The 144,179-nt window shown below is 42.5% G+C and overlaps 3 protein-coding genes and 1 pseudogene across 4 annotated transcripts; 3 read left to right on the top strand and 1 right to left on the bottom strand.

Moving 5' to 3' along the window:
* The first annotated feature begins 13,535 nt into the window (after positions 1-13,535).
* Positions 13,536-16,350, top strand: LOC106611101 (rho-related GTP-binding protein RhoV). The gene is made up of 3 exons (XM_045687061.2): positions 13,536-14,232; positions 14,357-14,415; positions 14,518-16,350. The coding sequence occupies exons 1-3, from the start codon at positions 14,070-14,072 to the stop codon at positions 14,962-14,964; spliced, it is 669 nt and encodes a 222-aa protein (XP_045543017.1). The 5' UTR covers positions 13,536-14,069; the 3' UTR covers positions 14,965-16,350.
* A 3,429-nt stretch (positions 16,351-19,779) lies between these two features.
* On the top strand, positions 19,780-21,825 carry LOC106610927 (zinc finger FYVE domain-containing protein 1-like; annotated as a pseudogene).
* Positions 21,826-38,193: 16,368 nt separating this feature from the next.
* LOC100195570 (D4, zinc and double PHD fingers, family 3) lies at positions 38,194-87,173 on the top strand. Of its 2 annotated transcripts, XM_014210588.3 has the most exons (10): positions 38,194-38,300; positions 60,786-60,946; positions 61,263-61,370; positions 64,538-64,662; positions 80,564-80,659; positions 81,579-81,642; positions 82,936-83,061; positions 83,472-83,600; positions 83,699-84,458; positions 84,650-87,173. In XM_014210588.3, the coding sequence occupies exons 1-9, from the start codon at positions 38,269-38,271 to the stop codon at positions 83,860-83,862; spliced, it is 1,005 nt and encodes a 334-aa protein (XP_014066063.1). In that variant the 5' UTR covers positions 38,194-38,268; the 3' UTR covers positions 83,863-84,458; positions 84,650-87,173.
* Positions 86,484-141,072, bottom strand: LOC106611071 (regulator of G-protein signaling 6-like). The gene is made up of 17 exons (XM_014210932.3): positions 140,624-141,072; positions 137,808-137,923; positions 103,522-103,621; positions 101,168-101,218; positions 100,934-101,040; positions 97,365-97,416; positions 96,496-96,560; positions 96,000-96,076; positions 93,464-93,545; positions 93,056-93,130; positions 92,814-92,918; positions 92,311-92,483; positions 91,041-91,166; positions 90,596-90,782; positions 89,845-89,937; positions 89,246-89,305; positions 86,484-88,990 (listed from the first exon to the last, which is right to left on the bottom strand). Exons 2-17 carry the CDS (start codon positions 137,895-137,897, stop codon positions 88,940-88,942), a joined length of 1,494 nt encoding a protein of 497 aa, XP_014066407.1. The 5' UTR covers positions 137,898-137,923; positions 140,624-141,072; the 3' UTR covers positions 86,484-88,939.
* Between the last annotated feature and the right edge of the window lie 3,107 nt (positions 141,073-144,179).

Here is a 144,179-nt window from a genome sequence, read left to right as displayed (position 1 = left end):
TGGGTTGGCAGAAAATCTGCAACCACCATATCAAAGCTAATGTGTTCATTCTTACTGGAAAGCTATATCAACCTTTTAGCTAACAGTACACAACATGCACAAGCACACCAGAAAAAAGTCCAGCTCTCCTTTGTAACAGGGTCTGAGTCCGAACTTACAGTAGGCCTACGTGTTGTTGTTGATGGTTTAGCTGCCTGATTCTGCAAACAGAAACAAAAACCTAATAACAATCATCCATCATCACATGAAAAAAAAAAAACTTAAATCCATCCCATCCATCACACCTTCGTACAGAGCACAGCACAACCTCAGGCTGTTATAATCCAATCTGTGGGGACCAGGGCTCTGGGGGCTGGGGCCTGTACCAGGAATGACCTGATTAGCCTACCAGCCAGAGAGCCTCCCCCTGCTTCATTAACCCGACCCACCTCTGTGGAATGGCACTTTTACTGCTCTTAATTTCATTTCCCTAATCAAATTTTCACTCCGGCGCATCGTGATCACCGCGTCTGGTTGAGGGGTGTTTTTGGGGCCTTCTAGTAAATAGCATTGTGAGATCATCTCTGAGAGACCTTCTAGCTTTCACTGATAGATGGGGGGGAATCCAATCAATGTGTAGTAATCAAACAGTCCGGAGAAAGGGCTGATTGTGTGTTGGTAAACATTACAAAGACTACTGGACCATTTGGTACTCACTGAGTGACGCCCTGTCATCAATATTGCACAATGTTGGTTGTCAACACAAAGCAAACCACAGAGTGCTGACATGGAAAAAGTTTGAGTCTGCTTTTCCACACAGCAGCTGGTTTGAGAGTTGTAATGGTAGACATCGGAAAATGTAGCACACACACACACACACACACACACACACACACACACACACACACACACACACACACACACACACACACACACTCCACACAGATCACAATTGCTGCTACCAGATTCTTATTTACTATTGTTAATACTGTACAATTTAAACACTTGCCCCCCGATCCCCTGTTCCCTGATACATGTGTAAATATTGGACTATAACTTGTGCCTTCCTGTATTATACTTATGCTAGAATGTTTATTATATTCTACTGAGCCATTTACTTTATGTTCATATTGTTATATTTTATTTTTGTTGTTGCATTGTCGAGAAGGAAGCTGCAAGTAAGCATTTGGTTGGAAGGTGTATACCATGTGTATCCTGTACATACTGTATGTCTAATACAACTTGAAACTGGGGGAGGATGAGCTAACAGCGCCCCCTGGTGGCTGTGTGATATAAGAGGGAGGCATGAATAAGAGAAAAGAGGATGGAAAAAGAAGTGGTTGACATCGTACGTTGTCAGAGTACATTGAAGAGAGGTCAGATTATGGGTGACCTTTCCTGAAAGTCAAGAACATTCTATCTCCATTCTGGCATTCCTGGGTACCAACCCTTTGAGGACCACTGCCAACTTCTTATCCCACAGCAGAACTGAACGCTGGGAGAGGAAATAGTATTACCTTCAGGGGTCTTTCTGGCCACACATACAAGGTCTGGAACATTTCCCCTTTCAAGGGCCATCTCAAACTTGGAGAAATGCAACATAAATTGTACTTCTACGTAATATTTACAAGCAATAAATAACGTGTAATAACTCATATCTATGTGGGTTAGACTTCCCTTGAATTATGTTCACCAAAGGGCAAAGATCCTTGGTATAGATTGAGATGTCCCTGACATATGCACACTGTAAACACTTATGTACAAAACTCACTTAGCAAACATCAAAAGGCCCTGGATGTTTCCTGCCATTTTCTCTCAAAGAACAGGAAGCAGAGCCTAGTTTTCCCATAGACCAGCAGAAGCTGGATCTCAATGCCGTTCCATGTTGTACTTACAGAGGACAATAAAGGAGAAGCTAATCTATTGTGAGAGGGACTCTCCTAATTACAGGTAAGGAACACAAAAGCCCTTTAACTGTAACTATGTCTACAGATTGTTTCATTCATACCATGGTTTCAGTTCTTCAAGAGCACATGTTCTATTTATCTAGCATAAAGCCTCACATCATTGGAAGCATAGAAAGTCAAACCACTTTGCAATTTGCAAGTGGTGTGGTTAGACAGTGGATTTGATATTGGCCAGAATTCCTCTAACGCAAAAAAAAGATAGGCCGGGAAATGTAGCTTATTGTCAGCTAGGCGTAGGCAAGGCACATCAGGCTATCAATGGAGCATCTTAGATTTAAACCAGGCTCATCTTTGCAGATTTAATGTTGGAACATTTCTGCACTTCACCAGTCATGACTGTTTATTCCTCCATAGCTGACAGCATTTCCATAGTAATTCTGAATTTTTAAAGCTAATTTCCTGCAATTCTACACATATTGCATAGGTACATAGAGGAAAATGTGCAGTTTTATAGCTAATCTCATTTATAGCTACTCTGCACATTTTGCAATGAGGCTGAGATAATTTTGCATTTTTAAAAGCTTATAGAGATCATAATAATTACTAGAGGAGCTATGTCATAAACCTTTGAATGTCCAGCATGCAGTGAAAATGGCAGCTATATTAGTCAGGGAGACATCCAAACCAGTCTAATTGGAAAGGCAGTAGAGGCATTATCCTAATTGTACTTATGCAGGGGGAAAAAACAAAGGCATGTGAAATATCAGAAATAGTGAAACATAATTATTATCAACCTAAAATATTGCCATATACAGTGCATTCGGAAAGTATTCAGACTCCTTGACTTTTTCCATACTTTGATACGTTACAGCATTATTCTGAAATTGATTAAATTGTTTTTTTTCCCTCGTCAAATCTACACACAGTACCCCATAATGACAGAGCCAAAACAGGTTTTTAGAAAACAAATTCTAATGTATTCAAAATACAAAACTGAAATACTACATTTACATAAGCAGTCAGACCCTTTACTCAGTACTTTGTTGAAGACCTTAGGCAGCGATTACAGCCTCGAGTTGTCTTGGGTATGACTCTACAAGCTTTGCAAGCCTGTATTTGGGGAGTTTCTCCCGTTCTTCTCTACAGATCCTCTGAAGCTCTTTCAGGTTGGATGGGGAGTGTTGCTGCACAGCTATTTTCAGATCTCTCCAGAGATGTGAAATCGTGTTCAAGTCCGGGCTCTGACTGGGCCACTCATGGACGTTCAGAGACTTGTCCCGAAGCCACTCCTGCGTTGTCTCAGCTGTGTGCTTAGGGGTCATTGTCCTATTGGAAGGTGAACCTTCGCCCCAGGTCCTGAGCACTCTGAAGCAGGTTTTCATCAAGGATCTCTCTGTACTTTGCTCCGTTCATCTTTCCCTCGATCCTGACTAGTCTCCCAGTCCCTGCCGCTAAAAAACATCCCCACAGCATGATGCTGCTACCACCACCATGCTTCACTAGAGGGATGGTGCCAGGTTTCCTCCAGATGTGATGCTTGGCATTCAGGCCAAAGTGTTCAATCTCGGTTTCATCAGACCAGATAATCTTGTTTCTCATGGTCTGAGAGTCTTTTAGGTGCCTCCAAGCGGGCTGTCATGTGCCTTTTACTGAGGACTGGCATCCGTCTGGCCACTACCATAAAGGCCTGATTGGTGGAGTGCTGCAGAGATGGTTGTCCTTCTGGAAGGTTCTCCCATCTCCACAGAGGAACTCTGAAGCTCTGTCAGAGTGACCATCGGGTTCTTGGTCACCCTACCGAACAAGGCACTTCTCCCCCGATTTCTCAGTTTGGCCAGATGGCCAGCTCTAGGAAGAGTCTTAGTGGTTCCAAACTTATTCCATTTAATGATGGAAGCCACTGTGCTCTTGGGGACCTTTAATGCTGCATCATTGTTTTGGTGCCCTTCCCCAGATCTGTGCCTCGACATAATCCTGTTGCGGAGCTCTATGGACATTTCCTTCGACCTCATGGCTTGGTTTTTGCTCTGACATGCACTGTCAACTGTGGGACCTTATATAGACAGGTGTGTACCTTTCCAAATCATGTCCAATAAATTGAATTTACCACAGCTGGACTCCAATCAAGTTGTAGAAACTTCTCAAGGATGATCAATGGAAACAGGATGCACCTGAGCTCAATTTCGAGACTCATAGCAAAGGTTTTTTTTTAACCTGTTTTCTCTTTGTCATTATGGGGTATTGTGTGTAGATGGATGAGGGGGGAAATTATTTTATCAATTTTAGAATAAGGCTGTAATGTAACAAAATGTGGCAAAAATAGAAGGGGTCTAAATAGTTTATGAATGCACTGTAATCATAAATGCAGTTTATTGGTTTTATACCAATTGTCTGTATAAATAGCCTCTAAAATATATGGATAATGTAACACACACATGATGGGGTATGATGGAGGGAAATATTAACCGAATAAGGGAAGGGGAAGACTGAAGACAGCCCTCTGCCACCAGGGTCCCTCTCCTCTCCAGAGCTGACAGGCAGACAGACAGGGGTGGGATAGGGGATTCCTGGGGGATCCCAGAGAGCTGGACACCTGACCCACTGGGAGACAGGGATAAAACCAAACAGTCTGGATTTCCCAACATAGGAAAAATCAAGTGGAATTACATGGTCAGGCATGCATGTTAGGGAACATGCATTATGGGGACAAATGCTGTGGTGATGACAGGTAAGGACTATAGGTGCTTCCATGTATGAAACTGTTTCCTTCCTTGGTGTTGTTACAAGAACTACATTACATTTCACAATGGGCTTTACCACACAAAATCAGCTGACTAGCACAACACCATTTAATATGACTAGTGCAGCAGACAGAGCTCACACTGTTAGACTTGTGGTCGTAGAGGTGCTGACAGACAGAGGGAAGAGATTCAACTTCCCTCAGCTAAGAGAGGAGCGCTCCAGCAGATCCAGCTGACTCGTGGGCCCAGGGTCCGACAGGAGAGACGCTCTAGAGTGTCATGTTCCAGGATATGCTAGGCTTGAGCTGGGAGACGCACCCACAAGGGGAACCAGCCCCCAGGAACCACTGAGCAAGACACTCCTCCACTCCCAAAGTGCTGACAGAGGACTGACAATGTTGCGGTCCAGAGATACTTTATGCCTACTGTGGTTTTGTTTCATTTGTTCAGATACAGTTTATTCTGTACAGTACAATATGATGGATCAGTTGTTTTTCATGATCCCTCACTAAGCATATTAAGCAAGTGATCCAATATATTCCCATCTGAAACCTAACTCCACCAGCCTTAATACATTAAGGATGAAGCTACCTATGATATGGACCAAGCATGTAGGCAAATGAGGCATTCATTTACCAACCTCCTAAATCTTCTATGGCCATCCAACAGGCAAAGTGATGAACATTAACCTTACTATTCGTTTTTTGACTGTTTTTTTTGGATTAGGGGGTTTGTATTCGGGGACAGACCCCTGTGGCTTTCTCTTGAGGGCAAAGTGGGATTAGGGGACCCCCCTCCTCTTGGACCCCTGCCAAGGCTTAATGGAGATACACACAAGCTCGGGTGACCCCCAAATCAACACTTGGACTTTACTTAAACTGGGCCAACAAACAAGGAGGAATCATACTCTGGTGTGTGGGATTTACTATGAATAATTTCTGCCATCTCTGCTATTACTGGCCACATGTGAAGAATGTGAGCAACAGGGGAGATTCACAAAGGTCTTAATTCCCATGAATCAGTCCCGTTATTGAAGGAGCCAGGGAGGTGACCTGGGAAAGAGCTGTATCCTGTCTCCAGTGAGGGTGCACTCTGGCCCTGTCAACATCTGGTACCTCTCTGGCTAACCATACACAGGATGTAATGGGCCTGAGTAACATACAGATATAGACCCTAACTGACAATTTAGTCTGGCTCTAAATATTCACAACTAAATTTGAATATTTTACTATTCAAGTGGAAAGTCTACCTTGGGTTTGGTCATGAAAAGTTCTGCCACGATCAAACACCCCTGGAGGAGTGCTGTAGACTACGACACTCCTCCACTCACCCCCTCTAGTTAGAGAGACACAAGATGGATGCCACTGGACCCAAAAGGAAAGAGGATTCGCAAAAACATCATCACAGGGGGTCCCAGAGAAAGCTGTAATGGTAACCTATCTCATTTGATGGAGGCGTGCTCTGCAAATACTCAACATAGCACAGGCTTGAAGGGAGCAGTTGCTTTCACTGATAGATTATTCAGGATAGTGTACCCCACATATGCAAAGAGCTTGTTTTCTACCCCATTTGACCCTATCTATGCCAGTGGCGCGTTAATCTCCATTTTACGATATGTAATCTTTTAACACCTTTCTGACAGATATTCTATTGTGCTCCAATTCGGTCTAAGATACGAACTTGGTTCAGTTACTGTGTTTACTCTTTAACAGATTGTGAAGAATTGGTTCAAATGTATTTAGGTTGGCTGACTGTTGTATATATTTTCTAAAGCTGCTTCACAGACCACAGCTTGGAGAGCCCTGAGAATGGAGCTCTGTATGCTACCGCACTGTAGGCTCTGTTATGGTGACCTGCAGATATCCATTCAGAGACCATTACTAAGCAGATTACTCCTCCAAATCTGTGTCAGGACATAGTTCTCATGTCTGGTGATGCTGATACAGAGCTGTGGAATACTAATGATTTTGATTTAATGTTTATTTTGACAGGGAAGACATATTGAGACCTAGGTCTCTTTTCCAAATGTGCCCTATATAATACAATATAAAATACATATTAAACACAATGTCACGTCCTGACCAGTAATAGGGGTTATTTGTATTGTAGTTTGGTCAGGACGTGGCAGAGGGTATTTGTTTTATGTGGTTCGGGAAGGGTGTTTGATTTATTATTTCCGGGTTTTGGGTTATGTTCAATATTTTTTGTATTTCTATGTTCTCTCTAGTTTAGTATTTCTATGTCTAGGTAATTGGGTATTGGACTCTCAATTGGAGGCAGGTGTTTTTAGTTGCCTCTGATTGAGAGTCCTATATATAGGTATGTGTTTTGTGGGAGATTGTTTCTGTGTATAGCTTCAAGCCTTACAGGACTGTTATTTGTTGTTGTTGCTTTATGTGTACGTGTTTATTTTTGGTTCACCTTCTTTGCCAACTAAATAAAAAAGAAGATGAGTGCACATTTCCCCGCTGCGTCTTGGTCCGCTTTATCCGACGACAACCGTTACACACAAAATATATACTGTATATACATATAACAATACAAAAACACAGTCATGGTAAGCACAAATAAAACATCACATATCACCCAGAAAAACAGTTACATTCGTCCACAAATATATCCCCAATCAATACTTTAAATTGCCCAAATGGCACCAGAATATGGTGCATTAAAACTAAAAGCAGATTTACCTAGCTTAGTGGAGATTCTCGGAACCTCAAGAGAACCAATCCTGTGAACGGGTTAGGCAACTCAGGTGTCTATACTTCAACAGCAAACTTAGATAAGACGGAAGTTTGTAAATAAAAAGGTAGTAATGTAGAGATCTACGTGTCTTTAGCGAAGTCCAGTCAACCTTTTGATACAGTATGCAGTTATGAGTATCGAAGCTGCCGCCGGTAACAAAACGAAGGGCACTATTGTAGATGGCATCCAAAGGTTTAAGAGTAGTAGCAGGCAGCTACATTTCCTGCTGCTTAGAGAAAGGCAAGATATGTTTCTATAGAAAAAGCCAACTTTAAATCTTAGCTTCTTAACCAGCTCATCTGTATGTTTTTTTAAACGTCAAATCCATATCAATTAGTATTTATATGCGGGAAAACTTCAATCTGAGAACCATCACATTTTTTATTCTACCTTTTATTTAACTAAGCACAAGTTTTAAATCAGCAAAGGATTCCTGCCTAGCTATAAAACTGACTGTAGTTTTTACACAGCCAGATCAACAGCAGTATCATCCACATATAGATTAAGTTTACAATTTAAACCACACAGGAGGAATACAGAAAAGGTCAGTACAGTGTATCAAAAATATGTTTACAGTGACTGAGGCGTGGGAACTATAAACACTAAGCAGCTCTACACTGTGCAGTACAATGAAGCCTAACTGCCAAATCATTCTGAAAACAGAGTGCTACTGACCCCTACAGCACAGGTCAGTATATGCAGCAAATAGCAATAAATAAGTGGACTCCATTTATACAAAAACTATTCTTTGTCACCAACTTCATGCAAGCTATACAATCACAATAAGCTTGCGGGCAGGTCAAAAGTGTTAAGAGTAGCTATTTCAGAAAAGGGAAATTGGAAATCCAATGATAACGGTATGTTTCCTGTGTATGGCAGCGTTACCTTGGATGTGGGAATGAGCCCTGTCAATCACTGGTGGCAAAGTGCAGTATGGAGACTGGCTAACTGAGATTAGGAGACTGGTGATACCATGAAGAGATGTTGTCCTGCTACGGAGGGGAATACAATCCCTACCACTCACACTGCAGGTGGGAGAAAGAGAGGGGAGAGAATGAGGAACAATGTCAAACAGGAAATAGAGAACTTACAACACAATGCTCCCAGAATTTCCTGCAGGCTTCAATAGATAAGGAAGTCCATCTAATTCTATATTTCCCCCCTAAATATATCCCTACTGTCCCAAGTCACATATTATGCTTTCTGCACAGTAGGCATATACTAGGACATTGTGGTGAAACAACTTCATAAATACATAATTGTGTCCCTCACAGACTGAAAAGCCATTGTAGATATTCAATAAAATATGTGCATTCAAAATATATCTTATTCATTAATCTTATTAATTTATCATCAAATGATGTGAATCAGGTAAATCAAAATACTAAGAAGTTGTAATTGTAGTCTTTCATCAAGAGAATGATTGCATACACAACCTTGAGGGCTCTAACACATTTCTATCACCAGGCACAAGCGCCAGACCATGTAAACACCTGCAAGAGCTTGGTTTATGCGTGCATCTGGTGCATGTATTTACGTTGTGTGCGTGTGCCTGGATCAAGTGATGAACAAACAGACCGTGAGAGTCACACACAGAGACCAGCGTTTTGAAGTCAGTTTAATAATACTTTCCTGTGGATATTTTGTCTCAAATTTCCAACGGCATAAGGATGAACTCAGTGGACCCCCAGCAGAGTAAGTTCAAATGAAGTTGTGACTTGTAAAGGGACTGTTCGGCATTCTGGAATCTACATGTATATGTTAGAGACAAGTGTGAAGGCATTCGTGGAGGCTAACACAGGTGATCCTCTACGCATCTGTCAGACTAGCAAATCACAACAGAGAAGATTCCACCACCGCAGTGGGACTTGGCACATGCTGCTGTAGCAGAGGATCCTGCGCCTGCATCTGACAGCTGTGCTGAGCAAAAAGCAACTGTCCAGCTGTTGACAGAGCCACAATGGCCACACAACTGAGCTATTTTTTTCAGAGGACAATCAGACCTGGGAGAGGAAGCCACAAACAGGTCTGGAACAGAGGGAGCAGGCCACACAAACAGGGTTGGAGATGCAGAGATTATGGCTGACAGTGGAACAACACTGCCTTTTACAGAGACGGGTGACAGGCACACACTATAGGACTACATGGCACAGTACATAGTCGAACCGGACAGTATGCACATCGAGTCATGTGAGCACCTTTCCAGTAAACTTTTAAACTGCATTCACAGGTCACCTAAAAGGTGAAATATGTAGGTCTGGTTTAATAACTGTGGGATATCTGTTTAAAGATGCACTATGCGGAAATCGCTCCGCATTTCCTGGTTGCTATAATTCTAATCGTTCGCCTAATTTCAGTTTATGTGACAAAACAAGCAAGTATAGTGCAGAGAATAATTGTACAATATAAAGCGCTGTGAAATCTATTGTCCATTACCAAAAATATTGTATTTTCAGCTGTTTGAAGCTGGTGTACAAAACCGAAAGTAAAAATGAAACTTAAGAATGGGAAGCATAGAAATAGCGCACATAGAACAGATCGACCACTTCTTAGACTTGCTTTCAATGAGAATGACATCTATAACTCACATTTCTATGTGAATCTGGTCAGGTCACCCAAAAAGTTACATATTGCAGCTTTAAAGGTTGTTGTTTTTATAGTTTGTTCTATTAGGAATTCAGCAACTAGAGCACATAGGATGCTGACCATAGAAATGTAAACAAACCATCTGTCCCAACAAACCATCAGTATCATAGGTTGTAGCTAGATGGAGTAGGCCTACAGCTCCATCTAGTTATCGCGTTGGGGACAACAGTTGATGACAACTGTAGCATTTTAGCTAAGCCTAACCATTACTCTTTTCCTAACCTTAACTTCATTCTCCTAACATGCCATGTTAATTATAATATCCTAACCTGCTACGCTAATTCTCCTAACCTGGTATGTAAACAAACCATCAGTCCTGAAAAACCATCAGTTCCTAACCTCCCTCTCCTAACCTGCTGTGCTAGTTCACCTAACCTGCTACATCAGAGAGGAAGAGTTGAAGCGAGAGGCTCAACTCCACCCACAATCTGCGATAAGCAGACCAAGTGGGATTGTTTGTATGGAGGTCTATGAGAGTGTCGATTTTGGTAAACACATTATGTTTTGGCTAATTTGCTACATGAGGCTTATTTGATCGAACAGACGTTTTATAATGCTTTGTAAACAACAGGTTTAGACAGTGAAATGCTTACTATGCTACAAATGTAGGCCTACTGATATAAGTGGACGCACGTGGCATTCCGGCAACGATTTTATATTAGTGATGGGCATTCCGAGTCTTTTTGGTGAGCTGGCACATTTGGATCTGTTCAGGTAAAAGAGACGACTCATTTGGCTCCCAATTGGCTTTTTGTTCAAAATGTTTAAAGATCGACCTAGAACCATGAAAAAAATCCACATCTCCAATGTAAAGCCCAAAAGGTCGCCTACAGTACCATTATGTCAGATTGTGAAACACGGCAAATTATTCGATGGCCTGCAAAAAAATTATAGTAATTGCACTGAACAATCAGCGAGGACCTGATTGACACACTCTTGCCACTATTTGTTGTTTCTGCGGTGAGGATTCACCCTCTTTAGATAATTATTTTGTAATTTATCTGCAGAAAATAGTTGTTTTGAGCTAAAAAAATCAGCACTAGCAGTATGCAAATCAGGGAGCCAAATGACGTCTTTCACCAATGTGATTCGGCTCCCGACATTCACCAAAAAGATCAGTTCAATAAGAGCTGTTTCGTTCGCATCACTATTTTATATTGGAGTTTGGTCTGCTGTTTACACGCATATCTGACCTTTCATAGAATTGAATTCACCATTAATTTTCTGTATAGAGCCCCACAGTGGACGTGTCATAATACCCATAAAACCTAGCAGTCAAACAGGGAAATGGTTCCAATTGTTTTGCCACCATTCATTTTTCCCACAGGGAATTTTAGAAACACTTAAAATAAGGGCTGTGTTTCGTGAAGGTTTACACTGGTGTGACGTTTTGATAAACATGTAAATCTCTCTCGGACAAGTGACTTTTATCAACGTATTCACATCTATTTACTCTCAGATTCGAAAATGTTAATTAGCGTCAAAGTAGACATCATGCAAAACTACAAATCCCAGCAGGCTCCTGCACATCATCTCTTGCTGACACCTTTGTTAACAGGCATTGTGTCGATTTATAACTTGCACAAGACAGTTCACAGAATTGTCCTTTAAAATAAATGTACCCAATTTATTAATTTCTACATTTAACTAACTTTAGATAGTTAATCCAGAGATTCTTAACTTTGCCTCAATACAGCACTCATCCAGATCATCATGGCATTTGTAGTTCTTTATGATAGCTACATTAGCAGCTAATTAGCATTTAATTTTTTGGGGGGGGTAAATACAGACAAATATATTGATAAAAGTCACCTTTTCCTAGAGAGATATACAAGGTTATCAAAACGTCACGCCAGGGTAAACCTACATGAAACATTTGAAGTGTTTCTAAAAATCCCCTATGGGACAAATTAACGGTGGAAAAACGATTGGAACCATTTCTTGTTTGACCACTAGGTTTTATGGGTAATATGACTCTTATTGTTGTACCACAGATGGAACAATGAGACAGATATTTCACTAGATGTGTAAATGTGATTTCCACTCACTACGGAAGCCCACTGGAGGGCAGTGGGAGAAGATGGAACGAGATTTTGGCTGACATTCTGTACATTTTCTCATCAATTAAACAGTTCATCTCAATAGTTTTCTGTTCCCAAAACTAAAATCTGTTATGAACAGAGTGGACTAAGTTTGTAGACTTTACCCTTCGCAAAAGTTTTTAAAAATCGCGCGGTTTAGGAGTGCAAAGGCAAATTGCACACTACACTTCAGAGTATGCTTTTCCTAACGGAAATATGCAGATGTCTACTAGAACGCACCAATAGGATATCTCTAGCGTGCTTGGCTCTGCCCACCTCCTTGCTTGTTCTGCCCTCTATGACTCATTTGTTCCCATTTGAAACCCCAAGCTTTAGTCTATCTTGGTTTAGTTACAAAACTCTTTGGTCGTACTCAAACATCGTTTTAAACTTTGTTTTACTATTGACAGTTACAGCTGATTTTGGGGATGTATATCGATTTTATATACTTAAATAGAAGTCATCTGATTTATTAGTTTAAGTCTCTGAATTGTTTCATCAAACTTTTCGCCGCCAGCACCAGATATCAGGGCATAGAAACTACAATCATTCTCCTGAATTAGCCTAGTGATGGCCCACATGCGCATTACGTTCGAACTCTTTTCTCCTCTTTTCCATGGCTAAACTAGCTGGCTAGCTGAACTAAGCTAGTTTTCGTGCTTATTGTCAAACTTCATTAATACTGCACTCTCAACTTCAAACGCCTTTGTTACTTAAACAGTAACGTAACCAATAAATTCGCTGGAAATAAACTTAAATTAAGTATTGTTTTGTTGAATAGTCATGACTGGTTCGAGGTATCTCGTAAGACAACGGTGGCGAAGGACATCACTGCTTCTTGACCGTAGGGTTAGCGTTCGGACGTTTCTGACTGGTCTTTGAACTGTGAGCCTCTCCCCGCTTCGTTCGATGGGATATGTAGTGATTTTGCCAACACAGCCAGATATCTACACAGTCTTGTACCCTTATTTTCTTTCCAACTGACTATCGTACTTGTTGATTAAATTTGACTTTATTAATTATGAGTAGTCCAGGAATGACACGAGAAAATAACAACTATACAGATCGCAATGACTACAATGAATGGCTAAATTACTTCCGGACACTAAAGCTACTCCTCACCACTCTATTGGCTATAATGATCCCGCGTCCTCCCGCCTGCCTTCCGCCTTTGCAGACATGTATTTCCATTGTCAGAGCGGCAGTCGCCTATCTTATATAATATATCATCTTTGGCTACGTTCTTTCTCCTAACCTGCTATGTAAACAAACCATCAGTATCAGGTATTAATCAAATGTTATTGGTCACATACCCATATTTATTTTAGAATACAATAGAACTCTCTCATTTGGTGATTTGATTTGTTCACCTGACCTTGCAACTAATTGACCATATTTTTGTTTTGCGATTATAATTGGTCCCTGAACCCATAGGCTATTTCTGAAATATATAAAAGCCTCCTTCATTTTTCTCTATAAACTTCTAAAAATAGCCGAAACAATAAAGAAGCCCTCATCAGCTTCCACTGGCCACTAAGAGTTGCTAAATTACCTTTTCACTTAAGTTTTTCTCAACTCATGCACCTTGGTCGGAGAGGTAGGTATGTGAACGATTTGATTTAGGTAGCCTTTCGTGCTGAAATTCATACAGTAGGCTATCCTTTGCTCTGAAATTCATACAGTATCCAGGCCATCGATCCACAATGGCCCATATTTTGTCAAGTGTCCGATGGCCGCTGTAGGAGTGACTATGCAAATTCAAGCGTGTGAAAATAAGTTTGCGTTGAATTGAGGGCTGTAACTTGATTGGGCGGCATTGTTCGTTCAAACTGGAGGTGGCAAAGTATCCGCTACATTTGTTTCCACCATGTGCACTTTGATGTAGGATGAAACGGTGATAGTTCTGTTGGATAAGAATTTAAACTTTTGCTGAAATTCCATCAGATAGTGAACGCAGTAGCGGAGATAAGATGATGCAGGCCCCTGATGATTTCCAAGAAAAGCACCATGAGCCAATCATTAGTTGTATGTTGGTTGGGGATGGTGCTGTGGGGAAAACCAGCATGATTATAAGTTACATCTCAAATGGATACCCAAACGAATACCGTCAGACGGCCTTTGACGTCTTCACGGGTGAGTTGCATTTTTTTGCATCCTGTTACTGTTACTGTACCGTAACAATTTTCCTTTGGCAGTAATTTGGGCGAGTGAAAGAGGGTTCGAGAATGCATGTGGTGAAATGTGCTCTATTCTACAGGATTGGTTAGAGTAGATGGGATTCCAGTACAAATCCAGTTGATGGACACTGCAGGACAGGTAACTAGGCCAATGCATGAGTAGGTCTACCAAATACATTATGGCAACAATGAATATATATTTATACCATGAATTAATCTGCCACTTCCTTATTTTCTGCAGGAGGAGTTTGATCATTTTCGCTCCATGTGTTACAATCAAATAGATGTCTTCATCCTTTGCTTCAGTGTTGTCAACCCAGTGTCTTTCCACAACATCACTTCAAAATGGATCCCACAGATCCGCACCTTCAATTCTGCTTCACCCATAATTTTAGTGGGGACCCAGTCTGACCTCCGGCATGATGTTAGCATCCTTATCCATCTGGACCAGCTGAGGGTCAAGCCAGTGGTGAACTCCCAGGCCAGGCGTCTGGCAGAGAAGATCAGAGCCCACGACTATGTGGAGTGTTCCGCACTGACCCAGAAGAACCTCAAAGAAGCATTTGACTCTGCTATCTTTGCTGCCATCAAGCACAAGGCCTGTGAGAAAGCAAAGAAGCTCAAACTATTTGATCGTGCAAAGACTTTTTCTATTGGGGGGTGGAAGAAGTTCTTCTGCTTCATGTGATCTAATGGCATCACTACCTCAATACAGGACACAAAACCCTCTGGTGTTGAATACTAGGGGGTAGCAGTTGGATGGATTACTAAGGGTTAGTTATTCTGAACAAAAGTTGTCAGATATGTTGTGTTTATTGAAGCTCAAAAGCCAATAGTTCCCCCAGCAACCTGTGATAGCCTTCCACCATTGTATGCACTGTGGAAAGTCTTTCTTATTCACAGGATTCAGACAGCATTGTATTGCAGTTGGTGTCACAGCCTATTTGCGACCTGACTATCACTTTTCTAGCGCAAACACTGCATAGTCAATTATTTTGTTTGTAGGCTTTATAAAATGTGTATCTTCTAGCCATATGCTTCTTGTGGAAGCCACATGTTTCAAACAATGTTTGCTTTGTCGTTTTATGTCACGTTTACTTTTCTCGTTACACATTTCACTTTGTGTTCATTTTTTAAAATTATTTTAAGAAATTAGGAGTTTGTAAATGTAAAAATATGAAATCAAGAATGGTAGCCTAGTGGTTAGAGTGTTGGGCCAGTAACCAAAAGATTGCTGGATCGAATCCCCGAGCTGACAAGGTAAAAATCTGTTGTTCTGCCCCTGAACAAGGCAGTTAACCCACCATTCCTAGGCTGTCATTGTAAATAAGAATTTATTCTTAACTGACTTGCCTAGTTAAATAAAGGTTAAATGAAAAAATATAAAGATCATGTAGATCAGCTTAGGGCCCTCATTAGAGTAGTTGTAGAAAATTATATTCACTAATGCCTTGGACCTTATATTCATTTACTGTTAACATGTGAGCTCCATTTTATGATGAGGTCTATTGATCAATGAGGGAGGCCAACAGTCTGAGGTAAATCCTCAGAAAACGGAGGGAAAGACAGAGCTGAGAATATTCTCACCACAGGGTTTTGTTACCCAGCTCAGACAAGGGACTACGGTCACCTGCTGTCACATTGAGGCTCCAATTTACAAGACAAAGCCTCTCCATTAAAGCTGTTCCCTTTGCCTTTGTAATATAGCAAATTGGTTTAAGCCTTGGAAAGAGGAAAGTCATAATAGATATATAATCGATTGCTGAGTACTAAATCGATGTGCACAGTTGTTGGGTATTAGAAACCTTGTGCATATTCATTACGGAAACTGTTTAAGAACCAAATGGAAACAAACGAAACAGGGAGTGAACTACCTGAATTTGTCCAATAGAAACTTGTTTACATTTTACGTTTGGCGTAAACTGTTTCTGTTGCAAAACATTTTGCAACGGAATCGCCGTAATGATTACAGCCCTGGAAAAAAGTCCAAAGTGCTTTGCTTAAGACAGAACATCTTTTCTATTTGTATGATAAGTGGTCAAATGAATGTGCTATAAAGGAGCCAACAATTGAACTACTGAGTGATTATACTATATAGCCTGCATACAAGGCCTAATGCGTCTACTGGATCAAGTTGTGTGTCATGTAAGGGTGGCTGTGTTCCTGGGGATCGGCAGTGTCCGGTGCGAGGGGGGCAGGTTGAAGTGGTCAGAGTAGTGCAGAAGGTGTCCTATGCTGAGACAGTGAAGAAATTTGAGGGGTCAAGGGTGAGGGATCCTGAAAGGATCTAAGTGAGTAGTAGATTTGTGCCAGCCCAACGAGTGATACTGTATATGCTTCAGTAAGTTTGGTTTCTTAGCGTTTTTATAGCAATGGTTATTAACTGTACCGCAGAAATGGAACATAAATAACATAGATGGTGTGGAGGTAGCTGCAGAGAGGTTTTGGGGTATATGTGATTTGACTTCAGAAGAGTTACAGGGTGTGTTGAGTAGGGGTGTCTCCTGTCCTCCCAGGCCGTTTGCATGGGCAGGAGGTGATAGGATCAAAGTAGTGGAATGAAGAAGTGGGTTTTTAATGAGTATAGGTGGCAGCTGCAGGTAAGTACCTGGGTGTAAGAGATTTTACTGCAGAAGTTATGTTTTGAGATTTTTATTTTTGTGAAATAGCGTGTGTGTGGTGCATATTTGTATCCCCCTGCCTTTAAAAAAATGTTATAACAAATGTAAAGTGAATGAACACACTACCGCACAGTAGGTGGCGGCATGCATGAACAAAATGTGAGAATGCCATTATACCAAAGAAGTAATGCCTCTGCCTGAAGTTGTAATTTCTCTGAATTTTGTATTTCCTCAGCCTGCTGTGTTGACGAGACGTCTCATATATCCAATCTCTGGAGCCTGTCAAACTAGATAAGTGCCTGCTATCCTAGCACACTGCTGAGATCTGGGGTATATTCATTATGCCTTGTAACTGAAACCATTTACTGCTTAAGAACCAAACGGACGCAAACAGAGAGAACTGAACGCAACTGGGAGGGACCTACCTGAATTTGTCCAATGCAAACTCTCGTTTTCGTTGTATAACATTTTCCGTTTGGAGTAAACTTTCTGTGGCAAAATATTTTGCAGCAGAATCGGCGTAATGAATACACCCTTGACGAACCTGTAACGTTTTCTGTTGGATCAATCAATCTGTCAATTCCTTAACATTGTCAAGGAGACCATTAACATGTATAGTGGGGTGAGTCCCTGCTTTCTCTCCTAGGTAGTAATTAGCATTCTGATAACAATGGTTTCGTCACTCACAAAGGCTTCTCTAGTAGAAAACATAATGTGGTAACTAGAAACTCTATCTGCAAAAGGTAAAACAATTATTTTGGAATATTAGTTATCAGCAAATATATATTTGATTATGGGAGATACTCCCAACACTTTTGTTTCCCTTAGGCTGTGTTACGCACAAATACAAATGATTCTGGTGGAATTGACTTGGAATGAAGGAGTGGTAAAATCTAGTACGTTAATCATCTTAGAAATGTCTGTGCTGAAATTCACATTCCCAGGACAAACATATCAACTTGATTTAAAAATGATACCTCCATATGAAAAAGAGAACACACACACACCTTTTGGGGTTAATCATAGCCTACTTTATTTTGGAGGGGAACCACAGCTACTAAGGTTAAGAAATATGGCTATGTTTACACAGGCAGCCTGATTCTGATCCATTTTTCCACATTGGTATTTTGACCAATCACAAAAGATCTCTTTCAGAGCTGATCTGATTGGTCAAAAGACCAATTTGTAAAGTGTGTGTGTATATATCAGAATTTGCATCATCTATTTGAAAGTGTATAATTCACTAAACTGTGCATGTGGGTTCGTGCTGCCAGAATTTCATTATGGATATGTTCAAACCCACTGACATGATCAATCCATTGAAATTTGTTAAGTTGAACCAAGGATTTGAACAATTAGTTATATACTGCCCTCTACGGGTGTGTTGATGTACTGAATCTGACATAAATTACTGAGTTTTTAGTTGTGCAAACCATACATATTTTATAACAAATAGTTTTCGGGGTAATTCTGTCCAGTAAAAACAGTTTTTCATAATTACCTAATTCAAGGTCTTGCAATATTAGTGGTAGTTTGAAAAGTAGTTCCCTTTCACAGATTACAACCATCACTGCAGCACTCCACCAATCAGGCCTTTATGGTAGTGGCCAGATGGAAGCCACTCCCCAGTAAAAGGCACATGACAGCCCTAATGGAGTTTAGCAAAAGGCACCTAAAGGACTCTCAGACCATAAGAAACAAGATTATCTGGTCTGATGAAACCATGATTAAACTCTTTGGCCTAAATGCCAAGTGTCACGTCTGCAGAAAACCTGGCACCATCCCTACAGTGAAGTATGGTGGTGGCAGCATTATGCTGTGGGGATGTTTTTCAGCAGCAGGGACTGGGAAACTAGTCAGGATCGAGGGAAAGATGAACGGCGCAAAGTCCAGAGAGATCCTTGATGAAAACTTGCTCTAGAGCACTCAGGACCTCAGACTGGGGCAACGGTTCACCTTCCAACAGAACAACGACCCTAAGCACACAGCCGAGACAACGCAGGAGTGGCTTAGGGACAAGTCTCTGAATGTCCTTGAGTGGCCCAGCCAGAGCCCGGACTTGAACCCGATCAAACATTTCTGGAGAGACCTGAAAATAGCTGTGCAGCAATGCTCCCCATCCAAGTTTGAGAGGATCTGCAGAGAAGAATGGGAGAAACTCCCCAAATACAGGTGTGTCAAGCTTGTAATGTCATACCCAAGACAACTTGAGGCTGTAATCGCTGGCAAAGGTGCTTCTGAGTAAAGGGTCTGAATACTTACGTAAATGTAATATGGCATTTTTAAAAACCTGTTTTTGCTTTGTCATTATGGGGTATTGCGTGTAAAATTTTGTAATTTTTTAATCCATTTTAGATTAAGGCTGTAACGTAACAATATGTGGACAAAGTGATGGGGGGTCTGAATACTTTCTGAATGCTCTGTTGACCCATTTAGCATACCCACCATACCATGAGATGTCCATGTCTTCATCACTGGAAAAGAGAAACTGTTACATTTTATATAATTGAAATCTTACACTCAGGATGGTAAAAACAAAATTAGGGGTACCTTTTTAAATGTAGACTTATGTCAAACACCCTGTATTCAAGAGTATGCTGTCTCAGCTGGAGACGCATCTGACGGCGGGCAACACAAACAATTCAGATTATGTAAATTAGGGTCTAAACTACAACATATGAAAACCTTTATTATTTGATAAATACATTTTGGAAGAATTTATAGTATAGTTTGATAACCCTGATTGTAAGTTTTTAAATGATATCAAACCCAACCGTTAATATTTTTCATTGATTAAGAAATTGATTTCTTATGCTATGGTTGGGTTTTCAAAATGGGTCAACTTTAAGCACCGCATTCTCCTGAATGTTTTGGTATTCAGGTCCAAAATGTCACTTTCTGACCACTTCTACCATGGGCAACTACAGTATGTATGGAAAGTTTCGTTCAAATCAAAAAGAGGTGTGGCCAAAAAGTGATTGAATTAAAATGTAACGACCCTCTTGTGAAATGAAATCACCTCATCTGCCAACTCTACTCCCTGTTTTTAGATAAAGGATGAAGGTGCGTTTTGTGAAGATATTTAATTGCAAGCCCAACAAGCTGATCAAGGTGGTGTCTGTCTTCGGCAACACAGGAGAGGGCAAATCTTACACTCTGAACCACACTTTCTTCATGGGCAGTGAGGTGTTCAAGACCTCCCCCCACGCAGGAGCCCTGCACGGTGGGGGTGTGGGCGGCATTTGACCCCATCCACAAGGTGGTGGTCATCGATACAGAGGGCCTACTGGGTAACAGCTCCAACCAGGGCCACAGAACACGGCTCTTGCTCAAGGTGCTAGCTATCTCCGACATCATAATCTACCGCACCGACTGCCTCCATGACGACCTCTTCAAGTTCCTGGGCGACGGGTCGGACGCCTACCTGAAACATTTCACCAAGGAGGTGAAGGCCACTACTGCCCGCTGTGGACTGGACGTGCCTCTGTCCACCCTAGGGCAGGCCATCATCATCTTCCATGAGACCGTCTACACCAAGCTACTGGGCTCAGGTCAGCGCTAAGAAATACTGTAATCAACACTGACCATAGTGTACACAAATCGAACATTGGTGTGGTTACTTTCTGCTCTCATCAGTCTCATTTTTATTTCTCCTTTAACAGTGGAAACATTAGGGATATAGTAGATTCATCCACATTGTCATGAGTGTTGCTACAGAAGATCATATTACATGTAATTTGATAATTACGGGTGCAGAATCTCTACTCACCCCGCTGACCCTTTGACACGCTAAGACTAGTAATTGTCATTCCAACAGAGCTGTTTTGAAACGGTGTGAGCAGTTAGTTGGCCAGTCAAGCAGTTTGAGTAATCTAGTATCATTTTCCTTTCAAAGTATGTGGCTGTTAAACTGTACAAATTGATTTTATATCCATTTAATGTTTCCCTTTAGAGTAGAATTTGACTTATTTTTCTTAGAAATCATTTTTGGTGAGGCACCTTCCATCTCAGTTTTGATTGATCTAGAAAAGGTTGAAGACCCCTGATCAAAGTAATCTGAAGTGAAATGTCCTTTTATGAGTGGTTATATATCAACTCAAAGTTAAGTCTGTCTTCTCATCCTATTCCATTTTATCACCTTTTTGTTCTCTCTTTCTGACAGGAAACTCATCGGAGTCTGTGGATTGGCTACTGCTTGAGCGCTTCAGGAAGCTGGGCCGTTTCCCAGAAGTTTTCAGCTCCATCCGGTACCACGACACGCGTACCTGTAGCCCCCCAAAGGACTTTGGTGGCCTGCAGCACACCCTGGAGCAGCTGCTGGACAACAACTCCACCCGCTTCCCAGTCGTCATCTTCAAAGCCCTGCAGGTAGTAGACATTATAGCTCAGTCATCTGGCTGTAAACTGGTTTCAAACAGGCTCACATTTACATAAGGCAAACACTGAAACCATGACAGTCAAATAAGGGTGTCAAGCTGTGTTCAAGAATGGAATGTTTTAGCATTTCTGTCTACTGGAACATTTGATATTCATTAAAGGGGTCTTAAAATCAAGCACATACAAAGTTACAAACATTGCTATTCAATAGGTGACCGTTATTTTTACTTTCACACTGTTTGAACAATCTAATCAGGCTACATCAATGTAATTTCTGATCTGTTGTTCTTCTCTGTCTATGGCCTAAGTGAGCGCTTCAATGGGGAGATTTCTGATGAGCTCATAGCCCACAACTGCTTCTTCCCTGAGGAGTACTTCACCTGCTCCGGCCTCTGCCTTGTTTGCGGGTAAGTCCTCTGTTTCCTTCTCTTCAATTATTTAATTCTCTCCATCTCATGCCACTGACTATACGATGTACAAGTGACGTCATCCTATGTCATACTTCCAGGTCCTTCTACACTGTGTGCCTATTCTCTCTTCAGGCCTGGTGAAGGATGCTGCACGTCCTGCCTACTGGGTGCCTGACCACATCCTCTCTTGCCACATCTGCCATCGTGACTTCACTGCCAAGCTGTCTAAGCACCACTGTCGCGACAAGACTTGTGTGACGAATGCTCCCCAGAGCGTCGGCCGGTCACCTTGCAGGGCTGGGACCACCATGTTTGTGCAAACTGCAACCAGAAACCTGGCGACCTTTAATGGGACTGGCCCTCCTTCCTCAGAACACTGGACTGAACCACTCTCTCAAACCTCCACCTGCCCACTCGTATACCTCCATTATTGAAATGGATCTGTCCCATGTCTGTGGCAAGGATGTTGTTAGTAAATCTAGTTTTAGGGTTACTGATGCTTGTAAAAAAAAATATGTATAATAGTAACGTAATTTGACTATCGAATTACCTTTTCCACATTCACCCAAATCAGTACTTTTTTGTTGGATGATGGTTGTGAAATATTTTTCTACAATGGAATAAAATTAAATTTGTATCATGTAAACTGTTTGTTGAGAGACCTTTTTTGTTGTTGTTTTTTTTGTATCAATTCTTGACACAAGGCATTGTTTCACTGACGTACAGTGAGGGGAAAAAAGTATTTGATCCCCTGCTGATTTTGTACGTTTGCCCACTGACAAAGAAATGATCAGTCTATAATTTTAATGGTAGGTTTATTAGAACAGTGAGAGACAGAATAACAACAACAAAAAATCCTGAAAAACGCATGTCAAAAATGTTATAAATTGATTTGCATTTTAATGAGGGAAATGAGTATTTGACCCCCTCTCAAAGATTTCTGGCTCCCAGGTGTCTTTTATACAGGTAATGAGCTGAGATTAGGAGCACACTCTTAAAGGGAGTGCTCCTAATCTCAGTTTGTTACCTGTATAAAAGACACTTGTCCACAGAAGAAATCAATCAGATTCCAAACTCTCCACCATGGCCAAGACCAAAGAGCTCTCCAAGGATGTCAGGGACAAGATTGTAGACCTACACAAGGCTGGAATGGGCTACAAGACCATCGCCAAGCAGCTTGGTGAGAAGGTGACAACAGTTGGTGTGATTATTTGCAAATGGAAGAAACACAAAAGAACTGTCAATCTCCCTCGGCCTGGGGCTCCATGCAAGATCTCACCTCGTGGAGTTGCAATGATCATGAGAACGGTGAGGAATCAGCCCAGAACTACACGGGAGGATCTTGTCAATGATCTCAAGGCAGCTGGGACCATAGTCACCAAGAAAACAATTGGTAACACACTACGCCGTGAAGGACTGAAATCCTGCAGCGCCTGCCAGGTCCCCCTGCTCAAGAAAGCACATATACAGTGGGGGGAAAAAGTATTTAGTCAGCCACCAATTGTGCAAGTTCTCCCACTTAAAAAGATGAGAGGCCTGTAATTTTCATCATAGGAACACTTCAACGATGACAGACAAAATGAGAAAAAAAATCCAGAAAATCACATTGTAGGATTTTTAATTAATTTATTTGCAAATTATGGTGGAAAATAAGTATTTGGTGAATAACAAAAGTTTCACAATACTTTGTTATATACCCTTTGTTGGCAATGACACAGGTCAAACATTTTCTGTAAGTCTTCACAAGGTTTTCACACACTGTTGCTGGTATTTTGGCCCATTCCACCATGCAGATCTCCTCTAGAGCAGTGATGTTTTGGGGCTGTCACTGGGCAACACTGACTATCAACTCCCTCCAAAGATTTTCTATGGGGTTGACATCTGGAGACTGGCTAGGCCACTCCAGGACCTTGAAATGCTTCTTACGAAGCCACTCCTTTGTTGCCCGGGCGGTGTGTTTGGGATCATTGTCATGCTGAAAGACCCAGCCATGTTTCATCTTCAATGCCCTTGCTGATGGAAGGAGGTTTTCACTAAAAATCTCACGATACATGGCCCCATTCATTCTTTCCTTTACACGGATCAGTCGTCCTGGTCCCTTTGCAGAAAAACAGCCACAAAGCATGATGTTTCCACCCCCATGCTTCACAGTAGGTATGGTGTTCTTTGGATGCAACTCAGCATTCTTTGTCCTCCAAACACGACGAGTTGAGTTTTTACCAAAAAGTTATATTTTGGTTTCATCTGACCATATGACATTCTCCCAATCCTCTTCTGGATCATCCAAATGCTCTCTAGCAAACTTCAGACGGGCTGGACATGTACTGGCTTAAGCAGGGGGACACGTCTGGCGGCGTAGTGTGTTACTGATGGTAGGCTTTGTTACTTTGGTCCCAGCTCTCTGCAGGTCATTCACTAGGTCCCCCCGTGTGGTTCTGGGATTTTTGCTCACCGTTCTTGTGATAATTTTGACCCCACGGGGTGAGATCTTGTGTGGAGCCCCAGATCGAGGGAGATTATCAGTGGTCTTGTATGTCTTCCATTTCCTAATAATTGCTCCCACAGTTGATTTCTTCAAACCAAGCTGCTTACCTATTGCAGATTCAGTCTTCCCAGCCTGGTGCAGGTTTACAATTTTGTTTCTGGTGTCCTTTGACAGCTCTTTGGTCTTTGCCATAATGGAGTTTGGAGTGTGACTGTTTGAGGTTGTGGACAGGTGTGTGTCTACTGGGTAACAGGTCTGTGAGAGCCAGAAGTCACAGGTCTGTGAGAGACAGAAATCTTGCTTGTTTGTAGGTGACCAAATACTTATTTTCCACCATAATTTGCAAATAAATTGGGTGAAAGTGTTGTGGTCAGATGAGACCAAAATGGAGCTCTTTGGCATCAACTCAACTCGCTGTGTTTGGAGGAGGAGGAATGCTGCCTATGACCCCAAGAACACCATCCCCACCATCAAACATGGAGGTGGAAACATTATGCTTGGGGGTGTTTTTCTGCTAAGGGGACAGGACAACTTCACCGCATAAAAGGGACGATGGACGGGGCCATGTAACGTCAAATCTTGGGTGAGAACCTCCTTCCCTCAGCCAGGGCATTGAAAATGGGTCGTGGATGGGTATTCCAGCATGACAATGACCCAAAACACACGGCCAAGGCAACAAAGGAGTGGCTCAAGAAGAAGCACATTAAGGTCCATAGAAAGTCTGTGGAGGGAGCTGAAGGTTCGACTTGCCAAACGTCAGCCTCGAAACCTTAATGACTTGGAGAAGATCTGCAAAGAGGAGTCGGACAAAATCCCTCCTGGGATGTGTGCAAACCTGGTGGCCAACTACAAGAAACGTCTGACCTCTGTGATTGCCAACAAGGGTTTTGCCCCCAAGTACTATGTCATGTTTTGCAGAGGGGTCAAATACTTATTTCCCTCATTAAAATGCAAATCAATTTCGAACATTTTTTACATGCTTTTTTCTGGATTTTGTTGTTGTTATTCTGTCTCTCACTGTTCAAATAAACCTACCATTAAAATTATAGACTGATAATTTCTTTGTCAGTGGGCAAACGTACAAAATTAGCAGGGGATCAAATACTTTTTTCCCTCACTGTAATGTTGAGGGGATAATGGCGTCAATGCAGTCACCACTGCAGGTTCGTTGCATGCTCTACTACACTATTTTAGCTTTGCTCTAAGTCTGTTGCGGCTGTACAAAGCTGCTGCATGTCATATGGCCCAAAAAATAAAACTGAGACCGAAGTTAGGTTTGATTTTGGTATGCATGAACATCCATAGATCCCAGTTTTAAACTGGTCTGTTTTTGTCAACATCAGATTTAGGTTTAGATTTAGGATATTTGGTCTGCAAATAGCATTTCAGGTTACTGTTTCTGTGTTGACATAACCTCTTTGGTATACATGGAGGTAATGGTTGTATGAAATTATGCTAGAAGACTGAATTCAGGATTTTAGATATGGAGAAGAAACTTTTGTAGAAAACGTTTGTTCAGCTTGAAAGTCTGAGAGATGCATTGCCTTTGAGGTATTGTGAGGTAGTCTTGGTACCAGTCTCTGTAACATTCCACTCCTTGTACGCCATGTCATGCGCCAAATTGGCAAGTGACACGGCGTACAAGGAGTGGAATGTAATAGCTGAACAGAAACCCCTGGAAAAAAATCTGTACTTAACCTCATTATTATTTAATTTATACTGTATATATATATATATATATATATAATATATATATATATATATATATATATATATATATATATATATATATATATATATATATATACTATATATAGTTCCGGAACTCCAATTTGAGCAGCAGCAGCTGAAAAATGAGCTCCTACAAATATTGAAATTTACATGGTTTTTAGAATGAAGTACATCGGAAAAAAGCAAAAGAAAACTGCAAGACTGAATAGGAGAAAAAACAAGCAACAAACAAAGAAGATAGGCTTTTGAAAAATAACTATTTTTCATAAAATTGTAGTTATCTTAGCTAGCTGAATTGTTTACCAGTTGCTAAGCAGTTGCTAGGGACTCTTTTGGAAGAAGCTAGCTAGCTAACGAAGAACAACAAAGAATATCTAGTTAACAGAAGAAAAGAAAGAGAAAATCAGGACAGAAGAAAAAGGATATCAAAGTGAAACAGTTCTCTAAAGACACAGGAGACAATAATACAAGAAACAACACTTCTGTAGCTTGTCAACTATGTGTCTGTCTATCCCTGTTCTCTCCTCTCTGCACAGGCCATACAAACGCTTCACACCGCGTGGCCGCTGCCACTCCAACCTGGTGGTCCCAGCGCGCACGACCCACGTGGAGTTCCAGGTCTCCGGCAGCCTCTGGAACTGCCGGTCTGCAGCCAACAAGGCTGAGTTCATCTCAGCCTATGCTACCCTCCAGTCCCTAGACTTCCTGGCGCTGACGGAAACATGGATTACCACAGATAACACTGCTACTCCTACTGCTCTCTCTTCGTCTGCCCACGTGTTCTCGCATACCCCTAGAGCATCGAGCCAGCGGGGTGGTGGCACTGGAATCCTCATCTCTCCCAAGTGGACATTCTCTCTTTCTCCCCTGACCCATCTGTCTATCTCCTCATTTGAATTCCATGCTGTCACAGTTACCAGCCCTTTCAAGCTTAACATCCTTATCATTTATCGCCCTCCAGGTTCCCTTGGAGAGTTCATCAATGAGCTTGACGCCTTGATAAGTTCCTTTCCTGAGGATGGCTCACCTCTCACAGTTCTGGGTGACTTTAACCTCCCCACGTCTACCTTTGACTCATTCCTCTCTGCCTCCTTCTTTCCACTCCTCTCCTCTTTTGACCTCACCCTCTCACCTTCCCCCCCTACTCACAAGGCAGGCAATACGCTTGACCTCATCTTTACTAGATGCTGTTCTTCCACTAATCTCATTGCAACTCCCCTCCAAATCTCCGACCACTACCTTGTATCCTTTTCCCTCTTGCTCTCATCCAACACTTCTCACTCTGCCCCTACTCGGATGGTATTGCGCCGTCCCAACCTTCGCTCTCTCTCTCCCGCTACTCTCTCCTCTTCCATCCTATCATCTCTTCCCTCTGCTCAAACCTTCTCCAACCTATCTCCTGATTCTGCCTCCTCAACCCTCCTCTCCTCCCTTTCTGCATCCTTTGATTTTCTCTGTCCCCTATCCTCCAGGCCGGCTCGGTCCTCCCCTCCTGCTCCGTGGCTCGACGACTCACTACGAGCTCACAGAACAGGGCTCCGGGCAGCCGAGCGGAAATGGAGGAAAACTCGCCTCCCTGCGGACCTGGCATCCTTTCACTCACTCCTCTCTACATTCTCCTCTTCTGTCTCTGCTGCTAAAGCCACTTTCTACCACTCTAAATTCCAAGCATCTGCCTCTAACCCTAGGAAGCTCTTTGCTACCTTCTCCTCCCTCCTGAATCCTCCTCCCCCTCCCCCCCCCCTCCTCCCTCTCTGCGGATGACTTCGTCAACCATTTTGAAAAGAAGGTTGACGATATCCGATCCTCGTTTGCTAAGTCAAACGACACCGCTGGTCCTGCTCACACTGCCCTACCCTGTGCTTTGACCTCTTTCTCCCCTCTCTCTCCAGATGAAATCTCGCGTCTTGTGATGGCCGGGCGCCCAACAACCTGCCCACTTGACCCTATCCCCTCCTCTCTTCTCCAGACCATTTCCGGAGACCTTCTCCCCTTCCTCACCTCGCTCATCAACTCATCCTTGACCGCTGGCTACGTCCCTTCCGTCTTCAAGAGAGCGAGAGTTGCACCCCTTCTGAAAAAACCTACACTCGATCCCTCCGATGTCAACAACTACAGACCAGTATCCCTTCTTTCTTTTCTCTCCAAAACTCTTGAACGTGCTGTCCTTGGCCAGCTCTCCTGCTATCTCTCTCAGAATGACCTTCTTGATCCTAATCAGTCAGGTTTCAAGACTGGGCATTCAACTGAGACTGCTCTTCTCTGTGTCACGGAGGCTCTCCGCACTGCTAAAGCTAACTCTCTCTCCTCTGCTCTCATACTTCTAGACCTATCTGCTGCCTTTGATACTGTGAACCATCAGATCCTCCTCTCCACCCTCTCCGAGTTGGGCATCTCCGGCGCGGCCCACGCTTGGATTGCGTCCTACCTGACAGGTTGCTCCTACCAGGTGGCGTGGCGAGAATCTGTCTCCGCACCATGCGCTCTCACCACTGGTGTCCCCCAGGGCTCTGTTCTAGGCCCTCTCCTATTCTCGCTATACACCAAGTCACTTGGCTCTGTCATATCCTCACATGGTCTCTCCTATCATTGCTATGCAGACGACACACAATTAATCTTCTCCTTTCCCCCTTCTGATAACCAGGCGGCGAATCGCATCTCTGCATGTCTGTCAGACATATCAGTGTGGATGACGGATCACCAGCTCAAGCTGAACCTCGGCAAGACGGAGCTGCTCTTCCTACCCGGGGAAGGACTGCCCGTTCCATGATCTCGCCATCACGGTTGACAACTCCCTTGTGTCCTCCTCCCAGAGTGCTAAGAACCTTGGCGTGATCCTGGACAACACCCTGTCGTTCTCCACTAACATCAAGGTGGTGACCCGATCCTGTAGGTTCATGCTCCACAACATTCGCAGAGTACGACCCTGCCTCACACAGGAAGCGGCGCAGGTCCTAATCCAGGCACTTGTCATCTCCCGTCTGGATTACTGCAACTCGCTGTTGGCTGGGCTCCCTGCCTGTGCCATTAAACCCCTACAACTCATCCAGAACGCCGCAGCCCGTCTGGTGTTCAACCTTCCCAAGTTCTCTCACGTCACCCCGCTCCTCCGCTCTCTCCACTGGCTTCCAGTTGAAGCTCGCATCCGCTACAAGACCATGGTGATTGCCTACGGAGCTGTGAAGGGAACGGCACCTCCATACCTTCAGGCTCTGATCAGGCCCTACACCCAAACAAGGGCACTGCGTTCATCCACCACTGGCCTGCTGGCCCCCCTACCTCTGAGGAAGCACAGTTCCTGCTCAGCCCAGTCAAAACTGTTCGCTGCTCTGGCACCCCAATGGTGGAACAAGCTCCCTCACGACGCCAGGACAGCGGAGTCAATCACCACCTTCCGGAGACACCTGAAACCCCACCTCTTTAAGGAATACCTAGGATAGGATAAAGTAATCCTTCTAACCCCCCCCCCCCTTAAAATATTTAGATGCACTATTGTAAAGTGGTTGTTCCACTGGATATCATAAGGTGAATGCACCATTTTGTAAGTCGCTCTGGATAAGAGCGTCTGCTAAATGACTTAAATGTAAATGTAATACTGGATGGTATTTTTGTAATGTATCTGACCATTTCTGTTACTTGATGTGCATTATGCACCTAGAATTGAATTGAGTGGCAGTTACTTCCATTTGTTTGAATCTTGTTGAGCTGCTGTTGAGCTGCTGATTCTCCTCTAACCCAGTTTAACATAACAAACGCAAGCCTACAGATCGCCATAAGCATAGGCTGATGGGACAATGAACTCAGCATTTCAGCTGCTTTTTTTTTTTTACTGTAATCTGTTCTTTGCATACGACACTTGGATGCGCACAGTCAGCTGGCATTTAAACCTGAACCATTTCACATCTTTGATGGTTATATGAATATGTGGCTGAAATGTAGTTAAAGCTTTATTCATCAAATAACTTCTTTATATCCACATCTGTTGAAGTGTGTTTTGAAAGAGTACTTTTAAAAGTTCAACCAGGGGAACAGTTTTACCTGGATGCATGCTATGCATGACATTGGACATTATATTACCTTTTACATTGGAGTTTGTAATAAAAAAAAAAGTAATAAGTGAAGACAAATAATAGTTGTACTGTAAGCCTTTTAGATATAATTGTCATTTTGGAGTGTTTTGTATTTATTTTTAACTTTTGTCTAAGCTGTAACCCTGTATAGAAATGACAATGAATCTGCATTGGCTGCTGTCAAAATGTTTATCTGGTTGAATGTCATTGTATAAAACTGATGTCTGTGTTGCACAGAATAATAGCCAGATAATGTAATTTGTCCCCAGCAAGTCCTGTTTCCAAAACCCATTACTTGAGAGAGAGATGAGACGCACCTTTGTAAGAAAATATGCTGAATTCTTGTATCGACGCTCCTATTGTCGACATAAGAAAAGGTATGAAGAAAGGTATGAAACACTATATTATGCTCATATTAAGTGTGAGAAAGTGTGGATGTCTGCATATTCACAATGTCCGTTAGTGGTGGAATAACTTTAAGACTTTATATTATTAAAGTCGTATCAGCTCATGGCTGTTTATAATTATTGGGGTGGGGCTATTTAGTCAGGTTCAATTTCTAATGAGATGTTCCCTTCAACCCTGCAATGTTTATATGTTGAATTGGGGGGGAAGAAAGCACAATAATATCTTTGAGAAGTCTATAATTTACTCAGTTTCGAGCTCAATTGGTATCAAGAGACGTAACATGTTCCAGGAAAACCTTCCCCCTACACCACCAGCCTGTACCGTTGACACCAGGCAGGCTGGGTCCATGGACTCATGCTGCTTACGCCTAATCCTGACTCAGGTACCGGGACCAGGCAATGTTTTTCCACTCAATTGTCCAGTGTTAGTGAATGCGTGCCCGCTGGTGCCGCTTCTTCTTGTTTTTAGCTGATATGAGTAAAACCCGGTGTGGTCGTCTGCTGCAATCTGCCATCATCCATGACGAGGATGGTCTATTACAACAGACGGAGATGTTGTTCTGCACACCACTGTTTTTCTGTGCCGTTATTTGCCTATTTGTGGCCCGCCTGTTAGCTTGCAAGATTCTTGCCATTCTCCTTCGACCTCTCATCAACTCGTTTTTTTTCGCCCACCGGACTGCCGTTGACTGGATGTTTTTTGTCTGTCCCACCATTCTCGGTAAACCCTAGACATTCGTGCGTGAATAGCCCAGGAGGCCGGCCGTTTCGAAGCTACTGGAACCAGCGCGCCTGGCACCAATGATCATACCACGTTCAAAGTCGCTTAGGTCACTCGTTTTGATCATTCTCACATTCAATCAAACAGTAACTGGATGCCTATCTGCCTGCTTTATATAGCAAGCCACACCACTCACTGTCTGTAGGAGTGAACTATATTCTTGAAGGGGGTGGTGTACCTAATAAACTGGTGTACATTGTCAGCATTCAATTTTCTATAATATAATACAGGGAGAACCCTAATCATTTTGACAGTTTACCCTATAGGCCACAGGTCCGTGTATGTTTCGTTATTTAGATTTCTAAGGCAAAACAGAGTGGAAAAACAGATTAATCTTTGAATTTGAATAACAAAAATCAGAAATCGACTTGTTTTCTCATTTATTGTGTCAAAATTGGACATGGAATAACGGAAAACAAGTAGCTAAATGTATACAACTTTTAGATTTTCATTTTTTGTTTTCTTCATACACGGAGTACACTCCCCCTCATAGAATATTCACAGGGCTTAAGTGCCTAAATATGCAGCACAAAGAAAGGAATAGACTATGAAAGTGACAGGAAGATAAAAATACTAATGTTAGCTAAACCTTTTTTATTTTAGATCATTTGTTGGGCTGGAATTTCTCCTGTTGTCATTTCAATAAGTGTTTGAAAAAGATGATCAGAAAACAAAGTAAAACTTGTGATACAAACGTCTCACTGCCTCTTTATAATGCTTCGTGTTTGTGTTTAATACACTTGTCATCTGTAATTTCAAGGTTCTACTGTACATTCAAGTCTCAAATGGACTCCAGGGTTAACTCCTGTTCGCTACTGCTGTCCAGAGGACTTTAAGAGCTACTACATGCAATTGAATTAAATAGGCCTTTTTCTGAAATGTTAATATGAATGGCAAAAATCTTTGTTTATATCCATGAAAGGACACATTTTGAAGGTTGTCCATATTGATTACTTTTACGATTGCATAGGCCAGGACATGAAAAAAATACATTTTTGGAATAATGTAGTGCTTTTTGGACCAAGAAACATGTGTGAGGAGTCTGAATCAGAATGATATTTCCTATAATAAAATGTAATCAATAGACACAATTCAACATTAAAACAATTGTGTCATTTCCACAACTACTTATTACAAGTAACTTCATATAATGGGAAGTTGATCAGGTGTCTGGTCCTCAGTAGCTGCATTTGCTGACTACATAGAGGGACCAGATCAGTGCTCCTAGATCAGCAATGCTACCCTGAGAATCTCTGATCTTCCTTGAATTGTATGTGTGTAAGTAAGTGGGGTGGGGAGCGGAGTGTACTGTAGGTGTGTATGGTGGCCTGGCTGGTCATTTGTTAGTGGGCTGTAGGCTCAGGCCTTTGCCTGTATTTAACATATGTCTGTGACAGTAATTCTGAAGAAAATAAATCTTTATTTTATAGCAGAGAGAACAAATGGGAATATTTGTTCAATCAAAAGGGAATTTTCACAAGGTACAGACCACACCATCAACTGTATATGTTTAAGATATTTAATGGAGTGAGTGACAGACAGGAGTTGGGGGCTCAACATTACCCACTTTGTATGACAGTTGAACTTTGTATGTCACATGTGTCTGGATCACAACCAGTCATAACTAGTGTCCATCAAAGAAACATTTGCATTGCAAATTCAGGAAATTTCCTCAATTTGGACATTTGCTCAGTACTTGAAGGGTAGTGGCCAGTAAATAATAGATTTGTAAAGACAAAGTAATATCATGAAATCTCATTTTGTCTTAGCTTGTAACTCATAAAATATTTGATTTTGGATCACAGGTAAAATGCAGCAATTACATTCACTTGTATTACTTATCTAGTGAAGGAAGGGAGATGGGAGATAGGGGAAGGTTATTCTGCCAAACACATCTACACCCATTTATCCACTCTCCACCCACATCCCTCCATACATGTTCCATCTATCAAACTTTCAGTAAAAAAAAAACCCACTTGAAGCAAATTTAAACATTGAATTAAACTGATTTAATCAAAGGGCAGTTGAAACAAGGGTGAGCAACGTTTAGTATGAGGGGAATAAAATAGTTGATTTGGCAGCCTGGCAGCATGGGATTGGTGCTAGGGTTGGACGATATCTAGATTTTCATACCCTCATACTGTGCCTATGCCATCCCGGTGTCGTGTCTTTGCTATGCCGGATTAAGTGATATGACATGCTATTTTGTAAAATCATTTCTCTGTAATTAATATTACCTGATTAAACTAATCATGTAAATGTAATTAACTAGAAAGTTGGGGCACCACGGAGAATGTTTATAGAGCTTTTATCTTCCGAATAAACTCTTAAAGACCTGATCATCTTTTATATCAGTAACAGTCAATTATTAATCGACACCTTATTCAGGCTCATCTGAACGTCGTAGAATTCTTGGTTATCTTCACGAACCCTGGCTAACAAGTTGAATCAGCAGGGTAGCCTAGTGTTTAGAACGTTGGGCTAGTAACCGGAAGGTTTCAAGTTCGAATCCCCGAGCTGACAAGGTACAAATCTGTCGTTCTGCCCTTGAACAAGGCAGTTAACCCACTGTTCCTAGGCCGTCATTGAAAATAAGAATTTGTTCTTAACTTACTTGCCTAGTTAAATAAAGATAAAATCAGCAATATGACATTTGGTTTAATTAATTATTTATTTATTTATTTACTCTGAGCTGTGCTCCGATATATTGGTCGTAGATGGAAGGCTGGGTTGCCCAGCAGAGATCTCTTGTCCTTTGAAGAACATGCCTGGTAGTAGAATGGATACGTTGTCGTACCGTCGTCATGTGGTAGAACAGATACGTTGTAATACCCTGTCTTTCTGAAGAGGTTGTCCATCATTTCCTAGCCACACACGTTTACAGCTGCTGCTGCTAACTCGACATCTAGGATGTATCACTTCTTTAGTGAATAAGAGTTCAAAGTTCATACCAAGTTGCCATACTATAAGCTCATGCTATATTCTGGCTGGTATAGTCGAAATTCATCCTTCCAGCATGTCGATCGTCACCTCCACATTGAAATCGCCCTTTTTAATGTATTGACACCAGTCCTCACGTCACCGGGAACACAATGCTAATTTCGTTAGGTTGTTGTCATTCAACCTTTCGCAACCAGAGCTCATGCTGAGGTTGGCTTAGTTCTGTAGTTGATACTAGAACTTTTAACGTATGGACAGCAGTCCTCACATCGTCGGGAACATAAATTGACTTTCGTCAAGGGGCTTTTGTTGTGGTGGAGAGAAGGGCGTGTTTCATAGTTCACAACCAATGTCTGTTCACTTGGGCGGGGCCTTTGAGTGAGCAGAGTTTACTTTTATGAAAACAATTCTCTCATTTAGAAGCTAAAATTACATTTCATCTTTTCACAAATAGATTCATATTTAAACATTTAATCTGACACCAAAAATGTGTAGACTTTCCAAAATACAGTTAATGTCATCCTATCATCAGTAATAATGTCTCAGACGACAACTGATCTGACATCATATTCTTAAAGTATGAACGGATATTTTCAACTGGTTGGATTACCAAAATATGGTTCCGTTCCCCACCCTTTTGATGTTACCAGACTCTCTCTATGTTAACAAAGGGCTTTCCAAGAGTCAAATCTGTAGAGTAGAGAGAGGAAAGGGGGAAAGGTATTTATGGGGGTCATAAACCTCACCAACAGGGCAAAGTCATGACACCGGGATATACGGTATTACTGGTAGGGCACTTAGCTAACATTAGCAAGTTAGCAAAACCCAGCAGGAGAGTCTCAGTGTCATCTATAGGCAATACCACATAACATGAGAGAAATGTAAAGAAGGAGCTTTCCTTAAAGGATGGGGAAGGAGAGTCTCAGCTGAAGTCCAAGAATTCTGATATGTTCTGTCCAGTTGTCCCTCAAATAGGCCTGCAGGTGCCATCAACCAGCTTACATAGCATCTGTGAATGAACTGTGAGGATTGTCGAGAGAGAGAGAGAGAGAGAGAGAGAGAGAGAGAGAGAGAGAGAGAGAGAGAGAATTAACAGTTGATTTGTGATTGTTTATTCCACTTGCTTTGGCAATGTTAACATATGTTTGCCATGCTAATAAAGCCCTTTTGAATTGAATTGAGAGAGATAATCACTGTTGAGCATTCAATTCAAAATAGTGTTAAACTGTTCTAGAGTCATATTGTCTCAGCACAGTAGAGTACAGCAGGGTTACAGAAATATGCAGATTTACAGTCATGGGGACAGGATTATTGCTTCTCATCAGGGTGTGGTAGGAGGCGGTAGTGCATGACCTTGAGAGCTTCATGTCCGCTTGATAGAGCTGAGTGAATGGTCCTGTGTGTGTGTGTAATTGGTTTAATTATTGATTTACTAGCAAACTAAATGATAACACAGGATAAACATACATACTTAATACATTATGAAAAGGTCCCTAGCAGACTGACACAACATATGGCGGCTTGTTACAAAGAAGATGAAGAGGGAGAGAGAGAGAGAGACACTTATCATTGATACATTTTAGGAACTATTCTCACAGTAATCATATACTTTGCACACAAACCGCCGCCATTTGAAGTAAGAAATCATGAATGTGGGCTCCCAAGTGGCGCAGCGGTCTAAGGCACTGTATCTCAGTACAAGATGCATCACTACAGTACCTGGTTTGAATCCAGGCTGCATCACATCCGGCTGTGATTGGGAGTCCCATAGGGCAGTGCACAATTGGCCCAGCATCGTCCGGGTTTGGCCAGAGTAGGCCGTCATTGTAAATAAAAATTTGTTCTTAACTGACTTGCCTAGTTAAATAAAGGTTAAATTAAAAAAATGTATTTACGTTTAAATGCCTTCGTTCGCTGTGGATTTCTGTCGGAACCAGCCCTCAGGAAGGGTGTTGGGCCTTTCAGCGGCACGCTTGTAAGGCTCTGATTGTCCAAAAGGGGTCCCCCCGTCTTCTACTGTTGTTTACTCTGGAAGATACTCCTTGGAAGGTAGGCTAGCCAGCCGTATCAACAGTTCTCATTGGTGATGAGAGTAGCAGAACACGTTGATTTGAGAAGAGTAGTAGAATAGGATGGTTTGAAGAGTAGTAGAATGGTCCCATGCTTTTCTAATCAGCCATACCAGTGATTGTCCGGGAGGTGAGCTTCTCGCCTCTACCTCGCGTTGATATACAGAGTTCGATCCACTTTGGATGTGAGCTGCAGCTACACTGGTCTCAATGTTAATTTCTTTACCGATCCTTTTATGCACTCTGGTCGAAAGGGACGGTTCCGTCAGGCTGACATGCTCTCTGACCTCACTCTGGGCGTGGCTACTTACTGTGCAAAGTTTATAGGAGGCAAATGGTCCCTTATGGCTCCTAAAATCACATTCCTGTCTAAACAAAAATACTTTAATTATTTTTCATATTTCATGCACAACGTAAAGGATGGAGACTTCATACTAGTGTTTAGAGCGTTGGGCCAGTAACCGAATGGTTGCTGGATCGAATCCCCTAGCTGATAAGGTAAAAATCTGTCATTCTGCCCCATAGCAAGGCAGTTAACCCACTGTTCCCCGGGCGCCGAAGACATGGATGTCGATTGTAGCAGCCCCCCGCACCTCTCTGATTCAGAGGGGTTGGGTTAAATGCAGAAGACACATTTCAGTTGAATGCATTCAGTTGTACAGCTGACTAGGTATCCCCCTTTCCCTTACATGTAGTGTATATACTTTCCAAGTTACAGTATTTCCTTTATAACACTTTTATTGACATCACAAAATAACAACCCATATGACATTTTTATTCTTTAGCTAGCCTGTGACCATTCCCCACATTCTCTGTTAGGAATATTCTTTCAGTCATGACAACCCATACCAATAAAAAGGCTTATTTTAACTTACTGCGTAGGCAGTAACTACATGAAGTTCATGGTGATCAGCTAAAATGCAGTACTGTGCTTTTCTCCTGCGGGAACAGTCAGATTTCACACACGCACACACACACACACACACACACACACACACACACACACACACACACACACACACACACACACACACACACACACACACACACACACACACACACACACACACACACACACACACACACACACACACACACACACACCAGTACTGACTATAGCTTAATTGGATATTGTTGTTTGTGTAAGCAATACAGATTTAGGATCTTAATTTGATCACTCTTTTGTTGCTGATAATTCTGCACAGTAGGAAATGCAAAATTGTTGTGTATTCAAGGTTTCAAAAGGTTTCAAAAGTTTGTAATTTCCATTTTAAAATGCCAGACTTGAAAAATGTATCAACCCCTACAAAATGTTTTCATTAATTAATCATCTACATTTCCTGTTGCTGCAGGATAATTTTTCTGCTGCAAACTGATTCAAATTAAGATCTTACATCTGTAGCTAAGTTAGCTATGCAAAGTGACAATTATTTCCAGTAACTGCTCTTCATTATTACTCTGTCAATAAACACCATCAGCTGACAGAAGATCTAGCTAAGTTAGCTACAGAAAGTAATGGAGAAATCTCACTTTTCTGCAGTAGCGCTGGTTGGGCAATGGGTAGCTCTGGCTAGCCTGACTATAGCCAGTAACCAGTTAGGGCTAGCTAGCCCTAGCCAGCCAGCTAATGCCAGCCAACTTTATTCAGATGTTGTTGAGTTTGTTATATTGGCATGCTAACTTCATAATGAGTTCCTGTCACACTCACACAGTGTAATATTTTCTTTGTGCTGACAGTTTAGGCTGTAAACACAACCCCTAAGCACCATGAATATTCTATAAAGGGGCGTGTACTTCCAGGTGGGAACAAAACCAAAATCAGAAATATAATAGATGTTGTTATTTGTTTTCCATTATTCCATGTCAAATTCTGACACTATATATGAGAAAATAAGTTGATTTCTGATGTTCATTTTTCTAATTCAGAAACGAAAAACGTGAAAAACGAAAAACAGACCTTTTTCGTTTTTCCATTCTCTGTTTGCCTCGGAAATTAAAGTAACAAAACCTTCACAGACCCACCCCGAGTCCTGATTGGTTGGTTTTTCGTAGGTTTCACTCAGAACTGCAAGACGCTGATATTGCGTTACAGTGTAGCAAAATGGCGGCTGTCATTCAGAACCCACTTAAAGCGTAAGTAAATTAACAAATTTATTAAATTCTGTTGTGTTACTTTGTTGCCAATACTTGAATTACATGGATCCGTACTTTTAAGCAAATACAAGATGCGTGCAAATGAGGGAATAATGCTGTCGTAGCAATTTGTGTATTTCTACTTGCTGAGCCGAATTAATGTGTCAGTGCTTTCACCGAAGTAGACTGCTTAGTTTATTAGACATTTCTGCATATTATGGTTTACAATCTTCTATGTGTGATATGCGGATTATCCCATGTGTCATACTAATTGCGATTTAGGCCTATAACCTCAACATGATCATTTATTGACTCATTTGAACCGACTCTTGAATTTATCTGAACGTTACTTCAAAATTTAGCACAAAAGTGTTTCAACATGCACTCTGCTATTACGAGGACGAGTGAAAGACGATTGCACGAATTTTCCATATTTCCTGAATAACATTGACATCCCGAGTCTTTTATAGTTGATGTGTATTGTCGAGATGTCAACTTTGGCTGAGCGCAGACGTGACCAGGACCCGGTAGGTAGAGCAAGGCAGGAGGCATTTTACATTTGCATGCCTTTCCGCCCGAAAGCGAAGTGACAGCAATGCGAGCCCCGGAATTTCCGTTGGAGATAGCCCTATGCATTTTGTAAAGCGCCTGTGCAGTTACTTAAGTTGTATCCTATCCTCTGTGTGCTCACTAATGAGTCAACAGTATTTATCCGTGACGCCATTTTTTCTATTAGAGCTTATATTGTCAGATAATATATATTAGCCATACAAGTTGAGAAAAAAACTATTCCCAATTTAGAAGTTTTTAGGCAAGTTTGTATTGAGTGATATTGCCACCTCGTACACTTTCTCAGAGAAAGACAAACAAGGCCTACTGGTAAGTCATTTCTTTGTTGCTACCCATGTTTGAGCACTGACAGACTGTTTGTAGGACAGTTAAGGTATAACCAGACCTTTTGGACCGTGAATTAGAGATGGTGAGACTTTCTGGAGGTGAAGAACGAGGGATGTAACTTGACTGTGCCTTTAAGTGGAGGAGTGGTGCAGATTAGCCTGGTCCATGATCCTGTGCCCATCTGTCAGGACATGCTCTGACCAGGAGGAAGTGTTGGGCACAGGCAGCAAGGCAGGAGACCCATCTGCTCTTCTGTAGAGGTACCCTGGCACCCCCATGGGCCCTACAGGGTCAGGGAAGCGTGCTCCTCGCCCACCACTTACGTATAGATGCATCATTATTTTACGCTTGCGACTACATAAACGAGCTTGAAGAGCTCTACCACTGACAAGCATAAAGGATGGTCTTGTTTCATTTCATAACTTTGGTGGTTCCCAGTTGGCACAAAGTAGCCTAGTTTGAGACTGACATTTTTATCAATTTTGTGGGACTCATTTCCTCTAAACCACTTTACCCTTGTATCCAACAAGATCAACCTAATCATTCTACTGTGCCTGAATGGGCTGCTTCTTCATCTCCTAGAGGTTTTAACATGTATAATGTCTCCTCGTTATAAGCTGTGCTTAATGAAGTGTTTCAATCTGCTATAATTAGCTACTGTTTCGGGTTTCAGACTTCATCTCACACATTTGTCAGATTATAATTAGTCACACTTGACACTAATTGGATGTTGCTCATGTGGACCAGTTTTAAATCAAGAGTATTCTCCTTTAAGATGAGGCAAATGAATTGGAGTCTTCTTGGCTTTGTTATAGAGAAGGATATGGCAATCGTGGGTGTAGCCAAAGTGTTGCTCCTCCCACGCTGTGTGTGTGTGTGTTATGCATGGGAGAGGGACAAGGGGCTCTTCAAGCTACTGATAAAATGGAATTCAAAAAATGTAGTCTGTATGTGCACAGGCCATGTGTGTTATTGGTATTCTTTCTCAAGATGACTGTGAAATGGCTTTCTTGCTAGAGTCGATGTGTTCGATAGGAAACAGTCTCTCTCTAGACCCTCCCCTCTTGCAGGGCTGCAGCTATGACTTCCTGTAAAGCTCAAATGCACCTGCAAAGAGCGAAGACATTTGCCTGAACCGATCACAAAAGGTAGAAGTATCTGAAGAAAATTGGTATTCTGAAAAAATGTGTATTTTATTGCCCTTTGTCAGCCGGTAGAGTATCAAGGTAAACACAACACGATTGCTTCTAACTGTAACTCCAGCCCTCATAGGCCCTAAGCTAAAACTCTTGGGGTTCCTCAAATGTAGTGTAAAAGACAATGGAATTTATGTTCCGATTTAAGCTACTGCAGATCGCTTGCCTGGCCTCCTGGAAACTGTGAGTTGAGAGGTCATTCTCTTTTATGCAAAATGTGCGTTTATGTAATGCTCACACTAAGGGCTGGGCACAGATATGACACCCCAAACCATTGACAGGAGCACACTGATAGAGGAGGCCCCAGCAGCCAAGAGATTTGCTTTTGGTTTCCCCTCACTCACATCTGTAAGATAGTGTGTGTGTGTGTGTGTGTGTGTGTGTGTGCTTTTGAGGTAGGCCTATCCTTACTGTAGCTCAGTTGCACACAGTGTCTGTCTGGTTAGCTGTGGTATGTCTTTTACAGTTGGAACAACCTTCCAACCACTTCAGTGTCACAAAGGCCCTAAAAAATGAACAGTTGAAAAAAAGAACATATGCAAGAGGGGAAAAAAAACTGAGAGAGCAAAGACATGAGTAAGTGTTAGCAAGGCCTCGCTCACCTCCTGTGCTCTCAGACGCTGATGCTCGTCACTCATTATGAGTGTTAGAGAGATCTCTCACTTTGGCCACTGCACCTGCTGCTCAGGGCACTGAGGGCAGTGCACTCGAATGAAAGAGGGCACGAAACTTTGAGACAGTTAACACCTCATAACTGAGGGAGCTATCAACATTCCTTTCCCTGCTTGTTTTTCTAACCCCTGGCTGTCTTTTTTTTGTCAGACACATTATCCTCCACTGAAGCTTGACGGAAGTGATCTAGGTACAGCATTCAGATTCACATGACAAGATAATGGCTAATGTAATTTGTGTGGTAGTTTTAGGCCCATTTAGGGCCAGCACTTTTTAAGTAGCAGCCTAATGATTGTATTGTTAACAGGTACAACACACGTATGCCATACAGCAGTTACAATCCTGAAACATGATTGAGGTGCCATGACATGTTAACATTTCCTGTGCTGCTCAGAGGCTGTATGGGGCCATAAGCAAATAAGAAAATGCTCATCCAGAGGAGGTGCTCCTCCTTATTTTTCTCAGTTTTAATTAGATTTTTTTATTCTTAATACAGACAGAACAGGTAGAGGGAAAAACACACAAGTATCCCCTACCAGATCTAATCCACACCAACCCCCCCATGCTCCAACAGAGCTCCACCCTAAATAAAGCAGGCATGATATAGAATTTGAGTACTATAAGCAAATATCTATCTATCTATCTATCTATCTATCATCAAACTAAAAATAGTGATTTGAATTTGTGTTGGTTTATGGAGTTGTGAAATTAGCTGGTCCATGTCTTCTGCAAAGGTTGCCAGATATTATAAAATGTAATTGCAGAACCCCTAATGGAGTAGTGCATTTTCTCTAGCTTGATGTTGCATGCTTTCCTTTTATCCATTGTAAACTGATCCTTCCTCTTAAATGGTATAAGACATCTAGCTAGAAGACTAGTAAATGACAGCATGTTTGCTATATAACTGTTTAGAGGGGGTGCCACTCTTAAAATGATATACAGGCAAAAGGTTTTATAGGTCTCCAGTATCTTAGTAAACGTCTCAAATTGATATCCAGAACTCTTTCAATTTTGGGCATGTCCAAAACATGGCAGTAAAGTAGCAGGAGCCTGCTTACATCGGTCACAAGTGGGATCAATTTCTGGTCTGATCTTGGATAATTTTGCCTTTGACCAATGTTATGGCCGGTGATTTTAATGCTGGGAAACAAAAATCTATTTTTATCTCATTTCTACCAGCATGTCACCTGTGCAAATTTGGGGCTGGGCGGTATACCGTATTTTACGATATGCCGGTATTGATGCACAGACCGGTTTGGGTTTTTACTTTACCTTCTATGACGGTATTTTAATGTTTGGTTTGTTAAATGTGATACACCTTGTGTAACATCCATTTTTATAGTTTACATCTCTACCTGAGTCGTCTCTCTCCATGGCTTTCCACACAGACCTAGCCCCGCCCCCTGTCACTCAAGGAGCGCATTTGTTTTTCCTTGACCACAAGACACTTGCGTTCAGTCTGCATGGTCAATGCAGCAGCTGGAACAATGTTGATATCGACAATACTGTTTTCACTATGCTTCTTAATATAAATCCACTAGTGTTCTAATTACACTATTAGTTTGTTTCTTACATCTTCAAACAGATAGTTTAGCAAGTTAGGCCTAAATGTTAGCCGCTAATTGCTAGTTAGCTGGCTGGCAAGCTAGCTAGCTAATAAATGTACTGAGTCAGAGCAAACATAATTAGCTATGCAGCCTGATTTAATACTAGTGATGGTGTAGACCTAAATCAGCATGTTGTTTGTGCAACAGTGTCTTCTAAATCAAAGAGGAATATGCAAATTGTTCTCAACTGGCCTACCTGGTTAAATAAAGGTAAAATAAAAAAGGATACATGTGTTAGCTATATGAAGTAGCTAAGAGAGAACACCATTTAATATAGCCAAAGATTATAGGGTCCCCTAGGAAACACTTACCAACACTTTGGTGCCTACCCTGTCACAATAATTCCTCCCTGGCATTTTCATTCGTTGTAAAGTCAAACACTGTATTCAAAGTGGCCACTATTATATTCTAACTCTAGAATTAGAATAATCATTCTATTTCCATGATTCCAACAGTTCACCCAAGTGTTTTGCTCGAAATCGCAAGTGAAATCTCAATTGCAACATTTGGTTAAAAATAGGGCCTAGATTGTTTTCCTGTATCGTGCAGCCCTATGTGGCAGTGTGGAAATGATCTCAATTGAGTGCAGGAAATGCAGAAAATTATTTTTGGTTGAATTGAACAGTACAAAACAATCAGAATGGAGAAAGCCATTGAAATCACTTCGAATGTATGTGTTTTTACCCTAGGGTCACGCAGAAATCATGCCGCAAATTTAGAACTTAAAACTTCCATCATACTGTAAATTGTTATTATTATTTAAAAAAATTAAATACTGTGATATATTTAGGTTATTTCACTGATGCCTACGTACATATTAGAGGTCGACCGATTATGATTTTTCAACACCGATACCGATTATTGGAGGACCAAAAAAAGCTGCTGCCGATTAATCGGCTTTTTTATATATTTTTGTAATAATGACAATTACAACAATACTGAATGAACAATGAACACTTATTTTAACTTAATATAATACATAAAATCTATTTAGTCTCAAATAAGTAATGAAACAGGCTCAATTTGGTTTAAATAATGCAAAAACACAGTGTTGGAGAAGAAAGTATAAGTGCAGTATGTGCCATGTAACGTTTAAGTTCTTTGCTCAGAACATATGAAAGCTGGTGGTTAAATATTCCCAGTTCTTCAATATTCCCAGTTAAGAAGTTTTAGGTTGTAGTTACTATAGGAATTATGATGCGTCGACTATTTCTCTCTCTAATATTTGTATTTCATATACCTTTGACTATTGGATGTTCAAATAGGCACTTTAGTATTGCCAGCTTAATGTCAGGAGTTGATAGGCTTGAAGTCATAAACAGAGCTGTGAATCAAGTATTGCTAAGAGCTGCTGGAAAACGCAGTAAAGTTTGAATGAATGCTTACGAGCCTGCTGCTGCCTACCACCGCTCAGTCAGACTGCTTTATCAAATATCAAATCATAGACTTAAAGCTAATATAATAAACACAGAAATACGAGCCGTAGGTCAATAATATGGTCAAATCTGGAAACTATCATTTTGAAAACAAAACGTTTATTCTTTCAGTGAGATATTTACATTTACATTTTAGTCATTTAGCAGACGCTCTTATCCAGAGCGACTTACAGTAGTGAATGCATACATTTCATACAATTTCATACATTTTTTTTTTTTCTGTGCTGGCCCCCCGTGGGAATCGAACCCACAACCCTGGCGTTGCAAACACCATGCTCTACCAACTGAGCTACAGGGATATGTAACCGTTCCGTATTTTATCGAACGGGTGGCAACCCTAAGTCTAAATATTGCTGTTACATTGCACAACCTTCACTGTTAAGTCATAATTATGTAGAATTCTGGCAAATTAGTTCGCAACGAGCCAGGCGGCCCAAACTGTTGCATATACCCTGACTCTGCGTGCAATGAACGCAAGAGAAGTGACACAATTTCCCTAGATAATATTGCCTGCTAACATGAATTTCTTTTAACTAAATATGCAGGTTTAAATAAATGGACTTCTGTGTTTTGATTTTAAGAAAGGCATTGATGTTTAAGGTTAGGTACATTCGTGCAACGATTGTGCTTTTCGCGAATGGGCTTTTGTTAACCTGTTATGGCTAGGGGGCAGTATTTTCACGGCTGGATAAAAAACGTACCCGATTTAATCTGATTATTAGTCCTGCCCAGAAACTAGAATATGCATGTAATTATTAGCTTTGGATAGAAAACACTCCAAAGTTTCTAAAACTGTTTGAATGGTGTCTGTGAGTATAACAGACACCATTCGCTTAGATACACGTTGGAGCAACGTGTACCTAAGCGATTATATGCAATGCAGGACAGCCTAGATAAACTAGTAATATCATCAACCATGTGTAGTTAACTAGTGATTATGATTGATCGATTGTTTTTTATAAGATAAGTTTAATGCTAGCTAGCAACTTACCTTGGCTTCTTACTGCATTCGCATAACAGGCAGGCTCCTCGTGGAGTGCAATGTAAAGCAGGTGGTTAGAGCGTTGGACCAGTTAACCGTAAGGTTTCAAGATTGAATCCCCGAGCTGACAAGGTAAAAATCTGTCGTTCTGCCCCTGAACAAGGCAGTTAACCCACCGTTCCTTGGCCGTCATTGAAAAAACATCGGCGTCCAAAAATACCGATTTCAGATTATGAAAACTTGAAATCGGCCCTAATTAATCGGCCATTCCGATTAATCGGTCGACCTCTAGTGATTATGTGAAGATTGATTGTTTTATATAAGATAAGTTTAATGCTAGCTAGCAACTTACCTTGGCTCCTTGCTGCACTCACGTAACAGGTGGTCAGCCTGCCATGCAGTTTCCTCATGGAATGCAATATAATCGGCGTCCAAAAATGCCGTTCACCAATTGTTATGAAAACTTGAAATCCTCCCTAATTAATCGGTCGACCTCCAGTACATATCCCAACCAGACGCCATGGATTACATGCAACATCTGCACTGAGCTAAAGACTAGAGCTACCGCTCTAGAAGTAGGACTGTAGTCCAAATGCTTATAAGAAATCCCACTACGACCTGGACTAGGATCGAATCCTACTACTCCAGCTCTGACGCTCGTTGGATGTGGCAGGGCTTGCAAACTATCATGGCGTAAGGAAGTGTGTACGCTTATTACTGTGAAATTATTAACGGTACCACTTGCTATAAATCAGCAAGAAATTATAAAATAGTTACAATTATAACTAAGGCAATGCATTATTGGAGACAGATATTTTACAAAAACAAAGGAGATTTTATTTAGAAATAACCAGGGTAAAGCAATGAATGTACAGGATGAATGAATAAATCACAAACAGTTAATCTTGATTTTTTCAGAACGAAAATAGGCAGGGATTATAGGATAAGTATAGATATTAATCATAAAAGTAACAGGTTACACGCTCGCATTCAAATCGGAGAAAAGATTGGCGAGATTGATCTGGATACTCTTAAGTGTATCCTGTCTGGAACCAACGGTCTTCAGCGAACTCTCCATGGTGTAGAGTCCAGACCAAACCATTTCAGGTGTCCAGTATCTCAAGGTCCCTGCGCATGGTAGTCCTTGGTGGTTCATAAATGACAGCAACCATATGGCTGGTCGCGGTCCGAACACAAGGATTGGTGTTGACACATTCAGAGGTGAGGCTTCCTGTCAGGAGAGCTGTGATTGGCTCGGGTTGAGGGAATAGTTCCTGGGGCTGGGTCAGCCCCCATTCATTGCCTGCATTGTTCTGTGACTAATGCCTGGTCATGCGTTAATCAATTGTTCACATACAGTTGAAGTCGGAAGTTTACATACACTTAGGTTGGAGTCATTAAAACTCGTTTTTCAACCACTCCACAAATTTCTTGTAAACAAACTATAGTTTTGGCAAGTCGGTTAGGACATCTACTTTGTGCAAGACACAAGTAATTTTTCAAACAATTGTTTACAGATTATTTCACTTAATCACAATTCCAGTGTGTCAGAAGTTTACATACACAAAGTTGACTGTGCCTTTAAACAGCTTGGAAAATTCCTTAAAATTATGTCATGGCTTTAGAAGCTTCTGATAGGCTAATTTACATCATTTGAGTCAATTGGAGGTGTACCTTTTGGATGTATTTCAAGGCCTACCTTCAAACTCAGTGCCTCTTTGCTTGACATCATGTGAAAATCTAAAGAATTCAGCCAAGACCTCAGAAAAAAAGTGGCAGCATCATGTTGTGGGGGTGCTTTGCTGCAGGAGGGATTGGTGCACTTCACAAAATAGATGGCATCATGAGGCTGGAAAATTATGTGGATATATTGAAGCAACATCTCAAGACATCAGTCAGGAAGTTAAAGCTTGGTCACAAATGGGTCTTCCAAATGGACAATGACCCCAAGCATACTTCCAAAGTTGTGGCAAAATGGCTTAAGGACGACAACAGTCAGGGTATTGGAGTGGCCATCACAAAGCCCTGACCTCAATCCTATAGGAAACGTGTGGGCAGAACTGGAAAAAGCGTGTGCGAGCAAGGAGGGCTACAGACCTGACTCAGTTACACCAGCTCTGTCAGGAGGAATGGGCCAGAATTCACCGAACTTATTGTGGAAGGCTACCCAAAACGTTTGACCCAAGTTAATCTCTCTTGGGTATGTGGGACGAAATCGTCCCACCCTATTCAACAGCCAGTGAGAAATCAGAGCGCCAAATTTAAAACCACAAAATGTCATAATTCAAATTCTCAAACATAGGACTATTTTACACCATTTTATAGATGCACTTCTCCTGAATCGAACCACGTTGTCCGATTTCCAAAAGGCTTTACAGCGAAAGCAAAACATTAGATTATGTTAGGAGAGTACATCGACACAATAACCACACATCCATTTTCTAAGCAACTAGCATGCATCACAAATACCCAAAACACAGCTAAATGAAGCACTAACCTTTGACGATCTTCATCAGATGACACTCCTAGGACATTATGTTATACAATACATGCATTTTTTTGTTCGATAAAGTTCATATTTATATCTAAAAACAGCATTTTACATCGGCGCGTGACGTTCAGGAAATATTTTCTTCAAATACTGCCAGTGAATCAGCGCCACAATTTACAAAAATACTTGTCATAAACGTTGATACAATTTTAAACTGTCATTCAAAGAATTATAGATGAACATCTCCTTTATGCAAACGCTATGAAAGATTTAAAAAAAGCTTCACGAGGAAAGCACTCTTTGCAATAATCTGAGTACTGAGCTCAGAAAATACACTAGGCTATACAGATAGCTGCCATCTTGGAGTCATCTAAAATCATAATTTGCATTAGAAATATTCCCTTACCTTTGATGATCTTCATCAGAAGGCACTTCCAGGAATCCCAGGTCCACAACAAATGTTGTTTCTTTCGATAAAGTCCATAATTTATGTCCAAATAACTCCTTGTTGTTCGCGCGTTCAGTAAGCTACTCCAAATGTAGAAAGCGCGAAGATGATGTCGCAACGAAAAGTTTAAAAAAAGTTGTATTTACATTCGTTCAAACATGTCAAACGTTGTAAAACATCAATCTTTAGGGCCTTCAGAACGTGAAGATTCAGTAATATTTCAACCGGACGGTTCCTGTGTCTTGAAAAAGGTTTTGGAACGGGAGGATCCATCCTCATGAGCGCGTGCCAAGAAGTGATGTCATTCTCTGGGTGACAAACTTCCCAGGCTGCTCATTCGGTCTTTGTTCATCGTAGACGCTTCAAACAACTTTCTAAAGACTGTTGACATCTAGTGGAAGCCTTAGGCAGTGCAAAATGAACCCTAACTCACCATGTGTTCGATTGGCGATGACTTGACAGGACTACAAGCACCAGAATTCTCACTTCCTGCTTAGATTTCTCTCAGGATTTTGCCTGCCATATGAGTTCTGTTATACTCACAGACATCATTCAAACAGTTTTAGAAACGTCAGTGTTTTCTATCCAAATCTACTAATAATATGCATGTTCCTGGGCCCGAGTAGTAGGCCGTTTTAATTTGGGTACGTTTTTCATCCGGCCGTGAAAATACTGCCCCCTACCCTAGTGAAGTTAAACAATTTAAAGGGAATGCTACCAAATACTAATTGAGTGTATGTAAACTTCTGACCCACTGGGAATGTGATGAAAGAAATAAAAGCTGAAATAAATAATTCTTTCTACTATTATTCTGACATTTCACATTCTTAAAATAAAATGGTGATCCTAACTGACCTAAGACAGGGAATTTTTACTAGGATTAAATGTCAGGAATTGTGAAACTGCGTTGAAATGTATTTGGTTATGTAAACTTCCGACTTCAACTGTAAATGGAGGATACTTTGTACACTCTGCCTTCCACTGCCTGTTTTGAAGACTGATCGCACAGATATCAAACAGTATACTGTTTGGGTGTAAGGGTAATGGCTGTTAATTGTCAGAAAAGCACACACATTCTATTTTTTTTTCTCATTACACACATCTCAACACATTTAGCCATGTTATTTTCAGTCTGTTTACGCAGTTTGCTTGAGGAAATAATTGTTTGTTGCACTTTTTCATGCAGTGTATTGTCCTCCAATGGAGAAGTTCTTTGTCATCGTCACTCTTCGTCAGAACTTAGCTGTGTCCATGTCTCTGGCAGAAGTCTGAGTAACCTTGTTGCTGATGGGAGGAGTTTGATGTAGACTAGAGTTGTAAGATGAGCAGAAGAAGGGAAGGACAACTGCTGGGAGGTTGCTGGGAGTGGTTCCCCTCTTCCTTTGTTCTCTGGCCAGTGAAGAGGTCCTTGTGTATTCTTATTGTGGATGTGTTAATTCGACCATCCTCTACAACTGATTTCAAATGAAAACCCAGCCGTGAGCCTATCAGATGAGCTAAATGCCTTCTATTCTGGCTTCGAGGCAAGCAACATTGAACCACGCATGAGAGCACCAGCTGTTCCATACGACTGTCCATGTTCTCCGTAGCTGATGTGAGTAAGACCTTTTAAACAGGTTAGCATTCACAAAGCCACAGGGCCAGACTAATTACCAGGACGCATACTTGGAGCACATGCTGAACAGCTGGCAACTGTCTAGACTGACATTTTCAATCTCTCCTGGACCCAGTTTGTATTTACTACATGTTTCAAGCAGACCACCATAGTGCCTGTGCCAAAGATCGCAGAGGTAAGCTGTCTAAATGACTATCGCCCCGTAGCACTCACATCTGTAGCCTAGAAATGTTTTGAAAGGCTGGTCATGGCTCACATCAACACCATCATCCCAGACACCCTGGACCCACTCCAATTCACATACCGCTCCAACAGATCCACAATGACGCAATCTCTATTGCAGTCCACACTGCCCTTTCCTACCTGGACAAGAGGAACACTTATGTGAGAATGCTATTCATTGACTACAACTCAGTGTTCAACACCATAGTGCCCTCCAAGCTCATCACTAAGCTAAGAACCCTGGGATTAAACACCTCCCTCTGCAACTGAATCCTGGACTTCCTGATGGGCTGCCCACCAGGTGTTGAGGGTAGACATCAACACATCCGCCACACTGACCCTCAACATGGGGACCCCTCGGGTGCGTGCTTAGTCTCCTCCTGTACTCCCTGTTCACCCACGACTGCATGGCCTCGCACGACTCCAATACCATCGTTACTTTTGGTGACAACACGACAGTGGTAGCCCTGATCACTGATGACTATCAGACAGCCCATAGGGAGGAGGTCAGAGACCTGGCAGTGTGGTGCCAGGACAACAACCTCACTCAACGTCAGCAAAACAAAGAAGATGATCGTAGACTACAGGAAACGGAAGGTCGAGCACGTCCCCATTCACATCAACGGGGCTGTAGTGGAGCCGATTTAGAGCTTCAAGTTCCTGTGTCCACATCACTAAGGATCTATCATGGTCCACACACACCAACACAGTCATAAAGAGAGCATGACAACGCCTCTTCCCCTTCAGGAGGCTGAAAAGATTTGGCATGGGATGGGCCCTCAGATCCTCAAAGTTATACAGCTGCACCATTGAGAGCATCTTGACTGGCTGCATCACCACTTGGTATGGCAACTGCTTGTCATCTGACCGCAAGGCGCTACATAGGGTTGTGCGTACGACTCAGTAGATCACTGTGGCCGAACTCCCTGCCATCCAGGACCTCTATACCAGGCGGTGTCAGAGGAAGACCCTAAAATTGTCAAATACTCCAGCCACCCAAGTCAGACTGTTCTCTCTACTACTGCACAGCAAGCATTACCAATGCACCAGGTCTGGAACCAACAGGACCCTGAACAGCTTCTACCTCCAAGCCATAAAACTGCTAAATAGTTATTTAAATCTAATCGATACTAGAACATGAAGAATTTTTGTACTTTCGGTACTTCTGTCAAATGTGTCTCACGGATCAACTATCAGTGCTGCTGATGTCCCCCTTATAGCGCAAAAGCACTGTGCCTGCTCCTCTTAGCCTGCACTGGGAGTCTGGGCTGCATCCTGTCAGCTCCCCACTCATGCCGCACAGAAGTTAACACACTTAAATAATGTGATAAAGCATTTAGAAATGTTGAAACTGTTAATTAAGGCCAGCATCCCGGAGTCGCCTCTTCACTGTTGACGTTGAGACTGGTGTTTTGCGGGTACTATTTAATGAAGCTGCCAGTTGAGGACTTGTGGGGCATCTATTTCTCAAACTAGACACTCTAATGTACTTGTCCTCTTGCTCAGATGTGCACCAGGGCCTCCCGCTCGTTCTATTCTGGTTAGAGACAGTTTGCGTTGTTCCGTGAAGGGAGTAGTACACAGCGCTGTACGGGATCTTCAGTTTCTTGACAATTTCTCGCATGGAATAGCCTTCATTTCTCAGAACAAGAATGACTGTCGAGTTCCAGAAGAAAGTCCTTTGTTTCTGGCCATTTTGAGTCTAATCGAACCCACAAATGCTGATGCTCCAGATACTCAACTAGTCTAAAGAAGGCAAGTTTTATTGCTTCTTTAATCAGAACAACAGTTTTCAGCTGTGCTAACATAATTGCAAAAGGGTTTTCTAATGATCAATTAGCCTTTTTAAAATTATAAACTTGGATTAGCTAACACAACGTGCCATTGGAACACAGGAGTGATGGTTGCTGATAATGGGCCCCTGTACTTCAACCACCAACCTACCATCCTGAGACAAGGCCGAGTATAGCCCACAAAGATCTCCACCACGGCACAACCCAAGGGGGGGTCAGACTGCTCTGTCAAATCATAGACTTAATTATAATATAACACACAGAAATACTAGCCTTAGGTCATTTAATATGGTCAATTCCGGAAACTATCATTTCGAAAACAAAACGTTCATTCTTTCAGTGAAATACGGAACCATTCCGTATTTTATCGAACAGGCGGCAACCCTAAGTCTAAATATTGTTGTTACATTGCACAACCTTCAATGTTATGTCATAATTATGTAAAATGCTGGCAAATTAATTACGGTCTTTGTTAGGAATAAATGGTCTTCACACAGTTCAACGAGCCAGGCGGCCCAAACTGCTGCATATACCCTGACTCTGCTTACACAGAACGCAAGAGAAGTGACACAATTTCCCTAGTTAAAAGAAATTCATGTTAGCAGGGAATATTAACTAAAGATGCAGGTTTTAATTTTTTTAACTTGTGTATTGATTTTTAAGAAAGGCATTGATGTTCGTGTTTAGGTACACATTGGTGTAACAGTGCTTTTTTCGCGAATGCACTTGTTAAATCATCACCCATTTGGCAAAGTATGCTGTGATTCGATGATAAATTAACAGGCACCGCATTGATTATATGCAACGCAGGACAAGCTAGATAAAGTAGTAATATCATCAACCATGTGTATTATTTTTTTTTTTTTATAAGATAAGTTTAATGCTAGCTAGAAACTTACCTTGGCTCCTTGCTGCACTCGCGTAACAGGTGGTCAGCCTGCCACGCAGTCTCCTCGTGGAGTGCAATGTAATCGAACATAATCGGCGTCCAAAAAATGCCGATTACCGATTGTTATAAAAGCTTGAAATCGGCCCTAATTAATCGGCCATTCCGATTAATCGGTCGACTTCTGTCTACGCTGTATTTCTGATCATTTTGATGTTATTTTAATGGACAAAAATGTGCTTTTCTTTCAAAAACAAGGACATTTCTAAGTGACCGAAAACTATTGAACAGTTTCGTAAATATTTGGACGAGCAATGTCAGAGCGGCATAGACTAGTATCCAGTAGAATAGAATACACTATATACATATGAGTAATGAAAAATATGTTAACATTACTAGTGACTAGTGTTCCATCATTAAAGTGGCCAGTGATTTCAAGTCTATGTATATAGGGCAGCAGCCTCTAATGTGCTAGTGATGGCTATTTAAGTCTGATGGCCTTGATAGGAGCTGTTTTTCAGTCTCTCGTTCCCAGCTTTGATGCTCCTGTACTGACCTCGCCTTCTGGATGATAGCGGGGTGAACAGACAGTGGCTCGGGTGGATGTTGTCCTTGATGATCTTTTTGGCCTTCCTGTGACATCGGGTGCTGTAGGTGTCCTGGAGGGCATGTAGTTTGCCCCCGGTGATGCGTTAGGCAGACTGCACCACCCTCTGGAGAGCTCTGCGTTTGCGGGTGGCACGGTTGCCGTACCAGGCGGTGGTACACCCTGACAGGATGCTCTCAATTGTGCATCTGTAAAAGTTTCATCTGTATCCCAATTAAATCAGAAAAACAAGGTCTATAAGTCTCTGCATGAATAGACCTAGGCTACATCTTGATTTATCCAGTTTATCAAGAGATTTACCATTCAAATCAATTATTACCGTTATGTCGTTAGATTGATAAAAACAAAGTAAAATGGATTGTATAATTCATTCATTAATGCATACCTGGCTGTCTCTGAAAAATGTTGATGTAAGAACTCATAAAATGCCCAACAATTGAACAGAGCAGTAGCTGACTATCTGTCTGGATCAAGTGCCATTTTGTGACTTTGGTTAATATGCCTTCTTTTTATGCAGTGGTATCGTTTTGGTATCGAGTATTGTGATGCTAAACCTGGTATCAGTATCGATGTCAAAATTCTGGTATTGTGACAACACTACTCGGTACTGATACCCATTGTGTATATAGACAATTTATCATTACTGATTGTGTATTTATTACATTTATTATTATGTAATATTACTTTTCTATTTCTCTTTTCTTTCACTGCATTATTGGGAAGGGACCTTAAGTAAGCATTTCACTGTTAGTCTACACATGTATACGAAGCATGTGACTAATAAAATTTGAGGCCAGTTTTATAACCTTTGAATGCACGTGTGACCTCATTGCTCTGACATTTCCACAAGGCCTAGAATAACATTAATAATGCCAATCACTACTCACTGACTTTGTTAGTTTATAACATTATGATTTTTTGAAGATGCCATCCTATCTGATGGTTAGGCTAGTCTTTAAGCTTCATTCTCTCTCTCTCTCTCGTGACATCTCTTACGCTCTCTCATGCGCTCTCCTTGCCTTGTGTACCTGGGACTGTTTACTCAATCACAACCACACACGCAGGCTCTTTCCCAGAATCCTCAAACACTGTGGCTTTCTCAAACAGCGGAGCCTTCCTTTATGTGAGGGACAACATTCCAAGCATGTCTGTTTATTTGCTGGAAGCTGTCTAATCAGGGAATTGGGGAGAAAGAGGATAGGGTCGTAGGACAAGGAGGAAAGAGAGAGAAGGCAGATTTTTTATTTTTTTTTGCTCGGCCTAAGCATGTCTCTTCTCTGATCGAGACTGGGAGAGCTGCAACTAAAGCGCCTCCATTAAGTGTTTGTCTTATCAAAATGGCTGCCTGTGGGTATTGTAATTGAGAACATGTGGTGAAAATTAATTACAGCTATATGTGTTGTTGCCATGTTCAAGAAGCTGTCTGCCAGTGGCAGGCCCAACTAGGTAGAACTTTGCAGAGGCAAATGTTGCTGTCTTTTGTCTTAGATTCAATATTCATCCTCATTCGATATAATCAAACCTGTCTGTGTGCTAGAGGCTCTGCTTCGATTAATTAATCAGGATAATTACCATATGTGGCAGAGACGAGAAGGTTTGAATGTGAAATCTCCTCCTTTCACAGCAGATATTAACATTGATACCCTAAGGGGCTGCCAAACTATCACCGGCATTGAAAAAAGCTTCTCAAACTACAGGGTCATTGATGATGATAGTACTGTCTGTAAATCTGTATACGTTAGTCATGAGTCTTTGAACACATTCCTATTGATGCCCTAGCCTAACCCAATCATCCCCTTCATTGATTCAGCGCCCTAAATAGAAACCAAAGCTCACTACTGTGTAGAATGTCATGTGACCGTCCCAGCAGCCCAAAGGTCATGTCGCTAGGCTACATGAAAGTCACTTCGGTCTCTGCAAAGAGCAATGTAAGCATCACACGGACGACAATATTCAGCTTAGTCACATTGTTTGTCCATGGTAGAGCCACTCCAATCAGTGAGTAAAGGTCCTGAGAAGTGTTTGTTTGATTCTTTGATTGACCCTGGTGATTAACATGATTAACGGTTGACTGTAATCATCATTTGCATTTCTGCTGGTTGCTAGGGGACAGCCCTTAATCCTCCATCCCTGATTGTATGCAGACAGATCAGGAGAGAGGGTGAAGAGGTGGAAATATGCTTCCAGAATGTAGCCGATACCAACCCTGTAATGTTTTCCACATGCACATGGAGTAGCCAATCAAATAGAAAAAAGGAGCCAACTAGGCTCCACCCATTTCTTTGCAGAACAAGCTCTATTTTGGTGGCCTTTGTTACATTCTGATTGTATTTTCAACAAACAACTATACTAATCAAATACTAACTATACTAATCAAATGTTTTCACACTTACTGTAGACTAGGTTTCCATCCAATTGGCAACAGATTTTCATGCGAATATTCTAAAATCTGCTTTTAAACAATATGCGTGTTTTCCCACCAGAGATGTTTCCAGCAAATTGCCTCACTGTAGATAAAAGGCTGTGTTTGATGACAGTGCACGTACCTTTTGTGGTTAAATTCCCATGTACCGAATGGAAAAAAATACAACTTAATGAGTTTCCATCACATTTTGAATTCTACTGATGGTTTTCTCACAAAAAATGTTGCGTTTATATAGCGAGTTTGCCCACTCTGGTATTGGCATGTGCGCTTTAGCCAATAGCGCTATCTACATGATGAGATTATTATTATTATTATTATGGACGAAAGAGCAAGATTATTTTTCGAACGGCAGCCAAGTATCGATTATCATGTCACCAGAATTAGGCCCTCAATATTTATTGGAAAGGAGCATCAAACTCATCACCTTGTACTTTCAACACCCTGTGAAGTTAATTTATTTCATTTGTAGCCTAATAAACTGCATGCTTTCCCGACGAGTGGTAGTAGGAGGACCACACAACATGATCGCGTGACTCCAAGTTTACTTTGATATGATGGTTATTATATCAATATTTGTAGCATAATTCATTTTACAGACACCAAAATATCACACCTTGTCTAGTGTATTTTGTTATGTCGACATTCTGAAAGTGAATCAAAAAATGTTCTGTTTCCGTCAGGCCTCATGACATTTTTCTCCGATGTACTTTACTTGCATAAAAAGGTTGGATGGAAACCTGGTTTGTATTACTTTCATCAGCTGTGGTACAATATGATATAAAACACAGGATAAATATGTCTTAAAGAAAAACTTAAGCCTTTAAAGAATCCTGTACGTGTCTGCTGACTAACACAGGCTTGGAGCTTACTTTTTAAGAGGCATTTTGTCAGCTATCTGCAATACAGGTATGATTGAAGAATGAAGCAGGTGTTAAACATTGGCTTTGCTACACAGAAAGCAGCTGTTCACTACTCCATTGTCAACACTTTGAAAATACTATATACAGTGCATTTGGGAAAGTATTCAGACCCCTTCAGTTTTCCACATTTCTGTTACGTTACGGCATTATTATAAAATGGATTAAATAGTATTTTCCCCCTCATCAACCTAAACACGATACACCATAATGACAAAGCAAAAACAGGTTTTTAGAAATGTTAGCAAATTTATTACAAACAGAAAATGGAAATATCGCATTTACATAAGTATTCAGACCCTTGACTCAGTACTTTGTTGAAACACCTTTGGCAGCGATTATAGCCTCGAGTGTCCTTGGGTATGACACTACAAGTTATGTCAGGTTGGATGGGGAGCATCGCTGCACAGCTATTTTCAGGTCTCTCCAGAGATGTTAGATCGGGTCCAAGTCCGGGCTCTGGCTGGGCCACTGAAGGACATTTAGAGACTTGTCCCGAAGTCACTCCTGCATTGACTTGGCTGTGTGCTGAGGGTTCGTTGTCCTGTTAGAAGGTGAACCTTTGGCCCAGTCTGAGGTCCTGAGCGCTCTGGAGCAGGGCTTCATCAAGGATCTCTGTACTTTGCTCTGTTCATTTTCCCCTCGAGCCTGACTAGTCTCCTAGTCCCTGCCGCTGAAAAACATCTCCACAGCATGATGCTGCCACCACTGCTTCACCGTAGGGATTGTATTGGCCAGGTGATGACTGGTGCCTGGTTTGCTCCAGTCCTGACTCTTGGCATTCAGGCCAAAGAGTTCAATCTTGGTTTCATCAGACCAGAGAATCTTGTTTCTCATGGTTTGAGAGTCCTTTAGTTTGGCAAACTCCAAGTGGGCTGTCGTGCAAATTTTCTACTGTGGGGTGGCTTCTGTCTGGCCACTCTAACCTAAAGGCCTAATTGGTGGAGTGCTGCAGAGATGGTTGTCCTTCTGGAAGGTTCTCCCATCTCTATTGTGGAACTCTGGAGCTCTGTCAGAGTCACCATCAGGTTCTTGGTCACCTCGCTGGCCCAGGCTCTTCTCTCCCGATTGCTCAGGTTGGCCGGGCGGCCAGCTCTAGGAAGAGTCTTAGTGGTTCCAAACTTCTTCCATTTTAAGAATGAGGGAGGTCGCTGTGTTCTTGGGGACCTTCAATGTTAGACATTTTTTGGTACCCTTCCCCAGATCTGTGCCTTGACATAATCATGTCTTGGAATTCTACGGACAATTCCTTCGACCTCATGGCTTGGTTTTTGCTCTGACATGCACTGTCAACTGTGGGACCTGATATAGACAGGTGTGTGTGTGTGCCTTTCCAAATCATGTCCAATCAATTGAAATTACCACAGGTGGACTCCAATCAAGTTGTAGAAACATCTCAAGGATGATCAATGGAAACAGGATGCATCTGAGCTCAATTTCTAGTCTCATAGCAAAGAGTCTGAATACTTATGTAAATAAGGTATTTCTGTTTATTTAATTCTAAAAACCTGTTTTCACCACTGATTCTGGGATATTGTGTGTATGTAGATAGATTAAATACATGTTTCCCGCATCAATTTTAGAATAAGGCTGTAACGTAACAAAATTTGGAAAAAGGAAAGGGTCTGAATACTTTCCGAGTGCACTGTATGTCACGTGCATGCAATGTTTCGCGTAACGCAAGGGTTGAGGGAATAGGGAATGTTTTTAAAGAAACTAGGTATTTTGGTAACAGAACTTTTCAGTCAAACAAAATGGCTGTAATTATGTTGCAGCTTCAGGGTGAACAGCGCGATAAACACTTGCTGTGGTGCCTGTTCACTGCATCAGGGAGGAAAGCGAGACAACGGGCACCAGTCACACAGGCACTCCCTGTCATTTTAGTTTTTGTCTCATTTGTGTCTTAATTATTTCATCAAATAGTGTGCTTAAGCATCAGACTAGCAGTGCGTATACTGGATTTTATTCAAGCACATGTGGTGTGTCTATCTATGGAAAAATACATGTTAAAACATTTCGACCAATTGATTGGTCAAAAAAAGACATTCGGTCGACCAATATTTAATTTTTTCCGGGAACAACCCTACTCTGAAGGTTTACTTTTTTTAAATCACTTTCCCTAAAATCAGTAAGCTCAGCGAGTAGATTGATGGGCACTTGTTTTTGCTCTGGACAGCTTGCGTGTGCTGTGTGAAGGCATCAACTCATGTACTGCTCGAAGTTGGGACTCGAGCGTGATGGTGCTTGAATGAACAGCCAATCATATTGCTCAAATACAAATAGCATGACATTTTCGCATACAGTCTTCAGTGGTTCATTGCGATAGAGCAGGTAAATGTTGAACTGGAATGCAGCAAAGCGCCAAAATGTTGCTGGCCCTTTTGAGCCAGTGACTGACGATATCCACTGGCCCAACACGTGTTTTTACTGACCCAAGACCAACGGGCCATCATTAATGTCCGACCCTGCACGCGAAAGAAAATAAATGAATGTGCCAGAAAACAATAGGCTAAGTGGATTTCGACTCATTGTTACAACATTATGGGACGTGCAAATTCATGCTCGTTCACTCCTTGTAACATTTTTGGACTGCAACCACCACACACACCCAGGTACTGAGAGGCGGGACCGACAGCAGACTGTCAAACCAGCAGTGTTTTCCTGCCATCGCTCACTTTGACTGACAGGTGGTTGTCCTATAAATAGATCACCAGAAGATGCTGTTGGTTGTTGGTTCTAGCAGGAGCGGGCTCAGCAGACTTTTTCTGACTAGTAGCCTAGTTATTTTAAGTGGGGAAAAGTACCTGGCTGAAAATGGGTCTGTAATTGTTTATATAGCCGACTGCTGGTGCTAGTGGAAAACACTGGTTTACATGGTTTATAATCGTTCTGATCAGAACCTTGATGCACATCCAGGGCTGGCACAATTACGTATACGAACAGCTGACTGAAGACACGGGGATGGCCGGGCATTCCATCGGTTGAGTCTGTTATTTGGTAACATGGACTCTTAACTATGTGATGAAACTTTGTTGCTCCTTGCTGACACAAGCAAGGTGTTGCAGCAAATGAGCACACAAAGGTGCAAGTAAGGTGCAGCAGCAGAACACAGAAATATAATCTATTGTAGCACATGCAGAGGAGAGGAAAAAAAATTCTGTCTATTAAAACAAAAACAAAAACAAAAAATAAATATATATATAATGCTATTCAAACAGTTATTATGGAGACCACGGTAATTTGACTGGCCAGTTACTGTCATCCAAAATTCCATGACGGTCACCGCCCTATGCACTAGGGATGGGCATTTGAAATGATTTTCACTATTCTAATATCATTTTTTGGGGGGATATCTGGACTGTCAAAATGTTTTTATTTATTTATATATAGATAGATAGATAGATAGATAGATAGATAGATAGCTTTTTACTTCAATGGGGACTTGCTCCTGCGACTCAGGAGAGGGGGGTGCACTGCTTGATGTTTCAGTACAGACGGGTGTGGGAGGGTCGCGAGAGGAGCAGGTGGCAGTGTGTCAGGCATGGAGGGGGAGAGCGGGGGAGCTAGAGAAAGTAGCCAAACCGACCCGTGCAAGTTAGGTTATCTATCGCACCAAGTTTTTCTATCATCTCATAAGGTAGTGTCTGTCTTGGCTGCATCTAATTGATGTAAAGACGCTAGCAAGCTACACTAGCCAGCTAAGTTAGTAAGCCTGCTTGCTAGCTAGCAAGGCTAATTTACTATTTAGATTTGTTCCCCGTGTCCTTCTCTACAACTACAATTAATATTAATCAACAAGCCTACCTGTTGGTTGATCATTGTAGCCTATTCCTTCTCATTCCATAATTGTAATTCCATTTTCCATTGACTAGAAATCACCCACTTTACTTGCTACACATGGAGCCTCTGACAGCAGTGCTGCTTTGATTGGTTGACAATAACAAGCTACATGCGTGAAAAGTGTGGACTACTATTCAAATGACCGCGCCCATCCCTACCATGCACATCATTCCTCCATCTTATAGTTTGTATGTATGTGTAAGGTTTATGTAAGATTGTCACAAATTCCGCCATTGAGACTGTCACATGGAAACCTCTTCCCCTGCTAAGTATGTATGGTGTGTAGTGATGTTTCCAGTGGTCAGTGAGTCATGGCTAAAATGAATTGTCTGGTTAACTACTAATCTGGCCATTGGGCTTATTTCAGTATCTTTACCAGCCACATAACCAAATGCCTGTCAGTGCCAACCACAAGTGGTGTTGACCAGTCTGAATGGTCTCCCTGCTGCAGGTTGGGTGACCAGTTCTACAAGGATGCCATTGAGCAGTGCCGCAGCTACAATGCCCGCCTGTGTGCTGAGCGCAGCGTGCGCCTGCCCTTCCTGGACTCCCAGACCGGCGTGGCACAGAACAACTGCTACATCTGGATGGAGCGCCACCACCGCAGCCCTGGTGGGTAGAGATAGAAAAACATGATGGCTGGCTCTGTTGTTTACTAAAACTATCATTCACTTGTTGAGGTTTAGTGGGTAATGTCATCTGTATCGAAATATGTCCCTCTGGCCACTACAGCTACAAACATGTCTATATAAGGATATCCAATAGTGTTTATGTTGCCTCCAGCGAGAACCCTTCATATATATACAACTGCATAAGAATATTGAGTTCACTCTTTTAGGGTCGCTAAGCAACACATGATGTATCAGGCTGGGGGGGGAGTGAGAACCGTGAGGTGTATTCTTCACTTCCTGTCGGTCTATTTTTATAGGGGTTGCTGCAGGTCAGATGTATACGTACCCCGCCCGCTGCTGGAGGAAGAAGAGGCGGCTGCACACCTCCATGGACACTCCGCTGCGCCTCTGTGGCCTCCAGCTAGGTAATGGGAATCCCCCTCCCCTCACAAAACTCCTGCAACTCTCTGCTGTGGCTCATCACCAGTCAGTCCAGTGCGTTCATCTCCCATTCTATTATCTTGTTATTATTTATGATCTGGAATCATTTAACTGAAAGCACATCATTCAATTTCAGTGTGGAAAGCAAACAGCCAGCTAGTCACTTTTTATGAAATGAGAAGTGCTCCGTTCAGTGAGAACTAGAACATGAAGGACAGGAATCACAACACTGCATTTAATAAATGTTATGAAAAATGTAGTTTGTCGCTACTTCTCATAAGTTCCTGAACATTTTCTCACAAACTCGCTCACTCTATCACCCACTTCTATTTGTTTTGACCCATGCATTCCGACACATTAAGTCACTCTGCCCTACACTCACACTTCCTATTGTAATGTTTTCACTGAGCCTCACTTTGCTCTTCTCTACCTGTCACTAAGACACCCTGCTCTAACAGTAACACTGTGTAACACACATTAAGTCACTCTGCCCTACACTGTGTAACATACCAGTGAATGTGATCTGTGCCCAGTAGTGGGGCACTAGCTGCCTCTGCCTGGTTTCTCCAGACTCCACTGGGAGAGTGCCTTCTCCTGTAGCTGGGTAGAGGTAGCTAGCGCTGCAGCCAGCCGGAGTTGGTGCTGCTTGCTGGCTGGCTGTCTGACTGGTGGTAGTAGAGGGAAACTTGGGCTGCATGCAGAATCGACTCCCTGCTGCAGGCTGCCTGCTCTATTTTTAGCCTGCAGCTCCCAGGGGGGAGGGGCTGTCTAGTCACTGAGAGTTGAAAGTCAACATGTGCAGACACAATGGTTAGGGGCTTTGGTGTGGATGAGCCCTCAGAGTTGCTAGCATATGGTAATTAGTGCATACCCCTGCCTCCCTCATCAACCTACTTAGATCCTCACCACTCATCAACTGCTGCATGTCAGCATTCAGCTCAGGGAGTGAGACTGCTAGGTGATTTCACTTGGTGAGATGAGTGTCTGAAGGTATGATTAGAAAGCTTAAGTTGAGGCTTTGAAGTCTGTCCTCTTAACATCATGAGGCTACTGCTGAATGAAATACCCTTCAATGAAGAAAGTCTGAGTATGATCTCCAGGCTAGACTGACTACCAGCCAATGTTAGTCTTTTCTCTCATCCACACTCTGTTTTGACCTCTATCACAATACAAGAAGAGAACTCTATGGAACATTTACATTAAAGGGACAGTTCACCCAAATCACAAATGTACCTATATTTATTGACAGTTACAGCTTTGCATTAGCATTATTGTGTGTAAAAATTTTAAAAAAAAGGGCAGGTCGTCTCTGTTAGCATGCTCCAAATAGCAAGCCCACATTAGCCTACCTTTGTAACACGGCAGTACACATTGGATTAAGCCATCTTTCATCAGCTGAATAGAAACATAAGCTATACAGAGAGAGTATCTCACCTCCCTAATGAAGGGATTTGGCGTTTATAGTGATGCTTTCAAAAATCAAGCAATTTGTATGTTCCAGGGAAAGACTAAATGCCAGTCAGTGTCTTTAGAGTTACATACAATGTCTACAGTTGTGGCCAAAAGTTTTGAATGACACAAATATTAATTTCCAAAAAGTTTGCTGCTTCAGTGTCTTGAGATATTTTTGTCAGATGTTTCTATGGAATACTGAAGTATAATTACAAGCTTTTCATAAGTGTAAGAGGCTTTTGACAATTACATGAAGTTGATGCAAAGAGTCAATATTTGCAGTGTTGACCCTTCTTTTTCAAGACCTCTGCAAATCCGCCCTGGCATGCTGTCAATTAACATTAACATCCTGACTGATGGCAGTCCATTCTTGCATAATCAATGCTTGGAGTTTGTCAGAATGTGGGTTTTTGTTTGTCCACACCTCTTGAGGATTGACCACAAGTTTTCAATGGGATTAAGGTCTGGGGAGTTTCCTGGCCATAGACCCAAAATATCGATGTTTTGTACCCCGAGCCACTTAGTTATCACTTTTGCCTTATGGCAAGGTGCTCCATCATGCTGGAAAAGAATTGTTCGTCACCAAACTGTTCCTGGATGGTTGGGAGAAGTTGCTCTCGGAGGATGTGTTGGTACCATTCTTTATTCATGGCTGTGTTCTTAGGCAAAATTGTGAGTGAGCCCACTCCCTTGGCTGAGAAGCAACCCCACACATGAATGGTCTCAGGATGCTTTACTGTTGGCATGAGACAGGACTGATGGTAGCGCTCATCTTGTCTTCTCCGGACAAGCTTTTTTCCGGATGCCCAAAACAATCGGAAAGGGGATTCATCAGAGAAAAGGACACGGCCCCAGTCCTCAGCAGTCCAATCCCTGTACCTTTTGCAGAATATCAGTCTGTCCCTGATGTTTTTCCTAGAGAGAAGTTGCTTCTTTGCTGCCCTTCTTGACACCAGGCCATCCTCCAAAAGTCTTAGCCTCACTGTGCGTGCAGATGCACTAACACCTGCCTGCTGCCATTCCTGAGCAAGCTCTGTACTGGTGGTGCCCCGATCCCACAGCTGAATCAACTTTAGGAGACGGTCCTGGTGCTTGTTGGACTTTCTTGGGCACCCCGAAGCCTTTTCACAACAATTGAACCGCTCTCCTTGAAGTTCTTGATGATCTGATAAATGGTTGATTTAGGTGCAATCTTACTGGCAGCAATATCCTTGCCTGTGAAGCCCTTTTTGTGCAAAGCAATAAAGACGGCACGTGTTTCCTTGCAGGTAACCATGGTTGACAGAGGAGAACAATGATTCCAAGCACCACCCTCCTTTTGACGCTTCCAGTCTGTTATTCAAACTCAATCAGCATGACAGAGTGATCTCCAGCCTTGTTCTCGTCAACACTCACACCTGTGTTGAGAGAATCACTGACATGTCAGCTGGTCCTTTTGTGGCAGGGCTGAAATGCAGTGGAAATGTTTTTGGGGGGATTCAGTTCATTTTCATGGCAAAGAGGGACTTTGCAATTAATCTGATCACTCTTCATAACGTTCTGGAGTATATGCAAATTGCCATCATACAAACTGAGGCAGCGGACTTTGTGAAAATGTATATTTGTGTCATTCTCAAAACTTTTGGCCACAATTTGTACTTTGATGTGACGGGCAGCTCCCGGGTTTGATTTATTTGTGTGATTATTCCTCTTTACCCAGATGGAGGACTTGCAGGCAAGGATGTGATTCCCACACAGGGCACCACGCTGGAGGCTCTTCTCAGAGGGGAGGGCTTAGACCAGAGGAACAACTCAAAGGACGAGGAGAGCCTCCTAGAGATCCAGGTGGGTTATAATGACGTTTTAACCCAATGGCTTCTGAGCATAACAGAACTCTCTGGAACAGTGTATAAGGGCTAGGGCTGTCCCCGACAAAAAAAGATCTTGGTCAACCGAGAGTCGTCCTGTTCTTTCAACCAATACATTGGTCGAAATGTTTCAACTTATTTTTCTATATATAGACCGACATAACCTATGTGTTTGAATAAAATCAACTACATATGCACTGAGCTTGTCTACTTAACCACGCTGTTTGATTAAATAATTAAGACACACAAATGACTCCAAAGAGCCCGATGGTCACACTGTATTAAAAAACATCTCTCCTCCCTACTGCAGCGAAAAGGCACCACAGCAGTGTTTATTGCGAAGCTGCAACACAATTCCAGCCATTTAGTTTTTCATGTTTCTGACTGAAAAGTTAGTTTACTGAAAATTCTAATTTCTTTAGAAACCTTGTTCTCTTTACGTGCAACATGTAAGCATCGCATGCATGTGTCCAATATGGCCTAAACTATAGCCTATCATAATCATATCAAAAAATTGGTTATAACAAACTCCAAAACACAGTAATGTCGACTGCAAAATGGATGTGGAGGACGTCTAAAAGAAAGTCGAAAACTGCAAATGTTTACTGGTTGCTCAGGAGGGAAAAGGGAAGTCAGATGTGTGGAAGACATTTGACTTAGTTGTGGGAACTACTGCAGATCCAGAAAAAGGAGAGTATAGGAGCAAACGTTGTGTGAGTATTGTGTGCCAAACAGTTGCTGTTAGATTACAATATTATACTTTATTATGACCATTTGAAACAGTGTAAGCAACACTAAATAAGTGTACCAGAGAGTCTGCGAGCGTTGCAAAATAAGTTTGCATATACATGTTATTCAATCATTGCACCCACACTGCTCGCGGGCGTCAGCGACCTTCTGCATGGCTAGGCGTTAAAATCCAAGTCGGTTTTATTTGTGACACTCAACGCGCTACAAATCCGGCGCCTCCCGTCTCCTCATAGGTTTTTAGGAGCATATACCCACGTGGGTGATTGAAAGATGAACTTAGGTCCACACTCCAGTAGGTTGTAGTAATGTTGGTTGCCAACCGCCATATTAGGTCCAAAATAATAACAATAAGAAGAAGCCTGAAGGAAGGAGGAGAAACTAATTCGGTTTACTATTTTATCTGTGGAATTGTCGGAGTTGATGACCTTGTGCATTTCAGGTAAAATAACAACCCAATGTCTATATCCCAGGACAAATTAGCTAGCAACAGCAAGCTAGCTAGCTAAAATGCCATAAATGTTTAATGCTTTTTGACCTGTTCCCAAATTAATATAATTCGTTCGGAGTGTGGTATTTTATTACAATCCCCATTAGCTGTTGCAAAAGCAGCCTGTGTGTCCTGATCGTGTCTGGTGTGGGGGAACAAAATCAACATGCGCGTAATGGCGCACGCAGGCGGTTTGGTCAGCATGTAAGTAAGTTACGGTATTAAGACTAAACAGGATGTGCTCTTAGGCCTACAGCTCCATGGTGGTTATACAAGGATATTATACAAAACCTACTAATGATAACAACATGACTTATTATAATGATGAATATAATAATTGTAATAACAATAACAAGGAGATCAAGAAAAAGGAGGGTATAGGAGTAAGGGCTGCATGCATATTATATAAATAAAAATGTATTTTAGGGGTGGCAGGTAGCCTAGTGCTTAGAGCGTTGGACTAGTAACAGAAAGGTTGCACGATTGAATCCCTGAGCTGACAAGGTAAAAATCTGTTGTTCTGCCCCTGAACAAGGCAGTAAGAATAAGAATTTGTTCTTAACTGACTTGCCTAGTTAAATAAAGTTAAAATAACAATAAAAAAAAATTGTGTGACAGTGTTAGATTACAATATTGTTATGCCGGTTTGGAACAGTGTAAACAACACTAAATACATTAAGTAATACCAGTCTGTTCTAACGAAAACAAATGGTATAGCCTTTATTACAGCTTAACAAAGATTACAAATACCCAAATCTGTGAAATTGCTTTATCCAACATTTTGCTGTTGCATAAGGCTTGGTGCTTACAGATTCCGTAGGCTATTAAACAAACACTCAGATCCTGCTTCTGCTGCCTGTTTATCTTATTTCTGTACATACAGTGGTTTGCGAAAGTATTCACCCCCTTGGCATTTTTTTCTATTTTGTTGCCTTACAGCCTGGAATTACAACCCCTCCCAAAAAATCTATTGTATCATTTGATTTACACAACATGCCTACCACTTTGAAGATGCTTTGTGAAGCAAACAAGAAATAATACAAAAACAGAACCTGAGCGTGCGTAACTATTCACCCCCCCCCCCCCCCCCAAAAGTCAATACTTTGTAGAGCCACCTTTTGCAGAAATTACAGCTGCAAGTCTCTTGGGGTACGTCTCTATAAGCTTGGCACATCTAGCTACTGGGATTTTTGCCCATTCTTCAAGGCAAAACTGCTCCAGCTCCTTCAAGTTGGATGGGTTCTGCTGGTGTACAGCAATCTTTAAATCATACCACAGATTCTCAATTGGATTGAGATCTGGGCTTTGACTAGGCCATTCCAATACATTTAAATGTTTCCCCTTAACCCTTTCACACGTACCATCACAACGGTGTGATCATTCTACAGTGGTCCCTGAAGCGTACGATCACACCCATGTGATTAGAACGTTTATTTAGAACGTTTATTTAGAACGCTTATTTAGAACGGCCAGTTTCGAATGACGCAACAATCAGCATTCGAGCTGGCCACACTTTTTTCAGAAACTATTTACACAGACACAGTCCTTACAAAGTTATGTCCAGAATGTAAGCAGTTTATTTTTGGATACAATGTTCAGATATTCACGGAAGTATCTATAGCATAACACAATCATCCAAACTGGAAAAATGTAGGCTACATTTGTCCTAGTGCTAACTGAGGAAAGATTGACGCAACACAAGCGGTCATATTTGTATAACCTGTTAGGGCTAGGGGGCAGTATTGACACGGCTGGATAAAAAACATACCCGATTTAATCTGGTTACCACTCCTACCCAGTAACTAGAATATGCATATACTTATTACATATGGATAGAAAACACACTAACGTTTCTAAAACTGTTTGAATGGTGTCTGTGAGTATAACAGAACTCAAATGGCAGGTCAAAACCTGAGAGATTCCTTTACAGGAAGTGGCCTGTCTGACCATTTTTTGAACTTCTTTTCCATCTCTATCTTTTACTAAGGATCTCTGCTCTAACGTGACACTTCCTACGTCGTCCATAGGCGCTCAGAGCCCGGGAAAAAACAGAATGTCGTCATCCCAGCCCCAGGCTGAAACACATTATCGCCTTTCTCAAGTGGCCGATCAAGGGACTCTGGGCTTAGGCGCGTGACCCGACCGCCCCCGCCTTTGTGATTTTTTTCCTCTGTTTGCCGAAAAGGAGATTCCCTGTCGGAATATTATCGCTTTTCTACGAGAAAAATGGCGTAAAAATTGATTTTAAACAGCGGTTGACATGCTTCGAAGTACGGTAATGGAATATTTAGAATTTTTTTGTCACGAATTGCGCCATGCGCGCGACCCTTCTTTACCATTTCGGATAGTGTCTGGAACGCACGAACAAAACGCCGCTATTCGGATATAACGATGGATTATTTTGGACCAAACCAACATTTGTTATTGAAGTAGCAGTCCTGGGAGTGCATTCTGACGAAGACAACAAAAGGTAATCAAACTTTTATAATAGTAAATATGATTATGGTGAGTGCTAAACTTGCCGGGTGTCTAAATAGCGAGCCCGTGATGCCTGGGCTATGTACTTAGAATATTGCAAAATGTGCTTTCACCAAAAAGCTATTTTAAAATCGGACATATCGAGTGCATAGAGGAGGTCTGTATCTATAATTCTTAAAATAATTGTTATGCTTTTTGTGAACGTTTATCGTGAGTAATTTAGTAAAATGTTAGCGAATTCCCCGGAAGTTTGCGGGGGGTATGCTAGTTCTGAACGTCACATGCTAATGTAAAAAGCTGGTTTTTGATATAAATATGAACTTGATTGAACAAAACATGCATGTATTGTATAACATAATGTCCTAGGGTTGTCATCTGATGAAGATCATCAAAGGTGAGTGCTGCATTTAGCTGTCTTCTGGGTTTTGGTGACATTATATGCTAGCTTGAAAAATGGGTGTCTGATTATTTCTGGCTTGGTACTCTGCTGACATAATCTAATGTTTTGCTTTCGTTGTAAAGCCTTTTTGAAATCGGACAGTGTGGTTAGATTAACGAGAGTCTTGTCTTTAAATAGCTGTAAAATAGTCATATGTTTGAGAAATTGAAGTAATAGGATTTTTAAGGTTTTGAAAATCGCGCCACAGGCTTCAAGTGGCTGTTACGTAGGTGGGACGAATTCGTCCCGCCTAGCCCATAGAGGTTAACTCTCGCTGACAAACTACAATATGAATTAGCTAATAGCTATTACTATTTATAACTAATCACATCACGGGTGATCTCACCATTGATCGAATAATTGAGTAAAACACTTTCTAGAAATCGAAAGTAATACGACGATTAGTTTCAGCGTGTCGCCATGCTGCTTTTCCTCACAGAAACCAAAGATAAGAGAAGACGATGAGTTTGGTCTGTTTATAGTATGCATTTTGAAGGGGTGTGTCGTCTACCATCGTTCACATCCCACCATTCACTTCCTGAAGTTCTCAAAAAAGGAGTGAACCCTTGCTCACCTCATTTTGTTATAGCATCTTTGGTCAGACAGACGATTACGTGAAACCCAGAATGCATTGTATGTCAACAAACATGGCTCCACACACATAGCTGGAATTAGCTTAGCTCATCATAATCAGTACAACCATTACAATCTTTGCAAGAATCGGAATGCATGATTTACCACCGTTACTTGAAAACATGTGAATAAAACAGTAAATATATCAATTACCACACAAAACATTTTATGATAGTGATTTATTGATACAAATGGCGCGTGCCGGCAGTCAATCACATAACCTCTCACTCCCCCTCTGAGCCATTCAGTGTTGTTGTTTATGTATGTAGCTAGTGAGCTAAGCTGTAGCATTAGCAATGTCTTTCAAAAAGGAGACTGGATATAAAGGAAATTCTGGATATTTTTAAAAATTCTGACAATGAGTCTGAGTTTGAAAGACAGGAATCAGATTCTGACAGTGAGGAGCTGCCCCCCAGCCATTGAGAACCCTGGATCTGAGGACCCCTTGTCCACTGACAAAGTCCCAGTTCCCTTTGAAGATGCTGGTGGTGATGGAGGCAGACCGACAGCGGATGAAGTACAGGAGTTCTGTGGTAGATGGAAGGCTGACAGCCATTTCACCCCTCCTGGCCCTGCTGTTTGCTTTGGGTCCCAGTCTGGAGTGCAAAGCCCCTTACCATTTCCATCTGAGGCAGAGTGCTTCAAGTTGTTTCTGACAGAGGAGCTGGTGGGAGACATAGTAGAGACCAATCGCTATGCCTTAGAGCTACTGGAGAAGAGAGAGCCAGGAGTGTGAAATGTATACCTTCCTGGTGACAGTCCTCATGGGGATAGTAAAGAAGAACTCCCTAAGAGAATACTGGAGCACAGATCCTATGTTTGCAACTCCCTTCTTTGCCACCGTCTTTTCCCAAGACCACTTCCTAGTTCTGCTGCGATGACTGCATTTCATCAACAATGCTACTGCCATCCTAAGTTACCTGTTATACAAAAAAATAAATGTCAACCACTGGCAGTAAAGTTGCATGACAAACGAGACATCAATGTCCTCTCCACTGTCCATACAGCAACCATGTCGGCCACAGGGAAGGGAGGACCACCTGAGGGGGGAGAGAGAAATCAAACCTGACTGCGTGCTTGACTATAACCTCAAAATGGGGGCAGTGGATAAGGCGGACATGATAAACAGCTTTGTGGAATGCACTCAGAAGACGACCAAGTGGAACAAGAATATATTTTTACAGGGTAGCTTCAAATTACAACAAGCAAATACTTGTGTAATTCTTTTTTATTTTTTCCAATAAATTGACAGTTATGACGGAAGCCTGGATGTTTTTTTTTTCTAGGCGTGAAGATATTTCATCAAGTCCAGATGTTTCCAAACATTTGTCAGTTGTATGCTGCTTTTCAATCTATTAACAGCAAGCGTTACATTAAATAGGCACAGTATTTTTTACTAATGCATTTGGCAATATTCAAATCATGCACAAAACAGATTAACAAAAGCATTCACTGTGAAAGTTGACCCTTCAAATATAGGCTATGCGCAGCGCTTAGTTAAATTTATCGAATCGGTTATTGTTTTCTTGCTCAAAATGTGAGCAACACCTGTCAAACTCAGACATTTCTCTCTAAATACATTTCTCTCGACATACAATTTAAAATGAATCTCGATTCGCACGGAACTAGTATTACCAGAGGAATTTGCCCAAAAAACAGCAGGTTATTCTGGCTGGAATTGTTACTCTCCAGTCATGTACAAATTACTGACATGGCAGATTCTGACGGACAAAAATGACAGATGTGGTGTTTTGTGCTTGTGCACATAATTACTAGGGATGCACCAAAATGACATTTTGGGCCAATACTGATATCTGAAATTTTAGCTGCCTTTTAAGCATTCTAGTACAGTTAAATAGTTAACACACACATGGACGCAGCGGTCTAAGGCACTGCATCTCAGTGCTTTAGATGTCACTACAGTCCCTGGTTCGGATCCAGGCTGTATCACATCCGGCCGTGATTGGGAGTTCCATAGGGCGGCGCAAAATTGGCCCAGCATCGTCCGGGTTTGGCCCGGGGTAGGCCGTCATTGTCAATAAGAATTTGCTCTGACTTGCCTAGTTAAAGGTTACACACCACACCACACTGACCAAAAAGTTATTTTGTTGGCATTTACGTGTGTCCCCATTACCAGTAAAACATAATCAAAACCTATTTATTTCACTTACTTGCTGTGCTGTTGTTCATTTGTTCAGTCGTTTCATTCTCAACCAGGATTTCATCATACATGTCAAGCAGTGAAGTTTCAGCTCTGTCTGTCCGTGGCCTCTCTTCCTCGTGCGCACTGTCACTGTGTCCGTTTCCATCTTGTCCAGCTGTGTCTTTAACATTTCACGTAAACCCTGTTTCTTGTCTGCATCGAAGTAGCGGTCCTTGTACCTAGCATCGAGCGTGGTGGCGACACAGTAAAGCGGCTCAGAGAGAATGCCACCGAATCGCTTGTTCACAGCCTCGAGTACTTTTGTAAGTTTTAACCCCACGATCTGTCGGCAGTGTTGTTGAGCAGGCGTTTCAATGCCATGACAGAGGGTGTCACGTCTGCTGCAGACAGTTGATTAGCTTGTTCCTCCAGTCAGTTGTTTGAATGGCGCTAGGAGTGTTCATGTTTCAAACATGTTCTCAAATACCATTGAAATGGCAGCAGCGGTATGAGAACCAGCACATTCTTGACCATGCAATACGGCTTTCCTCAGTACGAAATCCTCGTCGATCCACTGTGCTGTCAGACTAAGCATGCTCATGGGGCTGACATCGCTGTTCCAAATCTCAGTCATGAAGCTAATAGCAGTGACGGCCATAGCAAGTAGCTCATGGATGTGAGTTTCAACAATACCGTGTAACTCCGCTAGGGCAACATCTGAAAAAATAGAGCCTACATAGTAGTGTGTACCGGTGCTCGACCAGTCGGCGAAAGCCAACATCATCCACGACAAAGAACGGTTGATTGTCAAGGGCAATGAATTCCATTATCTTGGTCTTAATGGATTTCGCCTTTGAGTTGTCTCGCTGAAATGTTCTTACTCTTTCAAATGACTGCTTGACTTGAACTTGTTTTTAATGGTTGGAAGTGTGCAATTAGTATTTTTCTGCTTTAGTTCTGTGTCGCTCTCAATTTTTTTGTGGCATCATTACGTCATATACCTGCGTTATATAGGTAGGCACATCAGCTTTGACATCGGTTTTGCACATCGGCGTTAAACTAGACATCGGGCCGATGTCATTTTTAGCAAATATCATCCGATTCCGATATGCTCACCGAAGTTTTTATATCGTGCATCCCTAATAATTACATTACCCGACCATCCCCAGTAAAACTAATCTAGTCCGAATAGGGTTTAAGGCATTGTTCTCAATCCAAAAATGCTGGTTCATTTTGCTAATATGCACATAGCAACATAGGGAAAGATGCCAATTCTATGGCACGCTGACATAACCAACCAGGTAGAAAGCGCATGTTAAAGTACTATTACATTTATTAGTGTTGCACCATTATATTTACATGCAGTGCCTTCGGAAAGTATTCAGACCCCTTCCCTTTTTCCACATTTTATGTTACAGCCTTATTCTAAAATTGATTTAAAAAAATTAAGACCCTATAATGAGTTTGCCAAAAGGCACCTAAAGGACTCTGACCATGAGAAACAAGATTCTCTGGTCTGATGATACCGATATTGAACTCTTTTGCCTGAAGGCCAAGCACTACGTCTGGAGGAAACCTGGCACCATCCCTACAGTGAAGCATGGTGGCCCAGCCAGAGCCCGGACTTGAACCAGGTCAAACATCTCTGAAAATACTGTGCAGCGATGCTCCCCATCCAACCTGATAGAGCTTGAGAGGATCTGCAGAGAAGAATGGTATCAACTCTCCAAATACAAATCAAATGTTATTTGTCACAGGCGCCGAATACAATTTCCTTACCGGGAAATGCTTACTTACAAGCCCTTAACCAACAAGGTAATTCAAGAAGTAGAGTTGATTAGAATATTTACTAAATAAACTCAATTAAAAATACATTTACATAACCATAATGAGTGTATATACAGGGGGTGACAGTACCAAGTCAATATGCGGGGGTACAGGATAGTTGAGGTAATTTGTAAAGTGACTATGCATAGATAATAAACAGCGAGTAGCAGCAGTGTAAAAACAAAGGGATGGGGGGGTGTGTGTCAATGTAGATAGTCTGGGTGGCCATTTGATTAGTTGTTCAGCAGTCTTGTGCTTTGGGGTAGAAGCTGTTAAAAGAGCCTTTCGGTCCTAGACTTGGCGCTCCAGTACCGCTTGCCGTGTGGTAGCAGAGAGAACAGTCTATGACTTGGGTGACTGGCGTCTGATACTTTTTTGGGCCTTCCTCTGACACTACCTAGTATATAGGTGCTGGATGTCAGGAAGCTTGGCCCCAGTGATGTACTGGGCTGTACGCATTACCCTTTGTAGCGCATTATGGTCAGATGCCGAGCAGCTGCCATACAGGCAGTGATGCAACTGATCAGGATGCTCTCTGGTGCAGCTGTATAACTTTTTGAGAATCTGGGGACCCATGCCAAGTCTTTTCAGTATTCTGAGGGGGAAAAGGTGTTCTCGTGCCCTTTTCACGACTGTCTTGGTGTATTTGGACCATGATAGTTTGTTGGTGATGTGGACACAAAGGAACTTGAAACTCTCGACCCGCTCCACTTCAGTCCCGTCGATGTTAATAGGGGCTTGTTCGGCCCTCCTTTTCCTATAGTCCACAATCAGCTCCTTTTGTCTTGCTCACATTGAGAGAGATGGTTGTCCTGGCACCACACTGCCAGGTCTCTGACCTCCCTATAAGCTGTCTCATCGTTGTCGGTGATCAGGCCTACCACTGTTGTGCTTGGCCACGCAGTCATGAGTGAACAGGGAGTAGAGGACGGGACTAAGCACACACCCCTGATGGGCCCCACTGAGGATCAGCGTGGCAGACGTGTTGCCTATCCTTACCACCTGGGGGCGGCCCGTTAGGAAGTCCAGGATTCAGTTGCAGAGGGAGGGGTTTAGGCCCAGGGTCCTTAGCTTAGCGATGAGCTTTGTGGGCACTATGGTGTTGAGCACTGGGCTTTAGTCAAGTAGATGTTCCTTTTGTCCAGGTAGGAAAGGGCAGTGTGGATTGCGATTGCGTCATCTGTGGATATGTTGGGGTGGTATGCAAATTGGAGTGGGTCTAGGGTTTCTGGCATGATGGTGTTGATGTGAGCCATGACCAGCCTTTCAAAGCACTTCATGGCTGCCGACGTGAGCTCAGGTTACCTTTGATTTCTTGGGTACAGGGACTATGGTGGACTGTTTGAAACATGTAGTTATTACAGACACGGTCAGGGAGAGGTTGAAAATGTCAATGAAGACACTTGCCAGTTGGTCCGCGCATGCTTTGAGTACACGTCCTGGTAATCCATCTGGCCCCACGGCTTTGTGAATGTTGACCTGTTTAACCTGTTATGGATAGGGGGCAGTATTTTCACGGCCGGATAAAAAACGTACCCGATTTAATCTGTTTATTACTCCGGCCCAGAAACTAGAATATGCATATAATTGTTTGATTTGGATAGAGAACAACCAAAAGTTTCTAAAACTGTTTGAATGGTGTCTGTGAGTATAACAGAACTCATATGGCAGGCCAAAACCTGAGAAGATTCCAAACAGGAAGTGCCCTCTCTGACCATTCCTTGGCCTTCTTTAGCCTCTTTATTGAAAACAGAGGATCTCTGCTGTAACGTGACACTTTCTAAGGCTCTCAGAAGGCGCCAGAACGTTGAATGATGACTCTGCAGTCCCTGGCTGAAAAACAGTCGCGCATTTGGATAGTGGTCGATCTGAGAACAATGAGACGCACGTGAAGAGTCCATTTTACATTTTCAGTCTTTGAACGAAAACGACGTCTCCCGGTCAGAATATTATCGCTATTTTACGAGAAAAATCGCATAAAAATTGATTTTAAACAGCGTTTGACATGCTTCGAAATACGGTAATGGAATATTTTGAATTTTTTTGTCACGATATGCGCTGGCGCGTCACCCTTCATTACCCTTCGGATAGTGTCTTGAACGCACGAACAAAACGCCGCTATTTGGATATAACTATGGATTATTTGGAACCAAACAACATTTGTTGTTGAAGTAGAAGTCCTGGGAGTGCATTCTGACGAAGAACAGCAATGGTAATCCCATTTTTCTTATAGCAAATCTGAGTTTGGTGAGTACCAAACTTGGTGGGTGTCAAAATAGCTAGCCTGTGATGGCCGGGCTATCTACTCAGAATATTGCAAAATGTGCTTTCACCGAAAAGCTATTTTAAAATCGGACACCGCGATTGCATAAAGGAGTTCTGTATCTATAATTCTTAAAATAATTATGTATTCTGTGAACGTTTATCGTGAGTAATTTAGTAAATTCACCGGAAGTGTTCGGTGGGTATGCTAGTTCTGAACGTGACATGCTAATGTAAAAGCTGGTTTTTGATATAAATATGAACTTGATTGAACAAAACATGCATGTATTGTATAACATAATGTCCTAGGAGTGTCATCTGATGAAGATCATCAAAGGTTAGTGCTGCATTTAGCTGTGGTTTTGGTTTTTGTGACATATGCTAGCTTGAAAAATGGGTGTCTGATTATTTCTGGCTGGGTACTCTCCTGACATAATCTAATGTTTTGCTTTCGCTGTAAAGCCTTTTTGAAATCGGACAGTGTGGTTAGATAAAGGAGAGTCTTGTCTTTAAAATGGTGTAAAATAGTCATATGTTTGAAAAATTGAAGTTTTCGGATTTTCGAGGAGTTTGTATTTCGCGCCACGCCCTATCATTGGATATTGGAGCGGTGTTCCGCTAGTGGAACATCTAGATGTAAGAGGTTAAAGGTCTTGCTCATATCAGCTACGGAGAGCGTGATCACACAGTCGTCCGGAACAGCTGGTGCTCTTATGCATGCTTCAGTGTTGCTTGCCTCAAAGCGAACATAAAAGGCCTTTAGCTCATCTTGTAGGCTCGCATCACTGGGCAGCTCGCGGCTGGGTTTCCCTTTTGTAGTCTGTAGTCGTTTTTAAGCCCTGCCACATCTGACGAGCATCAGAGCCGGTGTGGTAGGATTCAGTCCTGTTTTGACGCTTTGCCTGTCTGTAGTAGTTTTTAAGCCTTGCCACATCCGTCGAGCTTCAGAGCCGGTGTCGTAGGATTCAGTCCTGTTTTAATGCTTTGCCTGTCTGATGGTTCTTCTGAGGGAATAGCGGGATTTCTTATAAGGGCCTGGATTAGTGTCCCGCTCCTTGAAAGCGGCAGCTCTAGCCTTTAGCTCGGTGCGGATGTTGCCTTGTAATCCATGGCGTCTGGTTGGGGTATGTACGTACGATCACTGTGGGGACGACGTCATCAATGCACTTATTGATGAAGCCGGTGTATGAGGTGGTATACTCCTCAATGCCATTGGATGAATCCCGGAACATATTCCAGTCTGTGCTAGCAGAACTGTCCGGTAGCATGCGCGTCATCTGACCACTTCCATATTGAGCGAGTCACTGGTACTTGCTGCTTTAGTTTTTCCTTGTAAGCAGCAACCGGGAGGATAGAATTATGGTCAGATTTGCCAAATACTGGGTGAGAGAGAGCTTTGTATGCATCTGTGTGTGGAGTAAAGGTGGTCTAGAGTTTTTTTATATTTATATATTTATATATTTATATAAAAAAACTCTAGACCACCTTTACTCCACACACAGATGCATACAAAGCTCTCTCTCACCCAGTATTTGGCAAAATATATATATATTTATTATTTTTCTTCCCTCTGGTTGCACGTGACATGCTGGTAGAAATGAGGTAAAACAGATTTACGTTTCCCTGCATTAAAGTCCCCGGCCACTAGCAGCGCCGCCTCTGGATTAGCATTTTCTTGTTTGCTTATGGCCTTATACAGCTCGTTGAGTGTGGTCTTAGTGCCAGCATCTTTTTGTGGTGGTAAATAGACAGCTATGAATAATATAGATGAGAAGTCTCTTGGTAGATAGTTTGGTCTACAGCTTATCATGAGGTATTCTACCTTTGTCGAGCAATACCCCAAGTCTCGGTGAAACATAAGATATTACAGTATTTAACTTCTCTAGGGCCAGTGGGACAATTTCGTCCCACCTACGTAACATCCAGTGGAATCCCGTGGCGCGTTATTCAAATACCTTAGAAATGCTATTACTTCAATTTCTCAAACATATGACTATTTTACACCATTTTAAAGACAAGACTCTCGTTAATCTAACCACACTGTCCGATTTCAAAAAGGCTTTACAACGAAAGCAAAACATTAGATTATGTCAGCAGAATACCCAGCCAGAAATAATCAGACACCCATTTTTCAAGCTAGCATATAATGTCACATAAACCCAAACCACAGCTAAATGCAGCACTAACCTTTGATCTTCATCAGATGACAATCTTAGGACATTATGTTATACAATACATGCATGTTTTGTTCAATCAAGTTCATATTTATATCAAAAAACAGCTTTTTACATTAGCATGTGACGTTCAGAACTAGCATACCCCCCGCAAACTTCCGGTGAATTTACTAAATTACTCACGATAAACGTTCACAAAAAACATAACAATTATTTTAAGAATTATAGATACAGAACTCCTCTATGCACTCGCTATGTCCGATTTTAAAATAGCTTTTCGGTGAAAGCACATTTTGCAATATTCTAAGTAGATAGCCCGGCATCACAGGGCTAGCTATTTAGACACCCACCAAGTTTAGCCCTCACCAAAGTCAGATTTACTATAAGAAAAATGTTATTACCTTTGCTGTTCTTCGTCAGAATGCACTCCCAGGACTTCTACTTCAATAACAAATGTTGGTTTGGTTCAAAATAATCCATAGTTATATCCAAATAGCGGCGTTTTGTTCGTGCGTTCAAGACACTATCCGAAATGGTAAAGAAGGGTGACGCGCCCGACGCGTTTCGTGACCAAAAAATTCTAAATATTCCATTACCGTACTTCGAAGCATGTCAACCGCTGTTTAAAATCAATTTTTATGCCATTTTTCTCGTAAAAAAGCGCTAATATTCCGACCGGGAATCTGTGTTTTAGCTCAAAGAGAGATAAAATAAAAACATGAGGTCGCCCCGTGCACGCGCCTCAATCTGATGGTCCTCTGATAGACCACTTACCAAAGGCGCTAATATTTTTCAGCCAGGGGCTGGAATTACATCATTCAGCTTTTTCCCGGGTTCTGAGAGCCTATGGGAGCCGTAGGAAGTGTCACGTTACAGCAAAGATCCTAAGTTTTCAATAAACAGAGCCAAGAAGCCCAAGGAATGGTCAGAGAGGGCACTTCCTGTTTGGAATCTTCTCAGGTTTTTGCCTGCCATATGAGTTCTGTTATACTCACAGACACCATTCAAACAGTTTTAGAAACTTTAGGATGTTTTCTATCCAAAGCCAATAATTATATGCATATTCTAGTTTCTGGGCAGTAGTAATAACCAGATTAAATCGGGTACGTTTTTTATCCGGCCGTGTAAATACTGCCCCCTAGCCCTAACAGGTTAATGTCCCGTTGGTAGGATAGTCTTAATCGTAGATCATCCCGTTTGTTTTCCAAGGATTGCACGTTGGCCAGTAATGCGAAGGGAAGTGGTGGTTTACCTACTTGTGTGCCAAGCTTGTAGCATCATACCCAAGAAGACTCTAGGCCAGGGTTGGGCAAACTTTTTGGCTCGAGGGCCACATCGTGATTTTGAAATTCAGTGAAATTCAAATTTTTTGGGGGACAATTGTTTAAAATAAATTTGAGGGGGCCTCCTGAGTGGCACAGCGGTTTAAGACACTGCATCGCAGTGCTTGAGACGTCACTACAGACCCGGGTTCGATCCCAGGCTGTGTCACAGCTGGCCGTGACTGGGAGACCCATGAGGCGTTGTCTGGGTTAGGAGAGGGTTTGGCAGGCCAAGATTTCCTTGTCCCATCTCGCTCTAGCGACTCCTGTAGCGGGTCGGATGCATGCACGCTGACACGGTCGCCAGATGTACAGCATTTCCTCCGACACATTGGTGTGGCTGGCTTCTGGGTTAAGCGGACATTGTGTCAAGAAGCAGTGCGGCTTGGTTGGGTTGTGTTTCGACCTTTGCCTCTCCTGAGTCCGTACAAGAGTTGAAGTGATGGGACAAGACTTTAACTACCAATTCGATACCACGAAGTTGGAGATTTAAAAAGATAAATAATAATTTGACATTTATTTATGTTTCGCGGGCCGGATTCAAGTGCCCGCGAAACATAAATACTTTGCCCCCCCCCGATCTAGGCTTTAATCGCTGCCAAAGGTGCTTCAACAAAGTACTGAGTAAAGGGTCTGAATACTTATAAAATGTGATATTTCCGTTTTTTTTTTTTATACATTTACCAACATTTCTTAAAAGAAGATTTAGCTTTGTCATTATGGAGTATTGTGTATGTAGGTGAGGAAAACCAATACATTTAGAATAAGGCTTTAATGTAACAAAATGTGGAAAAGTCAAGGGGTCTGAATACTTTCCGAAAGCACAGTAATATAACCATATACAATTTGCGCCTTCCCTGTAGCTCAGTTGGTAGAGCATGGTGTTTGCAACGCATGGTGTTTGCAACGCCAGGGTTGTGGGTTCGATTCCCACGGGGGGCCAGCACATAAAAAAAAAAAAAGAATGTATGAAATGTATGCATTCACTACTGTAAGTCGCTCTGGATAAGAGCGTCTGCTAAATGACTAAAATGAAAATGACACCGCAAATCAGACAGGTGTCTGGTGCACCATGAAAACCCCCCCCCCAAAAAAATAATTGTGACTGCTCCACTAAAGAAATCTCGGTCGACCAACAGCCTATCAACCAAACAATCGACCAGTCGGCTAAATGGGGTCAGCCCTTATAAGGGCACACTGTCACAACGTGCTCAAATATGCAAATAGCAAGTATCATATGTTTATAGCCTTATCATATTTTATTACAGCCATCTATCCTGGACACATTTTATACTTCCTCAGTCAGGCAGTGTCTATGACCTCTAGACAACAGGGAGATCTCTCTATTCCTTTTTCTCCACAGAGGGTCTTGGAGGCTGACGCAGCTGAAGATGCTTACCATGACGATGAGGACTATGACGTGGACACCCCCAAAAAAAGACACAGAGGAAAAAGCAGGGTAGGTGATCCGCAGAGACATACTGTACTGTCGTGAACTACTGCTAATGCACATGACTGCCCTAGTTAATAATTCATTCATGGATTCAGTCCCTCACTGGTACTATATTTGCATTCATTATCCGGGCATCTGTGCTGTGAGGACTTCCTGTACTCTGAATACCACTCAGTGCTAGAGAATGATCTGAATCAATTCATTATAATGCATCAAATCATCTTGGTACCATGGCTAAGTGCTATTGTATTTATACTGACAGAATTACATTATAGATTAGTATTTGTTTCCAACACAATCCCGTCATAAGCTTTAAAAAATACCTGTCCTGAGAAACATTTCCTTCATACAGACTGTTACTATGACATTGATGACAATGGAAACAGACGACCTGTAGCTATGAACTACTATCTCACCTATTATCCTGCCAGCCAGTTGAATGCACCTGTAGAAATTTGCTTATCTGTTGGCTGCTTTCTTTGCAAGTGAAATTCCACTTGTATATTTTTTTTTTTTTTACAAAAATGTAAATTCTTATACAAATCACCTTACCCATTTCTATTCTCTGTCATGTGTATCTTTCCACAAAAAAACCTTTTGAACAAATCATAGTTTCAACTTAATGGGGTAGAAATATATCCTACCATATACAGTTGTTGGCTGGCAGGAAAGATGTTAGTTTGATCTCACAGGTATTAGTGTTTTCCTGTTGATACACTCTCTTGATTGTGCTGGGTCTGCCTTTATGAGGTGGTAACTTGTCGGTTGGACATTTTAGTTTAGTAGGTTTCCTGTAGGTTTCATCTGCATGACACTTTGTTGTCATGTACTTCTGCTTGCCACTTCCCTTGAATCACTGAGTCTCTATGGCTTCTGCTGGCTTAGCGCTGTGGTCACCATGGTGATGGTGGTTTTGTCCCCACAGGGTCGGATTTCAGGCCGCAGGAGGACAGACATGGATGACCAGGACAAGCCATATAGCTGTGACAGTAAGTAAATAAGTCAAGTAATGATCAACCTCCCTCACATATCGTATCAAAAGGTGCATTATGATATCATCCAGTCATGAGACATTTGATCTCCATTTCAACTGGTTGGTTTTGTTAAAGACATTCTCCTGAAGAGAGCTGATGGTACTACCATATCTCTGTAAGCTAGTTAAACAGCATATTTTAATCATAAAAAATGGATATTGATTTCTCTGTTCTGGATGTCTTTCTCCAAAGGGATTAGGTGCTGTGGTGCCCTCAGGACAGCATTTCAATGATCTAGCAATCAGGGCTTAACTAAAACTAAATGAAACCCTAACATTTCATCACTATGTAGATAAGTCATTCAAATCCCCCTTGGAGAACTCTCACATTTATCAGAGCCATGTGTGTTTCCACTTGCTTCTTACCAGAGATGTTGTCACTGTCTCAAGTAGTCCGGTAGGCATGGCATTTGCATGTGGAAAAGCTAGGCAGGAGTTATGGATTTTCTGTTGTTGTGGTAGACTTTCTGAGGGGGACATAATCATGCCATTTTTTTTGTTCTTTCCATTTTAACATTTTTTATTTATTTTTTGCTTTGTGTTTTCTCTATTTCAGACAGATACAAACAAAAGCATAAGTCAAAAACAGTGGCCTCTGGTATCTGGACTTGTTGCCTTTTACTGGTATCTTAGGACATTTGGATATGTTTGTAGTTGATTAGTATTCTCAGTGATCTTATTGGTGTACTCTATATCCATTCTCTAAACAATGAGTCCATGTTGTGTGACTCTTGAAACACTTATGTTCCCACATCAAGTTTATGTTTCTCCTGATTGTGTTCCGTATTACTAAGGTGTGAACCAGTTCCCTGTATTTTCATAACTTTCTCCAACAGATAAGCTAAGCTCCACCATTTGGATCCTATCAGTCTATTTACAGAACTCAACTTGTTGAAATTCTCAAGGCATGTTTTGTTAGTCTACAGATATGACCTTATTTGGCAACCTTACTGAGCATAATTGAAGATGCGATAAAGCCATTGTGCAACAAAAATGACATGAATGCTCAAATGTGGAAAACATACTACCTGACACTACCAGTGTACCTAACGTTGAAATGGATCCTAATGTTTTCAGTGCGGTGACGGGAACATTGTGATGTAAAGGTCTTTTTGAATTTTTACCAAATCCATGTGTCTAGCTCTGAAAGTGGCACCTAAATTCTATTCGTAATTTCTCTGTGTTGATAGACATGTTCTGAGAAGGGAAGAACTGAGTGGTTTTTTGTCTGTGTTTTGTGCTCTCTCAGTCTGCGGGAAGCGTTACATGCACCGTACAGGGCTGAGTTACCACTACACCCATTCCCACCTGGCGGAGGAGACGGGGTCCGAGTCCTACCGATCACCCTCCGCACAGCGCTCTGACCGACACAAACGTAAGGCACACAAACTGATATTCAAGGCCTCTAAAATGTCTCTCTTCTGGTTTCACCATCCACAGAAATAGAAATATACAGAGAGCCAATGTGTGTTTTTAAACATCATGGCTATTCCTAGTATGCGGTTTGAATATTCATGTGACCTTTGTTGCAGTCAATTAGCTAAAGTAGGGATAGCTGTAGGTGTAACAGTGCATCAGGTTTACCTGCGCCTCATGGCTAACCACCTCCCCTGGGCTGTCAACATGTGATTTCTGTCTTCAGTGCAAGTTCACTAGCCCCATTTTAACCAACAATGTACACAAATAATGTTTAGGTCAGCCCTGTCTGAGGACTTTGAAAACATAATTTTTTTCATGAATTTTGTTCATATCTAGTTGATCCAGCCTTCTGTTCATCCTCTGCAGGTCAGAAGGGTCCAGGTAGTACTGCCATTACCAATAACTACTGTGACTCGTGCCGGTGCACCCCAGGCTCCAACAAGCAGAGGGGTAAATCTGGGGAGAGGGGTCCCTGCTCAGTCTGCCGGCGCTCCAGTGAGTACCCTGCTCTGCTACACAGCATCCATGACTATGACTAAGCTGTACTGTAGCTGTTATGTGCTACCATCATCCTGTCATCTTGTTGTTGCCAGCTGGCCGCCCAGAAGAGAAGGAGGACAGCAGGCCGTTTGCCGGGGCAGAGGAACTGTTTGGCACCACCTCGGAGAGTGACACGTCCACGTTTCACGGCTTTGAGGACGATGAGCTTGAAGAGCCCTCGTCAAACGGCAAGGGGACGCCCAACCGATACAGATAGAGAAGAACTTTCTAGGTTTAAAGACTATTTTTAATATGGATAACCTCTGGCAAAAGTCTGCTGCTTCTTTTTAAATGTTTTTATTTAAAGTGATTATTTCAGGAGAGAAATGCAAGAAGTGTTATTTTGTTATCTACTGAATCTTGTTTAATAATTTATGAATGTGTTTTTTTACATGAACTTTGAAAGCAACTGAAGGTATCTCTAGACAAATGACTTGCTCCCTATGTGAAATGGAAAGAAGAATTTCTTGGATTATTTTTCCACTGGAGCAGAAAAGGCAAATATGTTATGAAAAAACACTGGGACATGTGGATATAATTATGCTCTTTTTGGGATGATTTGCCAGAGAAAAATAAAATCCAATAATTTATCTGAAATTTAGTTAAATGACAATGTCTGGATGAAGAATGAATGTCAAAACAAACCCTTCCCTCGGCTTGTTGATGTCACTAGAATCACCATGCAGTTTGGAAAGACTTCCACTGCTTCATCCTCTGGATTATAATAATGTGAAAATGGAGTGGCTTGAAGCAAAGGATTGATGTGTGAATTAAACAGGCTTATACCAGAAGCAGGGCATGGCTAGCTGAAAGGTAAGCACCTAGGTCCTATTCAAACATAGTACAGTACTTTCTCATTTAAATACAAGGTATATTCTTATTCCATCAGTTCATGCCTTGCATTTGCCATCAACAAAGATAAAAACAACTGTTGGTTTTTATGCCAGCTATCTTGGAGTGTGTGTGTGTGACTCCACAATCTGACCCATTTGTCTCTGTTGTAGGAGTACCATGGCATGAGGACCCAGGGGGCTTTGCAGCCAGTGAGGGGTGAGGTTCAGGACCCTCAACTGGACCTCCACACACCCCTTCACTGGGCCCAAAGACCCTATCCGTCTGACAGTCAGCCACCAAACAGCCATCCATCCATCCAACAGCTATAATGCCAGCCTGCCAGCGACCACATAACCTAATCCTCCCTAACTCAGATATTTTCTCTTTTTGAAGCAATTTCCCCCCTGAGAATATGTATAGTTTTTATTCTGTGTTTTTGTCCTCTACGGCTGTGGCCACCATGCCCAGCCGGCGGGATCCAATGTGACACTGAGACGTCATTAACTTCATCACTGTGCCAGCCTGCGACCCAGGCAAGAAACCAGCTCTGACAGCCATGATGACCCAGTGACCTCACTGGAACCACCCTGAACTTTAACCTCTGCCCCTGTCATAGCGGCGGTGCTGTCACTTATACAACAAAACCTCTGGACTACTTACTCTTTTTAATGTCACTTGAACGGGCCAAACAAATCAAGAGCTTTCTTGAATCCCTTTCATCCTGAAGTTAGAATCGTGCTATGTTCCTTTGTTTTGAACACGATATTGACAGATTGGGTTGTTAGTGTCATTTTGGTGAGAGGTGGATATTTTATTATTCTGTTTGTTCTGGCTTTGTTTATACCTCTGTCTTTCTACAATACCTACTTCTACTCAGGCGTATGATTTGTACTGCTGTTGATTGTTCTTCTCTCTGCATCACAATGCGTTCATTGTCAGCCACTGTCCCCTGCCTGCCTCATGTGATTGTATCCCTATGGTTTAGTCATCACAATAACACGTTTAGTGATCCCAGCTTTAACAAATCAGTGTTCTGAACTCAGCCCAACCAAGTTCATGGGCACATTACTCCATATTTTCTCCTTCCTCTGACTCACTTGTCAAACGCTTCTGTCCAGAATCACTTACATGGCATGTGTGCATAATGCAAGGATAGTTGCTTACAATTGCAGAAGAAGTCTTTAAGCTGTAAAACAATGTTATTTTTGACATTTGCTTTTAAGTGCTATATAGCTGCGTTTACACAGGCAGCCCAGTTCAGATCTTTTTTCTACTAATTGGTCTTTTGACCAATCACATCAGATCATTTCCCATCAGATCTTTTGTGTCTTAAATGTTGACTCTAGACACTCACTCACATAAACATTCTTAACACTGAATTCCCTCAGGGACCCTTTCATCCACAGTTTCTAGGACTTCTATGGAGAATTATTTTGGTAATCAACAACAACCTCCCCATCAATTACTGAGTTTCCATGGTAACCTCAAAGGTCTTAAGTTAGTCATATTAAATGACAACCTGGTTGCTATTATGGTCATTGTTTTCTCTCACTGGTGACGTCCTCGAACAAACAGCACGGTACAGTATACTTCCAAACAACACTTCATGGAAGTCAGCGATGTCTGTCTGTATAGAAACAAGTGTCATCACCACCAATCATGTAATAGTGCATAGCTTGTATACCTCATCAAAGAGTCAAATACACAGCAATAACCCCAGAGCTCTTAGCAAGCCTTCCTGAGTTAGAGGGAAGCACAGGGGTCGGAATGGAGCCAAGAGATGAAATGGACTTGACCAGTCATTTTATCTTCAACTGTAAATAACTCATGGAGAGAATTAAGTCTTTGTTAAACTATTTTTATTGTATTGAAAGAAAATAAAGAATGAGACACTGTCCTCTCTGGATATTTGCGGATGTTTTTCTGTGGTCCTATGTAACACTATTGTAGTAATTACAATGTTACTACCCAGTTACCACATACTGTAAATGAGAGGTCACCATGTAGACAGGTCCAAAGGTTTTATTATTTGGTGCCCACAAGATATCAGGTGCATGGGTATTTTACATTGATAATAGTCATCTTGCTGTTTGAGAAACTAGAAGCACAAATGCCCTGGATATGTTACATGCATAGTAATGTGCCCATACCATAAAATGTGCTTTTAGATAATGGAAATCTATAGAGTCAATTTATGTACAATGCACTCTGTACATACACTATTGTGTTTGTGCCGACAATATTTTTAAACACTGACTCAATAAATTAAGCATCTCTACCTTACAGTCAAGAGGTTATCAGTTTATGATAATCATAAATATTAACCAGTACAGTGCATTGCAGCAACTCTAATTGAAACAATTATTGAAATAATTATCTCAGTATTTCAAGAACTTGGGACTATAACGTTCTATCTGCAAAAAGATTATTCTGATATAATTGGCTTTAAAGTTCCGAACCCTTTGGTCTCAGCAATTTTTTATTTTGTACTTTTAACTTCACATGAATTGTGGTATTTAGATCACTATATAGATAGTTCTGTTCAATGTTCTCTATGTCAATAACTGAATTTTGACAACAATGCAGATCGAACATTATAGTACCAAGCTCTCGATTTGTCTTTCATAATATTGTCTCTGGCAGTTGTCTCTGGCATAACTGTGTACGCAACCAATAAACTTTGATCTGAGTTGATCGTGTGTCCCTCCCCCTCACCACACGAGGGAGTTGTTGTTGTGCTGTGAATGATACCCTCTTCTAGCTCAGGACTTTGGGAGGGTAGAAGAGGTATTATGTCCTGTATGTTCCAGTTCCAGGGGTGGATGTGGAAGCAGTGTATCTCAGGAGTTTGTCCTTTCAGCTGCGATGCTCCTGTTCTGTTCAGTGGTGGGGATCGAGGGCATTAACCTTTTGTTTGTGTTTGAAGATAGAAGAAGAAGAACCAAGCAGCCTGCTGGGTCTCTGTTCACGTGACTTTTACTCCCCAGCTCAGACTCCCTAAACTCGCCAGAGCATTTTCCATAACAAGCATGCACACTGTTTGGCAAATATAACAATGGCTTGCAACATATGATGAGCACGTACACATCTCTCTGACCCAAAGCCTGGACTATGGATAAATGACTGAGCATGTAGGTAATGGTTTACATTGACACTCATGCAACAGAAAGGCTAGTACTAAATAAAGCTGCATTTCTTGGGCTGTTAAATGTCATACTGTAGGATCCATCTGATTGCGGGGTAAAATTATGATTCATTGGAAATGAGACCCTGGTCTCAATGGGTTCCCCTGGTTAAAAAAGGTTAATAAATAAATAATTTGACATGAAATAAATATTCCTGCCACACCTGTTAGGGCAGGCCATCATGTTCCACAGAGGTTGTGCATGGTGTTTACTCTCCATTAGATGGTAGTGATGCAGGGCTATTTTCATTAGGGGCCTGTAAGGCATGTGAATGTCACTTAAGTATCTCTGTGACTGATCAGATGTGGCACTTATTTGGCATGTATCTGCTTGAATAGGTCCAGAATAATATGTAAACCCCATGAGGCCGTATAAAAGACTAAATAAGGCTGAAATCACAAATTTATAAACTCATCGACATTATTGACATTTTCCATAAGGGATAGGGTTTTGAAACATTATAGCTATCTATATTGATTGAATCAAATGGTAGGTGTTCTAGAGTGTATGATTGTCTATGTAAAATACTAGAGCTTTCTTGTCCAGGTCTCCTTTGAAAAATAAGCCTTTGACCTCAATTGGACTTCATGATTTCAATCAATAAAAATCCAACCACAGCATGAATTCTAAACAAACAAACAAAATGTTTTGATGAAACATGCAATGATTCATTGTAGATTCTCTATCAAGGCCTTAAACCTACTCTTGGAATGTAATGAAGCATGGAGAATTTCCCTCAAAGTTACTTAACCGGTCTTCTATAATAACAATTATAATACCTTAGATTTATGGGCCAACAAAAATATATTCCCAATCACTGCAAAAATAATAGGTTTTAAGTTTCCATCAGTAAACAGGATTATGCGGTGTACTGTATAAGAAAAAATATGATATAGATTTAGATAAAGATATAAAAAAGAGATTTGTTATCCTGCTGTCTTTATTGCTGACTGCCTAGTGAGGGCAGGTGGAACTATCTATTTATATATGTATATACCCCACTATGACTCTTTGATCTTGTATGTAGCCCTACTGTAACCGTGTGTGTCTGTGTGTGCTTGTACTGTATGCATGCCATGTAGTGAGTGGGTCAAGGCCCGCCCTGGCTGGCATGATCCATTCCTCTGTGGTTCTGTGAGTGTTCCTAACCCCAGTTCTGCATGGTATTGTCTGTAACCCTTCAGAACAGAGCCTCCCGCCCCAGCACGCCCCTCTACCCACATGGTCATGACCCCTCCAGGGGTGTCTCTCTATGCCCCTCCTGCCCAGGCAGTGTCAGGATGACTGCATCAGCCCTGTCAGCCGCTTGCCCGTCAAAGACTTGCCCTGGAAGATGGAAACAAACTTTACTGGCTGGGTTTCTGAAAAATCATTCAGTCTGTGTACATTGCTGTGCCAAGAAAGTACTTAGACTAGCTATCCCTGCCAACATGTTGAGCACTTACCTGTCCTTTTCAGAATTTTTAAAGAAACGCAAGTAAAAGACCTCTGTACTACTAGCGTTCACAATCATTTTGACCTTGAAAAAGGTCTTCGTTGGGTCGCGTGCCTGTGTTACAGCCCTAGTTCCTGGTAACTTACCACACTGCGGGTGAACTTCTCCAGGGAGGTACGGCGGCCCTGCTCACTCTCTGTCTGTGACTACAGGCAGGGTGGTGTGGAGGTTGGGCGGGGGTGAAAAACGGTGAGAGACACAGGGAGGGGAGGAGATGAGGGAAGGTTAGAAGCGTTTCAAGGCAAAACACATTTTAGTCCATGAAGCCAGAAGCAGTGGCTGTGGTAGAGAAGCTAGGGACCAGGCCAGCAGGGGGGAGTGCCTTTTCAGGGGACTAGATAACACAGGGATGCACTGCAGCTGCTCACCAAGAGAAGATGATGCTTTGATCTGCTGTGGTGCTGATCATCCTAGTACACAGTATAACAGCACTTGCTTTATTTTCTGTTTTAGAGAGCCGTGATTGTATGTATAAATCTGAAGGAGTCAAAGAATATAATAAGTGACAAAAATAATCAAGCAAAGGTAAGCTAATGTCTCAGTTTAGATGTAAATGGAGATATAGTATCTGTAGAAAGTGTAGAATTTATTATAAATGTATCCTCTTCCAAAAAAAGGATGGAGTGCTTTCAAACATATTTAGTAAAGGGTGTGACTGATTCGGGTTAGTTATAGTAGGGCTCACCAGCTTCTTTCTGGCTAGCAGGAGGTCCTGATAGATGTTAGATCTCAGGAAGCGTGCATAGCTGTCACTTTTCATCAACTTGAAGATGTGCTCCTGGAGAAGAGGGAAGAGGTGGTGATGATGATGGTCATGGGGGGGGGGTGAGAGAGAGAGAGAGAAAGAGAGACAGGGAGAGTTGAGATTATGTAAGAAGGCACGGGGGAGCTGAATGTTAACCATGCGTGCTAACATGGAGGGACTAAGGGAGGGAGGGAGAGAGGAACGAAGGGTGGGAGGGAGGAGTCTCCCGAGACAGGGCTGAGTGAACACAGAGCCATCCACGCTAATGCACCATCAGGCAGTCGCCCTCAAACCAAGCTAATACAGTTTGAACCTAAGGAATCTAGGATGAATGCATGGGCTATTCATAGGCATTACTCGGCCCATTAGGCCCTGGCTAACCTAACATAGCAGGCCTAAAAAGACAACTGAGCAGAGTTTCCACATCCGTTTTTCAGAGGAAAAGGAAGCTAGGATGAATGAACTGTATCCCTGAAAACTGAATGCATTTGGTTGTTTGCAACTACGCTAAGGGTGGGCCCTGGAAACCACAGATTCTTCACCGCTGTTCACTCACTTCCTTCGCACTCCATCTATCACACCCCTCTCAGCCACCAGTGTGCAGGGGGTTTACTGTATGTGCAGTAGTAGCAGCAGTATTGACTGTGTGTGCATATGCGTTTATGTGCATAGGGGAGGTTGTGATACATACCTGTGCGTCTTCATAGCTGTATCGTCCAGGGTCTTTGAGGTTATGGCTGGTGCGCTCATAGCTGTGGGAGTCCAAGTTGATGGAGCTGGGCGCTCCCTCTGCCAGGAACTCCTGCCAGATCTCCTGGGCCCTGGCTGCCACGTTCTCCAGGGGCCTCCGCTTCAGGTCCTGCACTGCCAACCAGAACCTAGCCAAGGGGCACAGGGAGGGCACAGCCAATAGAGATCAGTGTCTGCAGCATTCACTTCCCATTATTATCTGCCAGGAGAGGAGCGCTCCCCCCTGTGGACATTCAGTGCTGTCATTCCCTTAATCTCATTACCGCCACTCAAAAGTCTCTCTATCTAATGGCCTGGGGAATTGAAATGGATGTGAAACAGTAGAATGAAAGAGGATAGTGACTGTTTATCACTGTGAGCTGTCCCTGTAAGGCTCTATCTCTCACCGGAGGTTCTCTGAGCTGAACTCCGACTCCAGAAACTTGAGGAACGCTTCCTGCCCTGCTGGGTCCTTTAGGGCCTCCTCCAGAGAGAAGCCCCACTTCTTCACACGGTGCTGGCTGGGGTCCCGGCTGCTCACAGGGAAGAACGGAGAGAGACAACCATGATGCCTTTCAGACTTAAAACAGACCTGGTTAACTGTACATGATCTTCTCACAAAACATACACTACCGTGGTTAACTGTACATGATCTTCCCACAATACATACACTACCGGTCAAAAGTTTTAGAACACCTACTCATTCAAGGGTTTTTCTTTATTTTTACTATTTTCTACATGTGTCCAATTTGGACTCCAGACCAAAGGACACATTTCCACCGGTCTAATGTCCATTGCTTGTGTTTCTTGGCCCAAACAAGTCTCTTCTTCTTATTGGTGTCCTTTAGTAGTGGTTTCTTTGCAGTAATTTGACCATGAAGGCCTGATTTACACAGTCTCCTCTGAACAGTTGATGTTGAGATGTGTCTGTTACTTGAACTCTGTGAAGCAATTATTTGGGCTGCAGTTTTCATCATAGTTTCATCATAGCACTTGATGGTTTTTGCGAATGCAATTGAAGAAACTTCAAAAGTTCTTGAAATGTTCCATATTGACTGACCATGTCGTAAACTAATGATGGACTGTCATTTCTCTTTGCTTATTTGAGCTGTTCTTGCCATAATAATATAGGGCTACCTTCTGTACCCACAAATTAACTTTTAAGAAGGCACACCTGTTAATTGAAATGCATTCCATGTGACTACCTCATGAAACTGGTTGAGAGAATGCCAAGTGTGTGCAAAGCTGCCATCAAGGCAAAGTGTGGCTATTTGAAGAATCTCAAATCTAAAATATATTTAGATTTGTTTAACACTTTTTTGGTTACTAGATGATTCCATATGTGTTCTTTCATAGTTTTGATGTCTTCACTATTATTCTACCATGTAGAAAATAGTAAAAATAAAGAAAAACCCTTGAATGAGCAGGTGTTCTAAAACTTTTGACCGGTAGTGTGCATTACATTGTGGTTGTGGATGCTGTTTAAAATGTTGATTGCATAGGGAAGGAAGGAGGAGCTAGCCATTGGGCTATCATGACATTTCAGCCAGCACCTGACAGCACTAACCCTCTGCCTGACCCCACCAGTCATTTGAAGACTGATTGTGTTGATTAGTGATGTCTGTGCATGGTGTCCATGGTGTCTATGGCCTCACGCTGCCTCCCCAATGAACCCACCTAGCCTCCAGGTCCCAGAAGGTCATGTCATCGCTGATCCAGGGGTTGGACGGTTCAATGGTTGACACCAAAGGATCGTAGACCATGAACTGTTCCGTGTAGCCCATGAGGCTGTCTGCTACTTTGGACATTTTCATACAGTGTCTGTCCAGCTGGATGTTCAAGAAGGAAATCTGAGGGAGAAAATAATTAATGATGGCAGAATAAGATAGTAGGGCATTACTCAGAAGTGAGCTGGAGTTATGATTGATGAATGAGAGACAGACAGACAGACAGACAGACAGACAGACAGACAGACAGACAGACAGACAGACAGACAGACAGACAGACAGACAGACAGACAGACAGACAGACAGACAGACAGACAGACAGACAGACAGACAGACAGACAGACAGACAGACAGACAGACAGACAGACAGACAGACAGACAGACAGACAGACAATGGATAATGGATAATGGCGGTGTTAGTAATGACCTGTCAGGAGCATCACAGTGTGTTACCTCCTTCTGCACGTCCTCTCTGGTGAGCTTCCTGGCCGGCTGGGACGGGAGGGACTGGTGGACTGGACTCTGAGTCTGGGTGTCGTCTGTTACCCCATACACCGACTGGACAGGGACAGAATGGATATACATGTCTGTTATTGCTTATACGCTCACCCTCAACACAGGCACGCGCCGCACAGAACATATACATACATACACAAACAGAAAGACCACTCACAACTAAAAGCCTTATTTCTTACCTTTTTCACCCTCTGTGGATTCTTCTCTCTCCGGCACTTGCGAATGTCCATCTCTGTGGTATTTACACAGCCTGGCTGTAAGAGAGTTAGTTTCTAGGTCAGATTATAGTGGGTCACCAGGCAGTATCCTGCCCTAGCCTGGAGGCTAGACTTCATTCAACATTACAACCACAGAGGAGTTGGATAATACAGAACCCCACTGGGATCCTGTCTAATTCAGGCTAACCCAGGCCACACTACACAACTAGACTGATAGAACCCTTTATTGTTCTAACAGTAGAGCCCTATGGGACTTTCACTGTAACACTCCCTGTCCTCTCATCACATCCTCTCTCCAGCCCTCCCTCAGACCCCAGAACCACTACCTCCTCTCAGCTCACCACCAACTCCCCTCAGCCCTCAGCTCACCACAGGGCGATGGACGTCCCAGAATGCCCTCTCTTGGCTGTCCAAAATCTTCCTCTCAACCTTGTCCTTCTTCCTGTCGATCCTGAGGGTAGACGACAGAGGACAGAGACAGGTAAATACTGAGGGTGGGGGACAGAGGACAGAGCCAGGTTGATACTGAGGGTAGACGACAGAGGACAGAGACAGGTAAATACTGAGGGTAGACGACAGAGACAGGTAAATACTGAGGGTGGGGGACAGAGGACAGAGCCAGGTTGATACTGAGGGTAGACGACAGAGGACAGAGACAGGTAAATACTGAGGGTAGACGACAGAGGACAGAGACAGGTAAATACTGAGGGTAGGGGACAGAGGACAGAGCCAGGTTGATACTGAGTACACAGATAAACGTGTCACTCTTATTTAGAGACCCGAGGAGGGTTAAAGCTCGAAGTGTACAGTGAGGGAAAAAAGTATTTTATCCCCTGCTGATTTTGTATGTTTGCCCACTGACAAAGAAATGATCGGTCTATAATTTTAATGGTAGGTTTATTTGAACAGTGAGAGACAGAATAACAACAAAAACTCCAGAAAAACGCATGTCAAAAATGTTATAAATTGATTTGCATTTTAATGAGGGAAATAAGTATTTGACCCCCTCTCAATCAGGAAGATTTCTGGCTCCCAGGTGTCTTTTATACAGGTAACGAGCTGAGATTAGGAGCACACTCTTAAAGGGAGTGCTCCTAATCTCAGCTCGTTACCTGTATAAAAGACACCTGTCCACAGAAGCAATCAATCAATCAGATTCCAAACTCTCCCCCATGGCCAAGACCAAAGAGCTCTCCAAGGATGTCAGGGACAAGATTGTAGACCTACACCAGGCTGGAATGGGCTACAAGACCATCGCCAAGCAGCTTAGTGAGAAGGAGACAACAGTTGGTGCGATTATTCACAAATGGAAGAAACACAAAAGAACTGTCTATCTCCCTCGGCCTGGGACTCCATGCAAGATCTCACCTCGTGGAGTTGCAATGATCATGAGAACGGTGAGAAATCAGCCCAGAACTACACAGGAGGATCTTGTCAATGATCTCAAGGCAGCTGGGACCATAGTCACCAAGAAAACAATTGGTAACACACTACGCCGTGAAGGACTGAAATCCTGCAGCGCCCGCAAGGTCACCCTGCTCAAGAAAGCACATATACATGCCCGTCTGAAGTTTGCCAATGAACATCTGAATGATTCAGAGGACAACTGGGTGAAAGTGTTGTGGTCAGATGAGACCAAAATGGAGCTCTTTGGCATCAACTCAACTCGCCGTATTTGGAGGAGGAGGAATGCTGCCTATGACCCCAAGAACACCATCCCCACCGTCAAACATGGAGGTGGAAACATTATGCTTTGGGGGTGTTTTTCTGCTAAGGGGACAGGACAACTTCACCGCATCAAAGGGACGATGGACGGGCCATGTACCGTCAAATCTTGGGTGAGAAATTCCTTCCCTCAGCCAGGGCATTGAAAATGGGTCGTGGATGGGTATTCCAGCATGACAATGACCCAAAACACATGGCCAAGGCAACAAAGGAGTGGCTCAAGAAGAAGCACATTAAGGTCCTGGAGTGGCCTAGCCAGTCTAAAGACATTAATCCCATAGAAAATCTGTGGAGGGATCTGAAGGTTCCAGTTGCCAAACGTCAGCCTCGAAACCTTAATGACTTGGAGAAGACCTGCAAAGAGGAGTGGGACAAAATCCCTCCTGAGATGTGTGCAAACCTGGTGGCCAACTACAAGAAACATCTGACCTCTGTGATTGCCAACAAGGGTTTTGCCACCAAGTACTAAGTCATGTTTTGCAGAGGGGTCAAATACTTATTTCCCTCATTAAAATGCAAATCAATTTATAACATTTTTGACATGCCTTCTTTTTGATTTTTTTGTTGTTATTCTGTCTCTCACTGTTCAAATAAACCTACCATTAAAATTATAGACTGATAATTTCTTTGTCAGTGGGCAAACGTACAAAATCAGCAGGGGATCAAATACTTTTTTCCCTCACTGTAGGTCACAACCTGTCTCGTTGCTTCGTCAAGCAATCTGTGGTATGGCCGCTGGTAGGGTACAACTCTTACATAACTGACATTTTCTGATAAGTGCTTGGTGGCCTATTTCTCTCTGAATTTAGCAGAGCTTAATGTATAATCTCTTATCTCTACCTAACAACAGTAAATACTTAGTGCTCAGACTATAATCATTTGAAAGGTTCATCATGAATTTTTTTAATTTCCTGATATCGTGTTGAATAGACTGTATCTGATCTGCGCTGTGTTTACAAATGTCAACCAGCAGATGGAGGCGTAATAGAAGGAACATTGATAAAAGACAAAGATTAAAAGGTCACCTAGAAAGTAACCTTGGGGTATGCATCTGACTCTCTATAGTCATCTGCATCAGTGAATGAGACATAGGGAGTACACTGACATATGGCACAATAGACAACTTATTAAAACCACAATACATTGTGTATGTTCTTTTGCCTAGTTACTGTCCACTCACTTGACCTGCGCCTCAGCTTGCATGAAGATGAACTCCCACTTCCTGGCGAAGGCCCTCTGCAGTCGAGCCAGGTTCTCCTGTAAGACCCCCCAATCATAGAGACATGAGGGGTGAGAGTAAACCAGTGAAGGTTCTTGGGTAATTACATTGCTATAATGCATAACTCTCTTACTGCATAAAGCTAGCCATCTCAGCTTAATCAGCAAGTAATATCACGGCTGTTGTAATTTGCACGTAATAATGGCATCTGCTCGGCAGATGAGCAAAAATCTGTCGTACCTACACATATTCACTGAAATGACCTATTTTTTTTAATGTGGGGAAAACAACACTCTGACCCGACCACCAAACCTATAGAGCATGAAATAGACTAGAGCTCAGGGGCATGTGATCTGAGAGAAGCTGTAGTTGTGTAGATGATAGCTTTGTTTAACAGGTCTGTAGTGTATAGATAGGGTACTGACGACAGTTCCAGTAGGGTGAATAGGGCACTCACAGCCTCGTAGTCAGCTAGCTCCAACCTGGCCTTGTTCTGCATGGTGCGCTTGCACAGGTAAATGGCTGCAGAGGAGAGAAGTAGCCAGTTACTTGCTGTTGCCTGGCAGACTTTTTTTGTGACATTGCCAAACAAGTGCCACAGATGATGCATCAACATTTGTGTGAGTGTAGTTTATCTCTTGTAAACAAATGCCACCCAGTCAGTTTCCACCTGAGTAAATCTCTACTGATCAGAGTGTGGTGAGCAATATTTAATGAGACCGTTGGCATCTTTTGTCATTTACACTATCAGGCTGGAGAAATGTCACGCAAACATGAAAGCCTGGAGATTTACAATATATATATATATATATATATATTTTAACTAGGCAAGTCAGTTAAGAACAAATTCTTATTTACACTGATGGCCTGCTTTGTTCAGGTGCAGAACAACAGATTTTTACCTTGTCAGCTCGGGGATTTGATCTAGCAACCTTCTAGTTCAACACTCTAACCACTAGGCTACCTGCTGCCCCGTGGGTCACCAGGGGCGGCAGGTAGCATAGTGACAAAATAACGCCCCTATACCCTGGATGGCTAATCTAGCGCTGCAGGCTTGGGGGTGAGATGAGATCCTCCTGGACAGATAGTGGGATGCATTACAGAGTGGGCCACTCAATCAATAATGGGTGTGAGACAACAGATCCATAGTCTGTGTTTACACTGTAGGCAGGAGGATATGACACAGTCTGTGCCAGACACTCTGCACTGAGCAGGGCTAAAGGCTAGACTGGCTGGGAGGGGGAGGGGGCAATATTTAGACACATTTTGAGCTGAGTTCAGTAATATTTTTCAAATTCCACCCCTAGGGACCCCAACCTAACTTACCATAGTCTGTGTTTTCAGGTTCCCAACAATTAGAGGGCCAGAAGTATGGAGCCTGAGGAGGAAAGTGGAGACATCATGAAAGTATTCATCATCTTAAGAACATTTAAACATCCAAGCATCTGCCCTTTCTATAGTTTTCCTAATGTTGATGCAGACAATTTTCCCCACACTGTCTCTAGCAGCAGTGTTTGAAGTAAACTGTTTATTTTATTTTTGTTTCACTCAGCTAGCATTGCTTTTTATGTGGATCTGAATGTCAAATAACGAGGTTTTAAACATATTTCGGAGACCCAGTTTTTTTTGAAGATTTGAATATGCATGTTGTGTCCAGTCCACCCTGACTCATAGCCCTGACTTCTGTTGAGACGAAAATGCTGGAGAAAATACAAACCATCCAAACTCTCTGTTCCTATCTTTTCCTCTCTAAGAACATTAACAAGTTAAAAGAAGATGAGTGACCTGATGATCAATGACCTTCTTGTGCTCTGCATAACTATCTAGGGAAGAACGGTAGCTATATTCTCCATTCATATTTCATCAACTATTGCAATTGATATTTCAGATTCCCAGTTCATTCCATAGTGCATAAATAAATGATTTCTCAGATATATCGTGCATTCTTAATGACGGGTGGAATTAGAACACAGAGATGTTCCACGACATGATATTTCATCTCCAACATCACTCATAATTAGTTTCAGAACAAAAGGAAATCAAGATGAATGAGATCTGAATATGTGTCAGAATCGACACATCTAACAGACAGGTTAATGTATACTTTGCTACTGAATGAAGATTGATAGATATACAGAGATCCATCTACTCTGTCTATTACCAAACTGCTTCAACAACATTTTATGATGTGAGTCTGCTTGCCCTGAAACATCACAGATTTGTCTCAAAGCACAGCAGGAAGTTGTCATTAAAAGTGGGGCTTCCAAAAAGACACAGCAGCTATTTATAGCGCAGTGTACCTACATAGCCTCTGTGACTCCTCAGTGCTGGCACAGACACAAATCAACATATTCAACAGGTCATGCAGGTCCTCTTTTAAATGGCAATGATGACGCTCGCTTGTTGCACCATGACATAGCATCAGAGGAAGGGTATTTTTAGTTCCATTGAATGTGAGTGACACACACGCACACATCCCCTTCCAGAAAAAAAGGACATCATGTGTTTTAACCTGAGTGAAAAGAAGTGTGGCTAAATGGACTCTCCGGTAGATTGGGGGGAGGAGGGGGAGGGGTGGGTGACACAGGACAAGTGCAGAGGAAGAGAGGAGTGCCAGCCCAACGATTCCCAAAGAGAGCTGCTCCCAGCTGGGATTAGCCTGCTAATCAGTCAGCCATAGTGACTCATTCTTCTGGAGCCTTTTAGCAGGACCAGGAACCATTCAGCCTCCACTACACTGTAACATACTGTACTGTACTGTATATCACGATGCACGGCCCTGACTGTACAGTAGATTACCTCGAGGACGGAACCGCAATGTCAGTGTAGCGACGTGTCGTTTTAATGTCTTATGTTGAACATTGTGGAACATCCTTTTTCTGTCTGTCTATAATGCTGAACTTTTATGGGCTACTGACTTCCTCCAAGCTCTCAATTCAATTCAAAGGGCTTTATTGGCATGGGAAACATATGTTTACATTGCCCCATATGGGGAGGCAGGTAGCCTAGTGGTTAGAGCGTTGGGCCAGTAACTGGAAGGTTGCTGGATCGAATTCCTGAGCTGACAAGGTAGAAATCTGTCGTTCTGCCCCTGAGCAAGGCAGTTAACCCACTGTTCCCCGGGCGCCGAAGACATGGATGTCAATTAAGGCAGCCCCCTGCACCTCTCTGATTTAGAGGGGTTGGCTTGAATGCAGAAGACACATTCCAGTTGAATACATTCAGTTGGACAACTAGGTTTCCCCCTTTCCTAAAGCAAGTGAAATTGATAATAAACAAAAGTAAAAAATGAATAGTAAACATTACACTCACAAACATTTCAAAGGAATAGAGACATTTAAAATGTCATATTATGGCTATTCTCTCTCTCAATTCATTCTTTCTCTCTTTACGATAAAAGTTCATAAAAGTGGCCCTTCACACCTAGGTGCCACACCATGTGACCTCACGGGACTAGAAAAAGCAGTGCTCCTCTCTCTCTCTGTCATAGCTCTTATCCTCTTGTCCCGCTGGACCTCTTTTGAGGAGGGAGAAGGACCTCCATCTCCAGCAGGCTGACCACAGGGCCTGGACCTTCACTTTTAATGGAAAGAACTGGTGAACTGATAAGTTAGGGAAAATACATTTTAGGGAATAGTACCTGTAATCCAGTACAGAAATTGGGACGGAAGAGCCCATGTACTAAACAGGCTCAGAAGGAGGCTTAGTCCTTAAAGAGCTAGTGTAGCCTGAATGGTGCATTTAAGCTAACCTTCTTCAAGGAAAGGAAGAGCCAGCAGACAGAGTAACCAGGGACACAACCCAAACGAGCAGTCCACGAGGGACCATCCAAACTCAGCAGAAACGAGCAAGAAACCACCACCAAGGAGCACCACCACATCACCAACAGACTATCATGGTCCAAACACAACAAGACAGTCGTGAAGAGGGCGCAACAACACCTTTTCCCCCTCAGGACACTGAAAAGATTTGGCATGGGTCCCCAGATCATCAAAATGTTATACAGCTGCACCATCGAGAGCATCCTGACCAGTTGCATCACCACCTGGTATGGAAACTGCTCGGTATCCGACCGTAAGGCACTACAGAGGGTAGTGCGTACAGCCCAATACATCACTGGGGCCAAACTTCCTGCCATCCAGGACCTCTATACTAGGTGTGTCAGAGGAAGGCCCAAAAAATTGTCAAAGTCCCCATGTCACCCAAGTCATAGACTGTTCTCTCTGTTACCACACGGCAAGCGGTACCTGAGCGCCAAGTCTATGTACAAAAGGCTCCTTAACAGCTTCTACCCCCAAGCCATAAGACTGCTGAACAATTAATCAAATGGCCACCCGAACTATTTACATAGTAATAAGTGTACACACTACCCTACACCAGATTGCAGGATGCTGTGAGTAGATCTGCAACACTGTACATTGTGCCTCTCCAATTGGTATAATCTATTATAGCAATATTGATATCTATATTTATTACATAGTGATAATACTCAACCATATCTCAAGTGATTTAACCACAGGTTAAGGGAGTAAATTACGGCAGTGAGAGGAGACTGATTAGGCAAACATTTCCAAAGCGGTGGGTACAGACTGATTACAACGCTTGACCTGTATAGTGAGGATCAGACTACTAGAGAAATCTCTCACATCAGTGGCTCTGTTAGAACATATTCTTCCCTGGTTATTTCTGCTTTAGAGCGTACAGTTACCAGCCACAAGGTAATGAGGCTACTGTTCTGTTCTGGACAGTTCACAGGGATCATTTATCCACTCCTTTGCCTTCATGTGATAATGGTCATGACACATGTTATGGATGGTGGTTTGGACAGTAAATCCAGTTTAGGACCACTAAGGATGGTAGGTATACTGGTGCCTGAAAATACCATGGTAGTTTACCTGGAAGCGGTATAAGGTCCCATCATCTTTGAGAGTGAGGACGTGGTCGGAGATGGGGAAGAGGTAGCCCTGGGCAGCAATCAGGCTCCCTAAATGGATGGCTTCAGCTGCAGGAGCGAGAACAGGATACTAACGCTGAGTAGAGAAAAATGGCTTCCCTTTTTAATGCTTGAGTAGAGACTGAGAACAGTGGTCAATCCCTGTGAAATATGGCTGTGTACATAGCAGGCATACCTGAGTCCTCAATTGAAAGGTTTTTCACCAGCCACAGCACAATGTCTGCTCCTGGTATTCAAAAGAGAAGAATGGTTGACAGTGACATTGAAATAGCGTTGTACACACAGAAAACCTCTACACAAAAGCTGCAACAGTCCTTGAACTGGTCTCCCCTTAACAATCTATTACTTTTAGCTTACACCACAGCTACAATACTGACATAGTCGACCAATCATCCTGTTATCAAACCTTTGTAACTTTTGGAAAAAATAGTGTTTGATCAGATACAATGCTATTTTACAGTAAATAAATTAACAACATTCTCCAGGGCAGCTGTCCAGGCCCTTTACTTTTCTCAATCTTTACGTATGACCTGCCACTGGCTCTGAGTAAAGCCTGTGTGTCTACTGTATGTGTGTGGATGACTCAACACTGTACACGTCAGCTACTACAGCGAGTGAAATCACTGCAACACTTAACAAAGAGCTGCAGTCCGTTTCAGAATGGGTGGCAAGAAATAAGTTAGTCCTAAATATTTCAAAAAACTAAAAGCATTGTTTTTGGGACAAATCATTCACTAAACCCTAAAGCTCAACAAAATCTTGCAATGAGTAATGTGGAAATTGAGCAAGTTGAGGAGACTAAACTGCTTGGAGTAACCCTGGATTGTGAATTGTTATGGTCAAAAGATATTGATGCAACAGTAGCTAAGATTGGGAGAGGTCTGTCCATAATACGTCTAAAATAAAGCACTGCTCTGCCTTCTTAACAACAATATCAACAAGGCGGGTCCCAAGTTTTGTTGCACCTGGACTACTGCCCAGTCGTGTGGGCAAGTGCCATAAAATGGGACTTGGGGAAATTACAACTGGCCCAGAACAGGGCAGCACGGCTGGCCCTTAAATGTGCACATAGAGCTAACATTAATAATATGCATGCCAATCTCTCGTGGCTCAAAGTAGAGGAGAGATTGACTTCATCACTACTTGTTTTTGTAAGAAGTATTGACATGTTGAATGAACCGAGTTGTCTGTTTAAACTACTAGTACACAGCTAAGACACCCATGCATACTCCACAAGACATGCCACCAGAGGTCTCTTCACAATCCCCAAGTCCAGAACAGACTATGGGAGGCGCACAGTAGTACATAGAGCCATGGCTACATGGAACTCTATTCCACATCAAGTATCTCACACAAGCAGTAAAATCTGATTTTTAAAAAGATTTTAAAAATACACCTTATGGAACAGTAGGGACTGTGAAGAGGGAAACACACAGGTACAAACACACATACAAACAAACATTACATTTACATTTACATTTAAGTCATTTAGCAGACGCTCTTATCCAGAGCGTACAAATAAACAGAGCATACAAATAAACACACATAACATACACACTATACACTCATGTACAAACCCACAAAACATACACACTATACACACACGTACACCTGGATTGTGTGTTATAGTAGAGTAGTGACCCGAGGGCACATACTTAATGTATTTTGAAATCTGTTGCAAAATGTATTTTAGTGTTTAAAAATTACAATGTCTATTATTGCCTTACTTTTTACTAGACCCCAGGAAGAGTAGCTGCTGCCTTGGCAGCAGCTAATGGGGATCCATAATAAATACAAATACAAATGCCCTTGGCTAAGGCTGAATGTGGCATGGGGGAGCAGGTGTTTGCAGGAACAATTCAAATGGAACAATGTGATCTTGGACTAACAATAGGCAGGAAACCAGGTCTTTTGTCTAACTCCTGGATAGCAACATATTTGGCATAATGTTAGCACTTGGCAGTGAGGAGTGAGACTGAGAGAGTGAAGTGTGACACAGCAGGCCTAGGGAGACATATGAGGGGGTGAGTCACACTCAGAGAGCATCCCCCCACCCACTCCCCACCAGCCCCATAGATACTGTTGACTCTGTTGACTCACAAGCTAACACACATACACCAGCCAGAACTGTCTTACTCACTCACACTGCCCCCTTAAACCATGTCACCCAACACACAACCAGCCACACTGCATAATGACAAGGGCAGCGACACACCAGACATCACATTAGGCTTCTCTGCCAAAACCTTACGGGCTGAGACTGCCTCATCTGTCCCAATCTGCAGAGGCAGCAATTCAAATGAGCCTGAAAGGTCATATTTTCTTTAATAATTCTGACTCCTCTCTCTCTGTTGAGCCACACTGAGTCATATCTCTCTCTCTCTCTCTCTCTCTCTCTCTCTCTCTCTCTCTCTCTCTCTCTCTGCCTCTCTGCCACTCTCTGCCTCTCTGCCTCTCACACACACACACACACACACACACACACACACACACACACACACACACACACACACACACACACACACACACCTGATACCACACTGGGGATCTTGGACAGGAAGCTCTTGACAGTTCGGATGGCCACCCCTCCTGCCTTCTCATCCTGTATCCGCATAATGACATCTTCAATCTAACAGGGAGAGGAGAAACAACACAAGTGATCAGGGTTAGAGCATGAACTAAAACATCCACAGTTTCTCCATAAAAAGTATTCATTTTCATATTATAATCCAATGGTGATGGGGATTACTTGTGTGTGTGCTGTGGCCTGCAAAAAAGGGTCTGTTTATTGAGCCCCACAGTTCCCACGGTAACAAGGCCCTCCAATGGGGAGACAGAGTGATCCCTCAGAGGCTAAGATAAACATCACACCTCAAACGCACGGCAGGCAACGAGCACCCCACCACATCACACATCAGCAGCCTAAAATTAGGCATGGCCGCACCGTGCTCGCAACTCACGACTCATTACAAAGACAGGAAACCACACTCCTCCATGCAAACATACACACACGCCCTCTGGAAAACAATTCCCCTCACTCTACAGTCAGCCAATATCACTCGCACTGACACATTATGCACACATTTATAGCTCCATGCAGCAGAGGTTTGCGTTAAGGTGGAGAAGCTTAATAAGGGCTATGTGGTGTGAAAACCTTGGCCTGGTTTTTACAGTCTCTATATGTCAGGTCAGGTATGATGTGACTAGGATTAGTGCGTAAGACCTGATCTCCCAATGTCACACCACAAGGCTCCCAAGCACCACAGCCTGGACTGATGGACTCAGACCAGAAATTCACACCAAATGATTTAGTACACTCAGTGTTATCCAGAGCCCACCTCACCCTGTGCTCACTGGCCATTAAATCCTTAATTTTGTGGCAAGCACACAAACACACATGCACACACTGACTGTAACAAAGCTGATTATGCTTGGATGAATTCAAAAGCCTGATTGTGTGCAAAGCATATATGATTTGGCTGCTCCCTTCACTTCCCCATCTCAGAAAGGTAATCTGTATTTATCTGCACTGTTAAATGGGAGATGGCATGGTAGTCAGGAGACAGCAACCATCAGAAAACACTCTTTATCAGTCATTTGTATAGAGCCCTATAGGGAACAGTGGTAAAGTCAAGCAATTCTCTGTTGTGTGCCACTGCCATTCCAGCATGTTCCTGACCCCCTTCTCTTCCTCTCATCCATCATTTAAACTGACACATTTGCACGTGTGAAGTCGATCCATCAGCCTCCTTAGCTTCAGAATTTCATCTCTGAGCAAGCAAGCGCACCAAGAGCCAACTGCCTCCTCTCCTCAGTGGTTGCAGCAGGTTGCAGTTGCACGGCATGCCTCGGTACTGTGAACTCACAAGGACAACTAGATGTGCACTATTCTGGCCAATCCAATTCACACGCCAAGGACAGTAAAGTAAGACTACACAGCTTTTCAACAAGTGTAAACATTGCTCGCTAATTCAACAACCAGGAGGAACAATCCCAACTTAGTAGACCCATCAGCATGTCTGTCTATGGCTATCATCTCCTTGCCAACCAGCTAAGTGTTTTATATAAAATGGACGATTTGTGGGTCTGCGTCATCTACTTAACACTTAGCTGGTTGGCAAGGAGATGATAGCCATAGACAGACATGCTGATGGGTCTACTAAGTTGGGATTGTTCCTCCTGGTTGTTGAATTAGCGAGCAATGTTTACACTTGTTGAAAAGCTGTGTAGTCTTACTTTACTGTCCTTGGCGTGTGAATTGGATTGGCCAGAATACTGCACATCTAGTTATATATATATATATATATATAAAAAATATATATATTTCACCTTTATTTAACCAGGTAGGCTAGTTGAGAACAAGTTCTCATTTGCAACTGCGACCTGGCCAAGATAAAGCAAAGCAGTTTGACACATATAACAACACAGAGTTACACATGGAATAAACAAACATGCAATCAATAATACAGTAGGAAAATCTATATACAGCATGTGCAAATGAGGTAGGATAAGAGAGGTAAGGCAATAAATAGGCCATGGTGGCAAAGTAATTACAATATAGCAATTAAACACTGGAATGGTAGGATGTGCAGAGGATGAATGTGCAAATTGAGATACTGGGGTGCAAAGGACCAAGATAAATAAATAAATAAATATAGTATGGGGATGAAGTAGATTGGATGGGCTATTTACAGATGAGCTATGTACAGGTGCAGTGAACTGTGAGCTGCTCCGACAGCTGGTGCTTAAAGCTAGTGAGGGAGGTAAGAGTCTCCAGCTCCAGAGATTTTTGCAGTTCGTTCCAGTCATTGGCAGCAGAGAACTGGCCAAAGGAAGAATTGGCTTTGAGGGTGACCAGTGAGATATACCTGCTGGAGCGTGTGCTACGGGTGGGTGCTGCTATGGTGACCAGTGAGCTGAGATAAGGTGGGGCCTTACCTAGCAGAGACTTGTAGATGACCTGGAGCCAGTGGGTTTGGCGACGAGTATGAAGCGAGGGCCAGCCAACGAGAGAATACAGGTCGCAGTGGTGGGTAGTATATGGGGCTTTGGTGACAAAACGGATGGCATTGTGATAGACTGCATCCAATTTGTTGAGTAGAGTGTTGGAGGCCATTTTGTAAATGACATCGCCGAAGTCGATGATCGGTAGGATGGTCAGTTTTACGAGGGTATGTTTGGTAGCATGAGTTAAGGATGCTTTGTTGCAAAATAGGAAGCCGATTCTAGATTTAATTTGGGATTGGAGATGTTTAATGTGAGTCTGGAATGAGAGTTAACAGTCTAACCAGACACCTAGGTATTTGTAGTTGTCCACATATTCTAAGTCAGAACCGTCCAGAATAGTGATGCTGGACGGGCCGGCAGGTGCGGGCAGCGATCGGTTGAAGAACATGCATTAAGTTTTAGTTGCATTTAAGAGCAGTTGGAGGCCACGGAAGGAGAGTTGAATGGCATTGAAGCTCATCTGGAGGTTGGTTAACACAGTGTCCAACGAAGGGCCATAGGTATACAGAATGGTGTCGTCTGCGTAGAGGTGGATCAAAGAATCACCAGCAGCAAGAGCGACATCATTGATGTATACAGAGAAGAGAGTCAGCCCGAGAATTGAACCCTGTGGCACCCCCATAGAGACTGCCAGAGGTTCCGGACAACGGGTCCTTCGATTTGACATACTGAACTCTATCGGAGAAGTAGTTGGTGAACCAAGCGAGGCAATCATTTGAGAAACCGAGGCTGTTGAGTCTGCCAATAAGAATGTTGTGATTGACTGAGTCGAAAGCGAGTTGCTGTGGGGAGCGCAGGGCTGTTGACCGGGGTAGGGGTAGCCAGCATGGCCAGCCGTAGAAAAATTATTGTGGATTTATCGGTAGTGACAGTGTTTCCTAGCCTCAGTGCAGTGGGCAGCTTGGAGGAGGTGCTCTTATTCTCCATGGACAGTTTCCCAGAACCTTTTTGAGTTTGTACTACAGGATGCAAAGTTCTGTTTGAAAAAGCTAGCCTTTTTCCTAACTGCCTGAGTATATATATTGGTTCCTAACTTCCCTGAAAAGTTGCATATCACGGGGGCTATTCGATGCTAATGCAGAACGCCACAGGATGTTTTTGTGCTGGTCAAGGGCAGACAAGTCTTGAGTGGACCAAGGGCAAAATCTATTCCTGGTAATACATTTTTTGAATGGAGCATGCTTATTTAAGATGGTGAGGAAGGCACTTTTAAAGAATAACCAGGCATCCTCTACTGACGGGATGAGGTCAATGTCATTCCAGGATATCCCGGCCAGGTCGATTAGAAAGGCCTGTTGGCTGAAGTGTTTTAGGGAGCATTTGACAGTGATGAGGGGTGGTCGTTTGACCGCAGACCCATTACGGATGCAGGCAATGAGGCAGTGATCGCTGAGATCTTGGTTGAAAACAGCAGAGGTGTATTTGGAGGGTGAGTTAGTTAGGATGATATCTATGAGGGTGCCCATGTTTACAGATTTGGGGTTGTACCTGGTAGGTTCATAGATAATTTGTGTGAGATTGAGGGCATCAAGCTTAGATTGTAGGATGGCCGGGGTATTAAGCATGTCCCAGTTTAGGTCACCTAGAAGCACGAGCTCAGAAGATAGATGGGGGCAATCAATTCACATATGGTGTCCAGGGCACAGCTGGGGCAGAGGGTGGCCTATAGCAAGCGGCAACAGTGAGAGACTTGTTTCTGGAAAGATGAATTTTTAGAAGTAGAAGCTCGAATTGTTTTGGTACAGACTTGGATAGTAAGACAGAACTCTGCAGGCTCTCTCTGCAGTAGATTGCAACACCGCCCCCTTTAGCAGTTCTATCTTGGCGGAAAATGTTATCATTAGGGATGGAAGTTTCAGGATTTTTGGTGGTTTTCCTAAGCCAGGATTCAGACACGGCTAAGACATCCGGGTTGGCAGAATGTGCTAAAGCAGTGAATAAAGCAAACTTAGGGAGTAGGCTTCTAATGTTAACATGCATGAAACCAAGGCTTTTACGGTTACAGAAGTCAACAAATGAGAGCACCTGGGGAGTAGGAGTGGAGCTAGGCACTGCAGGTCCTGGATTAACCTCTACATCACCAGAGGAACAGAGGAGAAGCTGGATAAGGGTACGGCTAAATGCTATAAGAACTGGCCGTCTAGCACGTTCGGAACAGAGAGTAAAGGGAGTAGGTTTCTGAGCACGATAGCATAGATTCAAGGCATAATGTACAGACAAAGGTATGGTAGGAAGAGAGTACATTGGAGGTAAACCTAGGCATTGAGTAATAATGAGAGAGATACAGTCTCTAGAGATATTTAAACCATGTGATGTCATCGCATATGTGGAAGGTGGAACAACATGGTTGGTTAAGGCATATTGAGCAGGGCTAGAGGCTCTACAGTGAAATAAGACAGTAATCACTAACCAGGACAGTAATGGACAAGGCTTATTTATATTAGGGAGAGGCATGCGTAGCCAAGTTACCGTATGGGTCCAGTGAGTGGTTGGGCTGGCTGGGGACACGGCGATTCAGACAGTTAGCAGGCCGGGCCTAGCAAGCTAGCAGTTAGCAGGCCGGGGCTAGCAAGCTAGCATAAGGGCCTTAGATGGACGTCGCGATGGGGGAAAGTCTGTTTTTGCCTCCTTGTGCGGTGACGTCGATAGACCAGTCGTGGAATTAGTAGGGTTCCAAGTAGCAGAGGGGTCCAAGTCCAATTGGCAAAATGGGTATAGTGGTCCAAGAAACTGGCCGATGGATCAGCTAACAGTCCAATATGCTCTAGATAGCTAGCAGGCCACGGTTAGCAGAATGGGCCTTCAGGGGACGTCGCGCCTGAGGGGCCTGTTGGGATCCTCGGGCAGATTATGTCGGTATTCCAGTTGAAGGATTGGCAGGGTTCCGTGCCCCGTACCAGCAGTAGAAGGGGTCCGGATATTGTAGCCGAGGAGTGGGCTTCAGGAGTAGCCCAGGAGCCCTACCCGGGAGATGGGTCTAGCATGGGCTAGCTCCAGGCTAGTTGGTGCTAGTTCTGGGACGGAAACGTTAGCCAGGAGTAGTCAACCCGGATTGCGGTTAGCTAGCTGCGATGATCCAGATGAAAAGGTTCAGAGTTTGCGGTAGGAATCCAGGGATATGGAGAGAAAAATAGGTCCGGTATGCTCTGGTTTGAAACGCGTTGTACGAACTGGCGAGAGCTTTCCGAGCTAAAGGTTAGCTGATGACCGCTAGCAGTGGTTAGCTGACTGATAGCTGATAGCTGGTAGCTAGTTAGCTAGCTAGCTTCAGTTGAGGTATTCCAGTTCGGAGGTAAATAGAAATACTTTAGAAAGAAAACAGATCCACACCACATTGGGTGAGGCGGGTTGCAGGAGAGTATTTTGAAGTTGAGGTTTAGGAAAAATATTAAAAAGAATGCAAAGAAAATATACTGCTCAAAAAAATAAAGGGAACACTTAAACAACACAATGTAACTCCAAGTCAATCACACTTCTGTGAAATCAAACTGTCCACTTAGGAAGCAACACTGATTGACAATACATTTCACATACTGTTGTGCAAATGGAATAGACAACAGGTGGAAATTATAGGCAATAAGCAAGACACCCCCAATAAAGGAGAGGTTCTGCAGGTAGAGACCACAGACCACTTCTCAGTTCCTATGCTTCCTGGCTGATGTTTTGGTCACTTTTGAATGCTGGCGGTGCTTTCACTCTAGTGGTAGCATGAAACGGAGTCTACAACCCACACAAGTGGCTCAGGTAGTGCAGCTCATCCAGGATGGCACATCAATGCGAGCTGTGGCAAGAAGGTTTGCTGTGTCTGTCAGCGTAGTGTCCAGAGCATGGAGGCGCTACCAGGAGACAGGCCAGTACATCAGGAGACGTGGAGGAGGCCGTAGGAGGGCAACAACCCAGCAGCAGAACCGCTACCTCCACCTTTGTGCAAGGAGGAGCAGGAGGAGCACTGCCAGAGCCCTGCAAAATGACCTCCAGCAGGCCACAAATGTGCATGTGTCTGCTCAAACGGTCAGAAACAGACTCCATGAGGGTGGTATGAGGGCCCGACGTCCACAGGTGGGGGTTGTGCTTACAGCCCAACACCGTGCAAGACGTTTGGCATTTGCCAGAGAACACCAAGATTGGCAAATTCGCCGCCACTGGTGCCCTGTGCTCTTCACAGATGAAAGCAGGTTCACACTGAGCCCGTGACAGACGTGACAGAGTCTGGAGATGCCGTGGAGAACGTTCTGCTGCCTGCAACATCCTCCAGCATGACCGGTTTGGCGGTGGGTCAGTCATGGTGTGGGGTGGCATTTCTTTGGGGGGCCGCACAGCCCTCCATGTGCTCGCCAGAGGTAGCCTGACTGCCATTAGGTACCGAGATGAGATCCTCAGACCCCTTGTGAGACCATATGCTGGTGTGGTTGGCCCTGGGTTCCTCCTAATGCAAGACAATGCTAGACCTCATGTGGCTGGAGTGTGTCAGCAGTTCCTGCAAGAGGAAGGCATTGATGCTATGGACTGGCCCGCCCGTTCCCCAGACCTGAATCCAATTGAGCACATCTAGGACATCATGTCTCGCTCCATCCACCAATGCCACGTTGCACCACAGACTGTCCAGGACTTGGCGGATGCTTTAGTCCAGGTCTGGGAGGAGATCCCTCAGGAGGCTATCCGCCACCTCATCAGGAGCATGCCCAGATGTTGTAGGGAGGTCATACAGGCACGTGGAGGCCACACACACTACTGAGCCTCATTTTGACTTGTTTTAAGGACATTACATCAAAGTTGGATCAGCCTGTAGTGTGGTTTTCCACTTTAATTTTGAGTGTGACTCCAAATCCAGACCTCCATGGGTTGATAAATTGGATTTCCATTGATTATTTTTGTGTGATTTTGTTGTCAGCACATTCAACTATGTAAAGAAAAAAGTATTTAATAAGATTATTTATTTCATTCAGATCTAGGATGTGTTGTTTAAGTGTTCCCTTTATTTTTTTGAGCAGTGTATATAAAAAGATATATACATGGGACGAGACAAGACAAAGACAAAGACGTCTGACTGCTACGCCATCTTGGAACCAAAAAATATATACCTGAGCAACACATTTGAGATGCGTATGGATTTAATAATAGCCCCATAATGTTTCAGACAGAGGAGAGGAGGAGAAATAGTGAGGCAAGACAATTACAATTCTCTCACCATGCGTGTCTTCATATGAATTATTAAATGAAAGCTCATCCACAGAGAATTACTGCCTTTACACAGACTGTGCTGTTGCTGTGCTGTTGATACCTCTTCACAGACTGCTCTTAGAGAGAGAGAGAGAGAGAGAGAGAGAGAGAGAGAGAGAGAGAGAGATACCACACTGCATCAACTCTATTTTCAGAGAGAAGAAACAAAGATTTTACAGTATGCTACAGTAACATTCCTGTCTTTAGCCTGTGTGTTGTGAGCAGAGATATTTTAGAATGGCACAATCAGTCCAACCATATTTACTGCCTTCCTGTGTTTGAATACAATCCTTGAGACAAAACATTGGGGAAAAAGCTTGGAAACCATTTCCATTTGGTACAATGCAGTGCCACTCCACACACCCTGAGAGAGTCAGTGAAAGGAATGAGTTATTTTGTTCTTGTGTAATAATGGACCTTGAACTCCATAACAGCATTTAAAATAACTCATTATCTCCCTATAGGATGACAGTGGACACGAAGTACTTGGCAGGGGTACAGAACCTTGCCGTATCTTTTCGCTATGGAAGCTAATGGTGTTTGCAGCTTGGTGTGGAGGGCTTTGAGAGCTGGACATTCCTGCTAGCAGGCGATAACAGCACTTTACCCCTCTGCATTGAGCTCTATAAACGGCAATCGCGTTTATAGATGTGTGTGTGTGTATGCTGGGCCCCGTTGTCAACAATCTCTCTTATCAGTGAGGCTACTGAGGGCCCATGCTGCTGTCAGGGGAGTGCCACCATTTCACTCAGCCAGACGCCCCGGGACGCTCCCTGACCAGTCATTACAGAGTGGAGTGTGAAGGCCCAGTGGAGGTGACAGGGTCAGGCACATGTGAGAGTGGCTGTTTGGACCTACAGAAGCCTAATGATGCTAGAAGAGGCTCAATTTATAAACACAGAAACACCATGAGGACTTGTGGTACCGTGTAATCTGTGTGGTTTCGATTACCAACTGGAGTTTCTATTTCATTGAAACAGTGGTTTCAGTTGAAATAATGTCTGTAGGGAGCTATTACTGGATACGAGAAAGAACTACATTTCCACCAACCAGGATGTGTTTAAATACCGGTCATGACAAGAGCATTTACTCAAATTGTGACTAATACTAACTACAGTACCTTAAATCTGTAAATGGTCCTAGACAAGCTAATAATAAGATAATAAAAGCAGAAAAGTCCCAAAATGAGGCCTTGATAAAAAATGTATAAGGCTGTAATAGAGCATTAATGATTCAACAGCCGTCACCTCCACAGACACACTCGTCATTGACATTTATGGCTGTGAAAGTCATGATGGCCAATCGGAAAACTTTTAAGACTGTTTTCTGACCTACTTTCTGCTAAATGAGGTTCTCTGTACTGCTCAATTAACATATGAGCAGAGTCCAACAGTTTGAAATATAGAATAGACTTCTGATAAGTGCATATTGGATAAGTGTAAACTCTTCCTACGTGCAGTGAGAGTTCACAGACCCAGTACATTCTTCTGACTTGCTCTGGATATCTTCATATGGATTAGTGCATGCTTTCTAACAGTCCAAAGCCATCACAATGAACTGTTTATGGAGCAAGTAACTTTTAGGCAAGAAGTCAAACATACATTTTTTTCTCCTAGGACCAGCCAGGCATCACACTGTGGGAATAGCAAGCTGATATCTAGCTTGGTGCCAGCTGGTCTGGTCTGCTCTAGGGATGCAGGTGTGAATGAGGGCTGCTGGGGTAGAAAGAGTCTCCCTATACCCTCTATGGTCCAGAGGGGGGCCTGCTGCAGGTCTAATCATGAAGAGGGGGCTCCGGGTGTTAGGGAGCCTCTCCTGGATTTGTTTCACCAGGGAGAGAAACTGTGACAGCTACTGGGACAACCCTCACATGCAGCAGGACAAGCAATGACTGGAAAGGCCAAAACTAGAGAAACCAAATACACACATACAGTATACTTTACACTCACACATACCTCCCTCCATTTGCTCTATTCTAGTGCTTTAGGCAGTCATTACGAAACCCAAGTACCTGCTCAAGCCATTACTCTTTTTCCTGCTGATATATCAACAATGTAGAATGTCTTGAAAACAGAAATGCATTAATTGATGAATGTGTATTGGAAATAGTCCCATGATATTTCTCAACAGGATACATCTCAGTTATGTGTATGTTTTCAGTGTTTTATGACAGTATGTTCCTGTTACCAAGCGGATCATTTTACACCTCACTGAAGCCATTTTCCTCCATCAACATAGCTCATCCTTTTGATCACTGGAAAGCCTGGATTGTACTGCAAACACATCAAAATGAATCTTTCAGCGTGGAGAAAAAGCATAATCACTCAAATCCTGGTCAATCCATATTCTACCACGTCCTTGCTGTTTCATTGTTCTGATGAGAGTCTTTGGGTTGTGGTTGTTTAACTGTAAGGTTGGCACACAATGCAGGAGGAAGTTATGATCATGCACTGTAGCATAAGGTAACTCATTTCAGGGGGGGCATTGGGCTCAGCCATGTTTCCACAGCTAAGACCGCTTCAACCTTGTTTCTTCAATACTCAGTATGTTGAAAATGTATTTATTCTTATAAAAATCTAATCCAGACATTGTTACAGCGACAGGCCAAACTTTTAGAAGTGAGTCTGAGTCACATACTCTGCTCAGACAGTTCATCTGTAGTACCTTCACATTGCCACAGGCAGGGCATCAGCAGTTTTCATTGTTAACTTTTCAGCCAGTAACCTCAGTGGTCATTCAACATTCTGAGCCTGCTCTAGTAAAATGGGGCAGAGGTGCAGCATACTGAAAAAGACCCAATTAGCTGCAGCTTGATTGACTGTTCAGCCTGCAGGCCTACTGGGGCCGAGATCCACAGGAAAAGCCCAAGTGTAAGTATGTGTGTGATTCAGTGTCACGCCCTGACCATAGAGAGCCTTTTATTCTGTTGGTTAGGTCGGGGTGTGACTAGGGTGGGTAATCTAGGTTGTTCTATTTCTATGTTGGCCTGGTATGGTTCCCAATCAGAGGCAGCTGTTTATCGTTGTCTCTGATTGTGGATCATATTTAAGCAGCCATTTCCCCACTGTGTTGTGTGGGATCTTGTTTTGTTTATGTGTAGTTGCCTGTGAGCACTTCACTTGCTTCACGTTTCGTTTGTTCGGTTATTGTTTTTGTATTTGCTGAAGTTTCACTTTATAATAAAGATGTGGAACACTACGTACGCTGCGCCATGGTCCAGTTCTTACGACGATCGTGACATTCAGAACCAAGGCCTACATGGTCAAAGTGTTGATGGCAATGGGAGTTTCCTGCTTGGGCTAGTTGGAGCTCCCTTGTTAAAGAGACTAATAAGAGACTAATAATGGCGCCGGAGGAGATGGCTGACGTTTTACGGGCTCCTAACCAATTGTGCTTGTGGTTTTTCGCATTATTTGTAACTTATTTTGTACATAATGTTTCTGCCACTGTCTCTTATGACCAAAAATAGTTTCTAGATATTAGGACAGTGATTCCTCACCTCGTACTAGACCAAGATTTTTTCTTTAACGAGTCGGACGCAAAGGACTTACTAAAGACACCAGACAAGGCCCAAATCCCCGTCATGAAGAAGAGACAGAAATATTGGGGATGTAGGTCGGGTTGCCTTGTAAGGATCCGACGGCAAGTGGGTAAACCGCCTCTACCATCAGTCCTATTAGCCAACGTGATTGGATAATACACTGGATGAGCTCCAATCAAGACTATCCTACCAACGGGACATTAAAAACGGTAAAATCTTACGTTTCACCGAGACGTGGCTGAACGACGATATGGATAACATACAGCTGGCTGGGTTTTCTGAGCATCGGCAAGATAGAACAGCTGCCTCCGGTAAGACAAGGGGTAGTGGTCTGTGTCTATTTGTCAATAACAGCTGGTGCACAAAATCTAATATTAAGGAGGTCTCAAGGTTTTGCTAGCCTGAGAGAGTATCTTATGATAAGCTACAGTGAGGGAAAAAAGTATTTGATCCCCTGCTGATTTTGAACGTTTGCCCACTGACAAAAAAATGATCAGTCTATAATTTTAATGGTAGGTTTATTTGAACAGTGAGAGACAGAATAACAACAAAAAATCCAGAAAAACGCATGTCAAAAATGTTATAAATTGATTTGCATTTTAATGAGGGACCTGAGTATTTGACCCCTCTGCAAAACATGACTTAGTACTTGGTGGCAAAACCCTTGTTGGCAATCACAGAGGTCAGACGTTTCTTGTTGTTGGCCACCAGGTTTGCACACATCTCAGGAGGGATTTTGTCCCACTCCTCTTTGCAGATCTTCTCCAAGTCATTAAGGTTTTGAGGCTGACTCGAACCTTCAGATCCCTCCACAGATTTTCTATGGGATTAAGGTCTGGGGACTGGCTAGGCCACTCCAGGACCTTAATGCGCTTCTTCTTGAGCCACTCCTTTGTTGCCTGTGTGCTCCTAATCTCAGCTCATTACCTGTATAAAAGACACCTGGGAGCCAAAAACCTTTCTGACTGAGAAGGGGTCAAATACTTATTTCCCTCATTAAAATGCAAATCAATTTATAACATTTTTGACATACCATTAAAATTATAGACTGATCATTTCTTTTTCAGTGGGCAAACGTACAAAATCAGCAGGGGATCAAATACTTTTTCCCCTCACTGTATAGACCACACCATTTACCAAGAGAGTTTTCATCTACATTTTTCGTAGCTGTCTATTTACCACCACAAACCAATGCTGCCACTAAGACCGCACTCAACAAGCTGTATAAGGCCATAAGCAAACAAGAAAATGCTCATCCAGAGGCGGCTCTCCTAGTGGCCGGGGACTTTAATGCAGGGAAACTTGAATCCGTTTGACCTAATTTCTATCAGCATGTTACAAGAGCAACCAGAGGGAAAAAAACTCTAGACCACCTTTACTCCACACACAGAGACACGAACAAAGCTCTCCCTCGCCCTCCATTTGGCAAATCTGACCATAACTCTATCCTCCTGATTCCTGCTTACAAGCAGAAACTAAAGCAGGAAGTACCAGTGACTCGCTCAATACGGAAGTGGTCAGATGACGCAGATGCAAAGCTACATGACTGTTTTGCTAGCACAGACTGGAATATAATATTTCAACTCCCGATCGGCGCAGCGGTCTAAGACACTGCATCTCAGTGCTAGAGGCATCACTACAGACCCTGGTTCGAACCCTGGTTCGATCCTGGACTGTATCAGAACCGAACGTGATCGGGAGTCCCGTAGGGCGGCGCACAATTGGCCCAGCGTCTTGAGGGTTTGGCCGGGGTAGGCCGTCATTGTAAATAAGAATTTGTTTTTAACTGACTTGCCTAGTTAAATAAAATATTATTTTGACGGCGTTGAGGAGTACACCACATCAGTCACTGGCTTCATCAATAAGTGCATCGATGATGTCGTCCCCAGAGTGACCGTATGTATATACCCCAACCAGAAGCCATAGATTACAGGCAACATCCTCACTGAGCTAAAGGGTAGAACTGCTGCTTTCAAGGAGCGGGACTCTAACCTGGACGCTTATAAGAAATCCTGCTATGCCCTCCGACAAAACATCAAACAGGCAAAATGTCAATACAGGACTAAGATTGAATCCTACTACACCGGTTCCGACGCTCGTCAGATGTGGCAGGGCTTGCAAACTATTACGGACTACAAAGGGAAGCACAGCCGAGAGCTGCCCAGTGACACATGTCTACCAGATGAGCTAAATGACTTCTATGTGCGCTTCGAGGCAAGTAACACTGAAGCATGCCTGAGAATGCCAGCTGTTCCGGACGACTGTGTGATCACGCTCTCCGTAGCCGATGTGACTAAAACCTTTAAACAGGTCAACATTCACAAGACGGATTACCAGGACGTGTTCTCCGAGCATGCGCTGACCAACTGGCAAGTGTCTTCACTGACATTTTCAACCTGTCCCTGACCGAGTCTGTAATACCAACACGTTTCAAGCAGACCACCATAGTCCCTGTGCCCAAGAACACCAAGGTAACATGCCTAAATGACTACCGACCCGTAGCACTCACATCTGTAGCTATGAAGGGCTTTGAAATGCTGGTCATGGCTCACATCAACACCATTATCCCAGAAACCCTAGACCCACTCCAATTTTTATACCGCCCCAACAGATTCCCAGATGACGCAATCTCTATTGCACTCCACACTGCCTTTTCCCACCTGGACAAAAGGAACACCTACGTGAGAATGCTATTCATTGACTACAACTCAGCGTTCAACACCATAGTGCCCTCAAAGCTCATTACTAAGCTGAAGACCCTGGGACTAAACACCTCCTTCTGCAACTCGATCCTGAACTTCCTGACAGGCCACCCCCAGGTGGTAAGGGTAGGTAAAAACACGTCTGCCACGCTGATCCTCGACACGGGTCACCTCAGGGGTGTGTGTTCAGTCCCCTCCTGTACTCCCTGTTCACCCATGACTGCATGGCCAAGCACGACTCCAACACCATCATTCATTTTGCCAACGACACAACACTGGCAGTGTGGTGCCAGGACAACAACCTCTCCCTCAAAGTGATCAAGACAAAGGAGATGATCGTGGACTACAGCAAAAGGAGGGCTGAGCACGCCCCCATTCTCATCGACGGGGCTGTAGTGGAGCAGGTTGAGAGCTTCAAGTTCCTTGGTTTCCACATCACCAACAAGCTATCTTGGTCCAAACACATCAAGACAGTCATGAAGAAGGCGTGACAATGCCTATTCCCCTTCAAGAGACTGAAAAGATTTGTATGGGTCCTCAGATCCTCAAAATGTATACAGAGGCATCATCGAGAACAACCTGACTGGTTGCATCACCACCTGGTAGGCACTACAGAAGGTAGTGGTTCAGCCCAGTACATCACTGGGTCCAAGCTTCCTGCCATCCAGGACCTCTATATTAGGCGGTGTCAGAGGAAGGCCCTAAAAATTGTCAAAGACTCCAGCCACCCTGGTCATAGACTGTTCTCTCTGCAACCGCACGGCAAGCGGTACCGGAGCGCCAAGTCTAGGACAAAAAGGCTTCTCAACAGCTTCCACCCCCAAGCCATAAGACTCCTGAACAGCTAATCAAAAGGCTACCCGGACTATTTACATTAACCCCCCCCTACCCCCCCATAGTCACTTTACCTACATGTACATATTACCTTAATTATTTTTTTATTTTGCTTATTGAAATCCTTTATTTAACTAGGCAAGTCAGTTAAGAATAAATTATTATTTTACAATGATGGCCTACCCCGGCCAAACCCTCCCCTAACCCGGACGATGCTGGGCCAATTGTGCGCTGCCCTATTGGACTCCCGATCACGGCCGGTTTGACCCAATTACCTCGACTGGCCTGTACCAGTCCCCCTGTGTATATATTTTTTATGTAATAATTTTTTACTTCAGTTTATTTTAGTAAATACTTTCATAACACTTATTTTTCTTAAAACTGCTTGTCGGTTAAGGGCTTGTAAGTGAACATTTCACTGTAAGGTCTACACCTGTTGTATTCAGCGCATGTGACAAATACAATTTGATTTCATTTCATTTGATTTAATATAGGCGGGTAGTGGGAGAATGGGAAGGAAGAGGAGGGTCTACATGGGCTTTAGTTTCCATGGCAACGTTCATAGAGACGAGGGGAACGGAGCAATTAAAAGTTTGTTGAATTTCTCCCTACATGGGAATAGAGCCAGATAGACTCAATTTACAATTACCGATCAGGCCTGTAGAGAGGGATAATCTAGTCAGTAGTCAGCACTCCCCTTTGAAACACAGGGATGAAGAGAAACATCACGAATACCAGAAAAACATCCTCCCATGCAATCATCTGTTGTTACAGACTCAATGGGTTGCATGAGTGCAGACAACACAAACAACCATTTCAATCCCTTAGTCACAATGAATGGTTCACTTTTAGAACTAAGATTAATTTCAAGAGACACAATTATATGCAATGACAGATGTACTTGAAAAGCATGAGCAATTCCAGGATAGAAACAAGTAACCCTATAATATCCTATATCAAGACCAATGCTTTGGATCTCATTCACTAAAACTGCAGTCCATCTATTGAAAACAACTGCTACAGATGAAGGTTTATAATTTGATCACTCCAGTCAAATGATCAAAGACTTCAAAGACACGCCTAAAAACAATGGGTGACCGAGCACTCTGCTGTCTCGGCCCACGGCTCTTATTATGATAGCTAAATAGCGCACAATTTTAACACTTGCCCCCAATCCCCCCCTTCCCCAAAACATGTGTAAATATTGGACTATAAATTGTGCTTTCCTGTATTATACTTATGCAAAAATGTATTCTACTGAGCCATTTACTTTACTTTCGTATTCTTATCTTTTATTATTCCTTATTGTTGTTGCATTGTCCAGAAGGAACCTGCAAGTCAGCATTTTGTTGAACGGTGTATACCATGTGTATCCTGTACATACGACTAATCAAACTTGACACTTGTATTCATGGTCTAAAAAGGCTTCTATAGTTTGTAATTTCCACTTTAAAATGACTTGATTTGCCCTAACGTAAAATGTATCAACTTTTTCAAAAATTTCCATTAATTATAATCCACATAATAATTAACATTTCCTGTTGCTGCATTTCCTGTTGCTGCATTTTCCTGCTACAGAAAACTGGCTCAAATTAAGATCCTACATCTGTATTCTTCAAAGCACTTAGGCCAAACAAACACATCCTACACCATCTGCATCCTGAGTACCAGTGGGACTCCAGAGGGTCTGTAGTCTAATAAGGTCCCCTGACTTTATCCCTGCACGGTAATTGGGGAAGAAATGCTATAGTGAACCCTTTTTGCATGTGGGGTAATGAACGACAACAGAATAGTTAAAGTGGGAGTGGTGGCACTGGAAGAAGAGTTGCCCTGCTGCTACTGTGTCAATTTTGCTTGGTTAGCACTTTACAAAGTTTCTCCACTTACATGGTGACACAGAGAGATTTGAAAAGGACTGCATGGAAGTGATTTTTTCTTCACATTTCACCACCAACACAGTCCTTAATCTGAGCCAAAATCACAGTCAATCACTCACTTCCAAGCTGCATCCATTCATCTGCACTCTTTCCGTCTGTGTCTGAGGCAAAGCCAAGCTACTAAAATGTGAAAGTTGTTAGACAGAGAGCTTGACAACAGGGGGGCTGTGTTGAGTGAGAGACAGATAGAACTGTTCTATTTTCAGAAGGTAAGGCAAGGCAAGCTGCACAGAGCTAGATAGATTCTCTATGTGGGCATCAGATGGATCACGGCCACCCTGTACTGATACCAATTTAGCTGCTGCAGTCAGTGAAGCCCACTCTCTCTCTTCATTAGCCCTGTCTGGAGGAGAATAAGAGGTGTATGAGAGGACCATGCTGGCTAGGATGCGTACGCTTTGTCGTGATGTGCTCAACATAAAAAGCAACAACTGAATTTATCTATCTGGAGTGGCTGCGAGATGAACAATGTATGTTGAGGAGACAACATACTCACAGCTGAGACAGAATCAGTTACAGACTGTTGTTATTTTCATTGTGGTAGCTCAACATCTTTACATCCAATCCAAGTCTTATTTCTGGTCTTACTGATATACCAAATAAATGCACAGGGAGGGTTCATGAAGCTTAAGAAAACCACAGTATGCATTATTCATTTTTGACTTTGCGATGCTGACATTGAGTGCCTCAGGGTCTTTTCCTGTCTGTCACTGGGTTGTGGTGACTTCGTTAGTGGGAAGATGTTTTCCTTAGGCACTCATCTGACTCATCTACATCTACATGGACCTACTTGTTCCTTATGTGAGAGAAGGAGGAATTATATTCCTTCATTACAGAGTACACTACTCCTTAGGTGCTGGAGGGAGGACAGGACAAGCAAGGCCCGTGGGCTGCAGTGTGGACGGGCAGTGTGCCATGCCAATCAAAGCGCAGAGAATGCAATTTTTTGGTGTTATTAGACAGACTCCTTGAAGTTTTTGGTTTGTTGGAACAGATGGAATTTAACTAATTTGATCAAGCTCTACTTATTACTGAAATGACTACTGACCAGTTACTGTCCTGTAAAGTAGGTATCTTCACAGCAGATACAAATGCTTGCTATGCCTTTTCTCTAGCCTGTCATTATTACTAATGCACAAAACAGTGGTGGGCTATCAGAGACAGAGGCAGCCTGAAGTCCTCCAAACAAGCCTTTTTTATGTCTGTTCACAGCTGTCTAATCAGAGTGTTATAATGAAATGACCAGAATATTGCTGATGCAGTGGACACATTGACATTGTGCACCAAGATGTATGGTCAGTGTATTCCTGGCCATACATGCTCATACATGCTCATTGGATGCTAACAGGTCATTGGTATTTCAAGGGTTAAAATAACAGCAAAAGGTGTTTAAATAAAACAGCTTGTTTCCTGCTCAGGGATGATGTGATGCCGTCTCTCTGGTTACACTGCAAATTAATGTGGGTTGAGGTTGAGCCACCTCCACGGCTTTTCCCAGCCATTAGAGCACACACACACACACACACACACACACACACACACACACACACACACACACACACACACACACACACACACACACACACACACACACACACACACACACACACACACACACACACACACACACACACACACACACACACACACACACACACACACACACACACACACACACACACACAGAGAGAGAGTCAGTTTACCAAAGTCTTGATATACAGGGATGTTTTCTCTTTTTTTCTCCTGATGTTACCATTATATGAAGCCATCTGTTCTTAATTCATTCTAAACGACTCTCATGATACAGTACCATGTACAATCTGATAACACTGCATCGCTGCAGTCCCTGTCATGGATAGAAGAATACACAATTGCCACACCCCAAAATGATGATGTCTTCTATCTTAATCCTTAATGTCTCGGAGCACACAGGCAATCAGTGAGGTAATGGCCCTTGACCTTTAAGACACACATGGATTATCTGTCATGGCCCCTGCCCTGATAGAGTGAAGGTTTTTATGACTTCATGAATCAATGGTCCCATTCCTTTCCCCCCAGTGTGACAACTCTCCTCTATGCAGCACTGTGCCTGTTACCTGTATCCTGTGTTTGGCCCTCCAGAATGTTACTAGAACATTCCCAAATTAAGAAGGTAGGATGCTGCTCTGACAACAGGGAAACAAATTGAAAACGTCTGTTCTGAGAGAGCCAAGGAGCCTCACCAGTGCGTCACTAGGGGAAATGTCCACTGGCTCCCTCAGTGACATATAGATACTATTAGGAACCCACTCTGCTGTCGGAGAGCAACATGAACCCACCAGGACCAATGTAGCAATGTGCAGAGTGTGCTTTATATGGGAAAGGAATGAGCAACTTATTTTCTGAGAACCCCCCTACTTCAATGAGAGCTGAACTCAATAATGAGTGCAGAACAGTGTTTTAATAGCTCATATTTCCTTACAAGTTTTACATTCTAACTACTTAGAGCCACAGAGTACTAGAGTCACTAGCATTGCTCACCTCAGATGAGGTTGTACCTGTCCCCTTCCCGGGGGATGGCTGGCTCCTCGTTCTCCTGACAGACAGAGGGGAAGGTTCAGTGGCCTTTGTCACCTTGTCATCCTCTCCCTGCCAGGCCACTTATTATGATCCTCTAATGGCCTTTTAATAACCACGTATTAGCCTGGAGGTATTTGATGGTAGGGAGGCTATTTGATTGAATCAGAGAGTGAAAACAAGTGTTTTATAATGGGATATGTTACATGCAGCAGGCTAGCAGCCGCCGCCTCCCTCTAACACAGCCCTGTTGCCTGTCTGTGATCGGGGGGATGGTCTAATGATGGAATAAATTAGCAATGTGGTTTGGAAGATATATTTCAGTAATAATATATACCTATCTTTCATACTATCCAGGCCCCACTCAGTGTTGAACAGTATGATTGTCTTAGCAGATAGCAGTCCCTATCCAGTGCTGGCTAGGGCCAGCAGCACAGCAGCAACCAAACAATCAAATGTATAGTTACTTATGAATCTTTTATCATTTTACTTCAGGGGAGAATAAAACAAACAATCTATCATGTCAGTGGAGGTGGATTTTGCTACTAGAGCAATACACCCCCTGCATTATTGAAGACCTAACCCACTGAGACATGAGCCATGCTTTGTGATCTAATATCCTGCCACTATATTTCAAAATGAAGTGAAATGTCATTTTTGTATTTTTCTATCTGCTAGTCGTATCTGAGCGTGGCAGCTGCTTGTAATTCAGTGAGTTACTGTGCAGGCAAAATGCTTGGCCATACCTGCCTCAGGACCCAATTATCTTGTAATTTTCCTTCTAAAAAGCCCCCTGCTTAGGGCCATATTCCAGGAAAGGAATTGGAATCTTTCTCTCCAAAACACAGATAAGCTATTAATGCACCAAGAATTAAGGACATGAAAGAGAGAAAAAGGCGAACATGTGACTCTGAAATGTGAAATGTCAAAGACTCCCAGAGCAGTAGTGTTTGCTGATTTTCCTGTCAGACTGTGGAAATGAGGCCTGTATTTCTGGGAGTCAGTTTTCATGGTAGAGAAAACTCATCCCCTAAATGCCATGTCTGAGTAATGTTGGGTAGCTGTTACCTAAACCAGAGTGAGCTGAGATGATAGAATTGAATTCATGTAGAGATTCAAAATCTCCCAATGTTATGCATACTTCTTATTATGCAACAATATTTAGATGGATCATTTTGCATGTTACATTTTAGTCATTTAGCAGATGTTCTTTTCCAGAGCAATTAGTGCATTCATCTCCAGATATCTAGGTGAAACAACAACATCACAATCATAGTGAGTACATTTTCCCTCAATGAAGTACTTATCAGCAAAGTCCGTGTTAGAATACAAGTGCCATTTCTTTTTTAGGGGTTGAGTATAGCCTGAGGGTAAGGAAGGGCCCTTCCCCCTAGGCAAGCACCAGGGTCTTGAAGATGATTTGTGCTTCGACTGGAAGCCAGTGGAGTGTGCGGACGAGCTGGGTGACATGGGAGAACATGGCGGCGGACTGCGGTGTTCGGGGTAAGTTGCAGGGGTTTAAGCGGGGAGCCCAGCCAACAGAGAGTTGCAGTAGTCAAGACGGGGGATGACAAGTGCCTGAATTAGGTCCTTTTTGAGGAAAGGTTGTACTCTACGGATGTTGTAGAGTATGAACTTCCAGGAGCGAGTCACTGCTTTGACGGTTGCAGAGAACGACAGAGTCACGCCAAGGTTCTTTGCACTCTGGGAGGGGGACACCGTGGAGTTGTCAACTGTGATGGAGAGGTCTTGGAGCGAACCGGCCTTCCCGGGGAGGAAAAACATCTCTGTTTGTTCGAGGTTGAGCTTGGATCCTGCTGTACACAAGTTCACAAGGCCATTTAATTCTAAAAACAGTTATACTGTCATCTGGGCACAGAAAACAGTACCTTTTGTAGACGCTGCATGTTACGTTGCCATTTAGCTCCAGATGAAACTAGTCTAGCCAGTGGTTTTCAGCAAACAGAAGACGCTGGGCTTATCACAAAATGTGTCCCAGACAAGTTTTTGCACCTTAGTACCTTAGCTAAATCATATTATTCTTTAACCACCATCAAATAATTGTCTAATTTACACAGTTCTTCTAACACAGTGCTGCTCTGGTGGTGCTGTGAACTCAATATCCAGCAGTCTTTTAGGGAAAGCTTACATCGCTGTTCTGTTCTGGAGATGCTTTCTTCTCCGCTCCCAAAGTGAATAAGTATGTGACAGCATCGCAGAAGCAATTAGGGCTTTAGGGGATTAGCAAAGTACAAAAAAACCATGTAAAGCAAGCAACAATTGTACACACAGTTGTGCTATCAAGATAAAAACTAAAAGGTTGCTCAGTGAAAAATATAGATTTTATATATACATATATTTATAAATGTGCATTTGTTGGTAACTCCATTTCTGGTATGGCATCAGAACATGGGAATAACCATTTTAGCTTCTTCTCGTGTTTCAGTCTGACAGAGCCCTAACTCTTCTCTGTTCTGGGCCGTATTGATTCACATGATTATTGTGTGCTTAAAAGCTTTAGAGCTCTTTTTCCGCCTTCCCTCTGACCTTATGAAGACTAATATCCACTTTAAGTTAATGTAGGCTCAAATTCAGGGCTTTGTGCATTACAGAGTCTTAGAAAATGAGCCCTGTACCAGGTAGAGGTAAGCAGTTTTGAGCCATTGTGGGTTTACTGAATGTTATTTCACCTCTGATAGATTCTGTACTTAGTTCCCACTGTAATATCTTGGTCTTTATATCATGTAATAGGTCATCAGTCAAAATTAAATAATGCCTTCTATGTTCCACAGTCTTTACCTCCCTTCAGGAGAATGGCATTGCCTGCATTTTCCCTTTGTAAGGAATTTCGTTGCACTGTGGAATAAATGTGGTGAGGCATTTGAGATGAATATTCTGACCACAGCCTTATGAGTTATTGACAGACCAATAAGAGTGAGATTCTGTACACATTAGTCCTTGGTGGTTAGTTGAGGTCTGTGTAAAGACTCTCTCTGTTGAGGTTGACAGCTATTATCCAGACAGAGAGAGAAACAACGTGAGAGACAGAGAGAGAGGGAGACAGCTAGAGAAAGAGAAAGATAGAGAGAGAGAGCGAGAGAAAGAGAAAGAGAGAGAGAGAGAGAGAGAGAGAGAGAGAGAGAGAGAGAGAACATGATCGTGTGGTTTCTAACACTCACATAAATGCCAGATAGTTTAACTTTCTTTACTTGAAAATCTCCATTTACCTTTGTCTGCCTACATGACACTGAGGACAAGACTTAATATTAAAATATTCAAGCTGGTTATGTATATTCTATTTGCTGCAGGTGGTTGTTATACAACTGTAGTCAATCCACTCTGACCTTATACCTTGTCTTAGCAAGATGGATCAGGTATGGTGATATTGTTTTCTGGGACGATAGCTTAAAAAGGGATACATGATTGAGAACATTCAAATCACCAGGCCAGGTTGTATTTCTTCCTGCTTGCCTTTTCCACCATTGAGCTGTGGCTTTCTGACAATGAGAAACACAATAAGCTAAATCACGCAGAACGGTTCCAATTGGGTGAGCTGTCAGTGAATCCTGGCGGGTAATCAGCTATTCTGATGCAGGTCCATGAACCCAGGCCAATAGTCTGGCCCTCTGAGGGCTCTCCAGGAAGACGAGTTGGCTGTGGTGATTAACATTTGCGGTGGGTGACTCATCCATGCTTCGCCCTCATCAGACAGACAATTACAGAGACCCTCCGACACTCCAGGAACACCACAGTCCATCCTTACCTTACAGACCAATGTTATCCGGACCTGATGACTTGTTCTATATGATACAAGGAGATTATTCAAATGCTATATCTTAGAAAACTAATCTGCATGCCTCAGATCGTCATCAAAACAGACATGAAAGGAGAGCAGATGGTGATATGTTGCTGAAAGAGTTTTACATGATCAACACAATATTTCCACAACGTTATTCTGTGACACTAGTGAAACACAGCAATATTAATGTTGAACGCTAGGCCCACACTGGCTTACCGTCAGATGTAAAAAGCAGCCATCCACTGTCAGGCTTGACTCAACATTAAGCGTGTGACTATATTCTCTCGTTGTTTATCTGTGAACTCACATTCTTCCGCAAGCCCCTCTTCTCTATGGCTTTGAGGAGACAGCATGAGTAGCCTGCAGTCCCAGGCATCACTGGCTACGAGCACAACACAGAAACAGCATACAGTGTGAAAATCTACTGGAGCATTTAGCAAAAACACTGTTTTTTAGACCACGACCTATAGAGGTTTGAATGTGTCTGTATTAAAGTCGGTGCTGCACTGGAAGCTGAAACAGACTAACAGAGAGGCTCCATTAGAAGAGACAAATATTGACTGGTAGAATACAGTAGAACATGTTTGACTGTGGCAGGTTCACTGAGCCTCACGTTGCTCTACTTCCCTGAGATAAGGTAAAATAGCCACAGACTCTGTGATCTAGTGCAGGGTTTCCCAAACTCGGTCCTGGGCACACCAGGTTTTTAGCGAGGGCAAAAAACAAAGGGGGGTGGCAGGACCGAATCCCTGATCTAATGGACGGTGCAACTCTCCAGTCCAGAGCTTCATTCAGTGTGTCAACAGCACCGCAGGCCCACAGAGAGGCCTGCCAATCACATGCCTAACTGTCAGACGTCCCACTGTCAGACCAGAGAAGATTCAGTCCTTTCACCCAGGCAGGCCATGGATAAATGACGAGACCAGCTGTTCTGTTTACACGTCACACACTAAAGGACAGGGATTTCAAGTCAAAGATTTCAGAGCCTACCTGATCATTGATTTGATTGCATTTCAACTGATTTTAATATGATTGAAAGACAAATCCTCTTCAACTCTATCCCTATGAGGTTGTCATCACTGTTTTGCACACCCAATTGCTGGGGATATCTACTGTAAGATGGTATTTAAGACATGTTCCATTTACCCTACTCTGGAGTTCCAAGCTGTATTGCCGCCTGCGGTGGGTGAGGTGCGACCTAGGGGGGTTGTGGGGCATGCAGAAGTTGGGGCATCGTGGTGCCTGATTCCTCCCTACACCCCCAACCCCCTCTGACCAACCTCCCAGCGGTGAGCTCTGCATCACCATAAGTACATATGGAACCCCACGCATCGGCCCTAATGAGCACGATAAACATCTCCTGTATTATTTAATGTGCTCCTTTTGACTGCAGTTGACTTGTAGTACCAGTACAGACAGAGAGAGAATCCTCACTGAGAACATGTCCCCTAGCTAGCTGGAGAAAAGCCCTTCATTTCTTCACAGTGTTTTCACTATCGAGTGGTGAATAATCCCTTTAACGAAATACATACTGCAAATGATCCAATAAAAATGTTGTTTTAGCAAACCTCCAGGATTTTTGGGGGATATCTGCATAATTTCAATTTGGATGGGTAAAATAATTCTCAGAAAGTCCATTACAGACTAAAGAGAGGGAGCGTTAGTGTTGTGTGACAGTTTGAGATAGCTACAGTTTGTGTAGTTTGGCCTTTATAATACAACAGTATCAAAACTGAAATAGACCTGCTTTGGAGACCAAGCCTGGCCTCGATACACAAGCTTTAGCGCAATCGTATGAGTGACACCATACCAGCACTTCTGATATGCCTGCCTTGGCACCAGTGGACACGCTTGTAAAACCATTCATGCTTGATAAAGTAGCGGTATGCCTCATACCCAGCACTACAGTTGACAACCAGTGTGTCCATTTGGGTTGCGTTATCTAAAGTGCGTACAGGAACCGTGAAGAGGAGCCAGTGGACACCTATGATGGGGAGAATCTTATGAGATATACTGAGTACTGAGATATCCTCCACTATCCTCCCCTATCCCAGAGGCACTTAAGGGTGAGTGGAGAGTGATTCATGGTCAGTGCAGGCAGACAGGCCTCCATCTTCAGACCTGCTCCAGTGTAGAGCATGCCTGCCTGTCTCTGGCCTTCTCTTACTCACAGCTGGGGGTAACAAATAAATAACCCCTAACTGAGCAAAGTCCTTCCTGTGGTGAGATAATGGATGTGGGGCGGGGGGTAAGGTGAGGTGTGGGCTGCTCTATAACGTCTTCTGTTCATCTGTGAGTAGAAGCTGTCGCTGAGGCTGTATTGGATACATCACATAACAGAGAGCGTGATGGGTAATACAGTATGTTTGACACAAGCTGCTGTATAAAGATGTGTACTTTCTGGTCATTTCCTTACTTAATTATTTTTTAATTTTTAATTTAACCTTTATTCATCTAGGCAAGTCAGTTAAGAACAAATTATTATTTACAATGACAGCCTCATGGACTGCATACTGTAAGCAATCTCAGTTCTATTTAATTGTAAATCCAACTTTTGAGGACACTAGAAACAAAAACATCACAATTTACTGTCACATTAAGGGATAGAAATACCAGCCGATGAGAATAAATGTGTTCCACATGAATAAAATAAAGTAGAGGAATGAAGTCCCCATTGACTCAATATTTCTCTTCAGTTATTAATGTTGGACAGAGGGGTGGAGATGAGGGAAGGCAATGAGAGAGAGAGAGAGAGAGAGAGAGAGAGAGAGAGAGAGAGAGAGAGAGAGAGAGAGAGAGAGAGAGAGAGAGAGAGAGAGAGGGAGAGAGAGAGAGAGAGACAGTAAACAGTATGCTTGCCGATTCCATGATTCGAGCCATTCATTCTGCTGTGTAATATGTTGTAAAACATGTATTCTCATGTGCATTGAACTGTAATGACCTTTAGGGCTCAGAGGGCTGGTAAAACATAACAGCTGGTTAAAATATTAGTAGCATCACTTGACTGTGACTATTATATCAGTTGGAGTATACTTTACATTTAAATCTTCTCATCCTAGGGATACAGGCTTAAAGCAGCCTGAATAGTCCATCCACCAAGCAAAAGAGCGTTCACATTTAAAGCTACTTTTTGGGCGACCTGACCAAATTCATATAGAAATGTGAGTTATAGATCTCATTGAAAGCAAGTCTAAGAAGTGGTAGATCTGTTATATATGCGCCATTTCTATGCTTCCCATTCTTAAGTTTCGTTTTTGTGTCTTTTAATTTAGGTTTTGTACACCAACTTCAAACAGTTGAAAATACAATATTGTTGGTTATGGAAAATATATTTCACAGCAGTTTAGATGATACAATGATTCTCTACACTATAGTTGGTTGTTTTGCCACATAAACTGAAATTAGGTGAACTATTAACATTTTTGCAACCAGGAAATGGCGGAGTGGTTTCTGCATAGTCCACCTTTAAAAGAGCTGTATTTTAAAAAGTGCACACAGTAGGCTGTGTTGTGTTGGAACAATAACTTTAGGCAGGGTGCTGAATTGAGTCATCAACTAGGCCTCGGCAGGACTCATTTCAGTGTTAGTCCGTCACGATCAATATTTACACACTAACAATTGTTAAAAAAACATCTGTATTGGAGGTTTATAAGACCATGCAGAGCACGGCTATACACTCACACTTCAGGTACAAATGGGGTAACAACATCCAAATCAAACAGAGATGAAACACAGAACCAACACTTGATTCTCTTTAGGCAGAGAGAGAAAGCATCCCATGAGTCCCCGGACAACAATAGTTGTGTATACAGCAAGCCACTGCCACAGAGAAGAACCCAGAGTTAGAGCAGAGTCACAGAAGAATGAGGAGGAGACACATTTGTCCTGGGGACTGGAGATCTGACTTGTCTATTAATAGTCTATTAATAATTGCATTTTCCAGCACAGCAGAGATCCTTGTCACAGGCTGGTTTTCACACAGCTCCCGCCACTTGCATTAATTTGTCCTCCATGTCTTGCATTAAACATGCCAGACAGAGCAAGGCAAAACACACACAACGGGTAGGGGCCATTAAGCAGGACAGGTGTGTGTGTGTACGTGTGTACGTGTGTGTGCATTCATTACATATTGAGCTCTCTCAGAGGTCTTGCAGTAATAAGGTGTGCCACAGTTATTGCATTGTTTTGCTTCAACAATTCCTCTCTGAGAGAAAATTACATTGAACAATTAAACAATAAGCCAGAGGAGGTGTGGTATATGGCCAATATACCACGGCTAAGGGCTGTTCTTAGGCACAACGCAACGTGGAGTGCCTGGACACAGCCCTTAGCCGTGGTATATTGGCCATATATCACAAACCCCCAAGGTGCCTTATTGCTATTCTAAACTGGTTACCAATGTAATTAGAGCAGTAAAAATAAATGTTTTGTCAGACCAGTGGTATACCACGGCTGTCAGCCAATCATCATTCAGGGCTTGAACCACCCAGTTTATAAGATACAATACAGCGCTGCCAAGACTAGACAGGAAAAACATTCTCCACTTTCTATGTAGTCAGGCTTTCTGTAATGGGTAAATTCACAGTCAGTTTTGTCTAACTGCACATCCAGGTTAATATTATTGCAATTCGCTCTCAACAAAAGGAAGTCTCAGACATGGCCCTGAAGTCAATACATAGTCCTACTAATTACAGCTTCACAGCTTCACAGCAGTCTACAGAGACTGGGGTGAAAACTCTGCATGATGTTTTCATACCGTACCATCAGTGGGCTATACTGTGACTGGCCGTTGTTCTTTGCATTGGGATAATGCATTTCTTCCAGCTGACGTGTGACCAGGCCTAGGGGACTACGGCAGCAGAGCATATTGATAACCATCTGGTCCTCCCTCAGCACCATCTCACACTGACTACACCAGGCTTCCTGCCCAGAGGGCCATTTAAATGCAGAGCAGCTGGGCTAGAGTACACCGCCACCTCAACCTCAACACTGCCTCACACATCACATACCCAGCATCACACATACCTCAGCATCACACATACTCAGCATCACACACACATAGAATCAAAGAAACAGAGGAATTAGAGATATGAAGCATTGGGCATACAGATAATCAGTGATAGAGGGAGTCTGTGGTGTTGTACCACCATCAGAAACACAGAAATTCAGAGATCTTGTAAGGTCTCTTTGATTCAAAGAAATCCCTCATGTCTGTCTGATATCTTTAGCGTCTCAGACTGCCTCTGCTACTCTATCATAGCTTCGCTTTCGCACAGGTACATGTTCCTTTTCTTTTTTGTCAACGTACTTCTTCAGTGTCATTCATTACATTTTTTCATTCATTGCTGCTGCTCGAATGGACGTCTTCTCTTCTCTCACTTCCTTGGCTTCTCTCTCAAGAACTCAAGGGGGGCTAGACCCCTGCTTGTTTTACATTTGTATACACAGGGCATTAAGATGTCTGCTCTGTAACAATAAAAATGCATTTGAGTTCATAATATGCATGACACATTGCAAAAGTATGATGCATGTTATGCATAAAACTGACAAAAGGTAATCATCTTTGTATGGGGTATGATGGCAATTAGCTACTTTCCCTATGGCCATTGGCTCAACTTACCAGAGGGTAAACATTTTGACTATATTAGCCCACACAGCTACAAGGATACACTTACATTCTTGTTTAAGAACCTCATATTGCAGCTTTTAGAGATCCCAACTGATGTATAAAACACTCTTAAAGCTATCTACCTTGATTTAGATACAAGTATCTTGAAACCTACAACACAATAAATTCATTTTACTTGGTGAAAATACTTTTTTGGGAACTAACTTGCTTACCGCTTTTTCCATGTGGTTTCTTCCTTCACAGACTCCATTATAAATGTTGTGTATGGTTTCCTAGATACAAGGGATGGCTCAACTAATCCTTTGGCTCAACTTACTCCTCTCCCATATATACTGTACAGTGATTTCATAAAGTGTTCACACCCTTTGACTTTTTCCACATTTTGTTGTATTACAAAGTGGGATTAAAATTGATTTAATTGTAATTTATTTGTCAACAATCTACACAAAATACTTTGTAATTTCAAAGTGGAAGAACAATTCGATTTTTTGTAAAAAGATATATACAGTACCAGTCAAAAGTTTGGACACACCTACCCATTCAATGGTTTTTCTTTATTTATACTATTTTCAACATTGTAGAATAATAGTGAAGACATCAAAACTATAAAATAACACATACAGAATCATGTGATAACCAAAAAAGTGTTAAACAAATCTAAATATATTTAATATTTTAGATTCTCCAAATTAGCCACCCTTTGACTTGATGACAGCTTTGCACACTCTGGGCATTCTCTCAACCAGCTTCACCTGGAATGCTTTCCCAACAGTCTTGAAGGAATTCCCACAAATGCTGAGCACTTGTTGGCTGCTTTTCCTACACTCTGCAATCCAACTCATCCCAAACCATCTCAATTTTTTTGAGGTCGGGTGATTGTAGAGGCCAGGTCATCTGATGCAGTACTCCATCACTCTCCTTCTTGGTCAAACAGCCCTTACATAGCCTGGAGGTGTGTTGGGTCATTGTCCTGTTGAAAAACAAATGATTGTCCCACTAAGCACAAACCAGATGGGATGGCATATCACTGCAGAATGCTGTAGTAGCCATGCTGGTTAAGTGTGCCTTGAATTCAAAATAAATAACTGACAGTGTAACCAGCAAAGCACCCCTACACCATCACATCTCCTCCTCCATGCTTCACAGTGAGAAACACACATGCAGAGATCATCCGTTCACCTACTCTGCGTCTCACTAAGACACGGCGGTTGGAACCAAAAATATCAAATCTGGACTAATCAGACCAAAGGACAGATCTCCATGGTCTATTGTTCATTGCTCGTGTTTCTTGACCCAAGCAAGTCTCTTATTATTATTATTGGTGTCCATTAGTAGGGGTTTCTTTGCAGCAATTCGACAATTAAGGCCTGATTCATGCAGTCTCCTCTGAACAGTTGATGTTGAGATGTGTCTGTTACTTAAACTCTGTGAAGCATTTATTTGGGCTGCAATTTCTGAGGCTGGTAACTCTAATGAACTTATCCTCTACAGCAGAGGTAACTCTGGATCTTCCTTACCTGTGGCGGTCCTCATGAGAGCCAGTTTCATCATAGCGCTTGATGGTTTTTGCGACTGCACTTGAAGAAACTTTCAAAGTTCTTGACATTTTCCGGATTGACTGACCTTCATGTCTTAAAGTAATGATGGACTGTCGTTTCTCTTTGCTTATTTGAGCTGTTCTTGCCATAATATGGACTTGGTCTTTTACCAAATAGGGCTATTGTCACGACTTCCGCCGGTCCCTCTCCTTGTTCGGGCGGCGTTCGGCGGTCGACGTCACCGGCCTTCTAGCCATCGCCGATCAACTTTTCATTTTCCATTTGTTTTGTCTTTGTTTTACACACCTGGTTTCAATTCCCGAATTATATGTTCATTATTTAACCCTCTGTTTTTTTGTGCGTGATTGTTTTATGTATGTTCGGTCCGTTATTGTGGGCTCGGTATTACGACATGTTATTGGAATATTTGAGTAAATTTACTTGTGTTACTCATCTCTGCTGTCCTGCGCCTGACTCCTCTGCACCAGCTACACCCAGACCACTACAGGTATTTTCTGTATACCAACCCTACTTTGTCACGACACAGCTTAAACGCATTGAGAAGAAAAGAAATTACACAAATTAACGTTTAACAAGTCACAAATGTTAATTGAAATGCATTCCCGGCGACTACGTCATGAAGCTGGTTGAGAAAATGCCAATAGTTTGCAAAGCTGTCATCAAGGCAAAGGTTGGCTACTTTGAAGAATATCAAATATAAAACATATTTTGATTTGTTTAACACTTTTTTGGTTTCTACGTGATTCCATGTGTTATTTCATCATTTTGATGTCTTCACTATTATTCTACAATGTATAACATAGTAAAAATAAAGAAAAACCCTGGAATGGGTAGGTGTGTCCAAACTTTTGACTGGTACTGTATATATGAAAAATAAAACATAAATATATCTTGATTTGAAAAGTATTCAACCCCATGAGTCAATGTCTAATCACCTTTGGCAGTGATTACAGCTGTGAGTCTTTCTGGGTAAGTCTCTAAGAACACTTGCCCATTATTCTTTTCAGAATTCTTCAAGCTCTGTCAAATTGGTTGTTGATCATTGCTAGACAACCATTTTAAGGTCTTGCCATATATTTTCAAGCAGATTTAAGTCAAAACTGTAACTCAGCCTTGGTAAGCAACTCCAGCGTAGATTTGGCCTTGTGTTTTAGGTTATTGTTCTGCTGAAAAGTGAATTCTTATCCCAGTGTCTGGTAGAAAGCAGACTGAACCAGGTTTTCCTCTAGGAGTTTGCCTGTGCTTATCGCCATTCCATTTATTTTTTATCCTGAAAAACTCCACAGTCCTTAACAATTACAAGCATACCCATAACAACATGCAGCCACCACTATGCTTAAACACATGTTTTATTATGTACAGGCTTCCTCCTTTTCACTCCATCAATTAGGTTAGTATTGTGGAGTAACTACAATGTTTTTGATCCATCCTCAGTTTTCTCCTATAACAGACATTAAACTCTGTAACTGTTTTAAAATCATCATTGGCCACATAATCACCATGCTCAAAGGGATATTCAAGTTCACGCAACTTATTATGTGACTTGTTAAGCAAACGTTTACTCCTGAACTGTTCGACACTATGGCCTATTTATTGCCTTACCTCCCTTATCATACCTCCTTTGCACACACTGTATATATACTTTTTCTATTGTATTATTGACTGTATGTTTGTTTATTCCATGTGTAACTCTGTGTTGTTGTATGTGTTGAACTGCTTTGCTTTATCTTGGCCAGGTCGCAGTTGTAAATGAGAACTTGTTCTCAACTAGCCTACCTGGTTAAATAAAGGGGAAATAAAAAAATATAAATAAAAAATAACAAAGGGGTTGAATACTTATCGACTCATGATATTTCAGCTTTTCAATTTTTGTTAATATGTACAAAATTTGAAAAACCTAATTCCACTTTGACATTATTGGGTATTGTGTGTAGACCACTGACAAAAAAACTAATTTGAATCCATTTTAAATTCAGGCAGTAAGACAACAAAATGTGGAAAAAGTCAAAAGGTGTGAATACTTTTTGAAGGCACTGTAAGTAATATCCCTGTAAATCTGCTAATCCACAATAATCATTTGACTACTGTTGTTGGTGATAAAAATATGAATATTCCTGCAAAACCCCCTGTTCAACCAAAGCAGCAGGACTTGTGTAGCATAAGTTAGTTACCTGTTAGAACATAATGCTTCAAGTCGTAGAATTGATAGAGGAATTACGTTTTAAAACGCTTACAGTGTCCCCTGTAACATATAATCAATGGCACAGCCCAGGTGGTTTTCCACAACATGACAGCCCCTTATAAAACATGTAAGATCTTGGAAAAACAACTTTCAATAAAACATTCAAAAGCATTTCCATGTAAACTCACAAAGTCCATTTCTATAGCATCAGTAGGCAATAGGACACCTGTTATCAGAGCAGAATGCCTGCAGCTCAAGGGAGCTGAATAGTTCGCATGACAAATACATTCATACAAACGTGATTACTGAGGCCCTCATCGGGAAGCATTGGCAGCCTTCAGGCCAGGCAGCAATTTAGTGTCTGAATCAGAATACATCAGCCAGGAACAATCAGAGGCTGGAAAAGCCATCTGCAATCTATGGAGGGTGAATATTTATGAGAGTGAAGTGTGTCAGACAGCTACAGATGTAGGATCGTAATATGAGCTAGTTTGATCTTGCTGGAAAATAAGCCTGCAGCAACAGGAAATGTGAATTGTGTAGATTATAAATAATGGCAATTTTTGTAGGGTTTGATACATTTTTATTAAGGGAAAATCAGGTCTGAAAATTCAAAGTGGAAATTACAAACTTCAGAAGTCTTTTTAGACCTCAAATACACTACAAGGTATGTCCTGCATTGTAGGAAAGTTCTCCTGCAATATGGTGATCAAATTAAGATCCTACATCTGTAGATGTCGTACTCTAGGAGCTAAAGATGTCTCCATTTGCTTCAATCTTCATTTGATTGTGTCGTGTCTGACATATAGAGCCACTGTCCAACATCTCTGTGCGGCGTGTGACCACATTAAACCACATTAAACCTGCTAATGTTCTGACTGCTCATTCAGGTGGATAGGAGAAGTGGAGGCTTGAGGGCTAAGTGGTCATTCTAGGAACTGTATTTCAACACTGAACAAGGCACAGGATCATGTCAACTCTTCATTATCATTATCATCATGCTCGATCTTCAATCAGCGAAACATGTTTTCTTAAACCATGTCATCATCCATCCTCTACTGACTCCATTTCTTTTATCAAATCATTTGTTTATCTCTCCCCACTATTAAATAGTCATTAGCAAAAATGACAAAAAATAACAGAATGGAATTGGATCTGTCAACTCTTTGCTTTAGTTTTTCCATCATCAGCACATTGGGACAGGTTTTTGAATGGGCCTGCCTGTGCCGAGTGGCTCCAGAGAGAGCAGACAAGCCCAACCCTGGAGGAACAGCCACTTCCTCTGAGTCCCACACTACATCATTACCCATGGTGCAGCTCATCCTCTCCTCTTCTCTTCTCTCCTCTCCAATCAAATGACAGGCATTGAGACTCAAGTGCCTTACGGATTGTACCCTTGACACATAAAGGACTTTTTCTCCCCTAAACCCAAACTGATGGAGAGCTTATTAAAACTTCAGAGGGCTGCAGAGTGCAGACAGTCTGCCGGGCTGCCAGAGGAAGTTTATTGTGGCCAGTGTGGGTCCATCAGTGACTGTCTCTAAACCCACAGAGTTCTAAACCCACAGAGAGAGGGTTTAGAACATGTTCCATTACCTGCCATTGGATGTGGCTCTTCCTGTCATATTCATATGGTTCAGACATTGATATGGAACTGTTCTAGACGTTGGGAGAGAGGTGTCAGGAACCACTGTGAGATTCATTACAGTACCAATCTGCATCCGAAACAGGCAAATGATATCGCTCCATGTCTTTCAATGGATACCTACATTGGGTGCTTACTGTATCTTCTTGTAAATTATAAAATTGTCCTATACCATGTTATATGGGCTGTCAGAGAATCACATACCTTTCTATAAACTATCATGTTGGGAGAGTCCTCCTCAGGATCTGTTATCCCCACACCCTGTTGTCCCAGGTCTCTGGATGCCTCCGCCATGTCTGCTGTGTCCTAGGCTCAGGAGGCTGCATGGGTATAGAGAGACAGGAAGCAGAGGGGAGTTAGAGGAGAGGACCAACATCACTGTCAAAAACTATTCATCATATATATTCATTTATTCAGGTTGTCCAAATAGACCATTTTTGATAGTTCCTCACAGCAATGCATTCATTTGGTTCAGATATATTTGAAGAGTTTCATTCCAAAACGCTGTATATCTATTTTCAGAAATGTTGGTAAATTAGCTTTTGTTTTACAGAGAAACAAGTAGTACTGCTAGGTTTTACACAGTCAAATGTAACAAATAACTACATTTTTTATAAAGAAATACTAAAATCATACATATTATATATATTATATATATTTGTTTTTATATAATTCAATACAGTCATATGAGATCTGTATGTAAAACATTTACATTTGACATTTTTGTCATTTAGCAGATGCTCTCATCCGGAGCAACATACAGTAAGTGCATTCATCTTAAGATAGCTAGGTGAGACAACCACATATCACAGTGAAATATACAGGATACCAACATTTCATTTCAGCTAGAAACACATTATAATTAAAATAAAGGTCTACGAATAAAAAAAATCTGAGAACAGTAATATTTTACACACACATGAAGGTACCAATAAGCAATCATAATGATGAAGAAAAAAACAAATGTGAAGAAAATATAAATAACAATTTGCTCTTCTCTCAGGTGACAACACCTCTCAAAATACAGCCTGATAACAAAGCCTTGGCAGTAATGCAGCACAGTGAAGTGAATATGAACTAGCTAACTAAGCCAAGAAAAATGTCAAGCCTGTAAGTCAAAGTGGCAGAATTCCCTTGCAACAATCATGTATAATCAGGCATTGCACAGCCTTCCACTGATTAGCTATAGATACTCAATGGTGTTCAGGACATTCATGAGTCAGAAACTGTAAATAGGAATGAATGTAGGTACTGTAGATAGTGTGGTAGATAGTGTGTTGTGCATATCAGCACTGACTTTGCTGATAACTTCTTTATTGAGGAAAAATGTACTTATTACGACTGTGATATGTAGTTGTCTAACCTAGCTGTCTTAAGATGAACGCACTAAAATGACTAAAATGTAAATGTAAAATGTAGGTGATGTGCAATAAGCAAGTTGCTGAATACACTAGGCCACTATAGTTAAAACCTTGACCATTTGCACGGCTAAGACACCATTAGCCACACAGTGTGCTTCACCTTAGATCAGGCTTGCCAGTCCTGTGTACTCTCATGATATAAGGATTAAAACTCTACCGTAAGCGATTATACATGACCTCCATTCAATATCCATCACACTACAGCTCTCTCTCTCTCTCCCTCCCTCTCTACAGGATGATTCATTCTGTTTAACTAAGGATTTTCATAACTTCACAAGGCCACAATAGTATCCAGCTCCAGTTGAGTTATAGTGTGAATCAGATTGGTATAAGCATTTGGAATCATCCATCAGGCAGCGAAAAAGAGAGGATTACATCATTTGACACATTCATAATTTTGGAGTAGCCCTACATAGAACAGACAGAGAGGATAAAGCTTCCAGGAACCGTTTTATATTAAAATAAAAGCCTTATCATACGCCTGACTGGGCTTTTCATGTTAATAACTATTTGTGTTCCACTACCGGAAAGTCTGATCGGTTATTGTGGTTTATCTGAAGGGAGGATATACTGTGAGTAAGACACACTACATTCTGAAACAGCAGGGCGCGTGCTTTACAAAATGACATGAAATGAAATGTTCATACATAGTATGAATCAGTGAAACAACATTTTGTCAGAGAGCAGCCACTGGTGAGTGACTTTCAGTACAATTACATAATTGTGTCTTGAAGTGTGGCCACTTGGTGCATTGTAATCCACAACAAACAGACTATAATGGTGAGAGGATCGGATTGAGATTGAATACCTTCAATAGGCGACTAGCTGCACAGCACTAGACACGCAAGCTTGTGTTGAGTATTTCATAGTAATGATTTCAACTGTTGAGCACACAAAGATCATTATGCTATGGAGCAGGAGGCAGTGATCATGCACATGATGGTACTATCAAGCCCCTTCTGATCCAGTGTTATTGCCACCATGATGATGGATCGAGTAGCTGTCTGCAGCCCGCATTGATTAGCACAATGTCTAAGTAACCAGGAGTTCATCAACTAAGTTTACATCATATCATTTGATCAATTTCTCCTACTATTTGACATTCTGTATGAATTATATGACACCTACAAGACAAGTCCTGTGGCAATAGCTCCTTTGCTATGGACAGCTAAAACCTGTAATTCATGGAAACAACTTCAATTTCCAAAGCATGCAAATCTAACTTCACAGAACACCAGTCTGTCTGTGTTAGAGTTAACAGGATGGAACACAGGCACTGACATACAGACACTGACATCTCCATGCTCACAGACAGAGACACAGCCCCAGAACCACAACAGGCAGATCAGCACACCGCTGGACAATATATCAAATAACTCCTGCATTCCCTCAAAAACAAACCCATTAACAAACCATTGACACTCACCATCTAATCCTATAGCCTCAACAGGAGACTCTGAGCTGTGGGGAAGAGTTGATGTACAACAGGCACAAAACAGACATGCAGCTGATCATGCAAAGCCAATCCCCCTCACCCACACCAGCCTGCCAATACAATGCTCCTGACATCTCCTAACTAATAAAGCATTCATTCATTACCTTAGCAACAAAATAATGCCTTGTCCACTGCTCCCTGTTTTGCTGTCCTTATCAACAAGCAGCAGACAGGTTCATGATATAATTGGCAGGGGGGGAAAGAAAAAAAGAAAAAAAGAGGGGATGAAAGCAGTGGAGCCGCGAGAGGTAGAGAGAGCGAGCAGCTGGTTGGTCACTGCAGTATTCCTCTATTCCTCCTCTTCTCCAGTCCTCTGCCTGCCATGGGAGGGAGCACGGAGTGGAGCGGAGCAGTGAGTCAGAGAGATCCTCGCCTCGAAAGTGCGCTCCTTTCTCCTCTCTCTCTATCTGTCTGCGTGTGTCTGTGTGTGTGAGGGAGAGGGAGAGAGAATTAGAGAGGCAGATCGAGTTGGGAAAGGGGGAGGGACAGAGGAAGAGAAGATGAAGTGAAAAAGAGAGGGAGGAGAGAAAGACAGAGAAAAGAGAAAGCCTGAGTGAGAGAATGGTTGAGAGAGAAGAGATGAGATGGAGTGAGAGCAAGAGAGCTTTGAATGCTGGGGAGCAGAGAGAGCTGTACACACTGCAGCAGCGCCCACTGATGCTGAAAATAAGAATCATTCCATTAAGAGGACGCTGAAATTGTAATAAAGGCCAAGTTACACTTTGACTGTACAGAGTGAATGTGAAATAAGCTCTTAGAGGAATAGAGATGGAGAGATAATGGCGAGAATTAAATGTATAGGTTGTTAATCCACATTTTCATTTGAAAGCCCATATTCTATACAAGACCGCACATAAATGAATGTACAAGTCAAAGGCTACCGGTTTTTAAACGGTCTGATCTAAGACTTCAGCCACTTAATGAACTGACATGTATACTGCACTGTAGTTATTCTCTAATTTTAATCAACATGCTATCAAAACATATTTCAATTGAAAATGTGCTTGTCCAGGATGGCAAAAGATTGCCCTCCGTCGCACCCCCATCCCCCTCTCTCTCTCTCTCTCTCTCTCTCTCTCTCACTCTCTTCTCCTCTGTCCAGGACCATCCAAGCTTAAATAGCGAACCAAAACGGTCAAAGCTTTTTTTTAATCCTATAAATTAGATCCAAAAGTCCCCCAAGGAATATTCTCACAGAAATGCATTGCATGGCCAATTTGTGAATGCATGCAAATGCATGCACACACGCACACAAACACAAATACTTTTCACAGAAGCAGTTAACGGGTTACATATATGAATACAAACAGTACTTGTATTGCAGCTTTTATCCACACTTCGTGTGTGTGTGTGTGTGTGTGTGTGTGTGTGTGTGTGTGTGTGTGTGTGTGTGGTGTGTGTGTGTGTGTGTGTGTGTGTGTGTGTGTGTGTGTGTGTGTGTGTGTGTGTGTGTGTGTGTGTGTGTGTGTGTGTGGGTGTGTGCCCAACCCCATCTCTTTCAGCACACTGGACAGCGTGTTCTAGGCTGGGTTTGGTGGTCTACTCTAATTCTGCCTGTCGTTCCTCTCTAATTATAACGACACAAGGCGAGACCCAGATGCAGACACAGGAGGCAGATGATTTGAGCTCTGGTATTTATTATAATCCAAGGGATAGACAAAAGGCAGGTCAGGGACAGGCAAGAGTTCATAGCCAGGGCAGAGTCCAAAACGGTACAGGGCAGCAGGCAGGCTCGAGGTCAGGGGCAGGCAGAGTGGTCAGGCAGGCGGGCTCAGTCAGGACAGGCAAGGGTCAAAACCAGGAGGACGAGAAAAAGAGAGACTGGGGAAAACCAGGAGCTGAGCGAAAACCGCTGGTTGACTTGGCATTTCTATCGCCCCTTAGCACTCACGTCTGTAGCCATGAAATGTTTTGAAAGGCTGGTCATGGCTCACATCAACACCATCATCCCAGACACCCTGGACCCACACCAATTCGCATATCGCCCCAACAGATCCACAGATGAAACAATCTCTATTGCAGTCCAAGCTGCCCTTTCCCACCTGGACAAGAGGAACACCAATGTGAGAATGCTTGCTGTTCAATGACTACAGCTCAGCGTTCAACACCATAGTGCCCTCATCACTCAGCTAAGGACTCTGGTACTGAACACCTCCCTCTCCAATTAGATCCTGGACTTCCTGCTGGGCCGCCCCCAGGTGGTGAGGGTAGGCAACAACACAGCCGCCACGCTGACCCTCAACACGGGGGCCCCTCAGGGGTGCTTAGTCCCCTCCTGTACTTCCTGTTCACCCAGGACTGCGTGGCCAAGCACGACTCCAACACCATCATTAAGTTTGATGACGACACAATGGTGGTAGGCCTGATCACCAACGACGATAAGACAGCTTATAGGGAGGAGGTCAGAGACCTGGCAGTGTGGTACCAGGACAACAACATCTCCCTCAACGTCTGTAAGACAAAGGAGCTGATCGAGCACACCCCCATTCACATCGATGGGGCTGTAGTGGAACAGGTTGAAAGCTTCATGGTCCACAAACACCAACACAGTCGTGAAGAGGGCACGAGAAGGTCTCGTCAGTCTCAGGAGGGTAACAATATTTGGCAGATCCTCAAAAAGTCCTACAGCTGCGTCATTGAGAGCATCTTGACTGGCTGCATCACCGTTTGGTATGGTAACTGCTAGGCATCAGACCGCAAGGCACCACAGCAGCGCGTACGGCCCAGTACATCACTGAGGCCGAGCTCCCTGCCATCCAGGACTTCTATACCAGGCAGTGTCAAAGGAAAGCCCTAAAAATTGTCAAAGCCTTCAGCCACCCAAGTCATAGACTGTTCTCTCTCTACTGCACGGCAAGCGGTACCGATGCACCAAGTCTGGAACCAACAGGACCCTGAACAGCTTCTACCCCCAAGCCATAAGGTGGCTAAATAGTTACTTAAATAGTTAACCAAATAGCTACCAGGACTATCTGAATTGACCCTCATTGCACTCACTTTATTGACTCATCACACACAGTGCTGCTACTGTTTATTATCTGTCACTTATTCCGAGTTTAATGTACATATCTACCTCAATTACCCCTGCACATCAACTCGGTACTGGTAGCCTGTGTATATAGCCAAGTTATTGTTACGCATTGTTGTATTTATTATTAATATTATATATATATATATATATATATATATTATATATATATATATATATATATATTAAGGGGTGGATCAGCTTAATATTGCGGAAAGATTGTTGCTTCCATCAATGTAATTGTCTGCATCATTTCCAATCCCCCATATATATATTTTTTGTAAATAAATATATCCATATACATACACACATGCATACATATACACATATACACATACCTATATAGACATACATATTTTTTTTGGAATATACCTTTATTATTCCCCGCAAACCCTTCCACCCTTCCCCCAATTGGAGTAAACTAATAAACAATTACACTTAGGCTTCTACCTTCAGTTTATACATCTTATACACATTTTACAGACACAATCTATTTTACAATAGTTATATTTTGTTTGTTTTTAGTCCTTCCTCTATTTCTGATATCCAGTTTGATTTCTATTTGTAACTGTACTATTTCACAACATTTCTGAACCTGTATACATTTTACAGACCCCGTATGTTTTACATTG

Source organism: Salmo salar, chromosome 09 (assembly GCF_965601325.2).
Source record: "Salmo salar chromosome 09, fSalSal1, whole genome shotgun sequence".
Lineage (NCBI taxonomy): Eukaryota > Metazoa > Chordata > Actinopteri > Salmoniformes > Salmonidae > Salmo > Salmo salar.
This window is presented reverse-complemented; position numbering and strand designations above follow the sequence as displayed.

Bases quoted from the DNA above. Each gene is read 5' to 3' on its own strand.
- LOC106611101 (XM_045687061.2), top strand. From the start codon at position 14,070: ATGATGCAGGCCCCTGATGATTTCCAAGAAAAGCACCATGAGCCAATC. The intron at 14,233-14,356 runs GTGAGTTGCATT...TCTATTCTACAG, and splicing joins GGCCTTTGACGTCTTCACGG to GATTGGTTAGAGTAGATGGG. The intron at 14,416-14,517 runs GTAACTAGGCCA...TATTTTCTGCAG, and splicing joins TGATGGACACTGCAGGACAG to GAGGAGTTTGATCATTTTCG.
- LOC106611071 (XM_014210932.3), bottom strand. From the start codon at position 137,897: ATGGCGGAGGCATCCAGAGACCTGGGACAACAGGGTGTGGGGATAACA. The intron at 90,783-91,040 runs GTGAGAGATAGA...CCCCTTGGCTAG, and splicing joins TTCAGCTCAGAGAACCTCCG to GTTCTGGTTGGCAGTGCAGG. The intron at 89,306-89,844 runs GTGAGCCCTACT...CCCTGCCTGTAG, and splicing joins TGCTAGCCAGAAAGAAGCTG to TCACAGACAGAGAGTGAGCA.
- LOC100195570 (XM_014210588.3), top strand. From the start codon at position 38,269: ATGGCGGCTGTCATTCAGAACCCACTTAAAGC. The intron at 83,062-83,471 runs GTAAGGCACACA...CATCCTCTGCAG, and splicing joins GCGCTCTGACCGACACAAAC to GTCAGAAGGGTCCAGGTAGT. The intron at 83,601-83,698 runs GTGAGTACCCTG...TGTTGTTGCCAG, and splicing joins CTCAGTCTGCCGGCGCTCCA to CTGGCCGCCCAGAAGAGAAG.